Consider the following 144179-nt stretch of genomic DNA (forward strand, 5'->3'; position numbering starts at 1 on the left):
TGAAAAACGAACACACAAAAGAACACTCCAATACATCACTAGTATTTTGTTGCACCACCTCTGGCTTTAATAACAGCTTGCAGTCTCTGACGCATGGACTTAATGAGTGACAAACAGTACTCTTCATCAATCTGACTCCAACTTTCTCTGATTGCTGTTGCCAGATCAGCTTTGCAGGTTGGAGCCTTGTCATGGACCATTTTCTTCAACTTCCACCAAAGATTTTCAATTGGATTGAGATCCGGACTATTTGCAGGCCAAGACATTGACCTTATGTGTCTTCTTTCAAGGAATGTTTTCACAGTTTTTGCTCTATAGCAGGATGCATTATCATCTTGAAAAATGATGTCATCATCCCCAAACATCCTTTCAATTGATGGGATAAGAAAACTGTCCAAAATATCAATGTAAACTTGGGCATTTATTGAAGATGCAATGACAGCCATCTCCCCAGTGCCTTTACCTGACATGCAGCCCCATATCATCAATGACTGTGGAAATTTGCATGTTCTCTTCATGCAGTCGTCTTTATAAATCTCATTGGACCGGCACCAAACAAAAGTTCCAGCATCATCATCTTGCCCAATGCAGATTCGCGATTCATCACTGAATATGACTTTCATCCAGTCATCCACAGTCCATGATTGCTTTTCCTTAGCCCATTGTAACCTTGTTTTTTCTGTTTAGGTGTTAATGATGACTTTTGTTTAGCTTTTCTGTATGTAAATCCCATTTCCTTTAGGCGATTTCTTACAGTTCGGTCACAGACATTGACTCCAGTTTCCTCCCATTCGTTCCTCATTTGTTTTGTTGTGCATTTCCTGTTTTGGAGACATATTGCTTTAAGTTTACAGTCTTGATGCTTTGATGTCTTCCTTGGTCTACCAGTATGTTTGCCTTTAACAACCTTCCCATTTTGTTTGTATTTGGTACAGATTTTAGACACAGCTGATTGTGAACAACCAACATCTTTTGCAACATTGCGTGATGATTTACCTTCTTTTAAGAGTTTGATAATCCTCTCCTTTGTTTCAATTGACATCTCCTGTGTTGGAGCCATGATTCATGTCAGTCCACTTGGTGCAACAGCTCTCCAAGGTGTGATCACTCCTTTTTAGATGCAGACTAACGAGCAGATCTAATTAAATACAGGTGTTAGTTTTGGAAATGAAAATTTACAGGGTGATTCCATAATTTTTTCCTCAGAATTGAGTGATTCCATAATTTTTTCCCTTTGCTTGATCTGAAAAAAATTACTCTTACTGAGTATCACATTTTTTATCTTGATTTCTTTTAGTGTTTCTTAAAGGCCTAAAGTTGCCATTTGAAATGACTTTAGTTTTGTGCCATGTCTGTGATCTGCTTTTTTTCAACAAGATTAAACAACGGAATGAACATCCTCCGAGCCCGGTGATTTCATAATTTTTGCCAGGGGTTGTATATATCTATCTTCTATATATCTATCTAGTTTCTCATTGCTATCTGTAACTTTGATCATCTTTAATATCAAACACTCTTTAATTTCTATTCTACATCTTATTCCATAAGTGTCACACTGACAGCACACGGACACACGGATACGGACAGCACACGGACATGCAGATGTCACACAGATGGCACACTGACACAGACCACGGATCTAGCAAGTACTGTTTTTTCCTGTATAGGAATCACTTGTGTAGGAGACCATATTCACTCATTTTATCACTTCTTGATATTTTTTTCACCCTCATCTTCACTTTCTTTTCATTAGGAACATTTTTCAGATTAATCTCCTTATGCCTTATAATTGTCCACTTTCATATTTATATTTTTAATTGTATTTTTTACATATTTGCACATCCATTTCAAACTTTGATCTTATGCACTATGCACTTTGTTTTCTTGCACATTACTCTTTTGCCAGTGTCAATTAATTAAAGATTTCTGTATCCTTCTCTTCAATAAGATGGCTATACTAGTAGTACTACTATGTAAGGGGAAGCACTGTACATAACAGCAGAGGAAGCTATATATAAGTGACAGCACCATATATAACTATAGAAGATGGTACGTAATAAGGGCCGGTGTTAGACTTAGCTATGTTACCTGCAGCGGGCAGAGCCTTGCTTACTATTGGACTCTGTCATACCTTATCTTTTTGTTTTTCCCGATAACCCCAAGAGGGTCTGTTTATTTTTATGGGACACTGCTGGAGTTTATGCCACAGAATAAACCAGCAGGAAGTTAACCCAAACCCTGTGTCCTGTGTCTGCCTCTGGAGAGCCAAGCAAGTCGCTTTACCACAACTTATGTGTGAATCTATCTAGAAAACTCTACGAGTCTGTGTGCCATCCGATAAAAATAATCTGGCAGCACCCAGACATTTCACACAAATGTGAGAATGTGGCCTAAGGGATTTTACAAATATTATTATCACTCCAGAATAACATTTAGGCTATGTGCCCACGATGCACAAATGCTCTGGATTTTTTTTGAGCATTTCCGCATCTCTCTGGCAGAAAAAACGCATGCGGATTGTACATGCGGACTGTACATGTGGATTGTACATGCGTTTATCCAGCCAGGGACAAGCAGATGTGAAGCGTTCTTCACTTGCATTTCTGCATGCGGGTTGACAAGCGCTTTCCAGGCGATTTTAGCATCACTTGGAAAGTGCTTGACAACTTGGTCACACTATATAAATCCATGCAACCGGCATGGATTTATATAGTGTGACCCCAAAGAATGTCAAAAAAATAAACCTATACTTACCTTCTGATGGCCCCCGCAGTCTTGCTTCACTCTGTCCTGGCTTGCCAGCAGCTCGCGGTACACTACACTGAAGGACCTGCCGTCACATGACTAAATGACGTCAGCGCAGGTCCTTCAGTCCACCACGAGCTGCTGGCAAGCGAAGACAAGGAGACCGGGGGCCATCAGAAGGTAAATATAATATTTATTTTTTATTTTATTGTTTTTTTTACACGTTCTATGGTACCCGAGTCCGGAGAAGAGTCTCCTGTCCTCCACACCTGGGTACCATCCGCACATTGAAACGCTTGGATTCCGCATGTACAGATGCAGTGATGCGGAATCCAAGCGTTCCAATGAAAGTCAATGACGGCGAAAACGCGGCGCTTCTGCAAAATAATTGGTAGTGCTGCGTTTTTTTCCGCAATGATAACCCACAGCGGAAATTTCTGCAGCATGTGCACAGCACATGAGGATTATCATTGGGGAACATGGCAGGCCTTCTACCATGCATTTTTTAAGCGTTTCTGCAGCGTTTCTGCCGCTGCGGGAACGCTTAAAAAACGCATCGTGGGCACACAGCCTTACATCCAAGTACTTACCGGTGAAGTCTCGTCTGAGTGGAGTAGTTTTCTGCTGTTTCTTCTCCATTTGGTCAGATCTTCATGCCGAGATCCGCCAGCTACGACTCCTCTTGTCACGATGATCACTGCAGCCCTGAAAATAACAAAGGTTACATATATTATATACAGTTCAAACCAAAAGTTTACATATACTATATAAAAAGACACATATATATGTTTTTCTCAATATCTGACATGAAATCAATTTTTCTATGTGTATTATGAAATCAGAATAAACCTTTCCCATTTTAGGTCAATTAGGATTATTATCATAATTTTTAATATTTGCCAAATGCCAGAATAATGAGAAAGAGAGAATGTTTTAAGGCATTTTTATTACTTACTGCAAAGTCAAAAGTTTACATACACTAAGATTACTATGCCTTTAAACAATTCTGGACTGCCCATATGATGATGTCATGTGTTTGGAAGCTTCTGATAGGTTTTTTGGAAACATCTCAGTTAATTAGAGATACACCTGTGGATGTATTTTAATGCACACCTGAAACACACTGCTTCTTTGTGTAGCATTATGGGAGAGTCTAAAGAAATCAGCCAAGATATCAGGAAGAGAATTGTGGACTTGCACAAGTCTGGCTCATCCTTGGGTACAATTTCGAGATACCTGAAGGTACCTCGTTCATCTGTACAAACAATTATATGCAAGTACAAACAAGATGGGAATGTCCAGCCATCATACCGCTCAGGAAGGAGACAGGTTCTGTGTCCCAGAGATGAACGTGCTTTGGTTCGACATGTGCATATTAACCCAAGGACAAAAGCAAATGGCCTTGTGAAGATAATGGCAGAAGCTGGTAAGATTGTAATAACCACAGTGAAACGAGTACTGTATCAACATGAGCTGAAAGGCCACTTTGCCAGGAAGAAGCCATTACTTCAAAAGAAACATAAAAAAGCCAGATTAATGTTTGTGAATGCACAGAGGAACAAAGACCTTAATTTTTGGAGACATATCCTGTGGTCTGATGAAACTAAAATTTAAATTTTTGGGCATAATGACCATCATTACAACTGGAGGAAAAAGGGAGATGCTTGGAAACCTAAGAACACCATCCCAACTGTGAAACACCGGGGTGGCAGCATCATGTTGTGGGGTTGTTTTGCTGCAGGAGGGACTGGTGCACTTCACAAAATAGATGGCATCATGAGAAAAGAAGGAAGGTGCAATCAGGGCGACCTACAAACCTGGATCAGTTACACCAGTTTTGTCAGGAGGAATGGGACAAAATTCAGTTTAAGGGCAATGGTACCAAATACTAATGAAATGTATGTAAACTTTTGACTTTAGTCACACAAATGTCCTATGCTAATCCATTGCTGGACACTTCAAAAGGAATATACAACTAAAATCCAGATTTATATATGTTTACCGTCTGGATAAGGAAGAGATACTAGCTGAATATTAAAAGGTATACATTTTATTTGAACAGTTTTTAAAAAACAATTAAAAACACAGGGCAACAACCTTTATAATGGAGAGACACATACAAAAGTTGGGAAGGAAAATTGTTTGCATGAACTACACTTATATTATACTGTATACACATATATAATATACTAATTTACAAGTGACATTGGTCATACATATAATAATGACATAGATTCAAAAAAATCTGTATCTTTGGGTATATTCAGAATGCAATCTAAATGCCAAAGCCTAAGCTTAAGGTGCCAGCTCTCTAAGTGACCGTAATAGTCATATCCATAATAATTATGTCATCAAATAAATAAGGCCTATAAATAATGGTAAGCTGCAGATGAAAAAAGTCAGATATTCAAGGTAAAGTTACCTAATGAATATGCTTCCATCACATGTAGCGTCCTGCCCACCCCAATGCCGTTTCGCCAACGCTTCTTCCGGGGCGCATATACGGGACACGGCGCATGGTCATGGCACACGCGGGTCACGGCACATTTCTCAGAAGGTCCCATTGACAAAAAGGGACGGACCGAGGGGCGTGGCCTGCTGCTGAGGGAGAGAGTCGCACTTCACAGAAGCTCCCTGAATTTGGCTGAATTTAGCCCCTATAAAGGCTTTTTTCTTCCCCCTTTCAATTGTCCATGGTCACAGGAGAGGTCCTTGGACCCCTTGGTTGCAGACCGGTGCATAGAGGAGGCCGCCTCACTACCCGGTGAACCCGGGCCTACCTGGAAGCCCGAAGCCGCGGCCTCTCCTCTCTGTGGGATCCGTGACGTGCCCTGCTGGGACGATGGAGGAGCGCTAGTGACAGGCTGCGGGGGACCCAATTTGGATCACCTGCGGCTGTGGACTGAGACGGCGGCGGAGAGACACACGGCGTGAGGCACCGCCACCTACGTGCTAAGGAGAAATCAAAAACATAATACAATCCACACTAAACACTGCCCTGCTGGATCTACAAGCCAGATAGGATGAACAAGCCGAACAACTAACCGAATTAGAATCATAGAATCACGAATATCGAACATCGAAGATGATTCAAAAGAGGACCAGAATCACGAATATCGAACATCGAGGATGATTCAAAAGTGGACTATACCAAAATACCTGCTATCGTCCGTGAAAACATAATTTTGAGAGACCGTATAGATGACCTGGAAAATCACTCTCGTAGAAGCAATCTACGTTTGGTAGGTCTACCAGAATCGTATCTTCAAAACACCTTGAAACCTCTATGTGAAAATGAAGTCCCAAGAGCCCTAAAACTACCCGAAGGTAAAAAGGTGGAAAGGGTTCACAGAATTGGTCCTCCACCCGCTACCTCTGGGACCCAGGGTACAACCAGGCCAAGACAAGTCATCATGAAATTTCTGGACTTCAATGATAAAGCGGACATTATTCAAGCATACAATTAAACCACCCATTGATCATTCAAGGCCATAAAATCTTGCTTTTTGAAGACTACTCCATCGAAGTAACCAGGAAAAGGAAGACCTTCAGCTCCATATGCACCAGACTTCACAAGGAAAAAATTTGCTTTCAACTCCGCTACCCAGCTATTCTACGCTTGAAGGACACATGTCTCTTTCCGGGAATTTATTTCCCCTGTTAAAGCGGAAACATTTGTCAACAGTCTCCTGTGCCCGAGGGCCAGCCCGGAACGAATCCACCAGGATGAAATTCCTTCTTGCTCGCGGTCCCCTAAGGGATCTACAAGGTGAGGAGACAAAGGAGGCCAGAGTTGCAACAATCGTTGATTCAATGAGCTTCTCCTTTTGTACACCTGGAGGTGCCGGAGGAAAGGTAGTATGGAGGCAGTTGCTTCCGTCCTTCACCCCACTCAGACTTTTACAATTTTGACTAACATTATTATATTCCATGGTTGAGGTGGGAGGGGAGAATGGATTCAATAAGGGATCAAAATGGAAGAAAAATTTTGATGAAAAACAACATAGAAAAAGGGGGTTAACTTGTAATGTTTAGTTTTACACACATGGTCAAGGCAGAAGTGAAGCCCAGGGGAAAGGTTTCCCTAGTGAGCAGATACAAAGTGTCTACGCTCTTGCTAGGACAGTTGCTTTCTAAAAATTTGATTAATTGTTACTTAAGTTTGTTATACATGTTCAAGCATTGCTCCTTATTATATAATCTAGTTACATGTCATCATTGTCTTGTAAGTATTTTACCAGTCATGTTTATTCTTACAGTCCCTGAGTATGTTTATTGTGTCATGGAATGTTAAAGGTTTGAGATCTCCCCAAAAATGCATGAAAGTCCTTAGACATTTAAAACGTTTAAAATCTGACATAGCCCTCCTACAGGAGACACATCTCTCGGATGCAGACTTCCCCCGGATGAAAAAATTATGGGTGGGTGGCGTTTATGGCTCATCATCTGTGGATAGAAAAGCTGGGGTCTTAATCCTTATCAATAAACAATTCAAACACCAGATCATAAGTCAACAACAAGATGGAGAGGGAAGATTGGTACAATTAACATTAACCACATCTTGTGGAACCCTCTCTATCTATAATGTATATGCCCCTAATTGTTAGAACTCTCCTGTTAGATTTTTTCTAGTTTGCTGGTCACATGACCTTTGTTGCCTATTTATTCCTGCTCCGCCCTCCTGGCCTTGCTGGACTTCATTGTAATTTCTACTCTTGAGCCAGCTTGGTGCTCTGTTACCTTTCTCAGTCAGTTTTGCTAGGTCTTCGGACCTCTATGTTCTATGTTGTTTGTCTGTCTTATTTCTGCTACAATTTCTGCTAGGAGGTGTCCATCTTTCTCCCAGTCCCTAGTTCTTGTAGGGATCCCTTTCTCACATCTATAGGTCTTCGTTCAGACTAGCCGAGGACTTTAGCAGGTCTGATCGCAGGATCAGGTTCCCCGTTACATCGTAGGGATCCAGCTTAGTTCTATTGTAGGGACAGATCTCCTGTCTGTCCTTAGTGCTTGTAGCAGATCATAACAGTAAGTCCAGCCCAAAAAATTTCTCTAAGGAAAGACCTCCAGTTTCCATCATGGTCTCGGTTCAAGATTTGGCTCAACACTTGCAGGGACTCTCTCTGGAGGTGGCCAAGCTCCAACAACACGTGAGTAGCTGTTCTGGAGCACATTTTGTAGAGCCTAAGGTACGTCTGCCTGATCTATTTTTTGGTGAACAACAAGATTTTTTTTCCTTTAAAAATGCTTGTTTATTGTATTTTCGCTTAAGACCCGGATCCTCTGGTGATGAATCACAGCGCATAGGGTTCATAATGTCACTTTTGCGCAAAGAACCTCAGGGATGGGCCTTTTCGCTCCAACCTAGTGATCCGTGTTTTAGATCAGTGGATAGTTTTTTTTCTGCTTTGGGGTTGTTGTATGATGATCCTGATCGTGTCTCATCTGCTGAGTCTGAATTAAGACGTTTGAGGCAGGGATCAGGTAATGTGGAAAATTATTGTACTCACTTCCGTCGATGGTCTGCTCAGGTGGGGTGGAACGATTCAGCTTTGAAAAGTTTGTTTCTTGCGGGGCTAGGTGAAAGGGTTAAGGATCTGCTGATTGCTTATCCTTCACCTGGAAACTTGCAGGAGGCAATGCAATTAGCTATACGGGTGGACAGGAGACTGCGTGCAAGGGTTAATGAGAGTAAATCCTCTGCCATGTCAGCTCCGAGTCTTGAGAGGGTCTGTACTGACATTGGAGAGCCGATGGAGATTGGGGCGATGTCACCCCGCTCTCAGGAAAAAGACCACAGATTTTCTGAAGTGTTGTGCTTTTATTGCGGTGGATCTGACCATTTCATTAAGAACTGTGTGCTTCGTATGAACAAAGAAAAAAAAAAGGTCAGTTACGCCCGTATAGCCTGTTTAAATACTAAGGGTGTACTTCTTTCTGCTACTACCACTGCTCAGGAAGAATTAATTGAATTTCGGGTATTTGTGGATTGTGGTTCTACTCTGAATGTGATTGATGAGGGATTCTTGGAAAAACTTAAATTAAAACCCAAACCTTTGTCATCCCCTATTGCCGTGGTTTCTGTCGATGGCTCTCCCTTAAAGAGTGTTACTCACAAGGTCTGTGAATTTCCCCTCAATATTAATGGTATTCACCAAGAGAATTTGGATTTGGTAGTATTAAATAATTTGCCTTCTCCAGTAGTGTTGGGGTTACCCTGGTTAAAATTGCACAATCCTGTACTGGATTGGTCTACCAATGAAATTAAGTCCTGGAGCCCTAAGTGTTATGACAAGTGTTGTAACGGGCGCATTGCTGCTGTGGATAAAGGGGAATTACCTGTACCTATTCAGGATTTTTGGAAAGTTTTTTCTGAGAAGGAATCGCAAATTTTGCCTACCCATAGAGACTATGATTGTACCATTGAATTTGTCCCTGGAGCGACTCTTCCTAAAAGTCGTTTATTTAATCTTACTATTCCTGAGAGAAAGGCTTTGGAGGAATACATACAGACAAGCTTGGCCGCCGGTCACATTAGGCCTTCCAAGTCTCCTGTGGCTGTTGGATTTTTTTTTGTTAAAAAAAAGGACGGCGGTTTACGTCCTTGTCTGGACTTTCGTGAGATTAATAAAATTACTGTACGCAATCCTTACCCACTGCCATTGATTCCTGATTTGTTTAACCAGTTAGTGGGGGCCAAGTGGTTCTCTAAAATTGATCTCCGGGGGGCATACAATTTGTTGCGCATGAAGGAGGGTGATGAATGGAAGACTGCTTTTAACACTCCTGTGGGTCATTTTGAGAATCTGGTTATGCCTTTTGGTCTTACCAATGCTCCAGCATTTTTTCAGAATCTTATTAATGACATCCTTAGACCTTTGATTGGCAAAAATGTGGTTGTGTATTTGGATGACATTTTGATTTATTCGCCGGATCTGGAGTCTCATTGGCGGAGCGTACGTGAGGTATTGCAGTTATTGATTGACAATTCGCTTTTTGCTAAGCTGGAGAAATGTGAGTTCGCTGTTCAGAGAATTAGTTTTTTGGGCTACATTATCTCCAGCGAGGGCTTTGAGATGGATCCGGTTAAAGTTCAAGCTGTGCAGGAATGGCCTAGGCCTATTGGTTTGAAATCGATACAGAGGTTTTTGGGTTTCGCCAATTATTACAGAAAATTCATAAAAAAATTTTCTATTATTGTCAAACCACTGACCGATCTCACCAGGAAAGGTGCTAATGCGGTTCAGTGGACTTCTGAGGCCATTGAAGCTTTTGTGTTTCTAAAGGAGAGGTTCACCTCTGCTCCCATCCTTATGCAGCCTGATGTGACTAAGCCGTTTTTGGTTGAGGTTGATGCTTCTTCTGTGGGGGTCGGTGCGGTGTTGCCTCAGGAAAACAAGGATGGAGTACATCCCTGTGCCTTTTTTTCAAAAAAATTTTCTGAGACTGAACTTAATTACGATATTGGTAATCGGGAATTGCTGGCTATTAAACTCGAATTTGAACACTGGCGTCATCTCTTGGAAGGTGCTGAATTTCCCATTCAGGTTTTCACTGATCATAAAAATCTGATCTATCTTGATGCTGCCAAGCGCTTGAATGCCCGTTAGGCGAGGTGGGCACTTTTTTTCTCGCGGTTTAATTTTTCCGTTACTTACATCCCGGGTACCAAGAATGTTAAACCTGATGCTTTGTCTCGCAGCTTTTCTCCCATGGTCGGTGCTGAGGAGGAGGAGAGCATTTTACAAGAAGGTGTTGTGATTGCTGCTTTGGACTCCGTTTTGGAGGATGAGATTCTTAAAGCGCAGGAGAATGCCCCATCTAACACTCCCCATGGGAGGTTGTTTGTGCCTAGGACCTTTAGGAGAGATTTGTTTGTTGAGTGTCATGAGTCTCGGTTGGCAGGTCATCCAGGAATTTCTGAGACCAAGAGACTGGTGGGTCGCAGTTTTTGGTGGCGTGGATGGCAGAAGGAAGTCATTAAGTGGGTGCGTTAAAGTACTGTGTGTGCTAGATCTACGTCTTCGCATGCTTCTGCTGCGGGGTTGCTTTGCCCTCTGGAGGTTCCTAGTGCACCTTGGACACATCTGGCTATGGACTTTATTACTGACCTTCCCCCCTCTGAGGGTTTCACGGTCATCTGGGTGGTCGTGGACCGTTTTAGCAAGATGTGTCACTTGGTTCCCTTCATCAAACTGCCCTGCGCTAAGACACTCGCTAAGGCCTTTGTCAAGGAAATTGTCAGACTACATGGCGTTCCTACTGAAATTGTTTCTGATAGGGGACCTCAGTTCGTGGCTCGTTTTTGGCGTGCCTTTTGTGACAGGTTGGGAGTTCATTTGTCGTTTTCATCCGGATATCATCCTGAGTCTAATGGCCAGACAGAAAGAAAGAACCAGGATGTTGAGCAGTTCTTGCGTTCTTTTGTGGCAGACAATCAAGAGGGGTGGTCTGAGTTTCTGCCACTTGCTGAATTTACTCTTAACAACCATACATCCTCTTCTGCTGGGTTTTCGCCTTTTTTTTGTTGTTCTGGGAGACATCCGTCTTTTGGGTCATTCTCCAAATTGGTATCGGCTGTGCCTGAGGAGGAGAGTTTTTCCGGTGATTTGGAGAGAGTTTGGACGGATGTGCGTGGTAATCTTCAGGAGGCTAACAAAAAATCTAAGAGGTACTTTGATAGGAAACGGCAAGAGGTTTTGTTTGCTATTGGTGACATGGCTTGGTTGTCCTCTAAGAATCTGCGATTGAGAATTCCTTCTAAAAAATTGGGTCCCAAGTTTGTAGGGCCCTTTAAGGTGCTTCAGATAGTTAACCAATCTGCTGTTAGGTTGGAGGTTCCTACCTCCTGGAAGATTAATCCGGTGTTTCATGTTTCTCTGTTGAAAAGAGCTGATGTGTCAGATGGTGACGCCTCTGCCACTGTTCCTCCGGTGGTGGAGGACGGGGAATATGAAATTTCCCGCATCCTAAATTCTAGACGGTATAGAGGGAGTTTGCAGTATCTCGTCGCTTGGAAGGGTTTCGGACCCGAGGATAACTCATGGGTGAGGGAGGTTGATGTTTCTGCTACCAGACTTGCCAGAGCGTTTCACAGGAGGTTTCCTGATAAGCCCGGGCCTAGGGGATCCGGAGGATCCTCTTAGAAGAGGGGGTACTGTTAGAACTCTCCTGTTAGGTTTTTTCTAGTTTACTGGTCACATGACCTTATTTGCCTATTTATTCCTGCTCCGCCCTCCTGGCCTTGCTGGACTTCATTGTAATTTCTACTCTTGAGCTAGCTTGGTGCTCTGTTACCTTTCTCAGTCAGTTTTGCTAGGTCTTCGGACCTCTATGTTCTATGTTGTTTGTCTGTCTTATTTCTGCTACAATTTCTGCTAGGAGGTGTCCATCTTTCTCCCAGTCCCTAGTTCTTGTAGGGATCCCTTCCTCACATCTATAGGTCTTCGTTCAGACTAGCCGAGGACTTTAGCGGGTCTGATCGCAGGATCAGGTTCCCCGTTACATCGTAGGGATCCAGCTTAGTTCTATTGTAGGGACAGATCTCCTGTCTTTCCTTAGTGCTTGTAGCAGATCATAACACTAATATAGGAAACAAATCTTTCTTTAAACAATTGGAAACGAGACTTTTGCTCGACTTCAATCCTAATAAAATAGTAGGTGGAGATTTTAATTCAGTGGTTTCACTCCAAGAGGATAGAAAAAATACTGCTGGCAATTAACAACCTCGCATGACAAAGCGCTAGCACCTCTTATGTCCACCAACCAACTAATCGACTCGTGGAGATTCATGAACCCTAGTAATAGAGAATTCACACATTTCTCACACGCCAACGACTCTTGGTTTCAAATTGACTATATATTTATCTCCCCCTCCCTGTTAGCTAAATTGATTACCATGCACATTGATAATATTGTTATTTCAGACCATGCTCCAGTAAATTTGGAACTATCAAAGAAATTCCCTCGGAGCTCTGATTTCTTATGGAGATTTCCAGATTATTTTTGCAAAGACGATTCATTTATTTCCTCTCTCAAATTATGGTGGCAGGAATTTTTGTCGGGCAACTCGGCACACCAAAATGATCCCACACTACTATGGGAATCGGCCGAGGCGGTACTTAGGGGGAAAATTTTGGCGTATACGTTCTCTCACAAAAAAAAGTTATGAGAAGATATAATGAACTATCCTCTGAACTGAAACAAGCCTACACTACATTTCTTCTTGACCCTTCCCCTTTAAATAAAACACTTTGGTCCCAAAAACAGTCTGAATTCAACCAATACGTAGATATGAGAGAAAAATTCCACCTATCCCAAACACAAGCATATTTTTATAGATTTGGCAACTAATCAGGGAGGATGATGGCTAATCCGGCAAGAGGTCGGAAAAAGTCACAGGGAATTTTCCAACTAAGAAATACCAACGAGGAAATCCACACGAATCCTGAATCAAATAATGAGATCCTAGGCTCATTTTATAAGGACTTATATAAAAATCCAAAACAAATCATGCCCCTCTCCGATACACTCTTAGATAGGGTCAAATTACCTTTATTTTCAGAGGAACAAAAATCTATATTAAATAAACCTATTTCATTGGAAGAGATTACTAATACAATTACAGATTTGAAACCAAATAAAGCCCCTGGCCCAGATGGCTACACCTCTGATTTCTTTAAATCTTTAAGGGAAAAGGTTTCCCCATTATTAGAATCGATATTTAACAACATAACTCAAGGTGATCCCATTTTCCCTTCCGCAAATATGGCTTATATTAAATTGTTACTAAAACCAGACAAAAATCCATTATCCCCCAGCTCATACAGACCAATTTCCCTCATAAATATCGACATTAAGATAATGTCCAAAATAATGGCTGACAGACTGGCCTCTATTTTACCTCACCTTATGTCCCCTGTACAAGCAGGTTTTGTTAAGGGTCGCTCAGCCACGCTAAATATTAGGAAGGTACTGTCAGCGCTGGATAAAATCCATTCTACATCTAATTTAAAAGGTTCCACGGCGATTGTCTCCTTAGACGCCGAAAAGGCCTTTGACAACATTAATTGGGATTGGTTGTACAAGGTCTTAACTAAGATGTCATTGACAGGCCCCTTCTTTAACAATATAAGCAATTTATATATGTATCCAAAGGCTCAGGTATATACACCGGGTTTTCTATCCACTCCCTTCCCCCTTGAGAAGGGAACAAGACAGGGTTGTCAGTTGTCCCCCCTACTTTTTAACATAGCACTAGAACCCTTAGTTCGTATTCTGTTGGACCCAAAAACTTTTTCAGACATCCAATTTACTAAAAAAACAATTCAGGCGTAATTTTTTGCAGATGATATCATTCTGTTTATTTCTGATCCCATTCTGCATTTACCTCTATTAATGGATTTGCATAAAAATTTCGGAGCTTACTCTGGGTTTAAAATAAATGCCAAAAATTGTGAAATACTACCATTAACTGAAAAAGGAATAAAACTTTACCCAAGAGGATCTTTCAACGATATAACTATAGCTCTCTCTTATATCACTTATTTGGGTATGAAAATAGGTCGCACGCCATTCTCTTTGTACACGTTAAATTATCCCCCCCTCATCAAAAAAATCACTAATCAATTAAAGACATGGCAGGATTTGACCTTGTCTTTTTTTGGATAGGGCACATTTGGTCAAGATGATCAGTACATCCAAAATGATGTATGAACTCCAAACTCTACCATTGCTACTGAAACACTCTGGCGTAACTACACTCAACAGGGCCTTCAGTCATTTTATATGGAGGGGAAAACATCCTAGGATTAATCTAGACAAACTTATGTCATCCAAAGATGATGGTGGCATTAATTTTCCAAGCATCAGGAATTATAACCTCGCCTGCCTCTTTCGCTACATAATAGACTGGCTCCACAAAAGACATACATACTCTGATTACTCTTTGGAATCAGACTATGCTTACCCCTTCAATTTAACTGCACTTCTATACTCTCGCTATACTTCCCTACCCCTAGCAATCAAAAAATCAGTAACTTTTACAGACACCATCTCTGCTTGGAAGGCAGTTAGGAAAAAATATGGCCTCTCCTTCAGAATTTCTAAGCACCTGCCGGTATGGCGGAATCCAGAATTTCCACAGGGCATTGAAAACAAATTATTTTCTAAGTGGCAACAGGCGCTGGTATAGACAACATATCTCATCTCCTCCATCCAACCGATCAGAGATGGTTGACATATGCAGAATGTATGGGAAAATATAATCTACCTCTCCAACATGACTTTCAGTATGACAAACTTAAGGGATGTTACTTATGAGACCTCCCAGAATGAACTGGATGTCATTCTACTATCTCCAATAGGCACCCCCTCAATATCTAATCTCTATTCGGTAATGAAATCTAATTTCTTAGGGGTACACCCAGGCATTTTCTTTAAATATTGGAAGCAACAATTTGAAGACGTGGAAATTCCCATTAAGATCAGATTAGGTTGGAAGGTATTTAGGAACCACATTATAAGTGAAACATGGAGAGAAACTCAATATAAAATAATACATGGGGCCATCTACGCCTTTAATATACTGAAAAAAGATCCATTATCAAATAGACTAACTGCATGCCCTAAGTGTCATCATCCATACTCTGACCTCATGCATGGCCTATAGTCCTGCACCGAATCAACAGTATATTGGGATCAGGTTTCAGATTTGATTCACACTATATGGGGTCCAGGGTAAACCCTCTCTCCACACTTAGCCCTCCTACATTATTGGAGTAACCCCGAGGCCCCCCAAAACTGCTCCACACTCTACTCTTCTTGGCAAAAAAACAGCTACTCAAACATTGGCTAGACCCCAACATTCCCCCCATAGCAGAGTTGATAATCCAAATGAAACATTTTTTGGGAGTAGAACAACTTGATGCCCTCAGTAACAAGGAACAGCAAGCTGGCAAATTTCTATTAAATAGGAAACAGTTTATCATAACATGCTGCTCTCTGATTGAAAAAAAAATTGTCGAACCATTCACTTCTACAGAATGGTATATTTTAGAGGATCTCAACAACAACTTGGGACTATTACGTATAAACTAAAATATGGGAGAAAAACAGAAAGAATTAATTACCCACGTCTAATTCTTTTTGTAATGTCGACAATGATGACTTTAAGTTGTTAATATTTAATCTTTGTTTTATTTGTTGTGCCAGCTAATCACAAACTAATGCTTGTACATCGTGCCTGATCTGCGGACGGGCTCCTGATTAACCTTTCAAAGTTGGCTTTGTTCACTTGTCTTTATATGTTTTTTCTTTTCTGAAAATCCTAATAAAAATGATGTATTTAAAAAAAATAAGGGACGGATCGATGCGTATATGCGCCACCCACCCCAAGCATGTGACCGCAAGCAACAGCGCAAGTACTCTTACGTGGGAATCCCTTATTGGTTAGCAATACATAAATATATATACAGTACAGACCAAAAGTTTGGACACACCTTCTCATTTAAAGATTTTTCTGTATTTTCATGACTATGAAAATTGTACATTCACACTGAAGGCATCAAAACTATGAATTAACACGTGGAATTATATACTTAACAAAAAAGTGTGAAACAACTGAAAATATGTCTTATATTCTACAGTAGGTTCTTCAAAGTAGCCACCTTTTGCTTTGATGACTGCTTTGCACACTCTTGGCATTCTCTTGATGAGCTTCAAGAGGTAGTCACCCGAAATGGTCTTCCAACAATCTTGAAGGAGTTGTTGGCCCTTTTGCCTTCACTCTGCGGTCCAGCTCACCCCAAACCATCTCGATTGGGTTCAGGTCTGGTGACTGACTGTGGAGGCTAGGTCATCTGGCGTAGCACCCCATCACTCTCCTTCTTGGTCAAATAGTCCTTACACAGCCTGGAGGTGTGTTTGGGGTCATTGTTCTATTGAAAAATAAATGATGGTCCAACTAAACGCAAACCGGATGGAATAGCATGCCGCTGCAAGATGCTGTGGAAGCCATGCTGGTTCAGTATGCCTTCAATTTTGAATATATCCCCAACAGTGTCACCAGCAAAGCACCCCCATACCATCATACCTCCTCCTCCATGCTTCACGGTGGGAACCAGGCATGTAGAGTCCATCCGTTCACCTTTTCTGAGTCGCACAAAGACACGGTGGTTGGAACCAAAGATCTCAAATTTGGACTCATCAGACCAAAGCACAGATTTCCACAGGTCTAATGTCCATTCCTTGTGTTCTTTAGCCCAAACAAGTCTCTTCTGCTTGTTGCCTGTCCTTAGCAGTGGTTTCCTAGCAGCTATTTTACCATGAAGGCCTGCTGCACAAAGTCTCCTCTTAACAGTTGTTGAAGAGATGTGTCTGCTGCTAGAACTCTGTGTGGCATTGACCTCGTCTCTAATCTGAGCTGCTGTTAACCTGCGATTTCTAAGGCTGGTGACTCGGATAAACTTATCCTCAGAAGCAGAGGTGACTCTTGGTCTTCCTTTCCTGGGGCGGTCCTCATGTGAGACACTTTCTTTGTAGCGCTTGATGGTTTTTGCAACTGCACTTGGGGACACTTTCAAAGTTTTCCCAATTTTTCGCACTGACTGACCTTCATTTCTTAAAGTAATGATGGGCACTCGTTTTTCTTTACTTAGCTGCTTTTTTCATGCCATAATACAAATTCTAACAGTCTATTCAGTATGCAGTATTCAGACTGTCAGCTGTGTATCCACCAGACTTCTGCACAACACAACTGATGGTCCCAACTTATTAAACCTGACAGGGCACACCTGTGAAATGAAAACCATTTCCGGTGACTACCTCTTGAAGCTCATCAAGAGAATGCCAAGAGTGTGCAAAGCAGTCATCAAAGCAAAAGGTGGCTACTTTGAAGAACCTAAAATATAAGACACATTTTCAGTTGTTTCACACTTTTATGTTAAGTATATAATTCCACATGTGTTAATTCATAGTTTTGATGCCTTCAGTGTGAATGTACAATTTTCATAGTCATGAAAATACAGAAAAATCTTTAATGAGAAGGTGTGTCCAAACTTTTGGTCTGTACTATATATATATATATATATATATATATATATATATATATATATATATATATATACGACGGCCCCTATCCATATAGACACCCCCCCGGAAGAAGCGGTGGTGAAACGTTGTTTCTAAGCATTTAGCTTTGTAAATTCATTATGTGAATTGCACTTTACAGCACTTAGGTGTGCTATTTTGGACGGCAATTTTTTCTTCCCAGCAATTTGTGTCTTCATGCTTAACTGTATGCTTTTCTGCATTAAATCACTGATATGCACTTTAGTAATCACTGAATATATTGTCATTGCACAATTATCATAATTATATTAAATGTGTGATGCAAATGTGTATACTCAACTGTTGGTGTATTTATCCTATTTTTGGATGCATATGTAATTGGAAAGGCTTGATTTGATGTTATTTTGGGCATACCCCTCCCTCTCCTGAGCTGTTTTTTATTTAATTTTAATGTGTCCTTGTTTTTGTCATTTATTATCTAAATAAAGTGGTTATTATGTATATTCAATATTACTGTCTATGTCCCTCTCATTGAATACCTCCTTTGGGTCTCTCAGCCGGCTTATCAGAGGCCAGCAGTTGACATTGGAGTACCCATCGCAGGTGGCCCATCACTTCACTGCCCTGAACCACTGTGATGGCTATGGAGGATGAAGAGGTTGTGGGAGCGGGGAAAGGTAGGAAGAATCTTTTTATTTATTTTTTAAACATGTTGGAGAGGGCTGCCAGGACTAGGGACATTTTAAAAGAATAGGGCAAAAAAAAGAAAATATCAAAGACTGACCGTCACTTTCAAACAGAAAAACAAGTGTGAACAGGTGCAAGCTAAAAGAGCCACTTCCATATGTAACTTACAAATTAAAGCTGCACTCTGAAACCCTATAGTAGTTTTAATCACAGCTAGACCCTGCCTACCCATATAACTGTAAGCTATCAGTCCAGGAGAGGTATCATTTTAGGTTAGGTTCCCAGCAAAGAAGGTTGCCTTTTCGATGGTTGTTGGGCACAAATGAATTGGCCAATTTATGCGCTAAGTACCTTACTTTTTAACTTTTTTCTAGAGCAGCAATGCAATTCCAATTTCATATATTCCATGGTTCCATACTATTGCATTACAGAGTGCAGCTTAAATTGTTACATATGTAAGTGGCTCTCTTAGCTTGCACCTGCTCACACCTGTTTTTCTGTTTGGAAGTGACTGTCAGTCTTTGATACTTATAATTAATAAAAGAGGCCAGGATGGGGGACATTATTAAAGAAATAGGCCAGGATAGGGAATATTAATTCAGAATGGGGGAAATTATTACAGAATAAGGGACGTTATTACAGAATGGGGGGCATTATTACAGGATAGGAGTCAGGATGGAGGACATTTTACAGGATAGGGCCCAGGATGCAGGACATTACTGCAGGTTAGGGGACATTACTACAGGATGGGGAGCATTAATAAAGGATAGGAACCAGGATGGAGGATACAGTGGCATGTAAAATTTTGGGCACCCTGGTCAAAATTACTATTGTTGTGAACAATTAAGCAAGTTGAAGATGAAATGATCTCTAAAAAAGCTAAAGTTAAAGATGACACATCTTCTTTGTATTTTAGGCAAAAAATAGTCAATTTTTACATTTTAAAAATTACAAAAAGGAAAATGGGTCGATGAAAAAGTTTGGGCAACCTTGGAAATTTATGTGCTCTGATAACTTTGACTAAGGTTTCAGGCCTTAATCAGCCTTTTAGGCTTATGGCTTGTTCACTATCATCGTTAGAAAAGGCCAGGTGATGCAAATTTCCCAGCTTTATATAAACCCAGCCTCCTCTAACCTTGTGCCAAAAAACAGCAAATGTGGGTTCTTCTAAGCAGCTACCTAGCTCTCTGAAAATGGTGGAGGCCCACAAAGCAGGAGAAGGCTATAAAAAGATAGCAAAGAGTTTTCAAGTTGTCCTTTCCTCAGTTTGAAATGTAACAGTGGAGGTCAAGATAATGTATGGAAGACCAAGCAAAATTTCAGAGAGAGCTGCTTGTAGGATTGCTAGAGAGGCATATCAGAACTCCCGCTTGACTGCAAAAGACCTTCAGAAAGATTTAGAAGACTCTGGAGTTGTGGTACATTGTTCTACTGTTCAGAGACACCTGCACAAATATGGCATTCATGGAAGAGTCACCAGAACAAAACCTCCCCTGTGTCCTCACCACAAAATACAGCGTCAGAAGTATGCAAGAGAACATTTTGAACAAGCCTGATACATTTTGGAAACAAGTCCTGTGGACCGATGAGGTTAAAATAGAACTCTTTGGCCACAATGATCATAGTTATGTGTGGAGAAAAAAGGGCAGAGTTTCACAGAATTTCAGGAAAATAACATCTCGCTAACCATTAAGCAACCAACCATGGGGGTAAATATCTCATGCTTTGGGGTTGCGTTGCAGCCAATGACACGGCGAACATTTAACGGTTTGAGGGTAGAATGGATTCAATTAAATTACAACAAATTTTTGATACAAACATAACACCATCTGTAAAAAAGCTGAAGTTGAAAAGAGGATGGCTTCTACAAATGAATAATGATCCTAACCACACATCAAAATCCACAATGGACTACCTCAAAAGGCGCAAGCTGAAGGTTTTACAATGGCCCTCACAGTCCCCTGATCTGAACATCATTGAAAATCTGTGGCTAGACCTCAAAATAGCAGTGCATGCAAGACAACCCAGGAATCTTACAGAACTGGAAGAATTTCCCAAGGATGAATGGATGAAAATCCCTCAAACAAGAATTGAAAGACTCTTGCCTGACTACAAAAAGTGTTTACAAGCTGTGATACTTGTAAAAGGGGGTGCTACTAGGCACTAACCATACAGGGTGCCCAAACTTTTGCATCTGCCAATTTTCTTTTCAGAAATTTTTAAAATGTAAAAAATTACAATATATATATATATATATTTGCCTAAAATACAAAGGAAAGGTGTCACTTTTAGAGATTTTAACCAGGGGTGGCTAAACTTGTACATGCCACTATATTATTACAGGATGGGTGGCATTATTAGAGGATAGGGGCCAGGATGAAGTACACTATTAAAAAAGGGGTCAGGACAAGGAACATTATTAAAGAAAAGGGCAAGAACAGCGGACATTATTAAATGTTAGGGGCCTGAATAGAGAACAGTACAATATGGGGGGAATTATTGCAGAAAGGGGGACCTTATTACAGAATAGATGTAGTATTTTGCAGCAGGGAACTTGTGCGCATGTGCTGTGAAGGAAGAGTAACTCAACGGAGGCTGCGCACAAGTTCCCTGCTGCACAACACTACACTGACAGCAAGGAGAAGAATGCCGTCCCTACAGAGGAAACAGCGCAGGGGCGGGATCCGGCCGGGAACTGCATGTCACAGGGCCCTGTGATGTGCAGGGGAGGTGGGGTGAGTATGGAAATAGGGCTAGTAGGTGGGCATTTCTTGGCATCCGGGGGACGCGAAGCTTAGCAAAAATAATTTAATAAAAAAGTAATTTCACAGCAATCAGACCACTAATATGAGTCATACAGGTACAGTAGGTATAGATTCACATTTCTATCACCTGTATGCCCATATTAACGGTCTGAAAAGTCCTAGGGGGGTGATAGATTCCCTTTAATCATGCTTTTTTCTGCAGATAACAGTTAGATTAGCTATACATAGGATTTCCATTGATATTTTTCATATGGGCTATCTGGCATATGCTTTTACTGCTTCCTCATCCGGGTACACCCACCTTGTGCCTTATGTGTATTTTGTCTCACAGTTTTATATGTATCTTTATTATGTTTTTTTCTAAATATTTATCAATAAAATACTGTGTTTTACTCTTATACATTTGGCCTTTTGAAAAGTTTTTTTTGGAGATATTACCCATACAGTATCATGTTATAAGCAGCACATTTGCAGTTTTCACCAGGCGATGTGCTGCTGAAACCATGTTTTTTTTCCAGCATAAACAATCCAATCACCCGATGAATTGACAGCATTTTGCTCGTTTAGTACAATGCACCCCATAGTCGTCCACATAGTATAATGTACCCCATAGTCTTTCATATTGTATAATGCACATCCCATAGTCCTCCATATAGTATAATGCGCCCCATAGTCTTCCACATAGTATAATATGCCCCATAGTCCTCCACAAATTATAATGTGCCCCATAGTTCTCCATCTAGTATGATGTGCCCCATAGTCCTCCATATAGTATAATGTGCCCCATAGTTCTCCATCTAGTATGATGTGCCCCATAGTCCTCCATATAGTATAATGTGCCCCATAGTCCTCCATATCGTATAATGTGCCCCATTGTTCTCCAAATAGTATAATATGCCCCATAGTCCTCCATATAGTATAATGTGCCCCATAGTCTTCCACATAGTATAATATGCCCCATAGTCCTCCACAAATTATAATGTGCCCCATAGTTCTCCATCTAATATGATGAGCCCCATAGTCCTCCATATAGTATAATGTGCCCCATAGTTCTCCATGTAGTATGATGTGCCCCATAGTCCTCCATATAGTATAATGTGCCCCATAGTCCTCCATATAGTATAATGTGCCCCATTGTTCTCCAAATAGTATAATATGCCCCATTGTCCTCCATATAGTATAATGCACACCCCATAGTCCTCCATATAGTATAATATATTCCCCATAGTCCTCTATATACAATAATGCACCCCCATAGCCCTCAATATACAATAATGCACCCCATAGTCCTCTGTGACGATACAGAGTAAAATCTTAATTATTCCAGACATACTTTCCAATGGCAAGAGCAGCATTCCTTTATTTTTATGTTGACTCTTTAATCTCTGTTCTTCTTCAGTTGATTAACACAGACTACTATTTGTATAACCCTAAATGTTATCTGCTCTTTGATTCTGAAACAATGATGTGTATTTACAAGAGCCCCTGTGATACAAGCTAAGTAAATTGATTATCTCAATATAATGTGAGGCTGCCCTCCAAAAACCCCTTGATCTGTGGATGTGTATTTAAAAAGGAGATATGATTTTGTAACAGTTAGACTTGAGCCCAGAGAAGCAGAAGGAACATGTGTTTCTGAGACAGGGGGAGTCTTGGGACAGAGATTCAGACAGACTTTGGAAGGAGAATAAGAGACATCCTCCAGGACAGCAGATGCATTGCATGGCATTACCAAAAAGACACAGATTGTAATTCTATATTATTCTAGCCTAAGGGTACTGGCCCTGACTGGAATGATTTGGATCTGCTACATTAACCATCAGAGAGACATGGATACATTTTGGGGAGTCCAGGAGAGGACGAAGAAGTCACCTGGCCCCATGGATATGTTGTTTTTGGGTTCCTAGGAGGGACCCACCGGTCTCCTAGAACCCATGGAGACATATGGAGTTGCCAGGAGGGACCCACCGCTCGCCTGGCTCCATGGAAACTCTCGGAGAGGACAGATTTGGACCCTCGGTTTTCCTGGTCTTGTACCTTGATGGACTGCTAGCTTCCTAAGCTTGCTGCTACCTCCTCTCTGTAGGGGCACGCCAGAAGCGGGGGGCCACTAGTTGAGGTAGTCTGCCCGGGAAGTCTCCAAAGTAGCGGCTGTTCTATCCCAGGCGGGCCAGCGGAAGGGTGAGACTGTGTAAGGTTGTACCATCTTGGGTATTTGCTGGGACTGTTCTGTGTGCTTATTGTCTGCTTTGTGGTTCAATAAAGTATTGCCTTGCTATTTAACCCTCACCCTGTGTTGTCTGAGTAGTGTTATGCCCACGTAAGACCCCGGGTCTTCACATTTTGGTGGCAGAGGTGTGATACTACTCAGCCCAGCAGAGGTGGGGGAGCTGCATGGAACTGGTGTTAGCACACACTGTCCAAAGGGCTCCACAACCAGGGAGGCATGTAGACAGACCCAGCAGACCATAGGTGAGGCATACACAGTGGGTTTCGGATGCTACTACGTCCAACCCCAGCAGCTCGGCCTTGGGACGAGGACTGGAGAGGATATACAGCAGCAACAAGTAATGGCAACTACAGGAGCTGTGCCAGCTTCAACGGATTGAATACCAGGCCACCAACACTCATCGGATTTAATTCAGGAACCACAGGATGCAGATGAAGGCATGTGTGGATGCAATGGACACCAGTCTGTTTTCTTCAATTACGTTTGGAGTTTATTTGCAAGGAAGACATGGAATATGCTCTGAGCAAACTGGGTGATGCAAAGTTTTGTTCCCATGAAGGTGAAACATCTTACATTCATGTCTGTGCTTAAAGACATGCTGATGGACTGCCTACAATAAGTGGAGAAGGATGACTGGGATCCTATCATGTCTGGTTAATTAAGATTAGGGGAGGAATGTGACGATACAGAGTAAAATCTTAATTATGCCAGACATACTTTCTAATGGCAAGAGCAGCATTCCTTTATTTTTATGTTGACTCTTTAATCTCTGTTCTTCTTTAGTTGATTAACACAGACTACTATTTGTATAACCCTAAATGTTATCTGCTCTTTGATTCTGAAACAATGATGTGTATTTACAAGAGCCCCTGTGATACAAACTAAGTAAACTGATTATATCAAAACAATGAGAGCTGAGCCATGTGAGGCTGCCCTCCAAAAACCCCTTGACCTGTGGATGTGTATTTAAAAAGGAGATATGCTTTTGTAGCAGTTAGACTAGAGCCCAGAGAAGCAGAAGGGACATGTGTTCCTGAGACAGAGGGAGTCTTCGGACAGAGATTCAGACAGACTTTGGAAGGAGAATGAGAGACATCCTCCAGGACAGCAGATGGATTGCATGGCATTACTGTAACGGGTCTGGGAGGTGGAACCTCTGAGCTACTATACAAAGGGACAGTCCTTGTAAGGAAGCGGGTGGCTCCCAGGGAAGGCGGGCAGGTAGTCACGGCAAGTGACAGGAACAGTCTCTGGGTAGAAGGTCGCGGCAAGTGACGGGAACAGTCTCTTGACAGGCAGGTGGTCACGGCAAGTGACAGCAGGGTAAGAGTCTCTAGACAGGCAGGTGGTCACGGCAAGTGACGGCAGAGCCTCTAGGTAGGCTAGCAGGCGGGTAGCAGGTGAGCTCTCCCAGGTGAGCGGGTAAGAGTCTCTCGGCTGGCTGGCAGGTGGTCACAGCAAGTGACGGCAGAGCCTCCAGGTAGGCTAGCTGGCGGGTAGCAGGTGAGCGCTCCCAGGTGAGCGGGTAAGAGTCTCTCGGCTGGCTGGCAGGTGGTCTCAGGCAGGTATCAGGCAGGTGGACTGGTTCATAGACAGACTGGCGGATGCTGGTAGACAGACCGTCGGACCGCAGGGAATGCAAGCAGGTAGACAGAGCTGGAAAACAGACTGGCAACGGGACCTGAGGGCTGAAGCAGAGATGAAAGGCTTTGCAACAACCTTGCTCCGGCACCTCCATTTTGGAGGAGGTGACTTATATATGGGAGCTCCACCGGCAATTGGCCGGGGACTCCTTAGGACGACGCGCGCGGCCCCTTTAAGAGGGAGGGAGCGCGCGCGCCCTAAGCACAGTTCCCGGGAAGCAGCGAGCACTGCCAGCAGCGCGGGAAGAGGACGCCAAGGACGGAGCAGGGAGGTGAGGGGAACGGCGTCTCTGCCTAGCAGGAGGCAGGGACGCCGACGCTACAGTACCCCCCCCTTTAGGTCCTCCCTTTTTTAGGCCGGAGAGAAATTTATCAAGGATGAGCGGGGCATGGATGTTCTCCCAGGGCTCCCACATTCTCTCCTCAGGACCAAACCCCTTCCAATCCACTAGAAAAAAGGTCTTTCCTCTTACCCTTTTGGTGGCCAGAATGCTCTCTACCTCAAACTCGTCTTCAGCGGAAACCGGAGCAGGAGGCGTACCTGTAGACTTGGAAAAAGAGTTAAGTACCACAGGTTTGAGGAGAGATACATGGAAGGAGTTAGGGATCCGCAAGTTGGCCGGGAGTTTCAATTTATAGGTGTAATGCAGCAGCTTGCTAGCATTACTGTAAATGGTCCAGGATGTGTTTTACCTGACCATGTACCTTCCCCTTTAACTGACTGGTCACATGACTGTGACATCACACAGGTCCTGTATGCACAGTAAAGGTCTGTACACATGACTGGGACAGCACACAGGACCTATACACACAGCTGATTGATCACATGACTGTGACATCAGCAAGGTCCTGTCAGTATGGGTGTATGTGTGCACAGGATATATAAACCCCGGTAATTGGAGACAGGTGTGTTCGGTGTGAGAGACATGAGGCCTGTTCCCCATGTGTGTGGGACACCGTTCTGCCTAGTGAGGCTGAGTGAAGCCTGGCAGCCTGAAAGGCTGAGACTGGATCCTGTGAGTGGATGCTAATGGCCTTGGAAGGCAGAGGCTTGGTGAAGAGTCCGGAAAGGCGCAGACTGGATGTGTGTGAGTGAAACATTCCAGTAGGCTTAGACGGGACGATGGCTAGAGATCCCTACCTGGGAAGCCACAAAGCCACAGTGGTGGCGGATTAAAGGGACTGCAGCAACTAAACCCGGCAAAGGTAATACACTTTGTTACATGGACTGTGTTATGGACATTGCTATAGTATTACCTTGCTGAAGGCTGTGTCCTGGGCCAATTGGGCCTGTCTGCTATTTGAGAGACTCCCGGATGTTAAGTGTGTAAACATTCCGGTGACAAACTAAGATGGACATTATGTGTGTGAACAGCGGTTTATGATAACATAATAAACTGCTGTATTGAGAAAATACCGGAAGGACATTGCACGTGTGCTTAATTTACCCGGTGCAGCGAGTATCCCCCAGTATGGTGACTAGGGCTGCCTTACATAGGCCACCGGGTTGATTTGTTTGATAACTTCCAGTGGGCCGATGAACCGAGGCCCTAACTTGTAGGAAGGAATCTTGAGCCGGACATATTTGGACGAGAGCCAGACTTTATCTCCAGGACGGAATTGGGGCGGATCCAGATGTCTCTTGTCAGCCTGTTTCTTCATCCGCTCGGAGGACTGAAGAAGTGCGGATCTGGTACTTTCCCAAATGGAGGAGAATTCGCTAACAAGAGATTCCGCGGCCGGATTATCCACCGAGGCGGAGACGGGAAACGGGATCCGAGGATGTTGACCGTAGACAATAAAAAACGGGGATTTGGAGGAAGACTCGCTCTCGTGATTATTATAGGAAAATTCGGCCCACGGTAAAAGATCCACCCAGTCGGAATGGTGGGCATTAACAAAGTGCCGGAGGTAACTGGTTAAAATTTGGTTGATCCGCTCTACTTGACCATTGGACTGTGGGTGATAAGCAGAGGAGAAGTCCAAGGTGACCCCCAGCAGTTTACACATGGCTCTCCAGAAGCGAGAGGTGAACTGAACTCCTCGGTCGGATATGATGTGGAGAGGGAGACCATGAAGACGGAAAATATGATGGATAAAGTCTTTAGCCAATTCAGATGCAGACGGAAGGCCCGGCAGGGGAATGAAGTGAGCCATCTTAGAGAAGCAGTCAGCGACCACCCAAATGACCGTACAACCAGCAGAGACAGGGAGATCCATTATAAAGTCCATGGCTATATGCTGCCACGGGGCAGCAGGTATGGGAAGAGGCAGAAGGCGGCCGGCTGGCAGATGTCTAGCAACCTTGTTGCGGGTGCAGGACGCACAGGCTGAGACAAAGTCTATTACGTCCTTGTGCAGGGTAGGCCACCAGTAATGCCGGGTAATAAGCAGGAGGGTCTTTTTCTGGCCAGCATGGCCAGCTAGCTTAGACGAATGTCCCCAGTGTAGGACTTTCTCACGATCAGGTACTGTTACGAACGTCTTACCGGGTGGAAAACGATTTAGATCCATGGGAGCCACTAGCATTACCTTGGCGGGGTCAATGATGTGCTTTGGCTCCTCCTCTAGATCGGAGAACAAAAAGGATCGGGACAAGGCATCAGCTTTGATATTTTTGTCAGCCGGGCGAAAATGAAGAATGAAATCTAAGCGGGCGAAGAACAAGGACCACCGGGCTTGGCGCGGGTTAAGTCTTTGGGCACTCTGGAGATAAGCCAAGTTTTTGTGATCCGTGTAGATTATTACCGGGTGAAGAGCCCCCTCGAGCAGGTAACGCCACTCCTCCAGTGCCAACTTAATGGCTAACAATTCTCGGTCTCCTATAGAATAATTGCGCTCAGATGAGGAGAAGAGTTGGGAGAAGAAGCCACAGGTTACCATTCTTCCGGATGACGACTTTTGGGTGAGCACCGCTCCGGCTCCGGAGGAGGAAGCGTCTACTTCTAAGAAGAATTGTTTGTTGCTGTCAGGACGGTGCAGCACAGGAGCGGAGGAGAAAGCTTGTTTCAAAGACAGGAAGGCCTCCTCTGCCTCGGGCGGCCATTCTTTGGGATTAGCGCCCTTACGGGTGAGCACAGAGATAGGGGCAGTCCGGGAAGAGAAGTGCGGAATGAAGAGGCGGTAGTAGTTGGCGAAGCCCAGGAACCGCTGGATAGCCTTCAACCCCTCCGGTCGGGGCCACTTCTGGATGGCAGAAAGTTTCTCAGGATCCATTCGTAGACCGGTCTGAGAGATGATGTAGCCCAGAAATGGAAGCGAGGTCTGCTCAAAGAGGCACTCCTCAAATTTTGCGTAGAGGTGGTTTTGCCTGAGCCTGAGCAGGACCTGACGAACGTCCCTCCGGTGTGTGGGGAGATCCAGAGAGAAGACCAAGATGTCGTCCAGGTATACCACCACGCAGGAGTAGAGAAGGTCACGGAAGATATCATTGACCAACTCTTGAAAGACGGCGGGAGCATTACAGAGACCGAAGGGCATTACGAGGTATTCATAGTGGCCGTCCCGGGTGTTGAATGCCGTCTTCCATTCATCCCCCTGACGGATACGAACCAGGTTATAGGCCCCACGGAGATCCAGCTTGGTGAAGATTCTAGCACCCCTCAGACGGTCAAATAATTCAGGAATGAGCGGAAGGGGGTATTTGTTCTTTACCGTGATCTGGTTAAGGCCTCTATAGTCTATGCAGGGATGGAGTGAGCTGTCCTTCTTTTTAACGAAGAAGAAGCCTGCTCCCGCCGGGGAGGTAGATTTCTGGATAAATCCCCGGGCCAGGTTCTCCTCGATATATTCAGACATGGACTGGGTCTCAGCAGCGGACAAAGGGTAGATACGCCCTCGGGGCAGAGTAGCGCCAGGTACCAAGTCGATAGGGCAATCGTATGGTCTATGAGGAGGTAATGTCTCTGCTTCCTTTTTATTAAAGACATCAGCATAAGACCAATAGGGTACTGGCAGGCCGGGTAGATTGGCTGGGGGAGGAGAAGGACGGGCAGGACGAATGGGAACTAAACAAGTCTTATGGCAGTCCTGTCCCCAGCGAAGGACTTCTCCGGTCTGCCAATTAAGCACGGGTGCATGTCTCTAGAGCCAAGGTAGGCCAAGCAAAAGGGCATGAGAGAGTCCAGGTAGAACATGGAAGAAGATGCTCTCAGAGTGCAGCATTCCCACCTGCAGAGTTATGGATTCGGTGATAAGTTGGATGGGATGCGGTAAGAGGAGGCGACAGATAAGGGTTCGGCCAGAGGTTTGGTGGGAATGCGGTATTTTTCTACCAGGGACTGAGAAATGAGATTTCCGGCAGCTCCAGAATCAAGTTGAGCTAGTTCAAAGTAACGGTTCTCCCCACAGATGATAGAGACCGACAGCATCAGAGATGGAGAGGGTTTATTCTTGTCTAAGACGACCTCTCTGAGCGATCCTAGACACAGGCGTTTCCCGACCTCTCCGGGCAGGAACGGATCCGGTGCTCCTTACTGCCACAGTAGAAGCAGCTCCCCTCGGCACGGCGTGACTCTTGACGGGTTTTGACCATCTTGGTCTGGTCGACCTGCATAGGCTCGGGTGAGTGAGCCTGGGGAGTAACAGAGGAAGCGACAGGATTCTGGAAGGTAGGAGCAAGGCGAGGAAACCTCCTCTCACGGGTGACCTCTTTGGTACGCTCCTGGAACCGGATGTCAATCTGGGTGGCAAGTGTTATTAAGTCGTCGAGAGTGGTAGGAATGTCCCGACCGGCAAGTTCATCTTTAATCCGGACGGATAGACCTTCCCAGAAGACGGACACCAGGGCGTCATTATCCCAGGCAAGCTCAGGTTGCTAAAATGGACTCAACTCAAACGCAGCAAGGCGAACTGTTATGTGTACGGAACCGTATGGCATATTGGCCCACGGTGAGACTCCCTTGACGGAGGCGTAGCAGAGATGAGGCGGATGAGGTCTTTCATCCTGGTTCGTCGAAGACTTTCCGGAAGGCCGTGAGAAAGGCTGGCAGGTAGGACACCAGGGGTTCTCCTCTCTCCCATAGAGGATTTAGCCAAGCCAGCGCCTCCCCAGTGAGATGGGACATGATGAAGGTCCCTTTGGCTCGGTTGGTGGAAAACTGGTGTGCCAAAAGTTCGAAGTGCGGGGTGCACTGGTTAATGAAGCCCCGTGCCTGACCGGGATCTCCACCAAAACGAGGCGGGGCGGAAAGGCGGGGACCGGGAAGGGATGCCATGGTATTGATGGGCAGCGGCGCTGCCGGGGTAGTAGTTGTGAGAGTGGAAGCAGCTCCCGACGAGGCAGTCAGTGTGTCCAGGCTGGAGTGAACACTACGCAGGTGGCCCAAGATGGAGTCCTGTTGGGACCTCTGACGGGAAAGTTCATGACATAGGTCTGAGAGCGAGGGAGCTTGGGTGCCACCGGGTTCCATGGCCCGAGCAAACTGTAACGGGTCTGGGAGGTGGAACCTCTGAGCTACAATACAAAGGGACAGTCCTTGTAAGGAAGCGGGTGGCTCCCAGGGAAGGCGGGCAGGTAGTCATGGCAAGTGACAGGAACAGTCTCTGGGTAGAAGGGCAGGAGCTCGCGGCAAGTGACGGGAACAGTCTCTTGACAGGCAGGTGGTCACGGCAAGTGACAGCAGGGTAAGAGTCTCTAAACAGGCAGGTGGTCACGGCAAGTGACGGCAGAGCCTCCAGGTAGGCTAGCAGGCGGGTAGCAGGTGAGCGCTCCCAGGTGAGCGGGTAAGAGTCTCTCGGCTGGCTGGCAGGTGGTCACAGCAAGTGACGGCAGAGCCTCCAGGTAGGCTAGCAGGCGGGTAGCAGGTGAGCGCTCCCAGGTGAGCGGGTAAGAGTCTCTCGGCTGGCTGGCAGGTGGTCACAGCAAGTGACGGCAGAGCCTCCAGGTAGGCTAGCTGGCGGGTAGCAGGTGAGCGCTCCCAGGTGAGCGGGTAAGAGTCTCTCGGCTGGCTGGCAGGTGGTCACGGCAAGTGACGGCAGAGCCTCCAGGTAGGCTAGCTGGCGGGTAGCAGGTGAGCGCTCCCAGGTGAGCGGGTAAGAGTCTCTCGGCTGGCTGGCAGGTGGTCTCAGGCAGGTATCAGGCAGGTGCTTCCTGATCCGCAGGCGGACTGGTCCATAGACAGACTGGCGGATGCTGGTAGACAGACCGTCGGACCGCAGGGAATGCAAGCAGGTAGACAGAGCTGGAAAACAGACTGGCAACGGGACCTGAGGGCTGAAGCAGAGATGAAAGGCTTTGCAACAACTTTGCTCGGGCACCTCCATTTTGGAGGAGGTGTCTTATATATGGGAGCTCCACCGGCAATTGGCCGGGGACTCCTTAGGACGACGCGCGCGGCCCCTTTAAGAGGGAGGGAGTGCGCGCGCCCTAAGCACAGTGCCCGGGAAGCAGCGAGCGCTGCCAGCAGCGCGGGAAGAGGATGCCGAAGACGGAGCAGGGAGGTGAGGGGAACGGCGTCTCTGCCTAGCAGGAGGCAGGGACGCCGACGCTACAATTACCAAAAAGACACATATTGGAATTCTATATTATTCTAGCCTAAGGGTACCGGCCCTGACTGGAATGATTTGGATCTGCTACATTAACCATCAGAGAGACATGGATACATTTTGGGGAGTCCAGGAGAGGACGAAGAAGTCACCTGACCCATAGAGACATTTGGAGTTGCCAGGAGGGACCCACCGCTCGCCTGGCCCCATGGAAACTCTCGGAGAGGCCAGATTTGGACCCTAGGGTCTCCTGGTCTTGTACATTGATAGACTGATAGCTTCCTAAGCTTGCCGCTACCTCCTTTCTGTGGGGGCCTGCTGCCAGAAGCGGGTGGCCACTGGTTGAGGTAGTCAGCCCTGGAAGTCTCCAAAGTAGCGGCTGGCTGTTCTATCCCAGGTGAGTCAGTGAAAGGGTGAGACTGTGTAACGTTGTACCATCTTGGGTATTTGCTGGGACTGTTCTGTTTGTTTATTGTCCGCTTTGTGGTTCAATAAAGTATTTCTACGCTATTTAACCCTCAACCTGTGTTGTCTGAGTAGCGTTATGCCCACGGAAGACCCCGGGTCTTCACATCCTCCATATAGTATAATGCACACCCCATAGTCCTCCATATAGTGTAATGCACTCCCCATAGTCCTTAATATAGTATAATGCACTCCCCATAGTCCTCCATATAGTATAATGCACTCCCCATAGTCCTCCATATAGTATAATGCACTCCCCATAGTCCTTCATATAGTATAATGCACTCCCCATAGACCTCCATACAGTATAATGCACACCCCATAGTCCTAGATAGAGTATAATGCACACCCCATATAGTACATAAATATAATGCAAACCATAGCCCTCCAGTATTATGGCCACCACAATGTACTGTACAAACTGATTTAAAAAAATAAATACAATTCTCACCTCTCCTCGTTCCCCCGCTGCTCCAGTCTCTGCAGCGTGTCTCCTCAGCAGCTCCACAGCCCACAGCGTGGCGCAACGAAGTGAGGTCATCGAGCCTGCTAGCTGAGGCGCCAACAACTGATAACGACTGTAAAAAATATATATACTGCATATACAGTACAGACCAAAAGTTTGGACACACCTTCTCATTTAAAGATTTTTCTGCATTTTCATGACTATGAAAATTGTACATTCACACTGAAGGCATCAAAACTATGAATTAACACATGTGGAATTATATACTTAACAAAAAAGTGTGAAACAACTGAAAATATGTCTTATATTCTAGGTTCTTCAAAGTAGCCACCTTTTGCTTTGATGACTGCTTTGCACACTCTTGGCATTCTCTTGATGAGCTTCAAGAGGTAGTCACCGGAAATGGTCTTCCAACAATTTTGAAGGAGTTCCCAGAGATGCTTAGCACTTGTTGGCCCTTTTGCCTTCACTCTGCGGTCCAGCTCACCCCAAAGCATCTCGATTGGGTTCAGGTCTGGTGACTGTGGAGGCCAGCTCATCCGGCGTAGCACCCCATCACTCTCACTCTTGGTCAAATAGCCCTTACACAGCCTGGAGGTGTGTTTGTGGTCATTGTCCTGTTGAAAAATAAATGATGGTCCAACTAAACGCAAACCGGATGGAATAGCATGCCGCTGCAAGATGCTGTGGAAGCCATGCTGGCTCAGTATGCCTTCAATTTTGAATAAATCCCCAACAGTGTCACCAGCAAAGCACCCCCACATCATCACACCTCCGCCTCCATGCTTCACGGTGGGAACCAGGCATGTAGAGTCCATCCGTTCACCTTTTCTGCGTCGCACAAAGACACAGTGGTTGTTACCAAAGATCTCAAATTTGGACTCATCAGACCAAAGCACAGATTTCCACTGGTCTAATGTCCATTCCTTGTGTTCTTTAGCTCAAACAAGTATCTTCTGCTTGTTGCCTGTCCTTAGCAGTGGTTTCCTAGCAGCTATTTTACCATGAAGGCCTGCTGCACAAAGTCTCCTCTTAACAGTTGTTGTAGAGATGTGTCTGCTGCTAGAACTCTGTGTGGCATTGACCTGGTCTCTAATCAGAGCTGCTGTTAACCTGCGATTTCTGAGGCTGGTGACTCTGATAAACTAATCCTCAGAAGCAGAGGTGACTCTTGGTCTTCCTTTCCTGGGGCAGTCCTCATGTGAGCCAGTTTCTTTGTAGCGCTTGATGGTTTTTGCAACTGCACTTGGGGAAACTTTCAAAGTTTGCCCAATTCTTCGGACTGACTGACCTTCATTTCTTAAAGTAATGTTAGCCACTCGTTTTTCTTTACTTAGCTTTTTTCTTGCCATAATACAAATTCTAACAGTCTATTCAGTAGGACTATCAGCTGTGTATAAACCAGACTTCTGTACAACACAACTGATGGTCCCAACCTCATTTATAAGGCAAGAAATCCCACTTATTAAACCTGACAGGGCACACCTGTGAAGTGAAAACCATTTCCGGTGACTACCTCTTGAAGATCATCAAGAGAATGCCAAGAGTGTGCAAAGCAGTCATCAAAGCAAAAGACATCAGTTGTTTCACACTTTTTTTTGTTAAGTATATAATTCCACATGTGTTAATTCATAGTTTTGATGCCTTCAGTGTAAATGTACAATTTTCAAAGTCATGAAAATACAGAAAAATCTTTAAATGAGAAGATGTGTCCAAACTTTTGGTCTGTACTGTATGGTTGAACCTCAGATATATTATGTCGAGGTGTTACCTACCTTTGCTCTTTTCTGCCTGTTTTACAACATTTAGAGCAGTGCTCCCCAACTCCAGTCCTCAAGGCCCACCAACAGGTCATGTTTTCAGGATTTGCTTACTATTGCACAGGTGATGGAATTATTACCTGTGCAGGTGATGGAATTATCACCTGTGCAATACTAAGGAAATCCTGAAAACATGTCCTGCTGGTGGGGCTTGAGGACTGGAGTTGGGGAACCGTGATTTAGAGCAGCAATCAAAGGGTTTTGTGAAAATCTTGATCCCTAAATAAGGGGCCTAACCCAGACACCTTTTAGCAAAATATTAAAATGGAATATCATGGGGGAGTGCAATTCCATGACTGGTGCCAAAGAAGGAAATGAGTTACAAAAAATACACTTGGGCTGCTTGTGTTGGTGCTATCAAGTATTATTTTACTATTTCTAGTGAGAACTCTTTAAAGGGAACCTGTCACCTGAAATAACACTATTAACCTGCAGATATGGGGTTAATCTGCAGGTTAATAGAGTTATTATGCTGCCTTGCGCCTGCACGCAGCCGAATAGAGCGGGGACAAAATTAACTTTATTCTCCCTGCCAGCATTCGGTTTCAGTCATGCGGTGGGAGGCGCCGCGGGTTCAGTCATCGCTGAGAATACAATGATTGAACCTGCTATTGACCTGCAGATTGACTGCATATCTGCAGGTTTAGGCCGGGGTCCCACTAGTGTATGGCATCTGACGCGAGAGCATCGGATGCGATATGCTAATGACATTCGGCTGCCGCTCTGCTGCTAGAGGGAGCTGAATGTCAGTGCTCCGTGCTCCGATCTTCTAGCACAGAGAGGATCGCAGCACAGCTGCGGAGGAGACAGAGAAATCAATTTCTCCATCTCCTCTGTTGCTGGCATTACTGTTTGTAATCAATCAAAATCACACTTTATGAATGTTTTAACCTTGTGACTGGAAGTCCGAGGTAACGGTCACAAGCAGCTGGTGAGTGCATGCTTTTTATTTCACGGCTGAGGTTGTGCTTCTAATCTAAATTCTCTGCCCGTATTGTACTTAACAGCCGTCATCTTCATATTTTATCAGTGCTGCTCTCAGGGCCGGCGTCACCACCCGGGCAAATGCCGGGGCCCTGAGCAAGCGGGGGGGACACTAGCCGTCGGTGACACCGGCATGCAATTTGGCCCCGAGTGGGCTCCCCCCCGCTTGCTCAAGGCCCCGGCACTTGCAATACTTACCTCTCCCTGTTCCTCCGCAGCTCTGGTGTTTTCTGACTCTGTGACGTCTCAGGACAGAGGGCGCGATGACGTCACTGCAGAAAGCCCACTGATCTGAGCAGTCATAATGCAGAGATATGGAAGACTGCGACGCTGAGGAGTCCAGACCAGAGCAGAGACCAGCGAGGTGAATGTTACCTCTGATTTTAGGTCAGCCAGAAGTTGTGGTCACAAGAGGGGGGACAAGTGACATCCTGCATGGGCATTATATGGGAGTGGGGAAGGTGACATCCTGTATGGGGCATTATATGGGGGGGAACAAGTGACATCCTCCATGTGGCAGTATATGAGTGGGGGAACAAGTGACAGACATCCTGCATAGGGCATCATAAGGGGGGGGGGTGGCATCCTGCATGGGGCATTATATGGGGGGGAAGTGACATACTGCATGGGGCATTATATGGGGGGGAAGTGACGTCCTGCATGGGGCATTATATGGGGGGAGTGACATCCTGCATGGGGCATTATATGAGGGGAGAGGTGATATCCTGCATGGGGCATTACATGGAGAAGTGACATCCTGCATGGGGCATTATATGGGGGGTAGGTGACATCCTGCATGGGGCATTATATGGGGGGGGAGTGACATCCTGCATGGGGCTCTATATGGGGGGGGGTAGTGACATCCTGCATGGGGCATTATATGGGAGGAAGTGACATCCTGCATGGGGCATTATATGGGGGGGAATTGACATCCTGCATGGGGCATTATATGGGGGAGAAGCGACATCCTGCATGGGGCATTATATGGGGGGGAGAGAGAGGTGACATCCTGCATGGGGCATTATATGAGGGGGGAAGTGACATCCTGCATGGGGCATTATATGGGGGGAAAGGTGACATCCTGTATGGGGCATTATATAGGGGAGAAGTGACATCCTGCATGGGGCATTATATGGGGGAGGGGGGAGTGACATCCTGCATGGGGCATTATATGGGGGGGAAGTGACGTCCTGCATGGGGCATTATATGGGGGGAAGTGACATCCTGCATGGGGCATTATATGAGGGGAGAGGTGACATCCTGCATGGGGCATTATATGGAGGAAAAGTGACATCCTGCAGGGGCATTATATGGGGGGAGAGGTGACATCCTGCATGGGGCATTATATGGGGGGGGGGAGTGACATCCTGCATGGGGCTCTATATGGGGGGGAGTGACATCCTGCATGGGGCATTATATGGGGGGAAGTGACATCCTGCATGGGGCATTATATGGGGGGGAAGTGACATCCTGCATGGGGCATTATATGGGGGAGAAGTGACATCCTGCATGGGGCATTATATGGGGGGGAAAGGTGACATCCTGCATGGCGCATTATATGGGGGGAGTGACATCCTGCATGGGGCATTGTATGGGGGAGAAGTGACATCCTGCATGGGGCATTATATGGGGGGGAGTGACATCCTGCAAGGGGCTCTATATGGGGGAGGGGAAGTGACATCCTGTATGGGGCATTATATCGGGGAAGTGACATCCTGCATGGGGCATTATGTGGGGCCAGTATCCTCTATGGAGCATTATATGGGGGCCAGTATCCGGTATGGAGCATTATATGGGGACCAGTATTCTGCATGGAGCATTATATGGGGTTCATTATTCTGTATGAAGCGTTATATGGGGACCAGTATTCTGTAGGAAGCGTTATATGGGGACCAGTATTCTGTATGGAGCATTATATGGGGACCAGTATCCTGTATGGAGCATTATATGGCAACCAGTATCCTGTATGGAGCATTATATGGGGACCAGTATTCTGTATGGAGCGTTATATGGGGACCAGTATCCTGTATGGAGCGTTATAAGGGGGCCAGTATCCTCTATGGAGAATTATACGGGGACCAGTATCCTGTATGGAGCATTATATGGGGGTCAGTATTCTGTATGGAGCGTTATATGGGGACCAGTATTCTGCGTGGAGCAATATATGGCGCCCATAATATTGTATGGAGGACTATGTGGTGCCCATATTACTGTACGGAGGACTATGTGGGGTCATTATTCTGTATGGAGCAATATATGGGGCCCATAATACTGTATGGAGGACTATATTGTCCGGTCTGCACTGTGCACTGCGAGGATTCGCCGGTTTCTGAGCTATTGTAGAATTTACAATAGATATCGCTCATGTAATTTAAGAAGTGAAATCTTCGGCATTGTACTATATATATTTCTGTGCGGTATCTGTGCATCATGAATCGTGTATGTGTTAAAGGGGCCCACTGAGACTCTTTCGCCCGGGGCCCACAAAAACCTTGAGCTGGCCCTGATTTTGAGGTATGAGTTGAAGTTTTGAATGTCTCCATTGAATTTACCATTCATTGTACTTGAAAACGGCGGTGAAATTGTAAAGAATGCAATTCCGAAATTGTTTTTTTCTTTACATTATCCATTGAATGGTAAAAAATAACTTATCAAAATGCTTTCTAGGTTGGTACAATTACAGCGATATCAAACTTGTAGTTTTTTTTTCCTGAAGGGGTAAAAAAATTCAGAAATTGGTAAAAAAAATAGTTTGCTTGTGTCGCTGTTTTCCAAGAGCTGTAATATTCTCATTTTTCGGTGGATGGTGATGTGTGATTGTTCTTTTGTGTGGAGAGCTGCTGTGTTTGTTGACACCATTTTGGGGAAGATAAGATGCTTTGTTTCTTGTTGCATTTACTGAAAAAAATGCAATTCTGGGGTTTCCAATCTCATTTCTATTAACGGCATTTACCAATCACGTTAATTTGTTCTATATTTTCATGGACTGGACCTCTATGGACATGGTGATACCAAATTTTTCTTTAGGACCAGGTCTGTGTGTGGTGGGGGTGATTCAAGTTTTATGTTGTTTTTAAAAACATTTTTTTTAATTTCTTTATTCCCCATATAGATATATAGTAAAAGTTCTGGTTTCCTATGAAGCCCCAGAGGTACCACCACGGACGGCGAGTGCTTTCAGGACCCCCGGCTGTCATGGCCACCTATCGGCGGACCGCCATCACAATGATTGCAGAATATTGGAGCAGACCCCGCCGGTACGGATGTGCATGGTTCTTCCCTGAGTAGACATGTTCTTCAGGCTATATGAGGGGCTTCTTATGAAGGAAGGAGGGATTTATGAGCTGTTGTTCACCTTTCTTATCTTTTACAACTCGTTCACTTTCCCGCCACTGAATCCACCTGTCCTACTAATAAGCCTGTAGCTGGTCCTCAAGGAGCAAGGAGTTTAGTCACAACACTGCCCTGCGTCATAACGAGCCACTTATACAGACTGAATAAGGAAAATGGCCGCTCAGGGAAGAACTGCTGCCGCCCCTGACATTACACATCTGCAGTTCGGCACGTCTGTAACTGCTGCGCCTGCTCAGGCTCCCGGCGATCATTGCGTTTCACCCTTGAACACAAGCCAGCAATGAGGAGACGGAGTCTGGTGACGTCATCTACGCATGCTCAGTCTTCATCTGGCGAGAGCGAGCTGCTCGGAGGTTGTATTCCTGGCGCAGTGGATATATATATAATACAGGCCATGAGAGAGGGCGGCCAGTCTGAAGAGCTCAAGGTAATAATGGAGGCCGGTGATACCGCTACAAGGCCTTCTTATAGAGCAACTACTAGGAGCGGGGAATAATGGCCGCCAGTGTCCAGCCCAGTATAAATGCTGGTGATATGAAAGGGGTTTCTCCACTACTGGACAGACCCGGCCTAAAGGGGTTCTCTGCCACTGGACAGACACCAGCCTAAAGGGGTTCTCTGCCACTGGACAGACACCAGCCTAAAGGGGTTCTCTGCCACTGGACAGACACCAGCCTAAAGGGGTTCTCTGCCACTGGACAGACACCAGCCTAAAGGGGTTCTCCGTCACTGGACAGACACCAGCCTAAAGGGGTTCTCCGTCACTGGACAGACACCAGCCTAAAGGGGTTCTCCGCCAGTGGTCAGACCCAGCCTAAAGGGGTTCTCCGCCAGTGGACAGACCCAACCTAAAGGGGTTCTCTGCCAGTGTACAGACCCAACCTAAAGGGGTTCTCCGCCAGTGGACAGACCCAGCCTAAAGGGGTTCTCCGCCAGTGGACAGACCCAGCCTAAAGGGGTTCTCCGCCACTGGACAGACCCAGCCTAAAGGGGTTCTCTGCCAGTGTACAGACCCAGCCTAAAGGGGTTCTCTGCCAGTGTACAGACCCAGCCTAAAGGGGTTCTCCGCCAGTGGACAGACCCAGCCTAAAGGGGTTCTATGCCAGTGGACAGACCCAGCCTAAAGGGGTTCTCCGCCAGTGTACACACCCAGCCTAAAGGGGTTCTCCGCCAGTGGACAGACCCAGCCTAAGGGGTTCTCCGCCAGTGGACAGACCCAGCCTAAAGGGGTTCTCCGCCACTGGACAGACCCAGCCTAAAGGGGTTCTCCGCCACTGGACAGACCCAGCCTAAAGGGGTTCTCTGCCAGTGTACAGACCCAGCCTAAAGGGGTTCTCCGCCACTGGACAGACCCAGCCTAAAGGGGTTCTCTGCCACTGGACAGACACCAGCCTAAAGGGGTTCTCCGCCACTGGACAGACCCAGCCTAAAGGGGTTCTCCGCCACTGGACAGACACCAGCCTAAAGGGGTTCTCCGCCAGTGGTCAGACCCAGCCTAAAGGGGTTCTCCGCCAGTGGACAGACCCAGCCTAAAGGGGTTCTCCGCCAGTGGACAGACCCAGCCTAAAGGGGTTCTCCGCCAGTGTACAGACCCAGCCTAAAGGGGTTCTCCGCCAGTGGTCAGACCCAGCCTAAAGGGGTTCTCCGCCAGTGGTCAGACCCAGCCTAAAGGGGTTCTCCGCCAGTGGACAGACCCAACCTAAAGGGGTTCTCTGCCAGTGTACAGACCCAGCCTAAAGGGGTTCTCTGCCAGTGTACAGACCCAGCCTAAAGGGGTTCTCTGCCAGTGGACAGACCCAGCCTAAAGGGGTTCTCTGCCAGTGGACAGACCCAGCCTAAAGGGGTTCTCTGCCAGTGGACAGACCCAGCCTAAAGGGGTTCTCTGCCAGTGGACAGACCCAGCCTAAAGGGGTTCTCCGCCACTGGACAGACCCAGCCTAAAGGGATTCTCTGCCACTGGACAGACACCAGCCTAAAGGGGTTCTCCGCCACTGGACAGACACCAGCCTAAAGGGGTTCTCCGCCAGTGGTCAGACCCAGCCTAAAGGTGTTCTCTGCCAGTGTACAGACCCAGCCTAAAGGGGTTCTCTGCCAGTGGACGGACCCAGCCTAAAGGGGTTCTCCGCCAGTGAACGGACCCAGCCTAAAGGGGTTCTCCGCCAGTGAACGGACCCAGCCTAAAGGGGTTCTCCGCCAGTGGACACACCCAGCCTAAAGGGGTTCTCCGCCAGTGGACACACCCAGCCTAAAGGGGTTCTCCGCCAGTGGACACACCCAGCCTAAAGGGGTTCTCCGCCAGTGGACACACCCAGCCTAAAGGGGTTCTCCGCCAGTGGACACACCCAGCCTAAAGGGGTTCTCTGCCAGTGTACAGACCCAGCCTAAAGGGGTTCTCTGCCAGTGGACGGACCCAGCCTAAAGGGGTTCTCCGCCAGTGGACGGACCCAGCCTAAAGGGGTTCTCCGCCAGTGGACGGACCCAGCCTAAAGGGGTTCTCCGCCACTGGACGGACCCAGCCTAAAGGGGTTCTCCGCCACTGGACGGACCCAGCCTAAAGGGGTCCTCTGCCACTGGACGGACCCAGCCTAAAGGGGTTCTCCGCCACTGGACAGCCCCTTCTCAGTTACAACATTCCCCACATAGATTACAAGCTCCATATACTCATCTCCAGGCTGGTACCATTATGGCTGCAGCAGGCATGTGACAATATTTATGAGCCCAACTGTGGACACAGCACTGATTGTGGAGGTAGCATAGATTTTCCTTCCTGTATAGAGCTCTCTGCAATAGGTTTGGTACAATGATTACAAGCATGTGATGCATCCAGTTAAAGGGGTTTTCTTTAGAAGACAGCCTCATCTATATTCCCTATTATAGCATGTGGACATTACAGAGGAAGGGGGAGAGGTCTTCCACTTTGGACTCATCTTTAAAGGGAACCTGTCACGTCCTACTATGTACACTGCCCCCATAGCGGCGTTAGTGATGCAATGTGCAACACTAACAAGCTGTTTTCATGAAAACCGGTGGTAGTACAATGATTTTATAACATTATATATCCTTTGTCTTACCTGCTTGTATTCAGTCATAGGGGTGTGATTCTATCAGAATAATTCCGGCAGTCACACCCTGTCGACAGAACATCCTGGAAGAGAAAGAGCTGCTCTGTTGTCATGAAGCAGCCGAATCGCCGGCAGGAGCGGTCCGTGATGTTTCTGAGCTGGCGCCGGGCAGAATAGGCATGTTAGAAACTACCTGCCTATCAGTTCTTAGCCACATGAAAAAAAAAAGTCCCGAATAACCGGGACCCCTTTAAGCCAGGGTAACCCCTTTAAGCCTAAACTCTGTGGGAGTGACTCCTATTCTGTGGACTCAAGCTGTCCTTGGATTATACCGACACCATTTCTCTGAATATATAATATTGCATTACCACTGGTGAAGAAATGTCCGGATGGCTATGATTTTCCCTGGAAGCAGGACTAGGGGAGATCAGCTAATTGCTTTGGGGGCGGCATTCTTACTGTCGTTCTCACTAATGAGATAATCCATTTAAATAGGTATTTACACAGGATCTGTCATACGTGTCTTTTTGGTGTGGGTCAGAGAAGTTGAACATGTATACATCTGGAGGCATGGAGTCCCTCATCGCCTTGTCCTGTCCGCTGCTGCAGCATCTATGAATGGAGGGTACAGGACCCCGATTCTCATGCTGGTCTGTGGCTGTGCTATAAATGTCTAAAGTGAGAATACCTCTATAAGTGCTGGTAGAAAACTTAAATTTACTCTACCTTGCCATTTCTGTAAAAACATGGATTGTTATAAATTTATCGTTGCATTAACCCCTTCATGCCGGTGGGCATAACTATACGTCTATACTGGAGTGAGTACATGTGGAGGAGGCCCAGGAGCTGAGCTCCCTCTACATGTGACTGATGTCAGCTATGTTACATAATCAGCATCTGACTCTTAACAGCTGCGGCTATGAACCTTTTAAATACTATTGATGGCGGCATTTCACTGATGTCACAGCCGGTGCGGGGTGCTAATGTGTTACTATGACTGCAGGGGGTGTGCAGAAGACCCCTGTCGCTGCCATCTTGGTACTCTTGGGAAGCTCATCTATATACTGAACGTCAAAGTCCGAGATTTCACCCTCTAGAGACAGAGCCAATTTTTAGCTTAATATTGCTTTAGCTGCAAATTTTTAACTTTTACAAGTGATAATAGGGGGAAATGGACACTACGATGCATTACACAATTTCTCCCAAACATGGCAATATCCCATATGTGGCCAATAACTGCTGTCTGCTGCACAGCCAGGCCCTGAAGGGAAGAAGCGCTGTTTGGTGTTTGGGATGTAAATTCGGCTGTAATAGATTGCAGAAACCATGTCACATTTAACCAAATATTCAAATAGCATATCATATATTAATGTGGCTAGGAACTAAAGTTCCCCCGAAATAATAAGACAAATAGGGGGTGGAGTACTCCTATAGACCAAGAGCAAAAAAGGAAAAATGGAGTAACCATAAACCACCAAATAGAATAAAAGCCTTGTTTTTTATTAAGACACATTAATAGTTAGATGACATATCAGTGAGATCTAGTATAGGAGGAAGAGGTAGACCTATCCATATACAGTATCACCTATGGGAACGTTATCACTTGGGCTTATATATGTAAAAAGCAGATACAAACAAATGTAGGGTATAATGAATGACCATGTTAATAAATAGGTATGTATCACCCCAACATCACATATTATACAAGGTAAAGTAAAACTCAAACAATACCCATGACAGGACCTATACAGATGAGAATTCAATAATGGTCAAAGCACAATGCTGAGCTTACCCATGGCGTGTATGGTGAGAGCGCCCCACACTGCCCCAAGACTATCTGGTGGCCGTGACTGGGTCCATTATGGGTACGGGTGCAATATTTCTTCATCTGTAGGGTTATATTATCTACCCAAATACTGCTCATAGAGACAGGCTGATTGTGTGCTATCCATGTCCACAGTGACTTTCATATTATACACTATGCTATGGCTCATACTTTTAATATTAATTGGTCTATATCCTTTCTGTAGGTGCCTCAGTCTTTAATAGTTCTATTATACAACTGATATTAATATATATATATATTTGTGTCACCAAGTATTTGGCTGCTGGTTTGTCATCCTTTTTAAATTAAGTGTTTGTTAATGTTGAAAAGTGTAATAAAGTTTAACTTGTTCTTGGCCTTAAAACTCCCTTGTCGTGCTATTTAATATATTGATTGGAGTGGCATTCTGGGCCTATTACCTTTTTGTTGGGCTGAATATGGCTCAGATGTAGAGGCAATAAGCTGTGTGCCCACGATCTGGAGCCACTGTGGGTTTGATGCTGCAGACTTGTGCAGCGTGAAACCCGCAGGAGTAAGATGTTACATCATAGTGGATGGATTTGTAGAAATCCCATGTCCACTATGCGTCTGCGGCTCACTCGCGGAAACTGACATGCGGCGCGTCTTTCCAGACGGCAGCATGTTAATTTCTGCGGCGGGTCCGCATGCTGGCTTTTCCCATAGACCTAACCTCTGAGGAAAGTCCGCAGGTGAAGAACAAAATGGCGCCGCTCATTTGCATAGATGAGCGGAAGCCACCGGCGGCTCTTCTGCAGCGTTCGGGCCGCAGGCTGGTACGCATCGTGGGCACATACCCTTCATGTACCTAATGAATCTATTCCTATTTACAGTGGGTACGGAAAGTATTCAGACCCCTTTAAATTGTTCACTCTTTGTTTCATTGCAGCTATTTGTTAACTTCTAAAAAGTTCATTTTTTTCTCATTAAAGTACACTCTGCACCCCATCTTTACTGGAAAAAAAAAGAAATGTAGAAATTTTTGCAAATTTATTAAAAAAGAAAAACTGAAATATCACATGGTCATAAGTATTCAGACCCTTTGCTCAGATACTGATATTTAAATCACATGCTGTCCATTTCCTTGTGATCTTCCTTGAGATGGTTCTACTCCTTCATTGGAGTCGAGCTGTGTTTAATTAAACTGATAGGACTTGATTTGGAAAGGCACACACCTGTCTATATAAGACCTCACATCTCACAGTGCATGTCAGACCAAATGAGAATCATGAGCTCAGAGACTGAATTGTGTCAAGGCACAGACCTGGCCAAGGTTACAAAAGAATTTCTGCATTACTCAAGGTTCCTAAGAGCGCATTGGCCTCCATAATCCTTAAATGGAAGAAGTTTGGGACCACCAGAAGTCTTCCTAGACCTGGCCGTCCAGCCAAACTGAGCAATCGTGGGAGAAGAATCTTGGTGAGAGGGGTAAAGAAGAACCCCAAGATCACTGTGGCTGAGCTCCAGAGATGCAGTAGGGAGATGGGAGAAAGTTCCACAAAGTCAACTATCACTGCAGCCCTCCACCAGTCAGACCTTTATGGCAGAGTGGCCCGACTGAAGCCTCTCCTCAGTGAAGACATATGAAAGCCCGCATAGAGTTTGCTCAAAAACACATGAAGGACTCCCAGACTATGAGAAATAAGATTCTCTGGTCTGATGAGACGAAGATAGAACTTTTTGGTGATAATTCTAAGTGGTATGTGTGGAGAAAACCAGGCACTGCTCATCACCTGCCCAATACAATCCCAACAGTGAAACATGGTGGTTTCAGCATCATGGTATGGGGGTGTTTTTCAGCTGCAGAGACAGGGCGACTGGTTGCAAATGAAGGAAACATGAATGCAGCCAAGTACAGAGATATCCTGGATGAAAACCTGTTCAAGAGTGCTCTGGACCTCAGACTTTGCCGAAGGTTCACCTTCCAACAAGACAATGACCCTAAGAAAACAGCTAAAATAACAAAGGAGTGGCTTCAGAACAACTCTGTGACCATTCTTGACTGGCCCAGCCAGAGCCCTGACATAAACCCAATTGAGCATCTCTGGAGAAACCTGAAAATGGCTGTCCACCAGCGTTCACCATCCAACCTGACGGAACTGGAGAGGATCTGCAAGGAAGAATGGCAGAGGATCCCCAAATCCAGGTGTGAAAAACTTGTTGCATCATTCCCAAGAAAACTCATGGCTGTACTAGCTCAAAAGGGTGCTTCTACTGAATACTGAGCAAAGGGTCTTAATACTTATGACAATGTGATATTTCAGTTTTTCTTTTTTTAAAAATTTGCAAAAATTTCTACATTTCTGTTTTTTTTTTAGTCAAGATGGGGTGCAGAGTGTACTTTAATGGGGAAAACAATGAACTTTTTAGAATTTACCAAATGGCTGCAATGAAACAAAGAGTAAAAAATTTAAAGGGGTCTGAATACTTTCCGTACCCACAGTATATATACAGGTAAGTCCAGTACAAGTGACGAGTGACCCAGACTAAGCCTTTGAAATATATAAAGCACATTGTTGTACTACATTATTTGTATGTCTCTTAATGGACATTTTACTTAGTTTCTGTTTTTATTCTTTGCTTTAGACTCCTGACACTAAGATGAGTGTCCAAGATGTGGGTTCATCAAAAGGACTGAAGAGAAAGTCATTTCTGGAAATTGCTGACAAGGTTAGTAAGTACATCTACTTTGATCTCCACAGCATATACAGAGGGCTTAAAAGTGAAAGCACTTCAGTTTTAGAAATCTCTGACCTGTCCTATAAATACAGTGGTGGCCAAAAGTATTGGCACCCCTGCAATTCTGTCAGATAATACTCAGTTTCTTCCTGAAAATGATTGCAATCACAAATTCTTTGGTCTTATTATCTTCATTTAATTTGCTTGCAAGGAAAAAACACAGAAGAGAATGAAGGAAAAATCAAATCATTGATCATTTCACACAAAACTCCAAAAATGGGCCAGACAAAAGTATTGGCACCCTCAGCTAAATACTTGGTTGCACAACCTTTAGCCAACATAACTGCGAACAACCGCTTGCGGTAACCATCAATGAGTTTCTTACAATGCTCTGCTGGAATTGTAGACCATTCTTCTTTGGCAAACTGCTCCAGGTCCCTGATATTTGAAGGCTGCCTTCTCCAAACTGCCATTTTGAGATCTCTCCACAGGTGTTCTATGGGATTCAGGTCTGGACTCATTGCTGGCCACCTTAGAAGTCTCTAGTGCTTTCTCTCAAACCATTTTATAGTGCTTTTGGAAGTGTGTTTTGGGTCATTGTCCTGCTGGAAGACCCATGACCTCTGAGGGAGACCCAGCTTTCTCACACTGGGCACTACATTATGCTGCAAAATTTGTTGGTAGTCTTCAGACTTCATAATGCCATGCACACAGTCAAGCAGTCCAGTGTCAGAGGCAGCAAAAGCAACCCCAAAACATCAGGGAACCTCCGCCATGTTTGACTGTAGGGACCGTGTTCTTTTCTTTGAATGCCTCCCAAAAGCCCTACTTTTGTCTCATCTGACCAGAGAACATTCTTCCAAAACGTTTTAGGCTTTCTCAGGTAAGTTTTGGCATACTCCAGCCTGGCTTTTATATGTCTCGGGGTAAGAAGTGGGGTCTTCCTGGGTATCCTACCATACAGTCCCTTTTCATTCAGACGCCGACGGATAGTACGGGTTGACACTGTTGTACCCTCGGACTGCAGGGCAGCTTGAACTTGTTTGGATGTTAGTCGAGGTTCTTTATCCACCATCCACACAATCTTGCGTTGAAATCTCTCGTCAATTTTTCTTTTCCGTCCACATCTAGGGAGGTTAGCCACAGTGCCATGGGCTTTAAACTTCTTGATGACACTGGGCATGGAAGACACAGGAACATTCAGGTCTTTGGAGATGGACTTGTAGCCTTGAGATTGCTCATGCTTCCTCACAATTTGGTTTCTCAAGTCCTCAGACAGTTCTTTTGTCTTCTTTCTTTTCTCCATGCTCAATGTGGTACACACAAGGACACAGGACAGAGATTGAGTCAACGTTAACCCCTTAACTACCGGTGACGTATTAGTACGCACATTTGCGTACTGCCCGTTCAGTGAGGGCTGCTGCGCTGAGCCCTCACTGAACGGAGCACATGTCAGCTGATTCTTACAGCTGACATGTGCCCGCAACAGCCCCGGGTGGAATCGCGATCCACCCGTGGCTGTTAACATGTTAAATGCCGCTGTCAAACTCCGACAGCGGCATTTAACGCGCGCTTCCGGGTAGCGCGTCATAAGCCCCGCCCACCGGCGACCCCATCACGTGATCGCGGGTCACCGATGGGTGGGCATGACAACCCAGGGTCTGCAGCAGATGCCTGTGTTTGTCATGATCTTGTCGCTATGAGTGCCACCTAGTGGTCGGCGCTCATAGCACAGGACCATTTCTGCTGCATGAAGGGGACCTGCTCGTCCCCTGTATGTAGCAGAGGCGATCGGACAGTTGCTGCTTCTAGTCTCCTATGGAGACTATAGAAGCAAGCAAAAAGTAAAAAAAAAAAGTTTTTAAAAATATAAAAAAAATTAAAAAAATATAAAAGTTTAAATCACCCCCCTTTCGCCCCATTCAAAATAAAATATATAAAAAAAAAACCCTACATACACATATTTGGTATCGCCGCGTTCAGAATCGCCCGATCTATCAATATAAAAAAAGAATTAATCCGATCATTAAACGGCGTAACGAGAAAAAAATTTTAAACGGCAGAATTACGTTTTTTGGTCGCCGCAAAATTGCAATAAAATGCAATAACGGGCGATCAAAACATCGGATCTACCCCAAAATGTTATCAATAAAAACGTCAGCTCGGCGCACAAAAAATAAGCCCTCACCCAGCCCCAGATCCCGAAAAATGGAGACGCTACGGGTCTTAGAAAATGGCACTATTTTTTATTTTTTTTTTACCAAATTTTGGAATTTTTTTTCACCACTTAAATATAAAAGAACCTATACATGTTTGGTGTCTATGAACTTGTAATGACCTGTAGAATAAGAATGGCAGGTCAATTTTAGCATTCAGTGAACGTGGTAAAAAAAATAAATAAAAAACAACTGTGGTATTGCACTTTTTTGCAATTTTACCGCACTTGGAATTTTTTTCCCGTTTTCCCGTACAGGATATGGTAAAACTAGTAATGGCGTTGAAAAGTACAATTCGTCCCGCAAAAAATAAGCCCTCACATGGCCTTATTGACCAAAAAAATAAAAACGCTATGGCTCTGGGAACAAGGGGAGCAAAAAACGAAAATGCAAAAACGGAAAATGCTCCGGGGCTTGAGGGGTTAATCCATGTTAACTGGCTGCAAGTGTGATTTAGTTATTGCCAACACCTGTTAGGTGCCACAGGTAAGTTACAGGTGCTGTTAATTACACAAATTAGAGAAGCATCACATGACTTTTCAAACAGTGCCAATACTTTTGTCCACCCCCTTTTTTAGGTTTGGTGTGGAATTATATCCAATTTGGCTTTAGGTCATTTCTTTTTGTGTTTTTTCATTGAAGACAAATTAAATGAAGATAATAATACCAAAGAATTTGTGATTGCAATCATTTTCAGGAAGAAACTGAGTATTATCTGACAGAATTGCAGGGGTGCCAATACTATTGGCCCCCACTGTATGTATATGCCTATGAGGCTGCTGAGTTCAGGGCCGGAGACCCTGAGGACAGTCTGTGCATTACAAGCCGTACTCAGACCACATCACACAGATGTGTGATTCCAGCCTAGGGCCACAGACTAATTACAAGCACAGTGGACTGTGAAGTGTGGTGCAGGCTGTTTCTCCAGCACAATCACACTCTGAAAAAATCTTTTTCTTGGTTTTCTGTATTGCAGAACGTGAATAAAGAGGATGTCAACTCAAACGGCAAAAAGAGGCAAAAGACCAGGGGCCCAAGTAGGTCCATAACCTCTGAAAGCCTGATGGACAGGGCTGTGGAGACGGTAAGCCAAACCTCCGACTTCAACTCAGACTCCTCAATTTCTGTGACACCAACTCCGACTCCCTCATACATGGCTCATGTTTAAGTGATAAATTTACTGTAGTAAAATGGTAACATCAGGCTTTTAATCCTTATTATGATACAATAATCAAGCTATTTATTTAGAACCTAAAATACATTTATTGGAATACAACTTTAGAGCAAAAAAACCTTTTGCATATTTACAATTTATTATGCACTATGCAGTAAGTGGAAATAACAGTTTTCAACAAAAACGTACTGAATAACCTTTGTGCAGTCTATGAATTTGTTCTGAGAAATGGTATCGCCTCCATCAGATCCTCCTTCATAGATGACCTCAAATCTGCCCTAATTTTTAAGGCTAGAGAACAACCTCTCTACACTGACTTGGGTTGGTGGCAAAGCAGTAACCACATGGGTAACATCTCTAACAATTTCAGGGGATAAAGGAGTTGCCTCGTGCATAGTCAGTTTTGAGGAGCGATTGAACTCTTCTACTTCTTTGAGAACAAGTGAAAAATGTTGTAATTCCACATTTGCCCTTGTAACACACCTGGCGGCGTCCTTGCATAGTGGTCCATCTCCCACTGTGCAAGAGCGCGCACTTGATTTCCAGTCCAGACTGTCACTTTGGCTTCTTTCCATGTTGTCTGCTTTGCTCTGCTGTGGCTGCTTAGGGCGACGCCCGCTGAACTTCCTGTTTCTTGTAGCTGCTGCAGACACACCCCTAATGCGTCCTCTGCCTATTGCTGTCTGTCACCTGGTATTTAAACCAGCTCCTCCTTGGAATCCATGCCTGAGCATCTTGTTCTTTCAGTTGGCTTCTAGTCACTGATGTGCCAGGTCCTGTCTGTTTCCTGCCTTGCGGTATCTGTTCCCATGTCTGAACTGAGTCCTGTCTGTGCTCTCTAGCCAGCTGTCTTTCTGCCTTTCCTGGAGGCTGTATTTCCAGGCCCGTGTGAACACGCTCTTAGCCTGTTCGTCCCGCCCTCTGGGGGCCGCATACCCAGACTCGCTCCTGTATCTCGCTTCAGTAACAGTTCCTGTCTGAACTGTCTCCTAACCTGCTTCCTGTTTTTCTCTATGTCCGTACCTTCCCTTTCTCCTGCATTGTCTGAACCAGCACTTGGCTTTACCTTGGCTCGTTCCTGTATTTGTTGCAGTAACAGTTCCTGTCTGTACTGTCTCCTAACCTGTCTCCTGTTTTTCTTTATGTCCGTACCTTCCCTTTTTCTGCAGAGTCTGAACCTGCACCTAACTCCTTCTCGTTGTCGCTGTACTTCCGTTTGTGAGTTTAGAGTCCACTCGCTACTTCATTGCAAGTATCTTTTGTGTATCTGGTTCTGCCTTTCCCTTCCTGTCTGTTCCGTGTGAACAGAGCCCTGTCCCCTCTGCTCTGTCTTGCTCACCGCTCCGGCGGTTCTTGCCTGCACTGCCTTGCTCACCGCTCTTGCGGTTTCCGCCCTGCTCTGCCTCGCTCACCGCTCCTGCGGTTTCCGCTCTGCTCTGCCTTGCTCACCGCTCCTGCGGTTTCCGCTCTGCTCTGCTTTGCTCACTGCTCCTGCAGTCTCGCTCTGCTTTGCTCACTGCTCCGGCAGTCTCGCTCTGCTCTGACCCTTTGCTCGCTGCTCCGGCAGTCTCGCTCTGCTCTGACCCTTTGCTCGCTGCTCCGGCAGTCTCGCTCTGCTCTGACCCTTTGCTCGCTGCTCAGGCAGTCTCGCTCTGCTCTGACCCTTTGCTCGCTGCTCCGGCAGTCTCGCTCTGCTCTGACCCTTTGCTCGCTGCTCCGGCAGTCTCGCTCTGCTCTGGCCCTTTGCTCGCTGCTCCGGCAGTCTCGCTCTGCTCTGACCCTTTGCTCGCTGCTCCGGCAGTCTCGCTCTGCTCTGGCCCTTTGCTCGCTGCTCCGGCAGTCTCGCTCTGCTCTGGCCCTTTGCTCGCTGCTCCGGCAGTCTCGCTCTGCTCTGGCCCTTTGCTCTCTGCTCTGGCCCTTTGCTCGCTGCTCCGGCAGTCTCGCTCTGCTCTGACTCTCGCTCACCGCTCCAGGCGGCCTCGTCTTGCCCTGTTCTTGCTCACCGCTCTGGGCGGCCTCACTCTGCTGTGTTTGTCCACCGCATCTGCGGTTCTGTTCCTGAGTCCCAGTCTGTACTGGGTCCTATCCCGTCTGTGCTCCAACCTGCTAGTGCCTCTCTGTCTGCACTCTAGCCGTAATTGCCTGTACCCCCTGCCTGCATACCCGCCTGCCTGCATACCAGTCGTGCCTGCCTATACCCACCAGTCAGGGTGCCAGCCGATCCTGCCTGTTCCTGTATTCCCCGGTGTGGGTCAACAGCCGTGTCTGGGGTCTGACCTGGAGTAGCACCTGGTCCCACTGCTCGGTTCCTCCCTGGTGCACTGGTGTCGTATGCCGTCGTGCGACCTTTGTCGGATCGGGCAGATACTCAGTTACGCCCCTCCAGGCACCCTTTGCTCGCCGCTCCAGCAGTCTCGCTCTGCTCTGACCCTTTGCTCGCCGCTCCGGCAGTCTCGCTCTGCTCTGACCCTTTGCTCGCCGCTCCAGCAGTCTCGCTCTGCTCTGGCCCTTTGCTCACCGCTCCGGCAGTCTCGCTCTGCTCTGACTCTCGCTCACCGCTCCAGGTGGCCTCGTCCTGCTCTACTCTCGCTCACCGCTCTAGGCGGTCTCGTCTTGCCCTGTTCTTGCTCACCGCTCTGGGCGGCCTCACTCTGCTGTGTTTGTCCACCGCATCTGCGGTTCTGTTCCTGAGTCCCAGTCTGTACTGGGTCCTATCCCATCTGTGCTCCAACCTGCTAGTGCCTCTCTGTCTGCACTCTAGCCGTGCTTGCCTGTACCCCCTGCCTGCATACCCGCCTGCCTGCATACCAGTCGTGCCTGCCTATACCCACCAGTCTGGGTGCCAGCCGAACCTGCCTGTTCCTGTATTCCCCGGTGTGGGTCAACAGCCGTGTCTGGGGTCTGACCTGGAGTAGCACCTGGTCCCTCTGCTCGGTTCCTCCCTGGTGCACTGGCGTCGTATGCCGTCGTGCGACCTTGGTCGGATCGGGCAGATACTTAGTTACGCCCCTCCAGGCACTCACGGGTTCATGGTCCAGTGGGATCACTAAACACGCACACGCCAGTCAGTCCGGGCGTGTGCATTACAGCCCTTTTTCCAGCACGTCTCTTCAAGATGGAGTCAATTTTAAGGGTTCTGGCAACAATAGCCAATTTCCAACACTTTGCTAATCAGAATTGCAGCATGTCCCTCTTGCAGACTATCTCTTATTGCCAGCTGCAGCGTGTGCACAACACAGCGCATGTGATGAATAGGAGAGATGTGTGAAGCAGCTTCAACAAGATCCTCTAATTGTACAGAATCCTTTTACTGTTCTTCTGTAGTAATATCTGTTCCTCCTCATGGGAACAGGACTGTGGCCTTCCATCTCCAACATACTGAATCTGAAATGTTCTGGCTGCTGTTCACCTTCATTGTTCTCATTCATCAGTTTAATTGTACTTATCATGTTTGAAGCATTATCAGTTATAATAGCAAGAACCTGTTCTTTTTAGATTTCATAATCTTGCAGAACTTTTTCCACTAAGGCCTAGAGAAACTGGCTGCTGTGATGAGCTTTAGTATCTTTAAGGCTGTGTGCCCATGATGCGTTTTTTAAGTGTTTTTGCAGCGGCAATTCCGCTGCAGAAATGCTTAAAAAACGCTTGGTAGAAGGTCTGCCATGTTCCCCAATGATAATTCGCATGTGCTGTGCACATGCTGCGGAAATTTCCGCTGCAGATTATCATTGCGGAAAAAAACATAGCACTGCCAATTATTTTGCGGAAGCGCTGCGTTTTGGCCGCCATTGAATTGCATTGGAACGCATGTAATCCGCATCACTGTACATGCGGATTACATGCGTTTCAATGTGTGGATGGTACCCGGGTCTGGAGAAGATGAGACTCTCCTCCGGACCCGGGTACCATAGAACCTGCAAAAAAAAGAATAAAATATAAAATAAACATTATCCTTACCTTCTGATGGCCCCCGGTGGACTCAAGGACCTGCCATGTTGTCATTTAGTCATGTGACGGGTCACGCGACCGCTGACATCGGCAGGTCCTTTCAATGTACCGCGAGCTGCCAGCAAGCAGAGACGCATCAGATAAAGACTCCGGGGGCCATCAGAAGGTAAGTATAGATTTCTTTTTTTATTTTTTAACATTCTTTCAGTCACACTATATAAATCCATGCCAGCTGCATGGATTTATATAGTGTGACCAAGATGTCAAGCACTTTCCAAGTGATGCTAAAATCGCTTGACAACCCGCATGCGGAAATGCATGTGAAGAATTCTTCACTTCCGCATGTCCCTGGCAGGAAAACGCATGTACAATCCGCATGCGTTTTTTGTGCCAGGGAGATGCAGAAACGCTCAGGAAAAATCCGGAGCATGTCTGCATCGTGGGCACATAGCCTTACTCTGAACTTTCAATGTCAGGCTTGTCTCAGGGTACAGCTCACTAAATGCTTCACATCATATTTCTTCACAGTATATGAAGAGGGGAGGAGGGAGGAAGCAAGTTTGTGCAGAATCATATTCCAGAAAAACACACACGTATATATACATAAAAATATATATGTCCTCATCGATCCTGTTGCTGTATTTCTGAATTTGAGATGTTAGAAAACAGTTTTTCTCCTCATATTCTATGTATAGTGTATATAAGTCATCAGAGCAGCTAATTTCTCCAAACATGAGCTAAGAGGAAAAACAAACTAAAACATCAAGCATACAAGACAACATATCCTGGATTATTGATTTATGCACAGTTTATTGAAAGTTTAGATATGCTTTAAGAAGTACTTACCTTAATCCTGCTTTCCTGTTCACTCCAGCAGTTCTGAGATGAGTGCAGGCATTCCTTCCCTGTGTTTTTTTCCCCTTATCTGTAGAGGAGGAGCTTCACTATTTATCATGTACATAAACTGCAGCACAGATTCATCTCAGCTAAAAGTCTAGACCCTTAGATCAGGAATAGGACAGACATTAAAGGACATTTCATAACTTTCCCAAATTCTTATGAAAAAATATCCACAAAGAACACACTGAGCAAGTATTGAATCAAGTATGCAGTCTGAATGTTAGAAATACCTGCCGTGGACACAGTCGTCGTCGTCCGGTTTCCAGATTGCTCCGCCGGTCTGTCCGCTTCTGGACGGAGCTGTCGAGCACTTGGGAAGCCGTTCTTTCCACTTGTTTCGCGGCCCGGGAGACATGGGATGCTGTGTCTCCCGGTTGCCAGGTAATGCAGGACGCTTCCTTGCCTGGTTTTAGCCAATGGTAGGAATGTGTGTACCCTGGGACTAACAAAAATCATGGTGGTCTTCTACAGACCCCCGATTGTCATGCCAACTCATCGGCGACCCGCAATCATGTGACGGGGGCCGACGGACGGGGTTTGTGAAGGGCGTCCCACGCGATTATGTCAAATACCGCTGTCAGATTGTTGACGGCACATGGCTGCTCATCAAATCAGCTGTTAGTTGCCAGAAAAGATGCGTTCTCAGCGCTGGAGCCCCCATCAAAGGGGGATATATGACCTATACGTCATAGGTCGTGAAGGGGTTAAGTCATGTGAAATTTGCGCCAGAAACAAAGTCCTCCGCACCGCTCTGGCAAGGAAGGACTTACCCCTGCCTATCCCTGTACGTCCTTGGTCTCACATACAGTTAGGTCCATATATATTTGGACAGAGACAACATTTTTCTAATTTTGGTTCTAGACATTACCACAATGAATTTTAAACAAAACAATTCAGATGCAGTTGAAGTTCAGACTTTCAGCTTTCATTTGAGGGTATCCACATTAAAATTGGATGAAGGGTTTAGAAGTTTCAGCTCCTTAACCTGTGCCACCCTGTTTTTAAAGGGATCAAAAGTAATTGGACAATTGACTACAAGGCTATTTCATGGACAGGTGTGGGCAATCCCTTCGTTATGTCATTCTCAATTAAGCAGATAAAAGGCCTGGAGCTGATTTGAGGTGTAGTGCTTTCATTTGGAAGGTTTTGCTGTGAAGTAAACATGCGGTCAAAGGAGCTCTCCATGCAGGTGAAACAAGCCATCCTTAAGCTGCAAAAACAGAAAAAAAACATCCGAGAAATTGCTACAATATTAGGAGTGGCAAAATCTACAGTTTGGTACATCCTGAGAAAGAAAGAAAGCACTGGTGAACTCATCAATGCAAAAAGACCTGGGCGCCCACGGAAGACAACAGCGGTGGATGATCGCAGAATAATCTCCATGGTGAAGAGAAACCCCTTCACAACAGCCAACCAAGTGAACAACACTCCAGGAGGTAGGCGTATCAATATCCAAATCTACCATAAAGAGAAGACTGCATGAAAGTAACTACAGATGGTTCACTGAACGGTGCAAGCCACTCATAAGCATCAAGAATAAAAAGGCTAAACTGGACTTTGCTAAAAAACATCTAAAAAAGCCAGCACAGTTCTGGAAGAACATTCTTTGGACAGATGAAACCAAGATCAACCTCTACCAGAATGATGGAAAGAGAAAAGTATGGCAAAGGCGTGGTACAGCTCATGATCCAAAGCATACCACATCATCTGTAAAACACGGCGGAGGCAGTGTGATGGCTTGGGCATGCATGGTTGCCAGTGGCACTGGGTCACTAGTGTTTATTGATGATGTGACACAGGACAGAAGCAGCCGAATGAATTCTGATATATTCAGAGCCATACTGTGTGCTCAGATTCAGCCAAATGCAGCCAAACTGATTGGTCGTCGTTTCATACTACAGATGGACAATGACCCAAACCATAAAGCCAAAGCAACCCAGGAGTTTATTAAAGCAAAGATGTGGAATATTCTTGAATGGCCAAGTCAGTCACCTGATCTCAACCCAATTGAGCATGTATTTCACTTGTTAAAGACTAAACTTCAGACAGAAAGGCCCACAAACAAACAGCAACTGAAAACCACCGCAGTGAAGGCCTGGCAGAGCATCAAAAAGGAGGAAACACAGCGTCTGGTGATGTCCATGAGTTCAAGACTTCAGGCAGTCATTGCCAACAAAGGGTTTTCATCCACGTACTAGAAATGAACATTTTATTTACAATTATTTAATTTGTCCAATTACTTTTGGTCCCTTTAAAAACAGGGTGGCACATGTTAAGGAGCTGAAACTCCTAAACCCTTCATCCAATTTTAATGTGGATACCCTCAAATGAAAGTTGAAAGTCTGAATTTCAACTGCATGTGAATTGTTTTGTTTAAAATTCATTGTGGTAATGTCTAGAACCAAAATTAGAAAAATGTTGTCTCTGTCCAAATATATATGGACCTAACTGTATGTGTTTATTTACAACCCCGAAGAGAAAGTCATTTACAGAAAGACTTATGGAAATTAGCAAGGTTTGGAAGTACATCTACTTTGAATTCCACAGCATACTGTATATAGAGGGCTTAAAACTGAAATAACTTCAGTTTTAGAAATCTCTGACCTGTCCTAGAGACGTACCGGAGATTTTCATCAGTGACATACAAATGAAAGAAATGAATGTAGTACATCAACAAACATTAGTGGAGACTCAAACCGTGTGTGATTTTATGCCTTCCAGCACCATACATGTACAGCACTGGCAGGAGGTAGCTGTCACACAGTGTTTATGCATAAACTTTGTGTTACGAGCTTACCGCGACAGAGAGGTGCCAGGAGACTGCAGCATCTGATTTTATGTACTCCTGCACTGATCTGAAGCACTTCTCCTTCATATTAAACGGTGCAGGTTTTTGTTAGCAGTGCAGGGGTTAATCTGTTCAGCTTGGATGATCTCAGCTGTTCAGTATCAGCCACTCCCCTCTCCTATATATACTTGCCTCTGGCAATCTGGATTGTCAGTGTTAAGACTTGTACTGACTGGTGAGGAGTGGAGGAGTCTGTTGTTGATAGAGGCGTTTTGGAGTGTTTATCTGTGACTGTTGCTAGGTGTTTCGGCTGTGTGCAATTCCTCTTTCTCTCCTAACTTTTCTCCCCGGTGTACCTCTGTTATCTGTGAGTGCATATTTGTATGATTGTTATTTTCATTTATCGCTGTACGTCCTTCCTTGTCTATGTATATACAAGTACTTCTCACTAAATTAGAATATCACTAAAAAGTTAATTTATTTCATTTCTTCAATACAAAAAGTGAAACTCATATACACTGCTCAAAAAAATAAAGGGGACACCTAAACAACAGAATATAACTCCAAGTAAATCAAACTTCTGTGAAATCAAACTCTCCACTTAGGAAGCATCATTGATTCACAATCAATTTCATATGCTGTTGTGCAAATGGAATAGACAATATATGGAAATTATTGGCAATTATCAAGACACACTCAATAAAGGAGTGGTTCTGTGGGGACCACAGACCACATCTCCGTACCAATGCTTTGTGGCTGATGTTTTGATCACTTTTGAATGTTGGTTGTGCTTTCACACTCGTGGTAGACGGACTCTACAACCCACAGAAGTTGCTCAGTTAGTGCAGCTCATCCAGGATGGCACATCAATGCGAGCTGTGGGAAGAAGGTTTGCTGTGTCTATCAACGTAGTGTCCAGAGGCTGGAGGCGCTACCAAGAGACAGGCCAGTACACCAGGAGACGTGGAGGGGGCCGTAGGAGGGCAACAACCCAGCAGCAGGACCGCTACTTCCGCCTTTGTGCAAGGAGGAACAGGAGGAGCACTGCCAGAACCCTGAAAAATGACCTCCAGCTGGCCACAAATGTGCATGTGTCTGCACAAACGGTTAGAAACCGACTCCATGAGGGTGGTATGAGGGCCCGACGTCCACAGATGGGGGTTGTGCTTACAGCCCAACACCATGCGGGACGCTTGGCATTTGCCACAGAACACCAGGATTGTTGCCACTGGCGTCCTGTGCTCTTCACAGATGAAAGCAGGTTCACACTGAGCACATGTGACAGACGTGACAGAGGCTGGAGACGCCGTGGAGAGCGATCTCTTGCCTGCAACATCATTCAGCATGACCGGTTTGGCAGTGGGTCAGTAGTGGTGTGGGGTGGGATTTCTTTGGAGGGCCGCACAGCCCTCCATGTGCTCGCCAGAGGTAGCCTGACTTCCATTAGGTACCAAGATGAGATCCTCAGACCCCTTGTGAGACCATATGCTGGTGCGGTTGGCCCTGAGTTCCTCCTAATGCAGGACAATGCCAGACCTCATGTGGCTGGAGTGTGTCAGCAGTTCCTGCAAGATGAAGGCATTGAAGCTATGGACTGGCCCGCCCGTTCCCCAGACCTGAATCCGATTGAGCACATCTGGGACATTATGTCTCGTTCCATCCACCAACGTCACATTGCACCACAGACTGTCCAGGAGTTGGCGGATGCTTTAGTCCAGATCTGGGAGGAGATCCCACAGGAGACCATCCGCAACCTCAACAGGAGCATGCCCAGGCATTGTAGGGAGGTCATACAGGCACGTGGAGGCCACACACAATACTGAGCCTCATGTTGACTTGTTTTAAGAACATTACATCAAAGTTGGATCAGCCTGTAGTGTGTGTTTCCCCTTTATTTTTGGGGGTGACTCCAAATCCAGGCCTCCATTGGTTAATAAATGTGATCTCCATTGATGATTTTTGTGTGATTTTGTTGTCAGCACATTCAACTTTGTACAGAACAAAGTATTCAATGAGAATATTTCATTCATTCAGAACTAGGATGTGTTATTTGAGTGTTCCCTTTATTATATAGTCATTTCAAACAGAGTGATCTACAGTATTTCAAGTGTTTATTTCTGTTAATGTTGATGATTATGGCTTACAGCCAATGAAAACACAAAAGTCATTATCTTAGTAAGTTAGAATACGTTATAACAGCTTGAAAAATATTTTTAAAATCTGAAATGTTGTCCTACTGAAATGTATGTTCAGTAAATGCACTCAATACTTGGTCGGGGATCCTTGCATCAGTTACTGCATCAATGCGGCGTGGCACGGAGGCGATCAGCCTGTGGCACTGCTGAGGTGTTATGGAAGCCCAGGTTGCTTTGATATCAGCCTTCAGCTCGTCTGCATTGTTGGGTCTGGTGTCTCTCATCTTCCTCTTGACAATACCCCATAGATTCTCTATGGGGTTAAGGTCAGGCGAGTTTGCTGGCCAATCAAGCACAGTGATACTGTTGTTTTTAAACCAAGTATTGGTACTTTTGGCAGTGTGGACAGATGCCAAATCCTGCTGGAGAATGAAATTTCCATCTCCATAAATCTTGACGGCAGAGGGAAGCATGAAGTGCTCTAAAATTTCCTGGTAGACGGCTGCGCTGACTTTGGTCTTGATAAAACACAGTGGACCTACACCAGCAGATGACATGGCTCCCCAAACCATCACTGATTGTGGAAACTTCACACTAGATTTCAAGCAGCTCAGATTGTGTGTCTCTCCACTCTTCCTCCAGACTCTGGGACCTTGATTTCCAAATGAAATGCAAACTTTACTTTCATCTGAAAACAACACCTTGGACCACTGAGCAACAGTCCAGGTCTTTTTCTCCTTGGCCCAGGTAAGACTCTTTTGGCATTGTCTATTGATCATGAGTGGCTTGACATAAGGAATGCGACACTTGGAGCCCATGTCCTGGATACGTCTGTGTGTGGTGGCTCTTGAAGCAGCGACTCCAGCAGCAGTTCCACTCCTTATGAATCTCCCCCAAGTTTTTGAATGGCCTTTTCTTAACAATCCTTTCAAGGCTGCGGTTATCCTGGTTGCTTGTGCACCTTTTTCTACCACACTTTTTCCTTCCATTCAACTTTCCATTAATATGCTTGGATACAGCACTCTGTGAACAGCCAGCTTCTTTAGCAATGACCTTTTGTGGCTTACCCTCCTTGTGGAGTGTGTCAGTGACTGCCTACTGGACACCTGTCAAGTCAGCAGTCTTCCCCCATGATTGTGGAGCCTACTGAAACAGACTAAGGGACCTTTTAAATGCTTAGGAAACCTTTGCAGGTGTTTTTTGTTAATTATTCTAATTTACTGAGATAATGACTTTTGTGTTTTCATTGTCTGTAATCCATAATCATCAACATTAACAGAAATAAACACTTGAAATAGATCATTCTGTTTGTAATGACTCTATATTATGAGTTTCACTTTTTTTATTGAAGTACTGAAATAAATTAACTTTTTGATGATATCCTAATTTAGTGAGAAGCACTTGTACATACACTATTCCTCCCCACTTCTCTGGAGGAGGGGGCCAGCTATAGTACTGATTCAGGAGTTCAGCAAGATACATGGCCCCATCATCTTCACCATCAGAAGTAATCTGGGGAGCAGGGATAGCTAGGGCACCCATAGCGTTAAAGACAAGGAATCTGACTCGTGTAATCTGACAACAGAGACGTGAGACATTGATGTTGCTCAAGAGGAAACTGCTGGTGGCTCAGTGCAACAGGTGAAATAGTTGTGTGAAACTTCTTTACTTTTTTTAAAGGGATAGTTTTACTCCTTTAAAGGGGGTCACGGTTTTTATAGGCTTGTTCTCCTCTTATCTTCAGGAGGGCTTGCTCCCCAGCCTCCTGGATTTTAGCTTCCTGGAGGTTGGTGCACTACTTATTCATTGACAGCTCAGACCAGCAGCATTGTTGTGCCGATGGCCCGAACTGTCGTCTCTTCTGCTGCAATCAAAGGCAGCTTTGCTTCTCCAGCATTGGAGGGACAATGAAGCTGACCAGATCCAGAGAAATGGCCAGTTTGAGAGCAGTGCTTACAATCTCTGTAGAATAAAGCTGCTGTGCTCCTTGCCGCTACCAATAGACTGATCTTTTCTGGGTTTTCTGTTTTGCAGAGGTTTGAAAAAGAAAATGCCAAAGCAAACTGCGATATGATTGACAAGGCCACGAACCCAAGTAGGCCCATAACCTCTCAAAGCCTGATGGACGTTGATATGAGAAACTATGGAAGCCGCAAAAAACACGTGTATAGAAGATACAGTCTGAGCTGGAGAAATTTCTCTTTTATATTCCCGTTTACTTTCAGAGCAAATCTGGATTTTGAAAGTCTTTATAGAAAACTAACCCAGGCTATACCCAAGCTTGACTATATATTCACTAATGGCCAAGTTAATTTATCATCAGGCATTTCTTCTTCGTTCAGTTCACTAAGATCCGCAAGAGCCAAAAGTGTTTTTTCATCTTCACTGTCAATGAAACCTGGGAGAGTAACTGAATCTATAATTGGTACCTCGAAACCATTTTGTGATAACTCGCTGCCTTTGGAAGAATTCAGCTTAATTCTTAATCCAGATTAATTATGTAAGTTCTTTCTAATGTTTGAGATTTTTTTTATCAAATCAAATATGAAATATTTTAAAAGTAAGCTAGATAGCTGTTAGACACACATTCAGCTCTAAGACATAGCATTTTCTGGTGGATTTTGCCCTGAAAATCAGCAGCCAATGTCAGTGCAGTATATATGAGTAGGGTCATCAGGAATTGCTGTACTTTAAAATGTGAAACTTTCCTACTTTATGCAATTGCAATGATTACTTACAGTACAAGTACAATACATTTTTGACCCTGATACAATATGTTTGATACCTTGTTCATATGCAATATTTCCTTTTTTTATATAAGTAAGCAGGTTATAGATTTCTTTTTCAGCTGATTTTTAAGGTAACCCCTTTAAAATTAAACCTTTATTTTGTGAGAGAACATACTCCATCTAGTCTCACACCTCCAGTTTCATTGTGATCAGATAACACTGCTGGGCAGAGTACCGTATTTTTCGGACTATAAGACGCACCAAATCATATGACGCACCTAGATTTTAGAGGAGGAAAATAGAAAAAAATTGTAGGCAAAAAATGTGGTCATGATGCACTGTTATGGGGGAGGGGGTCTGCTGCTGACACTGGTATAGGGGCAATGTCCGCCAATTCTGTTGTTATCCTCCATCCTAGTATATATGGCCCTTCCTTCCTGTTATACGTGGCCCCCATCCTGGTGTGCATGGCACCCCAATCCACCATCCTGGTATGCATGGCGCCCCAATCCACCATCCTGGTATGCATGGCGCCCCAATCCACCATCCTGGTTTGCATGGCACCCCAATCCACCATCCTGGTATGCATGGCACCCCAATCCACCATCCTGGTATGCATGGCTCTCCTCATCTCTCATCCCTCTTCCTGGTTTGCATGGCACCCCTCATCCTGGTATGCATGGCTCCCCTCATCTCTCATCCCTCTTCATTGTATGCATGGCACCCCTCATCCTGGTATACATGACACCCTTCATCTCTCATCCCTCACCCTGGTATGCATGGCTACCCTTATCCCCCTTCCTGGTGTGTATGGTCCCCCTAATCCTTCTTCCTGGCATGTATGGTCCCCCTTATCCTTCTTCCTGGCATGTGGCCCCCCTCATCCTTCTTCCTGGCATGTATGGCCCCCCTTATCCTTCTTCTTCCTGGAATGTATGGCCCCCCTCATCCTTCTTCCTGACATGTATGGCCTCCCTCATCCTTCTTCATGGCATGTATGGCCCCCCTCATCCTTTTTCTTCCTGGCATGTATGGCCCCCCTCATCCTTCTTCCTGGCATGTATGGCTTCCCTCATCCTTCTTCCTGGCATGTATGGCCCCCCTCATCCTTCTTTTTCCTGGCATGTATGGCCCCCCTCATCCTTCTTTTTCCTGGCATGTATGCCCCCCCTCATCCTTCTTCTTCCTGGCATGTATAGCCCCCCTCATCCTTCTTCCTGGCATGTATGGCCCCCCTAATCCTTCTTCCTGGCATGTATGGCCCCCCTCTTCCTTCTTCCTGGCATTCTAGACACCCCTGATCCCATGCTGCACACACTAGTTCTACTCACCTTTCTTCCCAGTGTTCCAGCGCTGTGTCCTCCTCTGCAGCCAGCACTGATCTCAGTGTGAGCCGCGCATGGCGATGATGCCATGCGCCCTCACACTGTGTGATGCTGTGCCGGAAGAGTCACTGCTCCCTACACCTGGACTGTGTGAGTGAGGAGCAGTGACCATTCATTATCTCTAATAGCGCTCACACTGTACCGCAGCGTGGCTCCTGCAGCAGCCGGTGGTCAGCGTTCCCGATATTAAAGTCCATGAATATTCTCTGCAACTCACTCCCATGGGTTGTAGTGAATATTCATGATCTTCAATAGCACGCACACTGTAGCCGCAGTGCGGCTCCTGCAGCAGCCGGCGGTCGGTGTGCCCACTATTAAAGTTCATGCATATTCACTACAACCCATGGGAGTGGGTTGTAGAGAATATTCATGGTCTTTAATAGCGGGCACACTGACCGCCGGCTGCTGCAGGAGCCGCACTGTGGCTACAGTATGCGCTATTAAGGAAAATGAATATTCAGTGCTCCCCACCCCTATGGGCGTGGGGAGCAGTGAATATTCATAATATTTAGTAGCGGGCACAGTGTAGGCTGCAGCAGACGGCTTCTGCCTGCTGTGCCCGCTCAACCACCACTGTTTCTCCCCCACACCACCCACAGCCACCATATATAGTCCATATACATTCGGTCTAAAAGACTCACCCCCCACTTTCCTCCAAAATTTTGGAGGAAAAAAGTGCGTCTTATAGTCCGAAAAATACAGTATTTTTCACATTTCTGTTCATATCCCTAAATGCCTATTGGTGGGAAGTTTTTTTTATTTGTGATAGTATTTAAACTTGATGCGTAATAATAAAGCAGAAATCTTGCTCGGTACAATATGTTAAGGTTGTGTTTGATTTCTCAAGTGCTCATAAGCACAACTTAAAGAGGCACTCCCATCAAAGTTTTTATCCTCTTAATATATTACAATCATCATATTATATAGCACTGTGTACTTACAATTGCTCATTTTGACTTCCTACCCAGCTAATTATTCTCTTTTCTCTGGTCTTTAAAGAAACAGGAAGTCTCTTTTTCCCTACAGAAATCATTCCCCACTTCAACGCCTGTCCCAGCTGTTCTGTTAACAGCGGGAGTGGCGATCGGATGAGAGGAGCAGTAGTCCTCTCCCGACCCGGGTACCACCCGCACCACTTTTCAGCCGCAAATTTGCGGCCATTGGCTTTAATTGAAACGCAGCAAATCCACAGGTATAGACATTATACCTGCGGGTTTGTTGCGATTCAATGCAAGTCAGTTGTTGCGAATTTGCGGGCGGGATCGCGCAAGAAATGGTCATGCTGCGGTTTTTAACGCAATGCAAATCCGGAGCAGATGTTTCCGCATCATGTGCACAGCACATCCGGATTAGCATTGCTATACCTGGAAGACCTATTAACAAGCGTTTTTGCAGCGGTAAAACTGCCGCGAAAACGCATCAAAAACGCTTCGTGTGCACTTAACCTAATGGAAGTAATTGCTATCAGTAAAGCAACCTACCAGGAGAGGAACAGCAGGGAAAGGTCTGTAAGGTGTCAAGGACCAGGATGAGATCCCGCTTATCCATGAAAGACCAGTAAAGAAGGGACTATGTGAGCCACACCTTGAAGGAAAGAGCTGTTTAGGAGTCTAAAGCCAGATGATTATGAAAAGGTGTAAACAGTGCAGAATCCTGTCTCATGAGGGATCTGAGAGACAGTCCTAACTCAAGACCCGGCTGCAAGAAGACCCTGGAGACAGAAGAGCATAAAGGTGACAAGGTTGGATACTCTCCAACCAAAAAGAAACCTTCCAAATACAAAGAGAGCAATGTGACAAGGAAGACATCCATACTCTAATCATAGTCAGGATGATCGAAGAAAACTGAAGATTCAACAGCCATACCATTAAAGGGAGTGTCCATGAGTACGTGTGTAAGATGGGACCATATAAAAGTAAGTCTGGACGATCTGGCAGTCTTAATGTAGCATCTGCAGGACAGGAAGATTGATTCTGCATACCAGGATCTTCTGCACCAGTCCAAGGCAACGAGAATAACAGGAACCCCTTCGACTTGATCCTTTTGAGTAATTTGGTTCAATCTAAATGGTATCAGACTTCTGAAGTCTCCCAGTGGAGACAAATGTGGAGGAAGACATTAGATGGAGAGACCACTTCCCTGTGGATATCCCTTCATGATTTAGTGGTCCACTGTGGGTATGTGGATTAATGAGATTGCAGTAATTCTTTGTGCTGCTGAAACCAGAATCCGAGAGATCTCTGCCATAGCTTTACGATTTTGCGTTCCATATTTATGGTTGGTGCCACAGCGGTGGTATTGCTGAACTGGATCCGGATGGCTAAACTTGACAGCTGGTCTGGCCAAGGACGTTGAAAGTTTCGTGATTCAACCAGTGCCCCTGAATATTGTACTTCTAGAAGACCGCTACCCATAAGGAAGACTGGCATCTATCGTCACGATCTGCCAATGAATCAGAAGAGAGCAAGCGAAATGTATGAATGAGGAGTATTGCCACCAGATCAGTGATTGCCTGATGCATAGATTTGGGGGACAGGGTGATTCAAGATAGACAGGTTTGTCCCGATGAAAGAAGAGGGCAAGCGGCAGGGTTCTGCTATGGAACTGAGCAAAGAAAATTACCTCAATGGACGCCATCATATTACCCAGGATTCTCATGCAGAAACGGGGGTAAATGAGGGATGCCTGAGGGAACAGAAACCAGTTTGAAGAGCAGACATCTTGTCCCCTATTAAGAATACTTTCACTTAGACCGTATCAAACAGTATCTTCAGAAAAACAAGATGTTGAACAGGAATCAAAGACTGATTAGTTGACAAACCAACCGAAGCAATTGTGTCCTGGGTGATAAGCAAACTCGAGATTCTCTAAGTAAAAGGGAGCCTTGGTAAGAATGTTGTCCAAGTAGGGTACTACAATGATTCCCCTGAGGGCATGACTGCAACCATGACCTTTGCAAACACCCTGGGATGGCTTGCAAAACAAAGGCACTTTTGGTGAGCTGAAAAAATAGGAATGTGGAGATTAGCGTTATGGATATCCACTGAGCATACAAATTCCCTGGGTTCTATGGCTACAAAGAACAAAGAGACAACATCCTGAAGCGGCATAGTCATGTCAGTTTGTTCAAAAGTTCAGGTCCGTGATGGGATGAACCGAAAAGTGCTCCTGTGCAGGAACTGAAGCACTAACACTAGTGGAAGGAGTGAGACTGTGAAAGACGAGATTTGGAAAAAAAAACATGCATGTGAGCACTTAGACAACTCTTCTGAACCTTTTCTCCGCCTTACTGGAGGATCACGCAGATACTCTGCTAATGTGGGAGGCGGAGATTACCTCTCTGATCCAAGTGTCATGACTGCTGGGGGCCACGGGTCCCAGAAGAGTAGAAGATAACAGCACACCCAATAAAGGCTCGTCAGACAGGTGAGCAATATGGTGGTTTATTATTTTAGTTTTTTTTTCAGGTGACATTGGCTTCAGTGGATTATCTGATCTTCAGACAGGTGAGTATAAGTTTGCTTTTTTATTTCAATAAAGGAGTCTGTGTCATCATTTCAAATAAAAGACTTTATTCTGAGTGTTTTTTTTTTACAATTTAACTCAGGTTAGTAATGGGGGAATCATATAGACTGATCTCCATTACTAACCCCTGGGCTTGATGTCAGCTGCCAATACAAAGCAGATATCAACCCCAACCCTATTATACCACTTGCCCCCGCACTAGGGCAAGTGGGAAGAGTGGAGGCTAAGCGGCAGCATTGGTGTATCTTATGGATGCTCCTTTTCTGGGGCGGCTGAGAGCTGATGTTTTTAGTTTGGGAGGGGGCCAATATCCATGGCCCCATCCGAGCCTATTAATATCAGCCCACAGCTGTCTGCCTAGCCTTTGCTGGTTGTTAAAATAGGGAATCCACATCTTTTTTTTTTTTGAAGGGGGGACGGAGGGGGATTGTCCCATATTTTAATAACCAGTAAAGGCTAAGTAAACAGCTGTGAGCAGATATTGATAGCCTGGGAACCTCCATGGGCATTACCACCTTTCCAGGCAATAAACATCAGCCCCCAGCGGTCCGCTTTCCCTCTGCTGGTTAATAAAATTTGAGGGGATCCCACGCCATTTTTTTCTGAAATTTATTTATTACTAAAATACATGTACAGTAAGCTACACACCCAAAGCACTGATTATATATCTCACCTATTTCTATCTTTTATCTATTTAGCAATCTATATATGTTTAGAAGAATATTTCCTTTGAAAACTATCTTTAAATGACAGAGAATTTCTCTATGTAAAAGCTGTTAAAATTGCATCGCATACAGATTGCATTCACATGTCATTCGGAATCTAGGTGAGAAAAATCGCATTGTACTCTCATGAAAATCACATGACACTCGTCCAACTTTTTAGGAACAACATCCATCCTATTCTTTTTTAGCGGTGATGGGTATGAGCCCTAAGTGTAATTCTTAGTGGTAGCCTCCTGGATGCAGCAACATAAACCCATGGTTTTCTGTGTCCCAATGAAACGACCCAAGAAATTTACATCATTTTGAGTAAGAGTTTGATGCCTCTGTCTTCCTCAGTGCTGAGGTCTCTCCTCGATACGATAGGACCCTCTCCTTTCTTCAAATATGTATAACGTTAGAGCAGTGTTGCCGGCTTTGCACTTATCTGTACTGTAAACTGCAGTCACATTTGAGATTGCATATCCAGTGTTTATTAGGTACAGTAGTAATGGACACAAATTTTGGGGAAGGTGGAATGGAGTGAGCAGCACGACTTCTCTCCACCAGACCTCTCTTATGAGCAGACGCCAGTGGCCTTGTGATCTGCTTCCGTACCCAGAGGTACACTTACTACCATCCCCCTACTGCATTGATGATTCTATGTTTCTGGGTGATCAAGGTTTACCCATAGTTGGGAAATTTCTTGATAGTGGGCTTGCTGAAGCCCAGAGACCTGGGTGTCCCAGTCAGCACAGGTAGGGAGACCCACTGCTAGGATGCTGGAGCTCTTTGTGGAGGATGGGCACTATTCTTAGGGTTTATTTAACACCTTCACCCCCCAGCTTGTTTTTCATGACAAGGCCAAATTTTACAATTCTGACCAGTGTCACTTTGTGGTTATAACTCTGCAACGTTTCAACAGATCTCAAATATTCTAAGATTTTTTTCGTGCCGTATTGTACTTCACGATAGTGGTAAAATTTGTTTGATATGACTTGCGTTTATTTGTGAAAATATCTGAAATTTGGTGAAAATTTTGAAAAATGTCCCAATTTTCAAACTTTTAATTCGTATGCCCTTAAACCAGAGAGTCATGTCATGCAAAATATTTAATAAATAACATTTCCTACATGTCTACTTTACATCAACATAATTTTTTTGATGTTAGGAAGTTGGGTTAAAAGTTGATCAGCAATTTCTTTTTTTTCCAACAAAATTTATAAACAACTCCTTGTCATACCCCACACTTGGCACCGATAAAATAAAAAAAAGCTTATACTCCCCTCCCATGCTGGCGCCGTTCCTGTGGTATCGGCACTCACTCTCTCTTGGGCTCTCGTGCTATTGTTGTGACACGTGACCCTGGTGCCCAAACAGCGCTGGTGTCACTGTCCCCACCTCCTGTTGAATCAAACATGAAGAGGAACTCAGAGATCAGCTGCAGCCCGGACTTCCTCTTCATGTTTGATTTGAATAAATGCAGGGACAGTGACGCTAGTGCTGATTGGGCGCCGGGGTCACGTGGCAAGACAACTGTACGAGAGCCCCAGGACCGAGAGTGCTGGAATGGGGCCAGCATGGGAGGTGAGTATAGGGTTTTTTATCATATTGGGGCCAAACATTTAGATCAAGAAGGGGTTGTCCATGTAATGGGCAACCCCTTTAACTTTTCGTATGTTTCATAGAAATGAAAGCAATGTGGAAAGAAAAAAAAAATTTTTATTATTTTTTTTTACAAAAATTTGACTTTAGCCCAAATTTTTTTTATTTTCACAAGGGTAACAGGAGAAATAGACCTCAAACTTTTGTTGTGCAATTTCTCCTGAGTACATCAGTACCCCATATGTGGTGGAAAACTTCTGTTTGGGCGCATGGCAGGGCTCAGAAGGGAAGGAGCACCGTTTGACTTTTTAAATGCAAAAAATGACTGGAATCGAGAGCGCGTTTGGAAAGCCCCTGATGTGCCTAAACAGTGGAAACCCACTACAAGTGACCCCATTTTGGAAAGTAGGCTCATTACGGAATTTATATAGATATGTGGTGAACACCTTGAACCCCCAGGTGCTTCACAGAATATGTAGACGTGAAAATAAAAAATGTTATTTTTCCCACAAAAAAATGTTTTTAAGCCCTAATTTTTTTATTTTCATAAGGGTAACAGGAGAAAATGGACCATACATTTTGTTGTACAATTTCTCCTGAGTACGCCGATACCCCATATGTGGTCGAAAACTACATTTGAAACACAGTGCAAAACTCAGAATGGAATGAGCGTCATATTGAAGTTCAAATTTTGCTGGAATGGTTTCAGGGTGTCATGTCACATTGACAGAGCCCCTGAGGTGCCAGAACAGCAGATCCCCCCCCCCCCCCCCTATAAGTGACATCATTTTAGACATTACACCTCTCATTAAATTATTCTAGGGGTGTGGTTAGCATATTGCCACCACATGTGCCTCACAGAAATGTTTACGATTGGTGATGAAGAAAGAATAATTACGTTTTTATCGCTAAAATGTTGTTTTAGCCCCAAATGTTTAATTTCTATAAGGGCTAATAGGAAAAAATGTACCTCCGTTTGTTGTGCAATTTCTCCTGAGTGCACCAATACCCTACATGTAATCAGAAACTACTTTTGAGGCACAGTGCAAAATTCAGAAGGGAAAGAGCGCCATATTGTAGTGCAGATTTTACTGTTATGGTTTGCGGATGACATGACCCACTGGAAGAGACCCTGAGGTGCCAGAACAGCAATGAGGTGCAACCCTTCCAATAAGTGACCCCATTTTACAAACTACACCTCCCAATGAATTCATGTAAGGGTGCAGTGATCATATTGACACCACAGGTGTGTCATAGAATTTTATACCATTAGGCAGTGAAGAAAAAATAATTACATTTTTTACCACAACAATTTTGTTTTAGCCCCAGATTTTATATTTTTACATGGGGAAATGGGTAACAATGGCACCAAAATTTGTGACACAATTTCTGCAAAACGTGGACATACCCCATAACTGGCTGTACAGTACTGCTTATCCACGCTGTGAGACTCGGGAGAGTAAAAGCTCTATTTGCCTCCTGCAGCGCAGATTTTCCTAAAAAGAGTTTGCATACATCATATACAGAGCCCCTAAGTGCTAGAAGAGCAGAATACCCCCCTCAAGTGACCCCATTTTGGAAATTACACCCCTTTGGAAAATTATCTACAGTGATGATTTGACTCCATGAGTGTTTTCCAGAAACAAGCAGCAGTGGATGTTGCTAAGTGAAAATTGCAACACTGCTATTGTAGTGCCCAGTATATTGTAGTGCCCATACATTGTAGTGCCCCATACATAGTGCTCAGCTCGTGCTTCTGGAGACATGCACCCATAAATTAGGTAGGCTCTCATCACTACAGAAATGCCAAACATTTGGACACTAAATGTGGTTTATGCACACTGTGGGACTCAGAAGTGAGAGGGACATTTGGATTTGGGAGTGCAGAATTCGTTGGATTTCTTTTGGGGGGTGAGTAGCCATATAGTTTTTCCAGACCTTTTATGCTACCAGTAATGTGGAAGCCCCCTATATTTCCGTTAACCGATGACTGACCTGAGTGGGGAATTGCTTTTTTTGTGAATTGAGTTGAAGCTTTTATTGGTAGCGTTTTACATAACATTTTGGTTCACATTTATCAGGCGCTCTACGCTGATCACTTACATCGGGGTTTCCATCTAAATCTCCAAATGACGTAATTCAGATGACATGCCCGACTTGTCTATTCACTATAATGATGCAGCAGAGTTACTCTGGACTCTGTCTGGCCTTTGTTCAGCGGTGTCCTTCTTTTCAGAAGTGCACAAAACTGTGAAGGACTGCGCTTTTAAGCACGCCGTCTGAATCGCGTATTTCAGAGATTTACACGGAAAACCCGGTGTAAGCGCAGGATAAGTGTGCGCCGAGCTTTACTGCAACCTGGGCAGCATGGTGGCTCAGTGGTTAGCACTGCAGCCTTGCAGCACTGGGGTCCTGGGTTCACATCCCACCAAGGACAACATCTGCAAGTAGTTTGTATGTTCTCCCCGTGTTTGCGTGGGTTTCCTCCAGGTACTCCGGTTTTCTCCCACACTCCAAAGACATACTGATAGGGAATCTAGATTGTGAGCCCCAATGGGGACAGTGATGATAATGTCTGTAAAGCCCTGTGGAATTTATGGCACTATATAAGTGAGTAAAATAAATAAGTTAAAAAAATCTTTGGGAGGCTGAATGAAAAAATCAACAGCAAGTGAAGAATTGTTTTTATTTATTTTTTACGCCTTTCCTCATGCGGTGTAAGTGATTAGACGACTTTATTCTTCAGGTCGGTGCAATTACGGCGATACCAGATATATATCTTTTTTTATGTTTGGCTGCTGTCACACACTAAAAGACTTTTTTTTTTTTTTTTTTTTTTTTTTTAGTTTTAGTTTTGCATTGCCATATTATAAGAGCAATAATTTTCTATTTCTCTATCGCTTCATTGGGGGACACAGGAAACCATGGGGGAATGCTGCTGTCACTAGGAGGCTGACACTATGCACAAAAAAAGAGTTAGCTCTTCCCCAGCGGTGTATACCCCACTGACTGGCAAGTGTCAGTAGGAGGTAGACATGGGTCTTTCACTAGACCCAGATCTACATTGGTTTTCTGCGTATTCTTGTAATTTCTCCCAGATTACCTCTGGAGGGATACACTGTGCCACGGTCACACTGTACTTCCCATGTAGAGGCTATGAGTACGGCGTGTACTGCCACCCCGTATCCTCAAATGCTTATCGGTCAGGACCCCCAGCCCCTAACTTCAAGTGTTTACAGGTGATCCAATCGCCGGTCCTTGCCCCCCTCTCCTGCCCGCTCGCCCACCAGAGCTTGACGGTTTCAGGAGGGAAGGACTTCCATCACCAAAGAGGCCCTGACGTCTTCTGATCCCATTACATCTTCAGGGATGGAGAGGTACTACTTGTACTACTTCCTTCTCTCCATCAGGTTCCCACTCCAGAGGTGACGAGGAGAAGACGAAGAAGACAGAAGTTTCAAGGACTGTTTTTTATTAGATATGTGACTTTTTCTCCCCAAGGGCCCCTTCTATCCTGTTCCCCTGCAGCAGGACTGTCCAAGGACTGTTTTTTGTTTTATTGTATGTTGTTTTTTTTCTCCACAGGGGCCCCCTCCTGTCCTGCTCTCCTGCAGCAGGACAGTCCTTAGGCCAGGGTTCCCTTGCAGCAGTACTGTCCCTGGATAGGTGCTTCCCTTCAGCAGGATTATCCCTGACTGTATGTTACTCTGCAGCATCTTCCCTGCAGCGGCGCTGTACCTTCACCCATTGGTTTGGGCTCTGGGCTCCTTCTGGTCATCGTTTTGCGGGCCTCCGCACCTTAACACTTCCGCCGGCGGCCTTTTCAGAATAATCTAGGCCCCGGCTTCACCGCGGCCTAGTTGCGGCGGTTAGCTCTGCCCCCACACTGTCCTCATCATGCAGGCCTTTCTCCCGCCCGCTATAGTCACGCCCCTCTGTCCAGCCTCATTGTTGGGGCTTCTTGCCTCCCGGCCTCAGTCACTCCCCCTCCCAGTGGCGTGGACTCTGCATGCTCTTTTTACTTCGGTAGGCCCTCCTCTTCCTCCTGCGTCTTCCTGACACCACCATTTGATGGTAGCCTGCTGTCGCCCTGTGCACCTGTGGTCTCCCAGAACAAAGTGGTCGCCTGGAGACCTGTGGTCGCCCTGATCTCTCCCAGGACTTTCTCAAGCAAGATCCAGCCTGTAATTTCTTCTGTGGGTAAGCTCTACGCTGCAGACTGACACTTCCTCAGCAAATCTTTACCTGTCCCCTAACCTCTGACATCAGTTAGTGTATCTTCTATCATGTCTAAGTCTAAAGGCGAGCGCTCTTGCCCTTCGACTTCTACTACTCTCTCTGGTAAAGCACTTTGTTCTTCATGTAAATGCAGACTCCCTTCAGGTCAGACTTCTTCCCTATGTCAGGACTGCAGCAATCCTCCCACTCTCGCTACCCAAGAGGCCCCCATTGCGTCTAGGTGAGTGTTCTCCGTGTCCCAGTCCCAGTCTGTTGCAGATGTTACCAGGGTATCTCAAACCCTGGTATCTGCGCTAGACATATTACCTACCTCTGCTTCCGCCACCTCCAGCGGATCACAGGAACCCCCGGATCAGCCTACCAAAATTGCCCGTAAGAGATCTAGGGAGGAAGACAGTTCCAGGTCTTCCTCTCACTCCCTCACTCCTCCCTGTCCTTCCCTGCGGGCAGGTTCTTCTTCTCGGTCCTCATTCCCCGACTTACCTGCTGAGTTGGACTCTCATTCGGTTACCGAACCTGACTCTGACTTAAATTCCGACCAGGCCTCTAACATGCGGGACATAGTTCAGAGTCTTATTGCAGTGGTCAACCAGACCTTTAACATTAAGGATTCTGTTAAGGAACCTGCAGAACAGGCAATTTTTATTTAGACCACTTCCAGTTTGTCGCCCTGCTGTTCGGCCTCTCTACCGCATCCAGAATCTTCACAAAGATAATGGCAGCGGTAATGACCCTTCTTCGAATCAGGGGCCTAGTGGTCATTTCCTATTTCAACGACATTCTCGTCAAGGCTCCATCCTTCTCCCTCGCCCAGGAAAATCTTTCCATCGCTCTCGATACTCGTTATCGGCTCGGCTGGCTACTCAACAGGAAGAATTCTTGTCTTGTTCCTACCCAGCATCTGGTCTTCCTCGGCGTTCCATTCAACACCCTTCAAGCCAGGGTCTTTCTTTCCAAGGAGAAAAGGACAGCCCTCCAGCGTGGGATTTACTCTCTTCAGGTCCCTCGACCTTCTTCTCTCTGCTCTGTTATGGTGGTCCTGGGAATGATGGTGGCGGCATCGGAGGCAATTCCCTTTGCGCAATTTCACATCAGACCGCTTCAACAGACCATCCTATCCCAGTGGAACAGATTTGTTTTCTCTCTGGACCGTCCAATTCGGATCTCGCACCACGTCAAGGCGTCCCTGAATTGGTGGCTGTCTTCCCCCCTCACTCTTCAGGGTCTATCCTTTCTCCCCTTTCACTGGCAGGTGGTCAAGACGGATGCCAGCCTCCTTGGCTTACAGTCCAGGGACATTGTTCTTAGGAGGAGTCCTCTCTGCCGATCAACATCCTAGAGATCAGGGCGATTCTCCTGTCCCTCCGTCACTGGCAGAACCTTCTCAGTGGCTTACCAGTCCAAATCCAGACAGACAATGCCACGGCGGTGGCATACGTCAACCACCGGGGAGGTACCCGGAGTCCTTTGGCATTAGCTGAGGTCTCCAAAATCCTTTTCCGCAGTGCATATTCCCGGCGTAGAGAACTGGGCCGCCGATTTTCTCAGTCGCGAGGGTCTCAAGGCAGGGGAATGGTCTCTACATCAGGATGTCTTCCTTCAGATTTGTCTAAGATGGGACACTCTGGATGTGGATCTCATGGTGTCCCAATTGAACAGGAAGGCAGTTAGTCTCCAGGTCTTGCAACCCCCTCGCGGTGGGAGTTGACACGCTGGCAATACCTTGGTCACAGTTCGCACTTCCTTATATGTTCCCACCCCTTCCCCCGCTGCTGAAGGAGATCAAAGCAGAGGGGGTGCCGGTCATCCTGATCGCTCCGGATTGGCCCAGGAGGTCTTGGTACGCAGAAGTCATCAATCTTCTCGCTGATGCTCCTTGGAAGCTTCCAGACAGACCAGATCTGCTTTCCCAGGGCCCAATCTTCCACCGAAATTCTTTTTTTTTTTTAAAAACAATGTGTTTATTGAACTTTGTGCAAAAAAAAAATCAGAACATACAATATATAGGGCCAACAGACACCGGAATTCTCAGTTGCTCGATTTGACAGCGTGGCTGTTGAAACCGCGGTATTAAGAGCGTCGGGTTTTTCAGAACATCTAGTTCAGACGATGATCAGGGCTCAGAAGCCTTCATCGTCTCGAGTATACTACCAGACCTGGAAGGCCTTTTTTCCGTTGGTGTGAGCGTAATCACACCACGCCTATGAGATTCTTCTTTCAATTTTGGCCTATCTTCAAGCCAGGCTTGACGCGGGGCTTGCCCTCAGTTTCTTGAAGGGCCAAGTCTCTGCGCTTTCTATCCTTTTCCAGAAAAACTTGTTTTCTCTCTCTCAGGTAAAACCTTTTCTTCAGGGAGTGGCTCACGCGGTCCCTCCGTACCGAACGCCAGTCGATCCTTGGGACCTCAACCTGGTCCTGGAAGTTCTTAGAGGAGTTCCGCCTTTGAACCTCTGCAAGAAGTGTCTGTCCCTTCTTTCTTGGAAGGTGGTTTTCCTGGTGGCAATCAATTCTATGCGGCGCGTGTCGGAACTAACGGCTCTCTCCTGTCACGCCCCTTTTCTGATACTCCACCAAGACAAGCTGGTCTTGAGACCGTTGCCTTTTTTACTCCCCAAGGTGGTCTTCACCTTTCACCTCAATGAGGACATCGTCCTCCCTTCCTTTTGTCCAACTCCGTCTCATCCTCTGGAACATCTCTGAATAGGTTGGACCTTGTCAGAGCAGTTTGGGTTTACCTGGCTAGGACCGCTCCCTTCCGGAAGACGGATTCCCTCTTTGTTATACCTGAGGGAGTGTGGAGAGGCCTCCTGGCTTCCAAGGCTACAGTTGCTCGCTGGATCCGGACGGCAATCCTGGAGGCGTATCTGTGTAAGAACAGGATTCCTCCCCCCCGGATTAAGGCCCCCTCTACCAGAGCGGTGGGTGCCTCCTGGGCGGTTCATCATAGGGCAGCCACCCTACAGCTTTGCAAGGCGGAAACTTGGTCCTCTATCCACACTTTTGCCAATTTTTATAGGGCTCATACCTACGCTTCGGCAAACATCAGCCTAAGTAGGAGAATCCTGCAGGCGGCAGTGGTTGAGTTGTTTTCTGCTGTTTCCCTCCCCATGGACTGCTTTGGGACATACCATGGTTTCCTATGTCCCCCAATGAAGCGATAGAGAAAACAGGATTTTTGGTTACTCACCGTAAAATCTGTTTCTCGAATCCTTCATTAGGGGGACACAGCACCCTCCTATTTTGACAGCTTTACTAACTGTTATTGTTTTGGTACAGTTTGAATTTTTGGTGTTTCTCTCTGTTTAATGTTGCTGCTCCTACTGCTTGTGCACTAACTGATTAACTTAAAGGGGTTGTCCACTACTTTTAAAAATATGCCAATGTGTTTTAATGGTAAATAGAAGCTTCTTTCTAATTACATCCTGGTGCTGTTTCTGCCTGTGAGCAGCGCTATCGGTTGCTGCTCACAGGCAGCACGTGACCCCCGGCTCTGACATCCTCTGACGTCACGACAAGTCCAGGCTGCAGCCGAGGGTCCCTCTTCCACGTTCCACCGGTAGCTGCTGGATTATGGGCGGGGTTACCCCCCACGTCACACCCGGCATCCACCGCGCGCTCTCCCTGTCCCCATTCATTGGGAAAGCGCGCGGTGCAGAAACCCCAGCGCTGAGTCATTCCTCACTTGACGTAACGTCAGCGGAGGGTCATGTGCTGCCTGTGAGCGGCCACCGATAGCACCGCTCACAGGCAGAAACAGCACCAGGAGGTAATTAGAAAGAAGCTTCTATTTATCATTAAAACACATTGGCATATTTTTAAAAGTATTGGACAATCCTTTTAAAGCCAGTTGGTGGGGTGTACACTGCTGGGGAGGAGCTAACTTTTTTTGTGCATAGTGTCAACCTCCTAGTGGCGATAGCATACACCCATGGTTTCCTGTGTCCCCCAATGAAGGCTCTGAGAAACAAATTTTACTGTGAGTAACCAAAAATCCTGTTATTTCTGTCGATAGTCATGTGAGAGCTTATTTTTTTTGATGAACGAATTGACGTTTTTATTGGTACCACTTTCAGACACATATCATCGCTTTCTGTTCCGATTTTTTGGAGACAGAATGCTCTGAGCATGGTCTAACAAGCTTGCCATAGCCTGGTGACCCGTTTTTCTTCATGGCAACTATTGGGCCCTCGCGATATCGATTGCAGCATTTAGGGGGTTAGCAGGCAGGAGCCGTGTGGGCACTGCTCCTGGCAGTGAGAGACGCGTGTCAGCTGGCATGTTCGCTGAACACCGAGCGGCAACCGCGCGCACACATTGCCTGTGCCCGCAAAATCACCAGGACGTACCCATATGTAGCGCTCCGAGGGTTCGGCCACTACAGGGGTATTGCACCTCAAACCAGAGGTGTGATATCCCACTCCCGGGTAAGGATAGAGTGTGGACCAGGGCTCGTTTAGCTGCATGCATCACACACACCCCATTTCCGAGGGACAGTTCAACGGTGCTCCCATTAGACAGAAATGCAGGCACGACAGAATATGTCCCTGGCTGGAGTGTGGAGGGGGGAGGAAAACCCAGTGATGTAGGAGCAGATAGGGGTTGGGTTTCTGGGCATAGGCAGGAGCCCATTGGTTGCAAGTCACATGGGCTCATACACAGAGAGGGAGGTATAAGAGGTGGGCACCATCTTAGACCAGTAGTCAGTTCAGTCTGAGAGAGGAAGTGACAGAGCAGGGCCTCTGTGGAGCTCAGCTCCGGAGGCGGGCCTAGCCTGTGAGGCCAGAGCCAGCAGAAAAGACAGAAACAGAAAGGAAAGGAAGAAAGGAACTGAACACCAAGAGAGGCCCAGTGACCCGAAGGCAGAAGGTACCCCAAAGGCCCAGGAGATTGCGGGTGACGGGTTGGCAGAACAGGGTACCGGATCCCAAGTTGGTGGAGGCGACTAATCCTCAGCCAAAGACCGGCGGTCGCGATCATATCTTGGTGCGACCCCTCGCTACACCTACTAGAAAGGCATACCACATAGGGTCAGGAAGGTGAGCACGAAGCCCTCCCAAGAGAAGGCCCGCGGGAGCTGGACAGACGTAGTGTCACTGGTGGGGCACGGCCAGAGAAAGGAGTAGAAGGGAGTCCTGTGACACACTCTGGAATTGCCTGGTGGTTGACCGAGCCCCCTGCCTGGTGGACGCAGCACGGCTTGGGCAGTCATTGCCCGCGGAATGACTTGGGACATAAAGAACTGTGAGTAAAGAACTTGAACTGCAACCCCACGTCTCTGTGCTTCATCGCCGCACCAGCACTACTAGTGCTGGGAGGCCCGCGCACCATCACTCCCATCATCCACATTCTCTACCCTGGGGCTGCACTCTTCCCGTGGGGAGTCACACTACCTCAGCTGCATACACCATCAGCCCCAGCGGTCTGCCTTGCAGCGGCTGTCCGCACTGACCGCAATCCACGGGTGGCGTAGTCGGACAATTAACCTAAAACCCCCACAAAATACCGCCATTGGCCTGACCACCCTGAGCCACGGGACCGGGTCACCGCCACGGAGACTACAACCCCCAGAAGCCCGGTTCCGGGTGCCCCTCGGCCCAGAGGGCGAGTCACAGACATCATAGGTCGGCAAGTCGTTCCTAACCAGGACGGATTGCTACGTCTAAGGTTGTGAAGGGGTTAAAATTCTTGAGCAGATTTATAGTTTAACAGGATTAATACTTGTGAAAGTCAGTGGAATCTGAACCCAATTTATCAGGTCTTTAAAAGAGAATTTGTCACCATGAGATTTTTCTGCTTCATCTGAGATCACCAAAAAGAAGGGACAGAGACCCTTTTTCCAGAGATGTCTCTTATACAGTGGGTATAAGTAGTATTCAGACCCCTTTACATTTTTCACTCTTTGTTTCATTGCAGCCACTTGGAAAATTCTAAAAAGTTCATTTTTTTCTCATTAAAGTACACTCTGCACCCCATCTTGACTGAAAAAAAAACAAATGTAGAAATTTTTTCAAATTTATTCAAAAAGAAAAACTGAAATATCACATGGTCATAAGTATTCAGTCCCTTTGCTCAGTATTAAGTAGAAGCACCCTTTTGAGGTAGTATATGCAGGAGTCTTCTTGGGAATGATGCAACAAGTTTTTCTCACCTGGATTTGGGGATCCTATGTAATTCTTCCTTGCAGATCCTCTCCGGTTCCGTCAAGTTGGATGGTGAACATTGGTGGACATCCTTTTTCAGGTCTCTCCAGAGATGCTCAATTGGGTTTAGGTCAGGGCTCTGGCTGAGCCAGTCAAGAATGGTCACAGAATTGTTCTGAAGCCACTCCTTTGTTATTTTAGCTGTGTGCTTAGGGTCATTGTTTTGTTGGAAGGTGAACCTTCGGTGAAGTCTGAGGTCCAGAGCACTCTGAAAGAGGTTTTCATCCAGGATATCTCTGTACTTGGCCGCATTCATGTTTCCTTCAATTGCAACCAGTCGTCCTGTCCCTGCAGCTGATAAACACCCCATAGCATGATGCTGCCACCACCTGATGCTTCTGTCGGGCCACCCTGCCATAAAGGCCCGACTGGTGGAGGGCTGCAGTGATAGTTGACTTTGTGGAACTTTCTCCCATCTCCCTACTGCATTTCTGGAGCTCAGCCACAGTAATCTTGGGGTTCTTCTTTACCGCTCTCACCAAGGCTCTTCTCCCACGATTGCTCAGTTTGGCTGGACGGCCAGGTCTAGGAAGACTTCGGGTAGCCCCAAACGTCTTCCATTTAAGGATTATGGAGTCCATTGTGCTCTTAGAAACCTTTAGTAATGCAGAAATTCTTTTGTAACCTTGGCCAGATCTGTGCCTTGCCACAATTCTGTCTCTGAGCTCCTTGGGCAGTTCCTTTGAGCTCATGATTCTCATTTGGTCTGACACGCACTGTGAGCTGTGAGGTATTATATAGACAGGTGTGTGCCTTTCCAAATCAAGTTTAATAAAACACAGCTGAACTCCAGTGTAGAACCATCTCAAGGAGGATCACAAGGAAATGGACAGCATGTGACTTAAATATGAGTGTCTGAGCAAAGGGTCTGAATACTATATGACTATGTGATATTTCAGTTTTTCTTTTTTAAGAAATTTGCAAAAATTTCTACATTTCTGTTTTTTTCAGTCTAGTCATATGCAGAGTGTACTTTAATGAGAAAAAAAATGAACTTTTTAGAATTTACCAAATGGCTGCAATGAAACAAAGAGTGAAAAATTTAAAGGGGTCTGAATACTTTCCGTACCCACTGTATGCCTGTTTACTGTAGTTTTCATAAAACACTGTATTGCTGCAGTGCTGCTAGTTTTCTCAGTAATGTGCTCCTGTTATGTATACAAACAGAAGAATACAGCAGCACTCTATATATATGCAGAGATGTATGCAGACATTGAATATATGAAATGTAACCTGCATTCCTGCTATATAGAAAATACTTATAGACACAAGGTGCTTGGCGCACATATTGACATATTCATTGGTGCCCAGCGGCAACAGCAAGTTCTCCATATTTGACTGAAAACGAATCACCCGGAGGTTTTAGGATCCTACCAGAGAAGGGTACGCTTTGTTGTGACTGGTGTCCCCAAATGAATTAGCCAATTTATGCGTTAAGTAGCTTAGTTCTACAGGTATATTTTTTATAGCAGTAATGCAGGCTAAAGTTCATGCATTCAGTGTTTGCATACATCTTTAACGTGTACAGAATGTGACTGTATTCTTTTGTTTGTATATTATTCAGTTATAAGTTGCATCTGTTCACACTTGCTTTATTCTGTTAGGAGATAATGGTCAGGTTTTTTTAGTGCTTCTGCTGTGTAGTTCTCGATAGTCGTGTGTGACTCGCCCCCTGGGCCGTGGGGTACCCGCAACCGGGCTTCTGTGCAATGATGGGGGTAGTAGTGGCAACCCGATCCCGTGGCTCAGGGTGGTCAGACCAAATGCTGTGGCAGTCTATTTGTAGGGTTTTGAATGTCCGACTACGCCACCTGTGGATTACGGTCAGGGATGTCCGCCGCTGCAAGGCAGACGGCTGAGGCTGATGTTGGTATGCAGCACAGGGATAGGATAACTCCCCACGGGAAGAGTGTAGCCTCAGGGCAGTGTGATAGGATGCTGGGGGTGATGGTGCAGGCCGCAATAATAAGGGTTCAGAGTCTGCTTCAAACAGTCCAGGGTCTTTATTGTAGTTAGTACTAATGACCCAACAGGAGTACAGGGTAGGAATAGGCCTGGGTGTCTGAGAGCATTCGGGCGAGCCCCACTGGTCAGGGTGAGTGGGTAGGCCTACCGTTTTCTCTCTGCCCTTGCTGACTATCCCCCTTTTTGTGGTGTGATAGCCCACGTCCCTGAGCTGGCCGAGTACTACGCCTGTATGGCTTGCGACTCGGGCCTTAGGTACCTGTTGCTTCTCTGTGCTGTACCGGTCCCTCTGTGTGGCGGAGCCTCCAGGCTTCTTAGGCCAAGGGACCTGAAATCCCTTGCGGGTTGGTTATCTGCTGCCGGGCTTGCAACCCTGGCAGCCTCGGACCCCAGTGTCCGGTTGTGTAGTTCTCTCTCAGCCAGGACCGGCTCTCGTCGCCTCTATCCCTGGCTTGCTGTTCCTCCTATGCCTCCTGGACTCCTCAGCTGCTGCTGACCTGTCCCTTTCCTCTGGGAACCCTTCTGGATGCTTCAGAAGTGGGTCCTGGTCTCTCTAACCCTGCCCTCAGTGCCAGCTTTTATAGGGGCAGCCTGCTCCCCCTACTGGCCTGGGACAGGAGGTGTTGCATGCTAATGGTCCCTGACCAGGGAACCTCCCTCCTGCTCTGAGACACAGCCTTTAATGTTTGAGACATCCAGGCCTGGGGTGACACATTCCCCCCTAGTAAAATTTTAGTACTCCGGGACTAAACAGAAAACACAAATACAGGGTATAAATGCATGACCATAAACACAACTGAGAAGGAAATAACAAATAACACCACATATTGAGTTCTTTAGGTCACAGTGTGGTCTGTGACCGGGTGTCCATATCACCAAATAAGGCGAAGTGGGGACCTGTCTCCATAAACCCCAAGTTCCTGGCCTTGGGCGTGGCGACAAGGATGAGCTACCTACTTTGGGCCACAAGGGGGCCACGCCGGACAGGTTTTTCTTCTGTGGCCAACTTCACAAGAGGGCACCAAGTGCAACTATACGTGGTAGTTCCGGTTATTCACTGTCCATAACCTGTCAGTCCATTGCATCTAGGAAAACTGGAGAAACATTATTAATAACCAGGGTACAAACATAACACATTAAATATATACATTATACATTTAGGTCTTCCAGCGAGCTGGTATTTGACCCCTAGTGCTCCGGGTTGACCTCCTTAACCCACTGTCTGGTGGTGGTCTAACCTGGCTTTCCCCACTAGCATTTAGGGTACAGCTACTAGCTGGGTTCACAGGCAGGGCAGGCAGCTGTCTGCGCGTTCTTTGGCTTACCGCAGGCATGGCAGGCTCATTGTCAGCAGAGGGTTGACTCTCCTGGGCTGCCTGCGTAGGTTCTTCTGCCTCCGGGGCTGCTTGTTCTTCTTGTTCTTCCTGCTCTCCTGTAGGCTCCTGCTGGGTAGGCTGAAGGAAGTGTAGGACGGGTACCATTATCGCGCCATTTATCCGAGTCCAGGTCCGGGGGAACTCTCCGAGATCTGTGCTGATCATTTCTTCCTTGTCCTCTGTGGGTTCAAGGTCATCTTGATCTTCACTTGGACTCTGTAGTTGCTCGGGGCACCGTTTTAGGTGGTCTCTGGAGACGGTGCTAGTAGTTTCTCCTCCAGCCTTGGTAATCACACATACCTTCGGGTTGTCGTGGTCGGACTGCAGTACTGTGTACCGGTCTCTCTCCCACTGGTCGTCCTGCTTGTGAAGCCTTCTCTTCCGCTTCAGGACCTGCTCACCACGTTCCAGGGGACCAGCAGGGGCGCGTTGGTTGAAGAGCCTCTCTTGCTTTTCTCTCGCTTGAGCCAGACTCCTCTCCACACTCTCCTGTACCTTCTTGTACTGTAGCCGCCGTTCCGTATCCCAGTCCACGTCTGGGGAGGTGTCCTCGGGTGTCAGGACTCCCATCTCCAGGTCTATCGGCAGCTTACCTGGTCTTGCTCGCATCAGGTAAGCCGGGGTGCAATTTGTAGCATTCACCGGGATATGGTTGTACAAGTCAATCAGGTCTGGCAGCTTCTCCGGCCACAGGCTGCGTTCTTCCAGGGGCAACGTCTTGAGGAGATCAATGACGATATTGTTCATTTTCTCACACAACCCGTTGGTTTGCGGGTGGTAAGGCGTTGTCCGAATCTTCCTACAGCCGTAGAGATTGCAGAACTCCTGGAATACTTCAGCCTCAAACGCTGGACCTTGATCTGTCAAGACCTGTTCCGGATACCCATTTTGACGGCAGAAGTGTTGCTGGAAGGCTCTGGCCGCTGTTTGGGCTGTCAGGTCTTTAACAGGAACCACCACCAGGAACCGGGAGTAATGGTCCACAATTGTCAGGGCATAGACGTAGCCCGACCGGCTTGGAGCCAATTTCACATGGTCCAGGGCTACCAGCTCAAGAGGCTGCCTGGTGACGATGGGCCTCAAGGGTGTTTGCTGGCTGGTACGGTCCTTCCTTCTGAGGTGACATGGGCCGCAGTCCCTGCGCCACTTCTCTATGGCCCTTCTCATACCGACCCAGTAGAACCACTCTCTCAGTAGGAACTCCGATTTCTTCCACCCGAAGTGTCCCGCTCTGTCATGGTAGGCCTCCAGGACCATTGCTGCATCTCGCCTTGGGACCACTATCTGCCAGGTCAGCTCGTGCGTTCGGTGGTTGACAAGCCTTCTGCACAGCTTACCTTCGTAGAGGAATAGCCTGCTTTTCTCCTTCCATATCTGCTTGGCTTCCTCTGGAGCGTCCGGGCCAGGGCTAGCGTCTGCCTGGGTTAACAGACCTTTCACCAGGCGTATTGCAGGGTCACTATCTTGCGTTTCAGCCCAGCCGTGGTGGGGTAAGGGGTTGAACATGACGGTGGTTAAGTCTTTGTCTTTTACCCGGTGAGAATACTGAGTGGCCCCATACCGGTGGAACGCAGGGAGCTCTATTTCCTCCAGCTCTTCCGAGTCGTCTTCTCCTTCAGGTAGGTGGGGAATTCTTGATAGGGCGTCTGCGTTGGCTTTGGTTCTGCTTGTCCGGTATTTGATTGTGAAGTCATAATTTGATAGCCGGGCCATCCACCGCTGTTCTAGGGCACCTAGTCTTGCATTGTCCAGGTGTGTCAGCGGGTTGTTTTCCGTGTACACAGTGAACTTTGCGGAGGCAAGGTAATGCTTAAACCTTTCTGTGACGGCCCACACCAGTGCCAAGAATTCTAGCTTGAAGGAGCTCTAATTCTCCGGGTTTCTTTCAGTGGGCCTCAGCTTCCGGCTGGCATACTCGATCACCCTTTCTCTGCCCTATTGGTTCTGCGACAGTACGGCTCCCAGCCCCACATTACTGGCGTCTGTGTGGAGGATAAAAGGCTGGTCATAATCGGGGTAGGCTAGGATCTCATCCCCCGTGAGGGCCATCTTCAACTGGCGGAAGGACTCCTCTTCTGGCTTGTCCCACTTGAAGGGTGGCTTGTGACTTCTGGATTTAGACTGGCCTATCAGGAGGTCCTGCATAGGGGCTGCCATCTTTGTGAACGCAGGGATGAACCTTCGGTAGTAGCCTACCAACCCGAGGAATTGCCTCACTTCTTTGATGTTAGAGGGGCTTGGCCAGCTCTTGATGGCTGTAACTTTGTCGGGGTCGGGGGCTACTCCCTCTGCACTCACCACGTGTCCTAGGTACTGGACCTTCGGTTTCAACAGGTGACACTTTGAGGGTTTCACCTTCATGCCATAGCCTGCCAGGGCTTCGAACACCTCGGCCAGGTGCTTTAGATGGTCCTCGTAGGTCTTCGAATAGACAATAACATCGTCCAGGTAGAGTAGGACCGTCTCGAAGTTTCGGTGCCCTAGACAGCATTCCATCAGCGTCTGGAAGGCCCCTGGTGCGTTGCAGAGCCCGAAGGGCATACAGTTGAATTTGCTCAATCCCATCGGGGTGGTGGAGGCGGTCTTCTCCTTGTCAGCCTCTGCCACAGGAACCTGCCAGTACCCGCTAGTAAGGTCCAAAGTAGAGAAGAAGTTAGCTGATTTTAGGGCTGCTAAAGACTCCTCTATCCTAGGTAACGGGTACGCGTCTTTATGGGTGATACGATTGACCTTTTTATAGTCCACGCACATTCTCATGGTACCGTCTTTCTTTCTTACCAAAACTAAGGGAGCTGCCCAGGGGCTACAGCTATCTCTAATGACCCCAGCTTCTTTCATTTCTCTCAGCATACCCTTTGCGTTTTGATAATGTGCAGGAGGTACAGGTCTGTGTCTCTCTTTTATTGGTGGGTGGCACCCCTTGGGGATGTGGTGTTCTATTCCCTTTACTCGGCCGAAGTCTAGCGGGTGCTTACTAAAAATTCTCTCGTACTCCTGAACCACCCGGTAGACTCCTTGTTTTTCGTGCAGGGGAGTGGAGTCGGCACCCACATGGAGTTTCTGGCACCAGTCCTCCTTGTGTTTCTGGGAGCCATTACCCTCCACCGGGGAAGATGGAGGCAAGGGTTCCACGACCCTGATAGCACTGTGTTCGACGGCAAATAATTTGGCGAGTGTAGCGTACCGGGGCAAGTGTACTTCCCTTTCCCCGATGTTTAAGATCCGGACGGGCACCCTTCCATGGTGGACATCAACCACCCCCCTGGCTGTCAAAATGGTGGGCCAGCTGTCTGAGTACACGGGTTCTACCATGGCTTGGTAGTCTCTCCCTCTTAACCCGCTTGCAGTCCGACACCAGATCATCATTTCACTTTTGGGAGGCATGGCAATGGGGAACGGGTCGCTCATCCTCACGCTACCGATCTCACCACCAGACAGTTCTACCTGTTGCCGTCTCATCAGGGCTCTTATCTCTTTCTGGAGGACCCTCTGTTGGCTGGAGCTCGCATTCATCGCCACCTGCTGCAAAATCACAATTACTTCTGAAAGACAGTTTTCAATCACATTAGTACCCAAGGTTATTTTAGGGTGACTTTCACGTCGGTCAATGTCCACAATGATCACTCCCTGTGCCGGCAGTTCCACCTTACCAATCTTGATGGTCATCTCTCTGAACCCCACCTGCGGCACGGGTTGGCCATTGCTGGCGATGATGCTTAAGTCATCGTCTGGATAGCGGGTTATGTCGGCGTTACTCCAGTACCGCTTGAAAAGTACGTAGGGGATAGTAGTCACTTGAGACCCGGTGTCCAGCAGTGCACTGGTGAGGATACTGTCCAGCACTACGGGTAAGACCGGGCGTCCCCTCACGTACTTATCGCGCCAATTAGATGGGCCTGATGACCTTATGCCTGGGGGTTGGCACTCTGCCCCAGGTCGGACCCATTTAAAGTACAATACCTTGCTATATGTCCTGGCTGGCTGCAACGCCGGCAAATCGGCTGTCCATCCTCGGTGTAGCGGTCGGTGGGCCTTCCTCTGGACGACGGGTTCCTCCTCCGTCGACGCCACGGGACATCCTCCGGACTGTAAGCCAGCTTGATTGGTCTTGATGGTTCCACCTGTAACGACTGTACAGTCCTAGTCAATGCAGCCACACTCTTTGTTAGCTCTTGGACCTGATGGTGCAGGTTTGCAGGCTGGGATGGATTTAGGGCCTGAGCATCAGCCCCCACAAGGTCTGCGGGGTAGGGCGCCGCCCCCTGGTGGTAAGTGATGGCAGGGCGCCGGAAAGCTACAGCGCCACTTGGTGCGGGTTCTCGGAGCACCCGGATGGCCCTATCCTTGAACTGTTCAAAAGTCAAATCGGGGTTCTGTAGGGCCATGAGGCGCAGCTGGGTTCTGTGGGCGCTGGACAGCAGACCTTTTATGAACTGATCAGTCAACAGTTTATCAGTGTCCTGCACGCTGCCAGGGTCAGCTTGCTTGATTGCTCCCAGAGCTTCTTGCAGGTTCAAGGCATAGTCTCTTATACTATCTTGGGCCCGCTGCTTACAGCCATAGAACCGCATTTTGATTTCTGCTGAGGTACGGGTATCAAAGGTACTCCGCAGCCGGGTCAGAATGTCCTTTACAGTCCTTTTCTCCTCATCTGACCATGATTTCACTTCCCGCTGGGCTGCACCGGTGAGCTGTCCCGTCAGAATGCTCACTTTCTGTTCTTCTGTCAGGGGATAAACTTTAAATAAACTGTGCAGTCTTTCCTTAAAGTCAGTTAATGTATGGGATTCCCCTGAGTATTGGGGCAGCCAGGCTGCTCCGGGGATGTAGGACATGGAGAACGGCATCACCGCTGCTGCAGCCATGCTGGTGGTAGAAGGTCCCTCCGTGTCCGTCATCTCCCCCCCCCCCCCCCTAGTTAATCGTGGCCTACCTCTTCCGTAGGCCGCGACTCCGCTGGTGCTGCTCCGGGCGAGGACCTTGCGTCGCGTCCTGGTGATGTCAGCGTCGCTCTCACTCCTTCCAGGACCTTGCGCAACGTCGGTGCGTAGGGCGGGGCTTCAGGTCTCGCGCGGTTTGGACGTTCACGCCCCTCTTCTTCCCGCGCGGCGTCCCAAAGATGGCGTCCGATGGCGGGAAAACGGCTGAAGATGGCGGGAAAACTGCTGAAGATGGCGGGAAACTTCCTTTTGAGGTACGTGTACAGTCTTTTTCAGGCGCGCAATACCCGTTTGTGGCGGGTTGGTCACAATCCTGCCGACTACGCCAAAGCTGACTCGCCCCCTGAGCCGTGGGGTACCCGGAACCGGGCTTCTGTGCAATGATGGGGGTAGTAGTGGCAACCCGATCCCGTGGCTCAGGGTGGTCAGACCCAATGCTGTGGCAGTCTATTTGTAGGGTTTTGAATGTCCGACTACGCCACCCGTGGATTGCGGTCAGGGATGACCGCTGCTGCAAGGCAGACCGCTGAGGCTGATGTTGGTATGCAGCACAGGGACAGGATAACTTCCCACGGGAAGAGTGTAGCCTCAGGGCAGTGTGATAGGATGCTGGGGGTGATGGTGCAGGTCGCAATAATAAGGGTTCAGAGTCTGCTTCAAACAGTCCAGGGTCTTTATTGTAGTTAGTACTAATGACCCAACAGGAGTACAGGGTAGGAATAGGCCTGGGTGTCTGAGAGCATTCGGGCGAGCCCCACTGGTCAGGGTGAGTGGGTAGGCCTACCGTTCTCTCTCTGCCCTTGCTGACTATCCCCCTTTTTGTGGTGTGATAGCCCACATCCCTGAGCTGGCCGTGTACTACGCCTGTATGGCTTGCGACTCGGGCCTTAGGTACCTGTTGCCTCTGTGTGCTGTACCGGTCCCTCTGTGTGGTGGAGCCTTCAGGCTTCTTAGGCCAAGGGACCTGAAATCCCTTGCGGGTTGGTTATCTGCTGCCGGGCTTGCAACCCTGGCAGCCTCGGACCCCAGTGTCCAGTTGTGTAGTTCTCTCTCAGCCAGGACCGGCTCTCGTCGCCTCTGTCCCTGGCTTGCTGTTCCTCCTATGCCTCCTGGACTCCTCAGCTGCTGCTGACCTGTCCCTTTCCTTTGGGAACCCTTCTGGATGCTTCAGAAGTGGGTCCTGGTCTCTCTAACCCTGCCCTCAGCGCCAGCTTTTATAGGGGCAGCCTGCTCCCCCTACTGGCCTGGGACAGGAGGTGCTGCATGCTAATGGTCCCTGACCATGGAACCTCCCTCCTGCTCTCAGACACAACCTTTAACGTTTGTGGCATCCAGGCCTGGGGTGACACATGTGCCCCGGGTAGCCCTGCCTGCACTGATTGTCCGATTTCTGCCTATGCATATTGTAGACAGAAAACTATGAATAATTTGTGTGGGCAGAGTTAAACAGCTTGAGAAGACTACCAGATAAAATAGTGATATCAAAACTAACAAGGAGCCCAATACGTGACACATTGCTAGAATCAGGATCTATGTCCCTATTTTATACATCCCTCTGATTCAGAAGCATAAATCTGTTGACAGATTCCCCTTAAATTGATATTTTCAAGTTATTAAATTGCTTCAGTTAAACAACATGAAAATAAACATGTTTGTAATTGGCTTCTAGTTTCTATTTTATCTTAATGGGGTTGACCGGTACTTTTTTTTAAGTTGCCCAATGTATTCAGCATGTGGGCAGAAGTATCTCTGTAAATACCTTGTGTTGCAGATAATGCCTGTGAGCGGCGCTATTACTGACCGCTCACAGGCATCTCGTGACCCCCGGCTGCAGCCGGCTCTGACATCCGCTGATGTCACGACAAGTCCAGGCTGCAGCCGTGGGTCCCTCTTCCGCGTTCCACCGGTGGCTGCTGGGTTGTGGGCAAGGTTACCTCCCACGTCACACCCAGCATCCACCGCGCGTTCTCCCTCTCCTCATTCATTGGGAAAGCCGGGTGTGACGTGGGGAATAACCCCGCCCACAACCCAGCAGACACCACGGGGACCCCAGTGCTGAGTCACGCCTAAATAGACGGGACGTCAGCGCGTGGTCACGTGATGCCTGTGAGCGGCCACCGATAGCGCCGCTCACAGGCATTATCAGCAACGCAAGGTATTTACAAATATAATTATGCCCACATGCTGAATACATTGGGCAATTTAAAAAAAATACCGGACAACTTCTTTAAGCCTCATTCAGACATCCGTGTTTAAACACGTACATAAAAAAATGCTACCGGTGTCATCAATGTTTTGCATCAGTGTGTCCGTCTTTACCATCGTGTCATCAGTGTTTTTCACTGATGGATTAAAAAAAAGAAATCAATTCTAAGGCTTCTCCTATACTTTGCAATGTTAAACACGCATGCCATCCGGTGTATGTTTTTTTTACAGACCCATAGACTTATATTAGCCCTTGTCATCTGTGCTGCCAGGAATAAAAACGGACTTGTTTCCATCTGTTTTGCATGGACACACAGTGTGTGAAAAGCATGTGATTGGACATGTGATTAGCACCGTAGATTACAGTGGGTGCATATTATATCCTTTCAAAAAATAGATACAACACTTACATCCGAATGAGTCCTTACAATAGTATATTAGATGGTTTTCATTGAGCTTGGCCACTACTGCCTGCTCAGACCCTGGCCAAGAGTTCACAGTAGGTACATTGCAGGAGAGGACATATTTCCTAACATAAGTCACCTCTCTCAAGCTTATTGATTTTTATACAGCAGTGAGCGTCTCATCTCCCTCTCTCTCCCTTTTAACTCCTGACCAGCTGTCCCTCTCAACTCCTGACAAGCTGCTGTTATAAATATTTTAAATTCACAAGCCCTGCAGCCTTAAGAGCAGGTCTCTTAACCGCAGATCTCAGTTTCCATAGCCATGTGCTTGTTCAGATGTCCTGTAAACTAAATGTGTAAATATAATGAGATCAGTGTGCCACTGATAGTTGAATGTGTTGCAACAGAACTTGTGCTAATCACCAGAACTGTCACTTAATGCAGAGAGCCCTCCCTGCCAGAAACCAGTTAGTTGGGAGACTGCATAGCTCTGAGCTCCTCAAGAGATAACTTTACAATACTACTTTAAACCACCTCATGGCTGGAGTTCTTTGCATCAGTATGTCGATATATCAAATGGTGCATGACATTAGCTCATTGTGTTTATGCAATCTTAGTAATAAATGATTGTTTTCTTTTTACAAGCTCCTCCCATAAAGGGATGGTGGAAGATGTAAAAGAAGAAGTGCACTGTATAGTAAGCAATATATATGTACTAGCTATTGAACCCTTTCTGCACCTGGGTGGCGAGCATTTTTTTTGGTATATGGTCTCCATCCTAGTCCATGCTCCGCAATCTTGGTCCCCCATCCTGTTCTATGCTCCCCCATCCTGTTCTATGCTCCCCCCATCCTGTTATATGCTCCCCCCATCCTGTTATATGCTCCCCCCATCCTGTTACATGCTCCCCCCCCCATCCTGTCATGTGCTCTTCCCCATCCTGTCATGTGCTCCATCCTGTTCCCCTCCTGTCATGTGCTCCATCCTGCGCCCCCATCCTGGCATGTGCTGCCCCCATCCGGCGCCCACATCTTGCTCCTGATTGCCGGGGGAGGAGTGTGCTGCCGGAGTACGCGTGTGCCTATACCACGCTGTGCGGCACCATTTTTTTGAAGACACACTGCAAATGTGCCTTCACTAAGATGCCGCCGGATAGCGTGCTAGGCGCATGCACCGATTCTGACGCCGCACTTCTGCCCCGGCCTCTGACCCGAAAAGAGGCGCCGCAGCAACACTCCTCCCGGTCAGGTATGTACTTATGGCGTCCCAGTATGCATTCAGTGTCTATGAATACTGCGATCTCCAGTGCCATCCTCTCCTCTTACCTGTAACGGCTGGATGCGTTCTTCTGTCTGGAGCCAGACTGCGCAGGTGCATCGCGCTTGTGCAGTCTACAGAGGCTTCGGACAGACGGACACATCTACCGTTATATTATAGATATTTAATCTTTTTTTTAGGAAAGATGTATTACTTAAAAGAAGGAACAGGAGAGTGTTTAGATTGAAAATCCTGATGTGGAAAGGCTCTAGAATGATAAATGTGAACCTGAAGCCACTCTGGCTGTTCCTGGACCGTTACACTATATACTACAATACTGTGGATCAAACAATTACATGTACAGGTGCCATAAGGGAAATAAAATATTTTTTCCCCATAAAAATTAAAAAAAAATTATATTTTTATGGCATATATTTATGCCTATAAACTTTGAGTTTCTAAAAAATATAACATTATTTAACCCATGCCATAAAGACAGTAAAAGAAAAAAAACATCAGTGCAAAGGCCTCACACAGCTCCATAGACAAAAAAATAAAAATCTTACTGGCTATATTAACAAAAGCCAATTTTTTTCTTTACAAACGCCTGAATTTTTTTCACCACTTAAATTTAAAAAAAATCTCTGCAAGTTTAGAAATTGTTCTGACCTGAAGAATCTTGTTTCCGGGTCAGTCTTACTGTACAATGAACATTGTAAAAAACAAAACCCAAAAAGCTATGGTGGAGTTGCATATTTCTGCCATTATTTCATTGCTCTTGGAATTTCGTTCCTGTTTTTCAGTACGTTGCATGATAAAATGGATGGTGTCATTCAAAACTACTACTCGTCTCGCAAAAAACAATGCCTCCTACCAGTATGGCTCTTGGAAGAAGACGAGAAATGCAAACCTAAAAACTAAAATTCACTGTTAAAATCATATATATTACTGTACAACAATATCATCTTAGGTTTTGATTGTTCTACTCTATTGTTAAACCTGCAATAATTTTTATTTTTATTTTTTTAAAGCATTTACTGGAAGCTAACTTACCAAGAAGACCATAACTAGAAGGAAACTAAAAGGAGTCTCCTCTGAAGCATCTTTCATGCAAATGGGAAGAAAAACAACAACTGTTCACTGTGTTTTACATGTTGTCTTTGTGGAATTTAAAAGTTAGGCTTTGTGTTTAATGTTAGACCAAATCATAAGCTGGGGAAGTGGATGAATGTCACACTGTTGGTATAATTCTTTGCCCTTAATATTTCTAAACTTGCATCGATTGTAAAGGATTTTTTACGCAAAACCTAATAATGGCCATATATTAGCAAAATTAGTAATCTTATTTACCATGTGCCATGTTTAAATTTCAAATGGAAATCCTTTTCAATATCAGATATTTAGAGAAAAAAAGTGAAATAAAAAAAAGTTAAAGGGAATCAGTTTTGGGTATAAAAACCTGCTGACAAACTACTTTAATTCTGATTAAATCCATACCTTTCAAATCTACCTACCCAGATCTATCTACCTTTCCATATCATCTAAATCTGTGTTTGCATTTTAGAGAAATCCATTGTTCAAATTTCATGCAAACTAGTTTCTAGTGCAGCGGGGTGGGACACTGCACTTAAGGCTCTCTTGCCCTCTCTAACTATTCCTCTCTTGCCGTCTGCCTCCCATCAGTGACTGATAGTTTACTTGTCTTTCAGTGACCTGCTTCCCTTAGTGAAATCTCTTGCCAGTGCCATCATTGCCTGGGGCGGCACAAGTGCTGTACAATACTGATGGTATTGTGAGAATTGGACGATCAATCTGCACAGGTACCACCCCAGGCAATGATGGTGTTCATGAGAGCTTGCTGGGGAAAGCAGGTCACTGAGAAGAGTGACCTATCGGTCACTGGCACGCAGCGGGTGAAGAATAGGGAGAGAAGGAAGGAGGGCCGCAATGCAGTGTCCCATCCGCTGCATTTGCAATTCATTTGCATACAATGGATATTGCATATAGCAAAAATAGATTTCTCTAAACCTAAAACACACATTTCTCAAAGAAAGGTATGGATTTAATCAGCATTAAAGTGACATTAGTTTGGTGTATGAAAACCTGATGACAGATTCCCTTTCAAGGGAATCTGTCAGCAGGATTTCACTCCGCACACTATAAGCACATGTAGTTTTTACAGAGAGCAGTTCAACAATACCTTTAGCTCCACAGTCTGTTCCTCTGTTACTACATCTGAATCAATATGCAAAGGAGGCTGAACTGCTTTCAGCATGTGGAAGATGTTCCCAAGCCTCTGTCACTCCGTCTCTGTTCTCCGCCCATTGCTGCCTTCTGCCTGACTGACAGCTTCTATGCTTGAAGTCACACGGTAAAGAAGCTGGCAGTCATGTAGGAATAGAGCTGCAGTGACAAAGGCTTGGGAAGATCTTCCACGCTCCTAAAGCACTTCAGCCTCATTTGCATATTGATTCAACAGCAGATTTTTTGGTAAGAGGAAGGACTGTCTAGCTAAATGAATGACTCCGCTTGTCTTTGCAAGACCTAGTTTAGGGAAGAGAAGGGGTGACATTGGTACCTGTTGATCCATCAACCTTTTTGTCATATTTAAAATATAAAAAAAAACATCATAACGCCCAACCATTATCCTTTCCCCACTGCAGTTGTTCTGCCAATCTTACTGTTTGTGTGATGATATGTACGTAGCACTATCATAAACAACCAACAGCAGAGGACGGAAGAATTAGTTTTCTTTAAATTCCAGAAATCCCTTTAATCCTTTTAGGTTTTGTCCATTCAAGGCATAATGGTTACTCCTTGGAAAAAATATGGAAACCTTATTCTTAGTATTATCGTTCTGTTCTCTTTGGAAACAAAGGGGGCATTTATTGTTACCATGGTATATAAGTTGGATCGTTCAGGGCAAATGAAGACCGTTAAAAGAAGACAGGCTGATTTCACACGTCCGACATTAATGGTCTACATACAGACTGCAATGTCTGGACTGGCCCTGGGTCTCCTGACTTGAACTCGTATGTATCTGAGTCTGTTGAGTTCTGGACAGGAGACCTGAGGCTGGTCTACAGATCGTGACTGTGGGACATGTGAAAGCAGTCTACCAGAAAGCTGAAAATTCATAAAATCCTGCCCAATAGTGTGTGATGTGCACTGATCTCTCCATTCCATCTATTTGGGAAGCAAAGAAATTTGCTAAGGATCTGTCCTGTTCTGAATCTTTGTGTTTTGAATGGAGTTCGGTTTTAGGCATTTTCAGGCTTTGTTGTTGTTGAAAACAAATGGTTTATTCTTTTTTTAGTTACTTTCTGTCAGTGTCAAAGTATTTAACAGAAATATGATTGTTTTACAGTAATGAGAAATAAATGCTTTGAATGGTTTGTTCGTTGTACTTCTTGTGAATTTTCATGAAGCCTGAAACAAAAGCATGTCATATATGGAGTCTTGTTCGGATCACTCTGTAGTTTGGAGTTCAGTGGAGGGAAGAAAATAATGTTTGCTAAGGTAAACTGCCACTATCAAGCCCACTTCTTTGTGGATGGTAAAGTCAGCAGTTCACTATCTGTACTGATGCATGTGTGTTCCATTGAAATTATTAGTGGATGGTAGCCCATTTTGTGAAACCTTTGAAAACACACATTCGCTCCCTGATTTATTTATTTTTTGACAACTTATAGAATTGCTGATCTATTATTGGGCTCCCTCCACTGAACTTCAAAATCTAAACAAAGCACAACAATCTATTGTCATTCAAATTGAGGAAAAAGTACATAAGAACAATGATCTGCTACTCAGTGCTAACACTGAATCGCTTTAACCCCTAACACCATCATGGACACGTTACCAGGGCTGTGGAGTCAGTAAGCCAAACCTCCGACTCCCCAATTTCCCTGACTCCCCAATTTCTCTGACTCCCGACTCTGACTCCACAGCAGTGGTAGGAGGAGCTTCACTACTGAGCGTGTACATAAAGTGCTGCACAGATTCATCTCACTACTGAGCGTGTACATAAAGTGCAGCACAGATTCATCTCACTACTGAGCGTGTACATAAAGTGCAGCACAGATTCATCTCACTGCCTCAGTACTGAGCGTGTACATAAAGTGCAGCACAGATTCATCTCACTACTGAGCGTGTACATAAAGTGCAGCACAGATTCATCTCACTACTGAGCGTGTACATAAAGTGCAGCACAGATTCATCTCACTGCCTCACTACTGAGCGTGTACATAAAGTGCAGCACAGATTCATCTCACTACTGAGCGTGTACATAAAGTGCAGCACAGATTCATCTCACTGCCTCAGTACTGAGCATGTACATAAAGTGCAGCACAGATTCATCTCACTGCCTCAGTACTGAGCGTGTACATAAAGTGCAGCACAGATTCATCTCCGTACTGAGCGTGTACATGAAGTGCAGCACAGATTCATCTCACTACTGAGCGTGTACATAAAGTGCAGCACAGATTCATCTCACTGCCTCACTACTGAGCGTGTACATAAAGTGCAGCACAGATTCATCTCACTACTGAGCATGTACATAAAGTGCAGCACAGATTCATCTCACTACTGAGCGTGTACATAAAGTGCAGCACAGATTCATCTCACTGCCTCACTACTGAGCGTGTACATAAAGTGCAGCACAGATTCATCTCACTGCCTCACTACTGAGCGTGTGCATAAAGTGCAGCACAGATTCATCTCACTGCCTCAGTACTGAGCGTGTACATAAAGTGCAGCACAGATTCATCTCACTGCCTCAGTACTGAGCGTGTACATAAAGTGCAGCACAGATTCATCTCACTACTGAGCGTGTACATAAAGTGCAGCACAGATTCATCTCACTACTGAGCGTGTACATAAAGTGCAGCACAGATTCATCTCACTGCTTCACTACTGAGCGTGTACATAAAATGCAGCACAGATTCATCTCACTGCCTCACTACTGAGCATGTACATAAAGTGCAGCACAGATTCATCTCACTACTGAGCGTGTACATAAAGTGCAGCACAGATTCATCTCACTACTGAGCGTGTACATAAAGTGCAGCACAGATTCATCTCACTACTGAGCGTGTACATAAAATGCAGCACAGATTCATCTCACTGCCTCACTACTGAGCATGTACATAAAGTGCAGCACAGATTCATCTCACTGCCTCACTACTGAACGTGTACATAAAGTGCAGCACAGATTCATCTCACTGCCTCACTACTGAGCGTGTACATAAAGTGCAGCACAGATTCATCTCACTGCCTCAGTACTGAGCGTGTACATAAAGTGCAGCACAGATTCATCTCACTGCCTCAGTACTGAGCGTGTACATAAAGTGCAGCACAGATTCATCTCATTGCCTCAGTACTGAGCGTGTACATAAAGTGCAGCACAGATTCATCTCACTACTGAGCGTGTACATAAAGTGCAGCACAGATTCATCTCACTGCCTCACTACTGAGCGTGTACATAAAGTGCAGCACAGATTCATCTCACTGCCTCAGTACTGAGCGTGTACATAAAGTGCAGCACAGATTCATCTCACTGCCTCAGTACTGAGCGTGTACATAAAGTGCAGCACAGATTCATCTCATTGCCTCAGTACTGAGCGTGTACATAAAGTGCAGCACAGATTCATCTCACTACTGAGCGTGTACATAAAGTGCAGCACAGATTCATCTCACTGCCTCACTACTGAGCGTGTACATAAAATGCAGCACAGATTCATCTCACTGCCTCACTACTGAGCATGTACATAAAGTGCAGCACAGATTCATCTCACTGCCTCTACTGAGCGTGTACATAAAGTGCAGCACAGATTCATCTCAACTAAAAGCCCAGATCCTTAGATCAGGAATAGAACAGACATTTATAGAACATTTCATAACTTTCCCAAATTCACATGAAAAAATATTCACATACTGCATTTAATTCTAGCAGTTTAAACTTGTATAGGGGGCTTGGGAAAGAACTCCCTATTTCATTCCATTGGCACCCCTTCAGAATAATGGCAGGGGTGCAGATTGTCAACCAGGACCTGACTAAGACTTCCAAGTTACATTACAGCTTAGACCATTCTGGAGAAACTGACAGCATTGTGTAATACATATTACTTGGGTAGTGATGTGTATTACTAATGCAATGAGGTCACATGAACAAGTTTTTCTTAAGAGACTAATAAAATGTTTTTCAATTTTTAAAAAATAAAAACAGCCTCTCCAAAATCCAAGTGTTCCAAAAAATAAAAAAATGGTGCATTTCTGGAAAAAATGAACGTAGTTTAGATTTTTCCTGCATCTGTAACGACATGTTACACTACTGTTATTTATCTTGCACATTGAATGATGCAAAAAAAATAAATAGGATGAACAAAAATGTCAATTCTGGTGTTGATTTTCATATAAAAAAATAAAAAGTGTACATATCTCAAAATGGTACCAATGCATGCTACAAGTTATTACACAAAAAACAAGCCCTCCTCATACAGCTCTACAAATGGAAAAGTTATGGACATGTTGGAAGACCATTTCCGGTGACTACCTCTTGAAGCTCATCAAGAGAATGCCAAGAGTGTGCAAAGCAGTCATCAAAGCAAAAGGTGGCTACTTTGAAGAACCTAGAATATAAGACATATTTTCAGTTGTTTCACACTTTTTTGTTAAGTATATAATTCCACATGTGTTAATTCATAGTTTTGATGCCTTCAGTGTGAATGTACAATTTTCAAAGTCATGAAAATACAGAAAAATCTTTAAATGAGAAGGTGTGACCAAACTTTTGGTCTGTACTGTATATATATCAGTTTCCATCACAAGTTAATCATAAAATGGAGGCGTGAGTGTATCAATTAAGGACCCTCTGATAGAGGTTCTATTCAAAAGTATATAATAAAGACACATAGTGGACCAGGTTGCCAGAGTAAATCTAAATACCCACATGTGTGCAGAGTAGAAAGAAATACCAAAATATATGGGATAGCTTACCTGATCACTGTGGAGACAAGGGAAACATGCAGCACTGTAACAAATTACAAGCCTGCCGCTGAGGTGAGATGTGCTGTTGTGTATCGCTCCATTATGGGCATTTAAATCTGACAACTACCTGTTAAGTGTGGGTGAGTGCTGGCGAGCTGGAAGTGATGCAGGGAGGCTATTCATCTAGTATAAGCAGTGACTCGAGAAAACTGGAAGTGACGCCAAGGGGGATGACAAATAATTGACAAACATGATGGGAAGGTAAAAGCTAAGGAAAGGGAAGACCAGAGTAATAGATTAAAGATACATACGTAAAGGAAATTTAAGAGGAATTTCAGTCATGTCTGAAAATTTTGTCACCCTTGAAATTGTTGCAAAAAATGAAGTATTTCTACCAGAAAATTATTGCAATTACACATATTTTGTTATACACATGTTTTTCCTTTGTGTGTATTGGAATAACACAAAAAAACAGGACAAATAAAGGCACATTGTACATAATTTCACACAACTCAAAAAATGGGCTGAGAATACCATGGAAACCCCTATGCCCTGAGGAAGAATGTAGGTACTGGACAAAAAACTGAAGCAAGACTGCGAGATAATGCGTCTGCCTTCACATTCTTGGACCCTGGCCTGAAGCCTGAATGTGATAGAGAAATTAAACCTAGAGAAAAACAAGGACCATCTGGCCTGTCTGGAGGTTAATCGTTTAGCTGATTCAATGTAAGCTAGATTGCTATGATCAGTGACCATATTCACTAATGTTATCAAGTTTTGTGTAGTACCTGTGGGTTAAAAATTCTCAATATACTCCTGGATATAATCCTTCAGGGGTGTAGTTTTCAAAATGGGGTCACTCGTGGGAGGTTTCCACTGTTTAGGCACATCAGGAGCTCTCCAAACGTGACATCCGCAGACAATTCCATCAAAGTCTACGTTACAAAACGTCACTTATTTCTTTCTGAGCCCTGCCATGCGCCCAAACAATAGTTTTCCTCCACATATGGGGTATATGCACACTCAGTAGGAATTGCACAAATTGTGATTTTTTATTTTCACGGCTCTACGTTATGAACTTCTGTGAAGCACCTGGGGATTCACTGTGCTCACCACACATTTAGATACATTCCTTGAGCTGTCAAGTTTCCAAAAACTTGGGGAGGTTTCCACTGTTTAGGCACATCAGGGGCTTTCAAAAAGTCAAGCAGTGCATCTTCCCTTCCAAGCTCTGCCATGTGCCCAAACAGTAGTTTTCCCCCACATATGCGGTATCGTACTCAGGAGAAATTGCATAACAAGTTTTGTGGTTCATTTTCTCCTGTTAACCTTGTGAAAATGAAAAATTTGGGGCTGAAGTACAATTTTTGTGAAAAAAGGCGAAATTTTGATTTTTTTTCCCTTCCACATTGCTTTAGTTCCTGTGAAGCATAAAATTCTTGAATGTCGTTTTGAGGACTTTGACGGGTGCAGTTTTTAGAATGGTGTCACTTTTGGGTATTTTCTGTTATATAGGCCCCCCAAAGTCATTTCAAATGTGATGTGGTCCCTAAAAAATATTTTTGTAAATTTTGTTGGAAAAATGGGAAATTGCTGATCAACTTTTAACCCTTTTAACTTCTTAACAAAAAAAAATAATTATGTTTCAAAAATGGTGCACATGTAAAGTAGACATGGGAAATGTTATTTACTAACTGTTTTGTGGGCCATAACTGTGGTTTAAGGGCATAAGAATTAGAAGTTTGAAAATTGCAAAATGTTTAAAATTTTCACCAAATTTCCGATATTTTCACAAATAAACGCAAGCTATATCGAACAAACTGTACAACTATTATGAAGTACAATATATCACGAAAAAAACATTCTCAGAATCAGTGGGCTCTGTTGAAGCGTTCTAAAGTTATTACCACATAAAGTAACACCGGTCAGATTTCCAAAATTTGGCCTGATCATTAAGATCAAAATTGGCTCAGTCACTAAGGGGTTCCCTGCCGGCACTGCGATCAACACAAGCAAGGGTCAATGTTGAGGATTGTAGTCTGCTCCCGCAGAGTTCCTGTGTAAAAATAGGAATAAAATAATAAAATCCTTGTACTCACCTGTCCGGAGATACCCCCCGCTGTAATCCTCTGACCGCTGGTGCCGGGGAGAATTAGCCGCTCCAGCAAGCAAGCCCCGTAGCTGCGCAGAACGATGTCCTGTCACTCACTAAGCACTGCTCCGGAGCCGCTCGCTGCAGCAGCTCATTCTCCCCATCACCAGCGGTCAGAGGATTACAGCGGGGGACATCAGACAGGTGAGTATATGGATTTTATTATTTTATTATTATTTTTTACACAGGGACACTACTACCCTCATCATTGTTCCTGCTGGTGCTGATCGCAGCACCGGCAGGGAACCATGATGAGGGCAGCGTTCAGCACTGGCGCTTGGGAACAGCGCTAACTGTAGCGCTGATTCCCAGGCGCCGGTCCGTGTGATCCTCATGCGGCACATGGAAGGCACATGGTTGCCACACATGTGACAGACACACAGGACACGGATATCTCCGGTACCGGAAATATACGGACGCGTGAAACCGGCCTATCAATGCAGTGGCATGACAAGAATCTGCATAACTAATCATATACTAATTAGTTGCAGGTCAAATTAGCAAGATGATTGTCTATAAAATGATGGTAGTCTCACTTTCAAAGCAGTAGTGGATGGTGAGATATGGAGCCTGAAAATCAAAAGTTCAAAACATTGTTACCATTTTGCTCGTCAGAGTAAATTTACACAAGACAAAAAAGACTAAGAACTTCTGTCCCCGTCAAAGCATTCAGACAACTTTACCTTGGATTCAGCTGTAATGCCCTGTTGGCCTGAGTCGTTTGGAACAGCTGATCATGCGAGCTGTTGTTGATGCTTGATGACCGCAACCTCCAAGGATATAGTTTATAATTACATGGCCAAGGCATTCACTGGATCCATGCTGACGCCCCAGAACACATTAAGGGCTGGCTATAATGTTATGAACGTAAGGCCATGGCCTCACTATCAGTATTTGTCAGGAGCCAAAACCAGGAGTGGGTGATAAATGCAGAATTGGTGACTTGTATCTATTATACCTTTTCTCTGACTGTTCCTTACCTGGTTTTGGCTCTCACTCCTGTCAAAAAATACTGACCAAATATTAATAATGACTATACAAAGAAAATGATTAAGTCCGCTTACCTATAAACTCCTTCCCGGTGTTTCCTCTTTTCTGCTCGGATAGCAGCAGGCTGCTGCATTGAACACAACTTCAGACCAAAATCCAGCGAGTGAGTAGACTCCAGCGATGTGGTGTAATTAAAATTTCCATTTATTTGACGGATGATATTTCCATAAAAAATGCACTTACAAAGAGAGCCTATTCACACCATATGGGCCAACAAAGTAAAAAAAAACGCTACGCTTTTCGGCTTAGAAAAGCCTTAATCATGTTTGCCCATATGGTGTGAATTGCCTCTCTTTGTGAGTAGTGTTGAGCCACCCCCGTAGTGTTCGAGTTCGGTTCGGTTCGTCGAACACCTTCGAACACCGTTAAAACCAATGGCAGGCAAACAAAAACACATAGAAACACATAGAAAACACCTTCAAAGGTGTCCAAAAGCTGACAAACTGCTCAGAAGACACAACTAACACATGGAAAAGTGACAAGTACATATAGTCATGCGAAAAGATAAGAGGTGGAGGAGTAAAAGGAGGGGGAGACACAGATATAGGCATGTCATGCCCTTCTAAAATCCAAAAAGTGAGAAGCCGACACGGCCAGTCCGTTCCTGCCCGTGCCACCTCTGTGTCGCCGGGTTTGTGCCAGAGCCGCGGTGGACCCTGACGGCCAGCCCCCCTATCCCAATACTGGTGCCTGTCCGCCGGTGGGTCGAGGCCCCCCGCGGTGGGGGGGGGAGTAACATCTGCAGAAGAAAGACCATCTTCCAGCCAAACTAAGATGTCGACTTCTTTTCGTGGACAATGTGATACGATCCCATTCTTACGGACACGCCCATCGCTACAAATTCTAGATGAGGCACAAAAACAGCAGGTGCTTCAACGGATATCAAGTGCTCCTTCAAGTGGGCTCTCCATCACCTCAATTTCAACATCACAAATACTCCAGTCCTCAGAGGTGTCACCCCAATCGCACTTGCTTCCTCACAGCTCCCAAGTCTCCAGCTGCCCGTCTGAGTATGGGGTAACACAGATGGTTGAGTCTGCACAGCTGTTTACTCATACTATAGCCTGGGAAACGGAGGTCTGCTCCAGAGCTTCTGTTAATCCAGATGATGAAATGATCTGATCTGATGCCCAGAATCTTTATAAGTCGGATCCAGGACCAGATGAAGAAGGTTCTGAGCATAATGTAGACCCTTGTTCCCAAACTGTAACTCCTGTTGGTGGAGACAATGATGACGACGATGATGAGACTCAAATACCTGATTGGAGCGACAACTTGACTTTTCGGTCAGGGCAGGAAGAGGTTGGCTATGAGGACGACGGGTGTGATAACACACAGGGTGATGATGACGAGGTTGGAGATCCCACTTACTGTCAACCCACAGTCAGCCAGTCGATGAGGTCAGCAGAGGAGGTGGAGGAGGATGTGACTAGCCCTGGGGATGGGGATGACTCGGTACCCGGGCATTTGCCTGGCCTTGGGGATGTCGCGGTGGTCGGCTCCCTGGCCCGTACCCTGGGGTCTCTCTTTAAAAGGGTGGATAATTGTTAATTTTATAAGAGTTCATGATGCCACCTGTGGTATCTGGTGACAAGCACCAGCGCTGCAGCAGTCCACTGAGGCCGGTGATAAGGCAGCTCGATGGTATAGCTCCCCACAGGTGGAGCTAGGTCTCAGGGCAGCGTATGCAGGGGGAATGCAGGACAGGAGAGACCCAGCTGGGTCAGAGCAAGAACGGGAACGGACACGGTAGTCACTTCAGTACCTTTTACTGGTGGAAATTCAGGCACATCCCTGAGCACTGTAGGGTGAAGGGTGCATATCAGGATTCTCCCCAATGAGCGGGTATAGGGCCTCCTGTTTCTTGCCTCTGCGTAGTAAGTTTCTGACCTGCCTGGAGCTAGGCCTAACTTTGTCTCTGTCCTGCGCTGGCTGACCTTGTGGTAGGGCCTTCTCTTGGAGTTCACGCTCCCAGTATGCGGGGCCTAAGCGTCTCCTGGCTCTGTTACATATCAGCACCTTAGCGATCCTGGGACTTGTAGTTCTCCAGGGATTCCGGTTATGCCTTACTGGGTCATAGAGATACCGGTAAGCTCGGATCCTGTGTCCGGTAAATGCTTCAGGGTGAGCTGGTTAAGCTCCTCTGCCCCTTATGTACTAACTCGCCACTCGCCTTCGGCCTACTCGGGCCCTCACTAGGCTATACACACTAACGGCAGCTTGCCGCGCTTCACTGATCTTACGGCACCGGCACACCTTAAGCTCTATCTGGGCTCCCTGAATCTAGCAAGCAGGAGCCTCGTGCTCCACTGCTGAACTATTAACTGCGTTCTCTAGACTAGACTGAGCTCCACTGCAGACTGACCTTTCTTAGGCTTCTCTACTGCAGGAACTCTTCAGAGGAACTGAACTGCCTAGCTCCACCTTCCCTATTTATATCCCTAACGGGCTCCCTCTGCTGGTCTGAGGTGGAAGGTGGAGATGTGTGAATGTTTATGGGGGCCTCTTGTGCAGGATTCCATCAATGCACTCTTCTAGGATCTGTGATACCAAGCGCAGCGGGGCATCACAGATGCTATTGACGACGAGGTTAGGTTGCGCCTTCCTGAACAGAGACGGAATACTGGAAGCACGTCAACAACTGCATCCTCAACCACAACTCTGCCTCTGACCACAAGTCGTAGTGGCTCTTCAGGTCACATGGGCTCTAAGCCTTGCATAGCCTGGGCATTTATTCAGATCGATAAGGATGACCCAACTCGTGTTATCTGTAATATTTGTCAGCAAAAGCTAAGTAGAGGCCAAAAAATCCATAGTTTGAGTACTTCATGCATGTACCGTCACATGGATATGAAGCATAAGTTGCAGTGGGAAGCTCACTGTGCTACAATGCGGCCTAGCCGGCTGGGCCAACCACCGTCTGCCCCATCTCGTGCATCCGCAGCCTCTTCATCCTCTGTGACTGGGGGGACAGCAGTCACACATGTTTTTGGACGCAGACCTGCCACCTCTTTACCCGCAACAGCCAGTGTGATTGGCAGGTCGTCAGTTCATTGGGAAGTGGAAACACCTGCTAGTGTTGAGCGCTCTCCGACATCGAGAGCACCACCTTTGGATCAAGGCAACCTAACATGTCCGCCTGCATCTTCCTCACAGACCGGCAGTTTGCCGGGGACACCCTACTCAACACCGTCTAAGCACAACAGCCAGCCCTCGGTCCCTCAGATGTGGAAAAGTAAAAGACCATTTCCTCCTAGCCATGAGAAAGCTAAGAGGTTGAATTTCACCATCTGCAAGCTGTTGGCTACAGAAATGCTGCCTTTCCACCTGGAGGACACAGAGGATTTTCAAGACCTTATGTCCGTCACAGTGCCCCAGTACCAGATGCCCAGTCGGCACTACTTCTCAAAGAAAGGTGTGCCTGCGCTCCACTAGCATGTCGCACACAACATCACCGCTTCTTTGAGAAACTCTGTGTGTGACAGGGTGCACTTCACCACAGACACTTGGACGAGTAGGCATGGACAGGGGCGTTACATGTCGCTGACTGGGCACTGGGTAACTATGGTGACAGCAGGACAAGGGGCTGCTGTCCAAGTCTTACCGTCCCCACGAGTTGTGCGTCAATCCTCTTTATCTCGAAGTTCCTCCACTGCTTCTGCCTCCTCAACCTCCTCTCGGTCCTCCACCTGCACCCAAAGCCTGTCTGGTAATGCCACCTGCTTTCTAACTGCGCAGAAGGAATCCTGCACACCTCCTTACTATGCTGGCAGCAGGGCTCAACGGCATCAGTGTTTACTTTGAAATGTCTGGGAAATGTGAGTCACACAGCTGAGGAGTTGTGGTCAGCTCTGGAGACCCAGTTTCATGAAAGGTTGTCTCCACTGGACCTGCAACCAGGGAAGGCCATGTGCGACAATGCTGCAAACCTGGGTGCGGCACTTCGCCGGGGCAATGTCACACACGTGCCTTGTATGGCTCACGTGTTGAACCTGGTTGTCCAGCAATTTTTAGCCCACTATCCCGGACTAGATGGCCTTCTGCAGAGGGCACGGTCGCTGTGTGCTCACTTCCGCCGTTCGCATCCCGCAGTTCAACGACTTACATCTCTACAGAAGTCGTTGGGCCTGTCAGTTCACCGGCTGAAATGCGATGTGCCGACACGGTGGAATTCAACTCTGCACATGTTGCAGCGACTGTGGCAGCACCGACAAGCCCTGGTGCAATACGTTCTGACGTATAGCCTGGGCCAACGAGATCCAGAGGTGGGGCAAATCATGCTGCAGGAGTGGTCTCAGATCAGGGACCTATGAAGTTGACGCGCCCCCTGGGCCATGGGGTACCCTGAGCCGGGCCGGTAGACGCTGGGGGTTGTAGTCACTGTGGCGGTGACCCAGTCCGTGACCCAGGGCGGTCAATCCAAGGGTAATTTGTATATATGGATTTTATAATGTCTGACTACGCCACCTGTGGAGTGCGGCCAAAGGGGCCGCCGCTGCGGAACAGTCCTCTGAAGCTGGTGGTTTTGCAGCAACGGTATTATTACTCACCACAGGAAGAGTGTAGCTTCAGGGCAGTGTGGGTGGATGATGGTGGTTGTAGTGCAGGGAGTCAGTAATGAACACAGAGTCCGTGTGATGCCGTCTCAAGATATTACTCACAGTTGTTGTAGTCTAGATTACAGATACCAGAGCAATCTCCCCCGTTGTGCTGTGCATACTCAGTGAGGGGCTCAGTCCACCCCCAGATAGCTCCGGAGTACTTAGCAGGACCCCCTTCTGTGTGTCCTTTCTCTGGCCTTCTCCCTGCACCTCACACCCAGTGACACTTCTATCCGGTATCCTCGGGCCTTAGCGGGTGACGTGTGTTCCGTCCCCTGGGTCCTATGTGGCTACCTTCTTAGTGAGACTGGTGTGGACTTTGGCCTGCAGTACATGAAATGCAGCAGCCTCCGGTTTCTAGTTGAGCCTTGCTGTTTCTCCGCTAGTTGAGGGACCGGTTCCCCTTATCTGGCCTGACCCTCTACCTCCTGGTAGCAGCGGGAGTACGGGTGGCCTTCTGCACGGCCCGTAGCCGTGGGGTCCCTTCGGTTCCTGGAGCCTTCCAGCTCCCACTCCTCTCTTCTCTCCTTCAGTCCTGGGCCTCCCAGGCTAGGCCCGCCTCCGGAGCAGAGCTCATGCCTAGTCTCTGCTCCTGTCACTTTTCCTCCTCTGTCTGGCTTGCTCTTTCTAAGATGGCTTCCTATTTATACTCTCCTTGTCATGTGCTCCCCTAAGCTGCTCCCCTAAGCACCCACTACATAGGACCCTCAAACCAGCTAGGGACCTGGGACTGTGCTCTCCGTTAGGAGCAATCTCGCCCTACCCCCACTGCGGGTATGTGTTGGATGCAGGAGTTAGGGTCCCGAGCCATACGCCTTCCTTACCTGAGGGTGAGATACCACACCTCTGGGTGAGATGCAGTAACTCTGTGGCGACTGAACCCTCAGGGGCGCCACACACCCTTCTGCACAGTTTTGAAATGGCGACGAAGATGTTTAGTGCTGACGACGATGCCATTATCAGCATGACTATTCCGGTGATTTACATGCTGGAGCACACATTAAACAGAATTCAGAGTCAGGTGGTAGGACAAGAGGAGGTGGAGGAAGTAGAGGAGGAGTCGTATGCGGAAGGGATAACATCTCCAAGGTCCAGACGGTTGACAGCACCAAGGCGGCAGGCATGGGAGGGTGGGGGAGAGGGATTAACCAGGGCGCATGGTAGTAGCCAAACTGTTGAGGAAGGTGCAGGAGCCGAGGAAGAAGTGGAGGACGAACTGGCGATGGGCATGGAAGACTCATCAGATGAGGGAGACCTTGATCACATTTCTGTTGTGCGAGGTTGGAGGGAGAGGGCAGAGGAAGGAAGCATGATTCTTACCTCGCTACCAACACAACAAGGACTTGGTCCTTCTGGATGCGCAAGACACATGAGTGCCTTCTTGCTGCACTACCTGCAACATGAGCCCCGGATTGTCAGAATTCGAAGTAATCCCGACTACTGGGTTGCCACACTCTTAGATCCCCGGTACAAAAGTATATTTGCCGAAATAATTCCTGCCATAAAAAGGTATTGACGAATGCAGGAGTATCTGCAGACGCTGTTGCAGAATCTTACATGTGCTTTTCCACAAAACACCAGTGGTGCACGTAGTGAATCTCACAGTTCTAACTTGCCAACGGTGGGACTGTCGAGTCTTCATCACTCAAACAGTAACAGTAACACAGTATCTGCTGGTAACAGCAATTTTGTGGAATCGTTTCACCACTTTTTTAGACCATCCTTTGCAAGGCCACAGGAGACAAGAAGTCTGACACATAGTCAATGCCTAGAGAGGATGGTACAGGAGAATCTCCAAGTGAACATCGAAGCCATGACTGTGTCACTGGACCCTTGCTCATTTTGGTATTCCAATCTGGAAAAATCGCCGGAGCTCGCCACTCACCCCTTGGAGATCTTGTCATGCCATGCAGCCAGCGTTCTCTCTGAACGTGTGTTCAGCGCTGCTGGTGGTGTGCTGACAGATAAGCGCACGCGGCTGTCCACTGAGAATGTAGACAGACTCACGTTCATAAAGATGAACAAATCATGGATTCGCAAGGACATTTCTACCCCTGTGTCATCCTTGGGAGACTAAAAGCTTGGGGATTTGGTAAAATCACCTCACCAACCGTTTTAAGCAACAGTGGGGCAATTGATGCCACTTAACCCTAGAACGCATGACCATAAAAATCTACACTTTCACATACCTGGGGCCCTTTAGGCCCGTGTGCAAATAACATGGAATAACTCAAACTCAAATGACAAACAACTATATGAAGAATACCTAGAGTTTCAAAATTCTAACTAAAGTAATCTTGCAGAAAATAGAAAACAATTAACTGGGCGGGCCTGCAAGGCCACAGGTATGCGTTCTAGGGTTAAGTGGTGTCTGTGCCACAATTTTGGGAGTCCCCTTGCTGTGTCTTACGTGACGTTGGCATCGTCAATTCCAGGTGGGTTGGGTCGCACCCCCCCCCCTTTTAACTGTAAGAAACTACATACACTATGGCTTGGGGTAACTCAGATGGTTGAGTCTGAAGAGCTGTTTACTCAGAGGTCTGCTCCAAATCTTCAGTGTCTGCTAGTCAGCGTAGAATTTTTAACTGCATCTAGCCTAGGCAATACTTTGGGCGTAGTAGCCCAGCTGCGAAGCAAGCTGCACCGCCTGTGTATCTAATAAGAATTTTTAAATGAATCTAGCCTAGGCAGACTGTGGGGACCCCCAACCAAACCCAGACGCTCAGCCCCCCTACCGCCCCCCTTTCATGGACAATACAATAATGTAACTCTTACAACTGGATGGGTGAGGATCGGTCACAGCTTTATTAACTCTTTATACTCATTCCATTAGAAAGGCATTTTATTTCTAAAATAATTCAGCTTGTTGCAGCATGCCCTGGGTCCCCACTTCGGCAAGTTGGCCAACAAGTGTAACTCTCCAACATGTCCTTTCTATTTCCAGGCCACGGAGGATCCAGCGTACTCGTATGCAGGACTCTGACCCCCACCCATCACTCTTAACGCTTGTTCCACTCCGTCCTGGAGTCCTGACAGGAATATGTCCAGTCCAATATCTATTAAGTGAACACCGTCGGGCTGTATGAGGCCTGCTTTATCTCCTTCCAGTTGTCGGTGTCGTATCACTACAACGCCTCTGTCTCTTCTAAATTTTGCCATCCGAATATTTATTACCCGCCTTGTCCATTCGATGGCCGTGATGTCTCGCGCACCTTGCCATACCGCTATCGGCACAATCTCTGACCATACTATAGCTAATTTTGTGAAAAATTCTCTGAAGCGCTCAGTGTCTAGTTTCATTATTGCCATTAGTTATGCGCTCTTGTGATGACCTAGGTTGTTTCCCCCGGCCTGTATAACTAAGATGACCGGACCTCTTGCCTCTCTCCCTACCTTGATTACCTCCATTAGTACCTGTGGCCATAGCAGGCCTCTAATACCTCTCCAGTTGAAATATGTGTTATGAAACTCTAATTTCCTCCCGCCTGGGCGGACTTTCGCCCTTTTTTGTGCCCAATATATATACGAGTGGCCTATCACTCACACTGTTGGCTTAGCGTCACCTGTAAAAGAAACAAACCACGTTAGGATAACAAGTCCGGTCTTATGTATCTCGCCAAACACGTGGATCGCCATCTCCCTATCCTCTGAACTTCCGTTTCTGACAGTCCTGCTCTTGCTGCTTCCGTGGCCGCACCTATGCGGAATGAGTGTGTCCCGTAATCTTTGGGGTGGTTCCCTGCCGATGTTATGCATTTATTAAATATAGCTTGGAACAGGTATCTTGATAATGGCGTTCCATCAATGTGTGATAGGAAGAAATTACTTTGTGATCTGATGGTTAGATATGTTTTTACTATTGTTACCCGACTCACTGTACCGTTTGTGGGTTGTAGAAGTACCCAAGTACCCCTGCCCGCTGGAACCGTTTTCGATTGGTGTATGCGTAGACGTATTGCATTATTGGCTATGACTACGTCCTGGTGTAATAAGCCTCCACTGGTGGTAATTTTGGATTGAGGGACTAATTCGCTTATACATAGCGCCCCGAAGAAGGCGATCACAAATGCAGTAGACATTAGTGTTGCTTCAAATTGTGAGTGTCATGTTAATGGTGTTAGGGATAAGATGTGAGAAATCAGTTTTAGTGACACGGGACGGGACGTCTACATTCCTGACTTGGCTGACCCCTTTTCCACCCTTTTATGGATTGTCTGATGATGAATCTTTGTCACATCTCCCCAATTCAGTAGTTGGAAGTGAAATGCTACTCCGGTCAGACACCGCTGCGCTGACGCCCCTGATATGCCCCTCATCATTAGCTGGTGGAGAAATTCTATGGTGACTTGTGATCTGGCTTGTTCACATTGGTCAACCCGTCTGCCTGCTACTAGTCGTGTCCACTCTTCCCATGCCTTACCGTATGCTTGCCACTTTGACGGGGCAACTGACGCTCTGATTAATGGCATCAACTATTCGCCACTAGATCCCATAGGGAGGGTGGGCAACTGTTGCCCGATGGGTGGGCGTTGTGGAAGAGCTCTGTGAAAATCTGCTAATTGAATTGTTATAAAGCGTTAGCAGCAGCTTTAGACCCCTCAGCATAGTGGCTAGCGCGGACCCATACATTGTGTTTTAGGCACAGGAATGCTAGCCTGCGTAGTAGGCCTAGCACTGGGAGAGACGATGAAGCCATCTTATTAATGCAGTGCGCTAGGCTGGTGTTTTGTGTTATGAAGCGTATATTTTTGTTAGCCAGGCGCGCGCCCCATATTTCTATTGCTACCACTATTGGGAAAAATTATTTTCAGGGCTAGATGCAGCTAAAAATTATTATTAATTTCAAAGCTGGTGGAGCTTGGTATAGATGGCCTAATACAATGAGTCCCACACACTGCTAGAAGCCCAAACATTTTTTCAGAGCTAGATGCAGATAAAAATTATTTTTAATTTGCAACCTGATGGAGGTCAGTATAGATGAACTAATAGACCCAGTCCCACACACTGCTAGAAGCCCAAATATTTTTTCAGAGCTAGATGCAGATAAAAATTATTTTTAATTTGCAACCTGATGGAGGTCAGTATAGATGAACTAATAGACCCAGTCCCACACACTGCTAGAAGCCCAAATATTTTTTCAGAGCTAGATGCAGATAAAAATTATTTTTAATTTGCAACCTGATGGAGGTCAGTATAGATGGACTAATAGAGAAAGTCCCACACACTGCTAGAAGGCCAAATATTTTTTCAGAGCTAGATGCAGATAAAAATTATTTTTAATTGGCAGCCTGATGGAGGTCAGTATAGATGGACTAATAGAGAAAGTCCCACACACTGCTAGAAGGCCAAATATTTTTTCAGAGCTAGATGCAGACAAAAAATTATTTTGAATTTGCAACCTGATGGAGGTCAGTATAGGTGGACTAATAGAACAAGTCCCACACACTGCTAGAAGGCCAAATATTTTTTCAGAGCTAGATGCAGAAAAAAATTATATTCAGTTTGCAACCTGATGGAGGTCAGTATAGATGGACTAATAGAACAAGTCCCACACACTGCTAGAAGCCCAAATATTTTTTCAGAGCTAGATGCAGAAAAAAATTATATTCAATTTGCAACCTGATGGAGGTCAGTATAGATGGACTAATAGAACAAGTCCCACACACAGCTAGAAGGCCAAATATTTTTTCAGAGGTAGATGCAGATAAAAATTATTTTTAATTGGCAGCCTGATGGAGGTCGGTATAGATGGACTAATAGAGAAAGTCCCACACACTGCTAGAAGGCCAAATATTTTTTCAGAACTAGATGCAGACAAAAAATTATTTTGAATTTGCAACCTGATGGAGGTCAGTATAGGTGGACTAATAGAACAAGTCCCACACACTGCTAGAAGGCCAAATATTTTTTCAGAGCTAGATGCAGAAAAAAATTATATTCAGTTTGCAACCTGATGGAGGTCAGTATAGATGGACTAATAGAACAAGTCCCACACACTGCTAGAAGCCCAAATATTTTTTCAGAGCTAGATGCAGAAAAAAATTATATTCAATTTGCAACCTGATGGACTAATAGAATGATGCTATGCCCAAAAGATTTTACTTCACTAGGTGCAGTAAAAAAATTGGTATTCTATACACAGGTGGTATATCTTGCAACACAGATAGGCTACTCCACTGACTAACACACTCTGCAATAGGCCAAAAAGGATTAGCTTTGCTAGATTCAGCCAAATGCTGTGAAAAAAACTTGCACAGCACTGGCACAGACCTGCCTGGCAAAAACTGATAGGAACTGATGTAACCTAGTCCTGAAAAGGACTGCAATTACAATTAGTCTTTACTCCCACAATCTATCTATTTAAGAGCACAGACCTGCCTGATAAAAGTCGTAGGAAATGCTGTAACCTAGTCCTTAAAAGGACTGCAATCACAACTATTCCCTACTCCCAAGCTATCTGTAGATTTGTGCGAAAATTGGCTTGAAATTAACAAGGTATAGCGCACACAGCAACAGCGGTGCCGTCTAACACGCAGCTGCAGCAGTGAGAAAATGGTGGCGACGGGGAAAATGGCTTGGTCTTATAGGGCAAGGACATGTGACATACACTGCCAATGACACATGCCCTTGCTTGTGTGAAAAAAAGCACTTCGCTCCGTGTGTGCGCTGCTGATAGGCTGACAGATTGCACCTCCCCACTGTAAATGCGGGAAAGAGAAAAAAAAATGGAGATCTTCATTATTCCTGCAGAGATCCATCCCCTGCCCCTCCCCCCACCCCGCTGTACACTCAAACTGCGTATTAACATTAATTTTCATCATTACTGAAAAAAAATCCAGTTATGATTTTGGTGCACGAACAGTTATCGAACATAACCTCGAACAGCCGAATTTTTCTCAAATCGTTCGTGTTCGCTGAACGGCTCGAACACCGCCCAAAACAGCTCGAATTTGAGATTGGCGAACAGTTCGAGTAGAACAATGCTCATCTCTATTTGTGAGTGCATTTTTTATGGAAATATCATCCTTCAAATAAATGGAAATTTTAATTACACCACATGACTGGATTTTGGTCTGAAATATTGATAATGGGGCCGTGGCCTTATACACACTCACGGGTAACAGAAAAGGAAGACCTATTACAGGGAGACGCCACACCCAACTGGTCCCTATACAGACTAGAAAGACCTTAGCCGCGAAACTCAAAAACACCTTGGACTACTGAGGAACCAGAGGTGAGGCTGCAACACACTGCCAACAAGAGGAGAGGAAAGTGTGTAGGAAGATATAAAACCCAAGATGAGAAAATTAAAACACGTTTATGTAAAGAAGAGAAGGAAAGCTAAGGAGAACCAAAAGTAAACAGAACAAGTATAGCCTCCCAGAAACATAAAAGGTGAAAGAAAGAGGAAGTGGGAAGGAAAACAAACAGACTCACTGCAGGAATTCAATTGGTGTTTACCATGCAAGATAAACCCCTTAGCTGAAGGGCTGGAATTCCTAAACCCAAGTCTACCTGGAGGTATAGCCAGCAAGAAAGTGCCATGAAGGGTGAACATATAAAACGCCACCCAGAATGTGATAGGGCAGACCAAAATGGGAAAATGGAAAACACCTGGAGAGGAGCAAAGCAAGAAGGGGGAACAAAGACAATTGGAATCATCAACATTTGGACAGGGAAGAAAAGGCAATAGCTCAGCAGACAGGGTAACCAACCATGCAGCAACAGGTCATCGGATTGAATCCACAAAGCGAACTGTGACATAAACACTTTGTACTTCTGGGCACTCCAGGGAAGTTGCAGTTCTGAGATATGACACCACTGGATAATGGGCTCCTGGTTGCTTCTTCTCAGATTTTTGGTGTTTTTTTCAACACATTTTTTACAACCCCGCTGATTATTTGCAGAAAAACGTTTGATGGTCTTGTGATCACGACCCAGTATGTTAGTGATTTCATGAGTGCTGCATCCCTCTGTAAGACTTATAACAATTTTTGACTTTTCAGATAAATCTCTTTTCTCATTCCCTTCTCATTACACAAATACATATCACCTGATATGCTTCATGTAATAAGCATTCAAGTTTACCCTCTTAACGCCCAATGACGGGGATAACCCATCATGGCAGGATGCTAGTTCCGCACCATGACGGGTTATCCCCGTCATGACTTTGAACTGTCACTGTGTGTAAACACACAGTGACAATTCATTGCCGACAGCTGTCATAGACAGCTGATCGGCAGGGAAGAGATGCAGGAACCCATGCCGGCAGTCCCCGCACCCAGATCGCTGTGGTCACTGCAAGATCGCGCAGGAGAAGCAGAAATATCAGCGTCTCCTGCCCGAGCAGTGCCGGAGCTTCGGCACTAAACAGCCAGGAGTGGTGTCAGTGCCGCCCCTGGCTGTTAACCCCCTGAATTCTGATATTAATCGTAGCGTTCAGGAGGCAGGCAGAGGGACAGGAGCTCCCCCTGCCTTCCGATCGGCGCCCCTGTGATGCTCATACAGCTCCTGGCAAAAATTATGGAATCACCGGGCTTGGAGGATGTTCATTCAGTTGTTTAATGTTGTTGAAAAAAAGCAGATCACAGACATGGCACAAAACTAAAGTCATTTCAAATGGTAACTTTAGGGCTTTAAGAAGCACTAAAAGAAATCAAGATTAAAAATGTTGTACTCGGTAAGTGTAATTTTTTTCAGACCAAGCAGAGGGAAAAAATTATGAAATCACTCAATTCTGAGGAAAAAATTATGGAATCACCCTGTAAATTTTCATTTCCAAAACTAACACCTGCATCAAATTAGATCTGCTCGTTAGTCTGCATCTAAAAAGGAATGATCACACCTTGGAGAGCTGTTGCACCAAGTGGACTGACATGAATCATGGCTCCAACACGAGAGATGTCAATTGAAACAAAGGAGAGGATTATCAAACTCTTAAAAGAAGGTAAATCATCACGCAATGTTGCAAAAGATGTTGGTTGTTCACAGCTGTGTCTAAAATCTGGACCAAATACAAACAACATGGGAAGGTTGTTAAAGGCAAACATACTGGTAGACCAAGGAAGACATCAAAGCGTCAAGACCGGAAACTTAAAGCAATATTTCTCCAAAACAGGAAATGCACAACAAAACAAATGAACGAATGGGAGGAAACTGGAGTCAATGTCTGTGACCGAACTACCGAACTATAAGAAACCGCCAAAAGGAAATGGGATTTAGATACAGAAAAGCTAAACATAAGCCATCATTAGCACCTAAACAGAAAAAAAAACAAGGTTACAATGGGCTAAGGAAAAGCAATCGTGGACTGTGGATGACTGGATGAAAGTCATATTCAGTGATGAATCGCAAATCTGCATTGGGCAAGGTGATGATGTTGGAACTTTTGTTTGGTGCCGTTCCAGTGAGATTTATAAAGATGACTGCATGAAGAGAACATGCACATTTCCACAGTCATTGGTGATATGGGGCTGCATGTCAGGTAAACGCACTGGGGAGATGGCTGTCATTACATCTTCAATAAATGCCCAAGTTTACATTGATATTTTGGACAGTTTTATTATCCCATCAATTGAAAGGATGTTTGGGGATGATGACATCATTTTTCAAGATGATAATGCATCCTGCCATAGAGCAAAAACTGTGAAAACATTCCTTGAAAGAAGACACATAAGGTCAATGTCATTGCCTGCAAATAGTCCGGATCTCAATCCAATTGAAAATCTTTGGTGGAAGTTGAAGAAATTGGTCCATGACAAGGCTCCAACCTGCAAAGCTGATCTGGCAACAGCAATCAGAGAAAGTTGGAGCCAGATTGATGAAGATTACTGTTTGTCACTCATTAAGTCCATGCCTCAGAGACTGCAAGCTGTTATTAAAGCTAGAGGTGGTGCAACAAAATACTAGTGATGTATTGGAGTGTTCTTTTGTGTGTTTGTTTTTCATTATTCCATAATTTTCTCCTCAGAATTGAGTGATTCCATATTTTTTTCCCTCTGCTTGGTCTGAAAAAAATTACCCTTACTGAGTACCACATTTTTTATCTTGATTTCTTTTAGTGTTTCTTAAAGCTCTAAAGTTGCCATTTGAAATTACTTTAATTTTGTGCCATGTCTGTGATCTCCTTTTTTTCAACAACATTAAACAACTGAATGAACATCCTCCGAGCCCGGTGATTCCATAATTTTTGCCAGGGGTTGTAGTATGGTCTCAGAAGTATTCTACACAGATATAATGTACTGCAATGCTAGCTGCTGCCTCATCTCATTATAGTGAATGTATCCCTCAGGGGTTTCATCTGAATCACATCATTCGGAGATTTAGATGGAAACCCCAAAGTAAGTGCTCAATGTAGAGCACTGGATAAATGTGATCTAAAATGTTATGTAAAATGTTCCCAATAAAAGCTTCACATTAAAAGCCCCCATTCAGGTCTGTCATGTGTTAATGGAAATATAGGGGGCTTCCACATTACTGGTAGTACAAAGGCTCTGGAATAACTAAATGGCTCTTCGCACCCCAAAAGAAATTCAGCAAATTCTGCACTTCCAAATCCCCCCTCCCTTCTGAACCCCACAGTGTGTCTAAACCGTATTTAGTGTCCACATGTTTTTCAGGGGTATAATTTCCAAAATAGGGTCATGTGAGGGGAAATTCTGCTTTTCTAGCACTTAGGAGCTCCGTAAATGGAGTCTGCAAACTATTCTAGGAAAATCTGCGCTCCAGGAGGCAGATATCGCTCCGTCCCTCCCGAGTGTCGCCGTGTGGCCAAGCAGTACTGTACAGCCACATATGATGTACTGCCAAATTTAGCAGAAATTATGGGACACATTTTGGTGCCATTTTTATCCCAGTTTGAAAATGTAAAATCTGGGGCTAAAACAAAATTTTTGCGGTAAAAATGTAATTATTTTTTCCTCACTGCCCAATGGTATAAAATTCTGTGACACACCTGTGGTGTCAATATGATCACTGCACCCCTAGATGAGCTCATTGACAGGTGTAGTTTGTAAAATGGGGTCACTTATGGGGGATTCTGCTGTTCTGATACCTCAGGGGCTCTTCCAGTGGGTCATGGAACCCTCGAACCATAACAGTAAAATCTGAACTATAATATAGTGCTCCTTCCTTTCTGACCTTTGCACTGTGCCTCAAAAATAGTTCTCAATTACATGTAGGGTATTGGCGTACTCAGGAGAAATTGCACAACAAAATGAGAGGTCCATTTTCTCCTGTTACCCCTGTGAAAATAAAAAAATTAGGGCTAAAAGAAATTTTTTGTGATTTTTTTATTTTCACAGCTCTACGTTATAAACTTCTGTGAAGCACCTGAGGGTTCAAAGTGCTCACCACACATCTAGATAAGTTCATTGAGGGGTCTAGTTTCCAAAATGGGGTCACTTGTGGGGGGTTTCCACTGTTTAGGCACATCAGGGGTTCTCTAAATGAGACATGGCGTCCGTTCTCAATTCAAGCCAATTTTGCATTCAAAAAGTCAAATGGCGCTCCTTCCCTTCTGAAACCTGCTGTGCGCTCAAACAGGAGTTTTCATCCTCATATAGGGTATCGGCGTGCTCAGGAGAAATTACACAACCACTTTTGGGGTGCATTTTTTCCTGTTACCCTTGTGAAAATAAAAAAATTGGGGCTAAAAGAAAATTTTTGTGATTTTTTTATTTTCACGGCTTTACCTTATAAACTTCTGTGAAGCACCTGGGGGTTCAAAGTGCTCACCACACATCTAGCTAAGTTCATTGAGGGGTCTAGTTTCCAAAATGGGGTCACTTGTGGGGGGTTTCCACTGTTTAGGCACATCAGTTGCTCTCTAAATGCGACATGGTGTTTGTTGATTATTCCAGCAAATTTTGAACTCAAAAAGTCAAATGGTGCTCCGTCCCTACTGAGCCCTGCCATGTGCCTAAACAATGGTTTTCCGCCACATATTAGGTATCAGCATGCTCAGGAGAAATTGCACAATACATTTCGGGGTCCATTACATTTTTTGTGAAAAAAAGTTAAATGTTAATTTTTTTCTTCCTCATTGTGTCAGTTCCTGTGAAGCACCTGAAGGGTTAATAATAAACTTCTTCAATGTGATTTTGAGCACCTGAGGAGTGCAGTTTTTGGAATAGTGTCACTTTTGGGTAGTTTCTGTCATATAGACCCCTCAAAGTCACTTTAAATGTGATGTGGTCCCTAAAAAATGGCTTTGTAAATTTTGTTGGAAAAAGGAGAAATCGCTGGTCAACTTTTAACCCAAATTTTTTTTTTTAAAAACTTTGCTGATATAAAACAGACATGTGGGAAATGTTATTCATTAACTATTTTGTATGACATATCTCTATGATTTCATGACATAACAATTCAAAATTTGAAAATTGCTAAATTTTCTAAATTTTCGCCAAATATTCATTTTTTTCACAAATAAATGCAAGTCATATCGAATAAATTTTACCACTATCATGAAGTACAATATGTCACCAAAAAACAATCTCAGAATCAGGGGGATCCGTTGAAGCGTTCTAGAGTTATTACCTCATAAAGTGACACTGGTCAGAATTGAAAAAATTAGCCCAGTCATTAATCTACAAAGTGGCTCGGTCCTTAAGGGGTTGCAGATTCTCTGCAGCATTTCTGCATCCATTAAAGGGGTTGTCCAGTACTTTTAAAAATATGCCAATGTGCTTTAATGATAAATAGAAGCTTCTTTCTAATTACCTCCTGGTGCTGTTTCTGCCTGTGAGGCGCGCTATCGGTGGCCGCTCACAGGCAGCACGTGACCCCCGGCTGCAGCCGGCTCTGACATCCACTGACCTCACAACAAGTCTAGGCTGCAGCCGAGGGTCCCTCTTCCGCGTTCCACCGGTGGCTGCTGGGTTGTGGGCGGGGTTATCCCGCGCGTCACACCCGGCATCCACCGCACGCTCTCCCTGTCCCCATTCATTGGGAAAGCATGCAGTGGATGCTGGGTGTGATGCGGGTAATAACCCTGCCCACAGCCCAGCAGCCACCGCAGGGACCCCAGCGCTGAGTCACGCCTCACTTGACGTGACGTCAGCGGGGGGTCACGTGATGCCTGTGAGCGGCCACCGATAGCGCCGCTCACAGGCAGAAACAGCACCAGGAGGTAATTAGAAAGAAGCTTCTATTTATCATTAAAACACATTGGCATATTTTTAAAAGTTCCGGACAACCCCTTTAGGTAAAATAGTTTACTTGCATTTTTTCGAAAGTCTGCAGAGTTAAAAACTCGCCAAAAACTCATCATGGGATCGTAACCTAAAAATAATATGGGCAAAATACTCGCCTAATAATTCTGCACACAGTATACCCCTGAAATATGTGTGTTGCTTTGTTTGAGCTACTGTACATGATTGAAGTTTTAAAATCCATTTACATGTGTTGTATATTGTGTAATACTTCGGTGCTGTATTCATAGTGTTTTCCTAGGTGTTTTCTTTACTGTATTTTCATGCAAAAAATGTAGCAGCAAAAAATTCCATACATAGCATTTTTGTTTTTGTATCTTTAACGCTTTTTTGTTTTTGTACCATTTGTTTTCAAAATTCAGTGTAGGAGTGCAATGCAATAGTTTTTCTCTTGTTCTTTTCCCTTAGGCCTCTTCATAGCGCTTAAAATATATTTTCATAGTTGTTCAGAGTGATATGAAAATTCAACCTGTAATCCTCATGTGGCAGCATGGTGGCTCAATAGTTAACAGTGTAGCCTTGCAGTGGTCCTGGGTACAATTTACTGCTTTCTCTTGGTTCTCCTCTGACCACTCCTTCACTGTATTGTTTCCAGGCTCCTCTTCCCCTTATTGTTGGGTTTCCTCTGTGTTCAGTTCTAGGTCCACATCTCTTCTTCCTATATACTGCCCCTATTCGACAAACCAGTAAATGTGGTTTTCAGTACCATCTATATGCTGATGATACCCAATTATACAGTCATGGCCAAAAGTTTTGAGAATGACACCAAAATGATATTTTCACATGATCTGCTGGCCTCTGGTTTTTATTAGTGTTTGTCTGATGTTTATATCACATACAGAAATATAATTGCAATCATATTATGAGGACCAATAGGTTATATTGACAGTTAGATTGAGTTAATGCAGCAAGTCAATATTTGCAGTGTTGCCCCTTCTTCTTCAAGACCTCTGTAATTCTCCCTGGCATGCTCTCAATCAACTTTTGGACCAAATCCTGACTGATAGCAGTCCATTCTTGCATAATCAATGCTTGCATTTTGCCAGAATTTGTTGGTTTTTGTTTGTCCACCCGTCTCTTGATGATTGACCACAAGTTCTCAATGGGATTAAGATCTGGGGAGTTTCCAGGCCATGGACCCAAAATCTCTATGTTTTGTTCCATGAGCCATTTAGTTATCACCTTTGCTTTATGGCAAGGTGCTCCATCATGCTGGAAAAGGCATTGTTGGGCGCCAAACTGCTCTTGGACGGTTGGGAGAAGTTGCTCTTGGAGGACATTCTGGTACCATTCTTTATTCATGGCTGTGTTTTTAGGCAAGACTGTGAGTGAGCCGATTCCCTTGGCTGAGAAGCAACCCCACACATGAATGGTTTCAGGATGCTTTACAGTTGGCATGAGACAAGACTGGTGGTAGCGCTCACCTCTTCTTCTCCGAATAAGCTGTTTTCCAGATGTCCCAAACAATCGAAAAGGGGATTCATCAGAGAAAATGACTTTGCCCCAGTCCTCAGCTGTCCACTCCCTGTACCTTTTGCAGAATATCAGTCGGTCCCTGATGTTTTTTCTGGAGAGAAGTGGCTTCTTTGCTGCCCTCCTTGAAACCAGCCATTGCTCAAAGAATCTCCGCCTCACAGTGCGTGCAGAAGCACTCACACCAGCCTGCTGCCATTCCTGAGCAAGCTCAGCACTGCTGGTAGTCCGATCCCGCAGCTGAAACAGTTTTAAGATACGGTCCTGGCGCTTGCTGGTCTTTCTTGGGCGCCCTGGAGCCTTTTTGACAACAATGGAAGCTCTCTCCTTGAAGTTCTTGATGATGCGATAGATTGTTGACTGAGGTGCAATCTTTGTAGCTGCGATACTCTTCCCTGTTAGGCCATTTTTGTGCAGTGCAATGATGGCTGCACGTGTTTCTTTAGAGATAACCATGGTTAACTGAAGAGAAACAATGATACCAAGAACCAGCCTCCTTTTAAAGTGTCCAGTGATGTCATTCTTACATAATCATGACTGATTCATCGCCAGCCCTATCCTCATCAACACCCACACCTGTGTTAATGGATCAATCACTAAAACGATGTTAGCTGCTCCTTTTAAGGCAGGACTGCAATGATGTTGAAATGTGTTTTGGGGGTTAAAGTTCATTTTCTGGGCAAATATTGACTTTGCAAGTACAGTAATTGCTGTTAAGCTGATCACTCTTTGACATTCAGGAGTATATGCAAATTGCCATTACAAAAAATGAAGCAGTAAACTTTGGAAAAATTACTATTTGTCTCATTCTCAATACTTTTGGCCATGACTGTACACCTCTCCTGACATCACCACTGCATTATTACAAAATACCAGTGATTATCTCCCTACTGTCTCTAACATCACATCCTTACCCTATCTAAAACTGGGGCAGCATGGTGGCTCAGTGGTAAGCACTACAGCCTTGCAGCACTGGGTTCAAATCCCACTAAGGACAACATCTGCAAGGAGTTTGTATGTTCTCCCCATGATTGTGTGGGTTTCCTCTGGGTTCTCCAGTTTCTTCCTACACTCCAAACACATACTGATAGGAAATTTAGATTGTGAGCCACAATGGGGGAAAGTGCTGATAATGTCTGTAAAGTGCTGTGGAACTAAAGGTGCTATGTAAGTGAGTAAAATAAATATATATACAGTATATATATATACACACATACACAGTCATGTGTTGGTACCCCTTAAATTTTTCCAGAAATGAAGCATTTCTCCCAGAAAATTATTGCAATTACACATGTTTTGTTATACACATTTATTTCCTTTGTCTATATTGGAACAGCACAAAATAACTGAGTAAAAAAGGAAGATTGGACATCATTTCACACAAAACCACCAAAATGGTCCGGACAAAATTGTTGGCACCCTCAACTTAATATTTGGTTTCACACCCTTTGGAATAAATACCTCTAGGTCTCTTTTTTGAAGAGTGCCTTCTCCCAACAGCAATTTTAAGATCTCTATACAGATGTTGAATGGGATTTAGATCCAGACTCATTGCTGGTCAATTGAGAACTCTCCAGCTCTTTGTTTCCATCCATTTCTGGGTGCTTCTAGAAGTATGTTTGAGGTCATTGCCCTGCTGGAAGACCCATGACCTAGGACGCAAACCCAGCTTTCTGACACTGGGCGCTACATTATGACCCAAAATCCTTTAGTAATCTTCAGATTTCATGATGCCTTGCACTCAGTAAAGGCACCCAGTCCCAGAGGCAGCAAAACAACCCCAAAACATCTTTGAAGCTCCTCCATACTTGACTGTAGGTACGGTGTTCTTTTCTTTGTGGGCCTCATTCCGTTTTCGGTAAGCAGTAGAAAGATGTGCTTTACCAAAAAGCTCTATCTTGGTCTCATCTGTCCACAAGACGCCTTCCCAGAAGGATTTTGGCTCTTTCACGTAAAATTTGGCAAACTGCAGTCTAACTTTTTTATGTCTCTGTGTCAACAGCGGGGTCCTCCTGGGTCTCCTGCCATAGGACCCTGAGCCTGCAGGACAACTTGAATTTCTTTGCAACTTAATTGGGACTGCTTATCCACCATCCTGCATTGCAATCTTTCATCAATTTTTCTTTGCCGTCCACGTTCAGGGAGATTAGCTACAATGCCATGGACTGTAAACTTCTTGATTATGTTTCTCACCGTGGACAAATGAACATCAAGATCTCTGCAGATAGACATTTAACCTTGAGATTGTTGATATTGTTTAATAATTTTGGTTCTCAAGTCCTCAGATAGTTCTTTTCTCCGCTTTCTGTTCTCCATGCTTAGTGTGGCACACACAGAAACACAATTCAAAGATTTCAGGTGTGATTTTCATATTGGGGTGTGCACGCGTCTTCTTGTGCAAAGTGGCTTTGGAGATAAGTGGCAGTTATTTCAGAGGCAATGGACTAACATCCCTCTTCTTCTTCTCTTTTCACGTGTACATGCTCTGCATAATTTCTCTGCTTGCTGTGTCTGCTGTAATCTAATGCTCTGCTGATTCACCTCACAGGTACATGCTCTGCATAATTTCTCTGCTTGCTGTGTCTGCTGTAATCTAATGCTCTGCTGATTCACCTCACAGGTACATGCTCTGCATAATTTCTCTGCTTTATCTGTCCCACTCCATTCAATACCCACATATGTCTGCCCCTTCCCCACTATAGATCTTATCTGATTTTTAGAGGTGCTAAACTGCAGAGACTAGAGTCCTAGCTCTGTCTTTGATCACCCAGCCATCTCCTGGTGAGACGACCAGCTGCTAATTTAGCCATAAGCAGCTCCCACAATGCCCTTCACCTGATAGTTTAATGTGCCCTATATATTTAGAAGCTCTGTAAGGGGTGCACGCGTGCTGGGGTGTGCACGCGTCTTCTTGTGCAAAGTGGCTTTGGAGATAAGTGGCAGTTATTTCAGAGTCAATGGACTAACATCCCTCTTCTTCTCTCTTCACAGGTACATGCTCTGCATAATTTCTCTGCTTGCTGTGTCTGCTGTAATCTAATGCTCTGCTGATTCACCTCACAGGTACATGCTCTGCATAATTTCTCTGCTTGCTGTGTCTGCTGTAATCTAATGCTCTGCTGATTCACCTCACAGGTACATGCTCTGCATAATTTCTCTGCTTTATCTGTCCCATTCCATTCAATACCCACATATGTCTGCCCCTTCCCCACTATAGATCTTATCTGATTTTTAGAGGTGCTAAACTGCAGAGACTAGAGTCCTAGCTCTGTCTTTGATCACCCAGCCATCTCCTGGTGAGACGACCAGCTGCTAATTTAGCCATAAGCAGCTCCCACAATGCCCTTCACCTGATAGTTTAATGTGCCCTATATATTTAGAAGCTCTGTAAGGGGTGCACGCGTCTTCTTGTGCAAAGTGGCTTTGGAGATAAGTGGCAGTTATTTCAGAGGCAGTTAGTCAGGGCAGGAGTCAGGTAACCCACACTTTAACCGCTTACTCTCTATTAACTATGTTTCTGTTAGCTCTCACTTTTTGCTCCACAATCCTCCACTTTCTAGTAACCCATCAAATCCCTACACCTAGTAATAAACTCTTCATCTCTCCCTCCATCCTCCCCATTCACCTCACCTCCTCCTCCGAATTATTCCTCAACATTCAATCCTGGATCTCCAAACACAGACAGCCACCCCATGCTCTCTCTTGCTCCCACCTGCTAACACTTTCTCTGCTCCTCCTCACTGCTGGAGATATCTCTCCAAATCCTGGTCCTCCTCGCCATATCCCCACAGTTACTTCTTCCTCCTATCCACGACCTTCCACAAACTGTCGCAACCCTTCTAACCTCATACGCATCCAACTAATCCCCACTCAATTAGTTGCTCTAACAGGAGCTCTATGGAACGCTCGCTCTGTCTGCAACAAACTTTCCTTCATCCACGATATTTTCATTACAAACAAACTTTCCTTCCTCGCCATCACTGAAACCTGGCTCACCCCCTCTGACACAGCCTCCCCAGCTGCACTTTCATATGGCGGATTCCACCTTTCCCACACCCCCCGCCCCAACGGCAAACATGGCGGAGGCGTAGGTTTTCTCCTATCAGAACACTGCGCTTTCACCCAAATCCCACTGCCACCCTCCGTTACACTCCCCTCTTTTGAGGTGCACTGTGTGCGCATCTATTCCCCCTCCAACCTCCAACTGGCCGTCGTTTACCGACCCCCAGGGCAAGCCACCACCTTCTTAGACCACTTCACCACCTGGCTGCTTCACTTCCTCTCCACTGACATCCCCACTATCATAATGGGTGACTTCAACATCCCCATTAACACTTCCCACTCGTCTGTCTCTAAGTTCCTATCTCTCACTTCCTCCTTCGGACTCACTCAATGGTCTTCCACACCCACCCACAAAGATGGCCACACACTGGACCTCATCTTCACCCGCCTCTGTTCCCTATCGAACCTCTCTAACTCACCACTCCCTCTCTCTGACCATAACCTCCTCACATTCTCTACCCTCTCCTCTCCAGGTGCACAATCCCCACTCCACAAACTTACACACCCTCGCAGAAATCTCAAACAGCTTGACCTACACTCACTCTCTGAATCCCTCCTCCCTCTTACAGACATAAATTCCTTACACGATGCTGATGTTGCTGCTGCTTCATATAACACCACAATAGCTGCAGCTCTAGACTCGATCGCCCCTCTCACACACACCACATCTCGCACATTCAACAGGCAACCCTGGCACACTAAACTTACTAAAGAACTGCGCCGGGCCTCCAGGGTTGCGGAGATGGAAAAGGTCTCACTCCATCGAGCACTTCATCGCATTCAAGCAATCCCTCACTAATTTCAAGGCCGCACTCACTACAGCAAAACAAACCTACTTCTCATCTCTCATATCCTCCCTATCTCACAACCCTAAACAGCTATTTAACACTTTCAACTCTCTCCTTCGTCCCCCAGCACCTCCTCCCTCTTCTCTCATCTCAGCGGACGACTTTGCCTCATTCTTCAAACAGAAGATTGACACCATCAGACAAAACTTTTGCCTAAAGTCCACACAACCCCTCCTCATATCTACTCAACCCTCCTCCTCCAAACCCCACTTCTCCACCATTACAGAAGGTCAAGTCTCCTCTTTACTCTCCAAATCACACCTTGCCACCTGCGAACCTGACCCAATCCCATCCCACCTCATCACTAACCTTACCACAGTCTTCATCCCAACCCTAACCCACCTCTTCAATCTGTCACTAACAACCGGTGTCTTCCCCTCATGTTTCAAACATGCCGCAATCACACCCATCCTCAAAAAGCCCTCCCTTGACCCTTCCTCTCTGACTAGCTACCGCCCCATATCACTCCTCCCCTTTGCCTCAAAACTACTAGAACAACATGTCCACCTTGAACTGTCCTCCCACCTCTCCTCCTGCTCCCTCTTCGACCGCCTGCAATCTGGCTTCCGACCGCATCACTCTACTGAAACTGCCCTGACCAAAGTCACCAACGACCTACTAAATGTCAAATCCAAGCGACACTACTCCATCCTCCTCCTTCTGGACCTGTCATCTGCCTTTGATACAGTGGACCATTCCCTCTTACTCCAGATTCTCTCATCTCTTGGCATCACGGACTTGGCTTTATCTTGGATCTCCTCATACTTAACAGACAGGACATTCAGCGTCTCCCACTCACGCACCACCTCCTCATCTCGCCCCCTATCTGTGGGCGTCCCCCAAGGTTCAGTTCTAGGACCCCTGCTCTTCTCCATCTACACCTTTGGCCTGGGACAGCTCATAGAGTCTCACGGTTTTCAGTATCACCTCTATGCTGACGACACACAGATCTACCTCTCTGGACCTGATATCTCCTCCCTACTAACCAAAATCCCACAATGTCTGACCGCCATCTCATCCTTCTTCTCTGACAGATTTCTAAAACTCAACATGGATAAAACAGAGTTCATCATCTTTCCACCCTCTCATTCACATCCCCCATCTGACCTAGCCATCAACGTCAATGGCTGTTCACTCTCCCCAGTCCCACAAGCTCACTGCCTTGGAGTAACCCTGGACTCTGATCTCTCCTTCAAGCCACACATCCAAGCCCTTTCCACTTCCTGCCGACTCCAACTCAAAAACATCACCCGGATCCGTGCATTCCTCAGCAAAGACTCTGCAAAAACACTAGTGCATGCCCTCATCATATCCCGCCTCGACTACTGCAACCTCCTGCTCTGTGGCCTCCCTTCCAACACTCTTGCGCCTCTCCAATCTATCCTAAACTCTGCTGCTCGACTAATCCACCTGTCTCCTCGCTATTCCCCGGCCTCTCCTCTCTGTCAATCTCTTCACTGGCTCCCCATTGCCCAGAGAATTCAGTTCAAAACTCTAACCATGGCATACAAAGCTATCCACAACCTGTCTCCCCCATACATCTGTGACCTAGTCTCCCGGTACCTACCTGCACGTAACCTCCGATCCTCACAAGATCTCCTCCTCTACTCCCCTCTTATCTCCTCCTCCCACAATCGTATACAAGATTTCTCCCGTGCATCCCCCCTACTCTGGAACTCTCTACCCCAACACATCAGACTCTCGCCGACCGTGGAAACCTTCAAAAGAAACCTGAAGACCTACCTCTTCCAACAAGCCTACAACCTGCAGTAACCACCGCTGCACGACCAGCTCTACCCTCACCTAATGTATCCTCACCCATCCCTTCTAGAATGTGAGCCCTCGTGGGCAGGGTCCTCGCTCCTCCTGTACCAGTCGCTGACTCGTTTTGTTAAGATTATGTAAATGCTTTTGTTATGTATATCCCTATCACATGTAAAGCGCCATGGAATAAATGGCGCTATAACAATAATAATAATAATATTGCTCACACCTTTTACTTGTCACAGGTGAGTTTGAACAAGCTTGAAACAAAGTTATTTACCCACAATTTAGGAAAGGTGCCAACAATTTTCTCCGGTCCATTTTTTTTGGTTTCGTGTGAAATTATGTCCAGTTTGCTTTTTTGCATTTCATGGAACAATTTCAAGGGTGTCAACACTTTTGGCTATGACTATATATATGGGGGAGGGGCCCAAAAACATTTCTTGCACATTGGCCCCAAGCTGTCAGTGTCCGCCCCTGGTTGTTATGCCACGTGAGCCATGCAGCCAATCAGCAGCAACTAATGTGCTGCTTTCCTCTAACTTTCTTCTAACAAAAATGATATCTGGAGAAAGAGCAGTGGCTAGGGACAAGGAGGGTGTAAAAAACATGTGAATGTTTTGACAGCTGATTTCCATTATGTGTTATGCACATTGTGGCAACCAAGGAAACACAACATGCAATGCAACATGTCATGGTTCATACACAGAATAAAAAAAACAAACAAACATGAAATCGGCTGAATGTAGAAGTAATGTATGGACCATAGATTATTTTGGGTGCCTTTTTTTAAGGATACACATAACACTGATCCATAATAAAGATTCTTTTGAAATTTCACTTGAATTATAGTATAATAATTAAGTAAAAACAACTAGCAAAATCATAGCGTGTGTTATTACAGAGGTACACTCAATTTTTGCTTCCTATTGAATTAAAGGGAACCTGTCACGTCCTACTATCTACACTTCCCCCATAGCGGCGTTAGTGATGCAATGTGCATCATTAGCAAGCTGTTTTCATGAAAATCGGTGGTAGTATAATGATGTTATAACGTTTTATATACTTTGTCTTACCCGCTCGTATTCAGTCATAGGGGTGGGATTCTCACATTCAGTCATGGGCAGATGCCGCATTCAGTCAGTGCTGGCGCCACCCATGACATATGAATACTGCTCCTGGCAAGCGCTATGTTTGAGGGGCGCATGCGCATTTGCACGCGTTGAGCCGCTGGTCCACGGTGTGCGCACTGAGGCTGTGTGATAACTAGCTTCAGTGTGCACGTGCTGTGGTCTGTGGCTCCTGGTGCGTGCGCACTGAGGCTGTGTGATTATCAGCATCAGTGCGCATGCGCTGAGACCTGTGGCTCCTGGCGCGTGCGCAGTCAATGTATCTTGCATTCACCGCATGCACAGTAACACTGCAGCGGTGACCCAAGATATGTTGACTGAGCACGCGCCGGAAGTCACAGATTACTGTGCGCGCGCACTGAAGCTTGTAATCACACAGCCTCAGTGCGCACGCGCCGAACCAGTGGCCTGACGTGTGCAAATGCGCATGCGCCCCTCAAACCTAGTGCTTGCCAGGAGTAGTATTCAAATGTCATGGGCGGCGCCAGCACTAACTGAATTCCGCGCCCATCCATGACTGAATCTGAGAATCACACCCCTATGACTGAATACGAGCAGGTAGGACAAAGTATATAAAACGTTAGAAAAGCATTATAATACCACCAATTTTCATGAAAACAGCTTGTTAGTGATGCACATTGCATCACTAACAACGCTATGGGGGCATTGTACATAGCAACTAGGACGTGACAGGTTCCCTTTAAAGAAGATGAATACATGGTAAGCCCATGTGCAATTGCAGCAGTATCATTTCTCTCCAGTAGAGGGAAGCATGAAACTATTTTGAGAGTACAATCTAACATTTCTAGAAGCCCCCAACATGATGGGTTTAGTGATGAGTGAACGTGCTCGCCACTGCTCGGTACTCGCCCGAGCATAACTGTGCTCGACGAGCTCGACGAGTATTTCCGGGAACTCGGGTCCCCTCTCTGCATGTTTGGCGCTCTTTAGAGAGCCAATAAACATGTAGGGATTGCCTGCCATGCACTGTAATGCCGTAGCCATGTTGGCTGTGGGCATTACAGTGATTGGCTGGCCGCACAGCATCATCAGGTGTATATAAGACCGGGCGCCGCCATGCTCGTCAGAGTCTACCCCGGAATCAGGCAGAGTAGGGAGAGCTGCTGCTGCGTCAGGGATAGATTTGCTTCTTCATAGTTAGAATAGGTATTCCACAACATATATATATATATATATATATATATATATATATATCCAACGGAACTAACAGTCCTTCTGAGGACTAATCCAGCTGCATATATTCAGTGGTGAAAGCAGGAGTTCTGCAGGTGGCAGTGTATGTGGCAGACTGCAGTGCATGATACAGCACAATCCAATCCTTGTTCATTGAACGTCCTGTTAGTATAGGTATTCCACAACATATTTATATATATATATTCGACTGAACTAACAGTCCTTCTGAGGACTAATCCAGATGCATATATTCAGTGGTGATAGCAGGAATCAGGCAGGCAGGCAGTGAAAGTGGCAGACTGCAGTGCATATAGCGCAAGAGGGTCCATTTAACGTTCCTGCTTCTGCTGTTCTTACAGATATTTGTAGACATAGCCCCAGATATCAGGGGCCAGGGAAATTTTTTTTTTATCTTAATCCTGGTTATTTGTTTAAAAAGCAATCCAGAGTACACCATTTTTCTGCTCCATTTGCTTGTTCTCACTGCAGAATAAAGACAGATCTGTTCCATATTTCAGCAATAAAAATCCAGAAATTTAAACTGAACGTGGAAAATATTGGCCTCCTTTTCCATTCTGTTGCAGTGTGTCGGTCAAGCTATTCACACTAGGTGTCTGTGAAGAATAGTATTAGTAAATTACAGGCCTGCTATTTAAAACCATGGTTCTCTGTCAGCCATAATACCTGTAAGAGTGTTCCAAAATCTGACATTTCTTCCATTTTCATTCCGTTGAAGTGTGTCGATCAAGCTATTCACACTAGATGTCTGTGAAGGATAGTATTAGCAAATTATAGTCCTGCTCGTGGAGACAGAAGCTTTCCGCAACCTGATGGCGGTGGCCGTCCCTCGGTACTCAGTCCCCAGCCGCCACAAACATGTGTCCCACAACATTAGACGTGCGCTCAACAACGCAGTTGGTGGGAAAGTCCACCTAACCACGGACACATGGACAAGTGCTTGTAGGCAGGGACGGTACATCTCGCTGATGGCACACTGGATTAATGTAGTGGAAGACGGGACCCAGTCGGACCTTGGGATGGAACATGTCCTCCCAACGCCGAGGATTGCTGGCCCTGGTTCAATCAGGGTTGCCCCCACATTCTACAGCTCTTGCACCTCCTCCTCCTCCTCTTCAGCCTCCATCTCCGAAATGACCACATCAGTCACAAGCTGGAAGCACTGCAGCACTGCCTCGGCCAAGCAGCAACAGGCTGTGCTGAAGTTAATATGCTTAGGAGACAAACCGCACAACGCTGAAGAGTTGTGGACAGCTCTGAAACTGCAGGCAGAGCCGTGGCTGACACCGCTGAACCTACAGCCAGGCATGGTCGTGCGTGACAATGGCCAAAACCTGGTGGTGGCTCGGAGGCGAGGCGAGCTCACACATGTACCATGCCTGGCCCATGTGCTTAACCTCGTGGTTCAGCGGTTTCTCAAAACCTACCCAGATCTGTCGGATCCACTTGTCTGTACGCTGCCTGTGTGCCCATTTTAGAACGTCAGTTACAGCTTCCACCACTCTTGCAGCTTCCAGCTCACAGACTGATCTGCGATGTCCCCACACGTTGGAACTCTACATTGCAGATGTTGGGAAGGATTTGTGAGCAGAAGAGGACAGTTGTTGACTACCAGCATCAACAAGGCCGTCGGTATTCCAGTCAGCCTCCACACATAAGACCTCAGGAGTGGACATGGATGTCAGACATATGTACCATCCTCCAAAACTTTGAGGACTCCATCAAGATGGTGAGCAGCGATGACTCCATAATTAGCATCATCATCTCGCTTCTGTTTTCTGAAACTCTCTGCTCACAATTAAAGTGGATGCATTGCAGGCGGAACATGATGATATGGAGCAAGGAACCATACAGGGTGATTCCACACAGCCCAGCATCATCTCATCCCAACGTGGATTGGGTAACAATGAGGAAGAGGAGGAAGAACAGGAGCTAGATTCCTGCGCTATAGACGGTTCTACCTGCACAACTGTCATAATGTCTGTTCAGCGTGGATGGCCTGAGGACAGGGAGGAGGAGGATGAGGAGGAGAGCATGGTCAGTCGTCCTCTTGGTGAGGACATGGAAGTCTTACCTCTTTGCAGTCTAGCACACATGGCTGAGTTTATGTTACGCTGCCTTTTTCCCGTGACCCTCGTGTTGTCCAAATTTTGGGTGACAGTCATTATTGGTTCGTGACACTTCTAGACCCATGCTACAAGGAAAACTTTCTGTCTCTTATTCCCTTGCAGGACAGGCCTAATAAAATGGTGCAGTACGAGAAGGCCCTTGTTGCGGAATTATTAAAAAAATTCCCCTCTGAAAACTCTGGCGGCAGAGGTCACAGTTCGTTGGACAACCAAGGAGTACAGGCGAGAGAGACAAATGCAATCAAGCAGAGGCAGAGGAATACTGTGAAACTTCTGTGACAGTTTTCTCAGAACCTCTCATCGCACAAGCCGTGATGCGCGGGGTACTCTCTCAAGGAAGGAAAAGTTTCAGAAGATGGTGGGCGTACCAACATCCTCCGTGATTCCTCTGTGCCTCATAATTATTGAGTATCCAAGCTGGACATGAACTGGCAGGCTGACTCTTATAAAAATGAACAAGGATTGGATTGGGCCAGACTTCTCAACACCACCGAATGATAGCAGCGTAACATAAACTCAAATAGTGTCTTTTTTTTGGGAGGTCTATCTCTATTCTCATGCACCTCTGTCTTCACACCCAGACATGGGTATACGCTTCCTGATTTTGTCTATTTGCTCTTGTCCTCCTCCTTCTCTGCATCCTCATCCTCCACCACTATTTCACCACCATATGTACCATATCAACATATCTACGTCTCTTGCAAGGGACATTGGAGTTCCTCCAAATTTTTGGCAGCCATTGCTTTACTGCATAGGCAAACAGTATGGGAGACACACTTCCTAATAATGGGAGGTACTCCAATGCCCCTTGGAAGAGACATAGAGGTTGGAGAGCCTCCTAAAAACAATGCTCCCATTATTAGGAAGTGGGTCTCTCATAGTGTTTGCCTATGCAGTGAAGCAACGGCTGCCAAAAATTTGGAGGAACTCCAATGCCCCCTGCAAGAGACGTAGAAGTCGGAGAGCCTCCTAAAAACAATGTTCCCATTATTAGTAAGTGGGTCTCCCATAGTGTTTACCTATGCCGTGAATGCAAAAGCTGCCAAAAATTTGGAGACACTCCAATGCCCTTTGGAAGAGACATAGAAGTCAGAGAGCCTCCTAAAAACAATGTTCCCATTATTAGGAAGTGGGTCTCCCATAGTGTTTGCCAATGCAATGAAGCAACGGCTGCCAAAAGTTTGGAGGAACTCCAATGCCCCTTGGAAGAGACATAGAAGTCGGAGAGCCTCCTAAAAACAATGTTCCCATTATTAGGAAGTGGGTCTCCCATTGTGTTTGCCTATGCAGTGAAGCAATGTTGCCAAAAATTTGGAGGAACTCCAATGTCCCTTGGAAGAGATGTAGAGGGCCTCATGAAAAAATGTTCCCATTATTAGGAAGTGGGTCTCCCATAGTGTTTGCCTATGCATTGAATGCAAAAGCTGCCAAAAATTTGGAGGAACTCCAATGCCCCTTGCAAGACACGTATAGGAGGTGATATGGTAGATATGGTGGTGAATGATATGGCGATGGAGGATGAGGAGAAGGAGGAGGACAAGAGTAAATAGACAAAATCAGGAAGCGTATACCCATGTGTAGGTGTGAAGAGGTGCATGGGAATAGACCTTCCAAAAAAAGACACTGGATTTGAGTTTATGTTACGCTGCTATCATTCAGTGGTGTTGAGAAGTCTGGCCCAATCCAGCCCTTGTTCATATTTATAAGTCAGCCTGTCAGCATTTTCAGTTGACAGGCGGATGCGCTTATCAGTTATAGTTCCACAAGTGGCACTAAAAACCCGCTGACAGGGCAGGGCAGTCCAGGACCTCCAAGGCGTAGAGAGCCAGTTCATTCCACGTCTCCAGCTTGGATACCCAATAAGGCACAGAGGAATCATGGAGGATGTTGGTACGGTCATCAAGGTACTCCCTCACCATCTTCCCAAACTTTGCACTCCTTGTGAGAGTACCCTGCGCCTCGGGGCCTGTAAGATGGGAGGGCCTGAGAAAACTGTCACAGAAATTTGACAGTTTTCCCCTGCCTCTGGTGGATTAGAGTTGTGTCTCTCTTGCCTGTACTCCTTGGTTGTCCAATGAACTGTGACCTCTGCCGCCAGCGTTTTCAGATGGGAATTTTTTTAATAATTCCGCAACAAGGGCCTTCTGGTACTGCCCCATTTTAGTAGACCTATCGGCCTCGGGAATAAGAGATAGAAAGTTCTCCTTGCAGCGTGGATCTAGAAGTGTCACCAACCAGTAATGACTGTCACCCAAAATTTGGAGAACGCGAGGGTCACAGGAAAGGCAGCATAACATAAACTCAGCCATGCAGGCCAGACTGCTAATAGGCAAGACTTCTGTGTCCTCACTAAGAGGACGACTGACCATGCTCTCATCCTCCTCCTCCTCCTCCCTGTCCTCAGGCCATCCACGCTGAACAGATGGTATGACAGTTGTGCAGGTAGTACCGTCTATAGCGCATGAAACTAGCTCCTCCTCCTCTTCCTCATTGTCACCCAATCCACATTGGGATGAGATGAGGCTGAGTTGTGTGTAATCACCCTGTATGGTTCCTTGCTCCATCTCATCGTGCTCCGCCTGCAATGCATCCTCTTTGATTATGAGCAGAGAGCATTTCAGAAGACAGGAAAGCGGGACGTTGACGCTAATTATGGCATCATCGCCGCTCACCATCTTGGTGGAGTCCTCAAAGTTTTGGAAGATGGTACATATGTCTGACATCCATGTCCACTCCTGAGGTCTTATGTATGGAGTCTGAACTGAATACCGATGGCCTTGTTGATGCTGGTAGTCAACAACTGCCCTCTTCTGCTCACAAATCCTTCCCAACATCTGCAATGTAGAGTTTCAACACGTGGAGACATCACACAACAGTCAGTGAGCCGGACGCTGCAAACGCTGCTGAAACACAGCAAGGACAGTGGAAACTGTAGGTGACTTTCTAAAATGGGCACACAAGCGGCGTACTTTGACAAGCAGATCCGGCAGCTCCAGGTAGGTTTTGAGAAACCGCTGAACCACGAGGTTAAGCACATGGGCCAGGCATGGTACGTGTGTGAGCTCGCCTCACCTCAGAGCCTCCACCAGGTTCCGGCCGTTGTCACACACGACCTTGCCTGGCTGTAGGTTCAGCGGTGTCAGCCACAGATCTGCCTGCTCTTTCAGAGCTGTCCACAACTCTTCAGCATTGTGTGGTTTGTCACTTAAGCATATTAGCTTCAGCACAGCCTGTTGCTGCTTGGCCGAGGCAGTGCTGCAGTGCTTCCAGCTTGTGACTGATGTGGTCATTTCGGAGATGGATGCTGAAGAGGAGGAGGAGGAGCAGGAGCTGTAGAATGTGGGGGCAACCCTGGTTTACCCAGGGCCTGCAAACTTCGGCGTCGAGAGGACGTGTTCCGTCCCAAGGTCCGACTGGGTCCCAGCTTCCACTATGTTAACCCAGTGTGTCATCAGGGAGATGTACCGTCCCTGCCCACAAGCACTTGTCCACGTGTCCGTGGTTAGCTGGACTTTCCCAGTAACTGCGTTGTTGAGGGCACGGCTAATATTGTGGGACATGCTTGTGTAATGCGGGGATGGCACACCGGGAGAAATAGTGGCAGCTTGGGACTGAGTACCGAGGGAAGGCTGCCACCATCAGATTGCGGAAAGCTTCTGTCTCCACGAGCGTAAAGGCAACATTTTGAGCGTAAGCAGTCGCCAAATGTGTGAATTTAGTAGTGTGGCCTGTGGGGCATTGGCTGCGTATTTGTGCTTGCGTTCCAAGGACTGGGGTAGGGACAACTGAACACTGCGCTGAGACAAGGACGTGAACGTGCTTGCTGATGGTGCTACTTGAGAGTGTGCAACGACAGGTGCAGGGCAGAAGGCATCTTTGCATGCGCCATGGACAGAGGATTGGCTTGCACGCACAACAGCGGAAGAAGCCGTGGTGTCACCCGCAGACACTGTTCCTGGACCCTGGGGCTCAGCCCACTTAGTCGGTTGCTTTGCTGCCATGTGCCTAATCATGCTGGTGGTGGTCAGGCTAGTAGTTTTGCTACCCCTGCTGATGCTGGCCTTTTTGGGGTTATCAGCAGAGTCTTTAAAAAACAACCAGACTCAGGAAGACCTAACAGTTTTACTGGCAACTTCCGCCATGTCGATGTTACGGGGAACGGTTTCCCGCCTTCTGTGTGCGGCCACCACACTGCTTCTTCCTGCCTGTTGTGGTTTTACGCCTCCCTCCCCCTGTGTGCTGCTGTCTTCGCTCTGTATGTCCCCCTGCCAGGTTGGGTCAGTTACTATATCATCCATCACCTCGTCTTCCACTTCCGCACCCTGGTCCTCCACCTGACTTTTTGGCAATTGTGTATCATCGTGCACCTTCTTGTGAAAGTTTCCCACCGTCGCCTTCATGTGACCGTAGCTGCTCAAATATTTGGGCATCGCTACATGCAATCTCCTCTTGCCCCGCTTCAAATCGACCGGGCGTGAGGCCCAAATCTATAAATGAAAAGTGAACAGCTCTTCGGAGTGTCCAAGTGTGGGATCAGTTGTCTCCGGGCACTCGGCATGGTGGGAGGAAGGAGGATAAGGGTGAGGAATATACGGTCCAGACTCAAGGCTTCTGAGACTTGACTGTGTGGAAGACAGGGTGGTGGTGGTGGTGGTTGTGGCTAAGTGACTGGATGCATTATCTGCTATCCAACCAATAACCTTTTCACACTGCTCTGTGTTCAATAGTGGTGTTCTGCAGTCCCCTATTGGGACAGGAAGGTAGATCGAGAAGATGTGGGTGTTTGTTGTGGCACAATTTCAGCTAGCCCACGGCCTCAACCTCGTCCTCTACATGCACCATCATCACCATCACGTCCACTTCCCCGTCCTTTGCCACGCGCCTTGCCCATTTTAAATGGAGGACAATATTTTCCACATTCAGTACAAATGGCTGGATTTGAACCGCAGTGATATGTGATATGTGTGACGGAAAACCATAGTTTTAAATAGCTGGCCTGTAGGTAACTACTTTTAATAGTGACCTCGTGTCAATAACTTCACAGACACACTAACAAAATTTCAATGGAGGCCAGAAATGGCAGTATTTTTAGTGCACTTATATATCATCCGTGTGACGGACAAACCACAGTTTTAAAGAGCTGGCCTGTAGGTAACTATTTTTAACAGCGACCTCGTGTCAATAACTTCGCTGACACGCTGCAACAAAATTTCAATGGAGGCCAGAAATGGCAGAATTTTCAGCGCACTTATATGTGATCCGTGTGACGGACAAACCACAGTTTTAAATAGATGGATTTTTAGCGCTGTAATATGGAAAGGATCTGGCTGTATTCTGCAGTGCCAACAAGCAAATGGAGCAGAAAAACGGTGTTCTCTGGATGGATTTTTAAGCACAAAATCAGGATTAAGATCCCTAAAAAATTATTCCTGGCCCCTGATACCTGGGGCTATTTCTAGAAATATCTGTAAAAGCTCCAGCAGACAGAACTGGAATGGACCCTCTTGCTCTATGCACTGCAGTCTGCCACATACACTGCCTGCCTAGCACTGATATCTATGCAGCTGGATTAGTCCTCAGAAGGACTGTTAGTTGAGATGGATATGTGAGTAATACACTGCTCAAAAAAATAAAGGGAACACTTAAACAATAGAATATAACTCCAAGTAAATCAAACTTCTGTGAAATCAAACTGTCCACTTAGGAAGCAACACTGATTGACAATCAATTTCACATGCTGTTGTGCAAATGAAATAGACAATAGATGGAAATTATTGGCAATTATCAAGACACCCTCATTAAAGGAGTGGTTCTGCAGGTGGGGACCACAGACCACATCTCAGTACCAATGCTTTCTGGCTGATGCTTTGGTCACTTTTGAATGTTGGTTGTGCTTTCACACTCGTGGTAGTGTGGTGTCCCTGAGACTTCGGTCGCCACAGAGGTACTGCATCTCACCCAGAGGTGTGGTATCTCTCTCTCCGGTAAGGAAGGAGTACAGCCCGGGACCCTAACACCTGCATCCAACACATTCCATTTCAGTGGGGGCAGGGCGAGATTGCTCCTGAGGGAGAGCACAGTCCCTGGTCCCTAGATGGAGGGTGGAACCATGTAGTGGGTGTGGGTGGAGATTGTAGATCAGGGGAGCACATGAAAGGAAGCGATATAAAAGAGGAAACCATCTTGGGAGTAGAGAGCAGACAGTCAGAGGAGTAGTGGAAGGAGCAGAGGCTCTGCAGGAACTCTGCTCAGGAGGAGGGCCTAGCCAGTGAGGCCCAAGACTGAGGAAGGAGAGGGGCAGAAGAAAGGCTCCAGGAACAAGGAAGGGACCCCAGGGGTACGGGCAGTGCTGGAGGCCACCTGTATGCCCGAATATGCCAGGAGGTGGAGGGACCAGGTCGCACAAAGGGGACCGGTCCCTCAACTACCAGAGTACTTCATGTCTCATCTAGAAACCGGAGGCTGCAGTATTTCAAGTCCTGCAGCCAAAAGTCCATATCTGTCTCACCAAGAAGGTAGCCATAGAGGACCCAGGGGACGGAACAGACGTCGTCCGACAAGGCCCACGGTTACTGGATTGGGACACTAGGTGTGAGGTGCAGGGAGACGGCCAGAAGGAACACACAGAAGGGGGTCCCGCTAAGTACTCCAGAGGTACCTGAGGGTTGGCTGAACCCCTCCCTGAGTAAGCGCAGCACGATGAGGGAAGTTACACTGGTACCTGTAACTTGGATTGCAAAAACCGTGAGTAAAAACCCTGAAGACTGCACCCCACTGCCTCTGTCCGTTATTGTTGCTGCGCCATCACCCCTGCACTACAACACCCAGCATCACCTATAACATCTATAACATCTCTACACTGCCCTGGAGCTAAGCTCTACCTGTGGAGAGCTGAACCAACTCTGCTGCATTAACAACGGCTCCAGAGGACCTGCTCCGCAGCGGCGGCTCCCTTTAGCCGCATACCACAGGTGGCATCACGAACTGTATATAAAACTATAAATCCACTGTAAATATACCCTTTTTATTGACCGCCCTGGGTCACGGATCAGGTCACCGCCACTGTGACATCTCCCCTAGCAAAGACCGGCCCGGCACTGAGTACCCCACGGCCCAAGGGGGCGCGTCATCTTTGGCGTCACGAACAGGATATGAACCCACCCCTTATCACTGGGTATTGTGCGCCTAGAGACTGTGTTCTATACTGAATGTGGCGCCCGCCCCAGAAGAATGGGTGCCATTATGTGCGAGACAAAAGACAACAAGAAACCGCATTCCATCGTGGGCCGGATTCCAGAATGGCGCCAAAAGCAAGGCTCGCCCCGAGTAGCAGTGGCCATGTATGTAGATGTGTCCATCGAGCTGGGGGGGCCGCCCCTAGGTGTGGCCAACAGCAAGTTGCCATGGAACCGCCCCCGAAAGGGGAGAGGAGAGAAGAAACCTGGGAGACAGGGTGGAGTCTCCAGCAGTCTAGACAGACGGCACCCGGTAGGCAAGATGGAGGAGAGTCAGGAGCCAGCTCCCGTCCATGGCCTGCAGCGATCAGCAACGCCTCTCACCCTGGAGGAGGCAATGGCGGAGTTATCCCTGGAGGATACCGAGTTCCTCCAAGCTGAAATCCAGGAGCTAGGCCGGAGGATGGAGAGGGCCCAGCAGGATGCGATCGCCGGCTGAAAGAAGGAGGTGCTGGAGAATCATGCAACCCGGCATCAGCCAGCGCTGCGTTCCACCAGCAGCGCCCCAGCCCTGGAGGAACCTGAACAGAGCCAGGAGGCAGAGGACGGCACAGGCGTGGCCACGGGAGCAGGTAAGAGGAGTCTCCCTGTCCCGGGCGCTGAGAGACCTGCTCCTGGGCTCCCTAGCAGAGCCTCCGATCCCGGGTGCCTGCTCCGCCGACTTGCTCCTAGGCCCCTAGGCAGGAGCTCCTGCAGCTGGAGAAGGAGCATCACAACCAGCAGGTGCGGTGGGAGCAGATGGAGGCCCGCAACATGGCGGCCAAGACCCGGGCCAGCCAGGCAAGGTCTACCACACCCAGTCCCCGCCTGGAGGGGATAGTGGTGAAGTTCGACCTGGACGCCGGGTGGGGCTTCGTCAGAGAGCTGTAGACAGATCGGGACGTCTTTGTCAACTGACGGGACGTAGAGCCCCACCTCCAACAGGGGCACCCCGGCTGAGACCTTTACCCCGGTGACCGTGTCACCTTTACCCGCCACAAGGGAGAGCGCGGGTGGTATGCCCTCCAGGTATACAGAGTGGCGAAGGAAAGGAGAGACACGCCCCCGCAGTACGAGGCTGAAGACCCAGCTGGGTCAGGTGGAAGGAACCAGGAGTTCCCCCCCTGGAGGGAGCCCCACTGTTAAACTGTCTCATTTACAGAAACTGTATATAGTTACCCGGAAGGGTAAAACAGAGACATTGCAAGTTTGAAAAAGTTTATTTGTTTTTTTGTGCCTTTAAAACTCTATACTGTACCCGGTAAGGGTAAAGAGACATAGCTTGTGGACGGTGAGCAGCTAAAAACTTTCCGTTGTACATAGTTTGCACTTCTTAAAGTGCCCCTTATTGGTTTTATACATACAAAACTGACCTCAGAACAAAAACCCGTTTGGCGTGGCCAAAGACATGATCCAACACCTGGATCACCTATGCCCTGCAGCCACGCCCAGTGCCTACGTTGAGGGTTTTCGGACGGGTCCCTCATGTTGTTCCAAGTACACCTTACCCGTGAAAAGGACATTCGGCAGTAAATTTCACTGTATTTGATTGAAAAGTTTGATAAGAGAAGTGTTTTACCTGCTTGAAAAATGTTTTAAGAAAAATGTGTTCTTTGAAAAGTTTTATAATGGTTTATAAGCTAATAAGTAACCTTTAACGTTCAAGAGAAGTGCCTCCCATAAAGGGAAGAAAAAGTTGTTTGAAAAGTCTTCTATGTGATGCATCTAAAATTTTGCATGTCTGTAAAATACCCTGTTTTTGCTCTGTTCCAGCCCGCAGACGTGCTGTGTTTTACCAGGGGGGTATGTAGCGCCCCTGAAGGTTCAGACACCACAGAGGTACTGCATCTCACCCAGAGGTGTGGTATCTCACTTTCGGGTAAGGAAGGAGTACAGCCTTACACCTGCATCCAACACATTCCATTTCAGTGGGGGCAGGGCGAGATTGCTCCTGAGGGAGAGCATAGTCCCTGGTCCCTAGCTGGAGGGTGGAACCATGTAGTGGGTGTAGGTGGAGGACGTAGATCAGGGGAACACATGAAAGGAAGCGATATAACAGAGGGAACCATCTTGGGAGTAGAGAGCAGACAGTCAGAGGAGTAGTGGAAGCAGCAGAGGCTCTGCAGGAGCTCTGCTCAGGAGGAGGGCCTAGCCAGTGAGGCCCAAGACTGAGGAAGGAGAGGAGCAGAAGAAAGGCTCCAGAAGAAAGGCTCCAGGAACAAGGAAGGGACCCCAGGGGTACGGGCAGTGCTAGAGGCCACCTGTATGCCCGAATCTGCCAGGAGGTGGAGGGGTCTGTTGGCATATGCAACAGATCAGGACTTATTATAAGTGAAAGGAGGACTTTATACTAACCAGACAGCAGATGGCGATAGTGTGTAAAGTTATATGCTCGCTGTATGGTGGGAGGAAAGCTCTCAATTGTTGGTTGTTTTTACTTCCTGTGTGTTTTTTCCTTTTCCTGAATGTGTTATGTAAGCAGCACACGGACTGTGTGACACTGAATTGTATCTCATGTTTAACCAGTATGAAGTAAATACTGTTTACTCAAGATATCTTGCTGATTGAAGCTCTCGTAAGTACAGTGGTGACTGTAAGAAGATGCACTCTGCGACAGGCTATGGGCCCAGGCAACCCCCAGACCGGAGCCCAGACACTAAAGCCCGCACTACAAGAGGATCCTGGTTTATAACCCCAGATAACGGAGCACACAGATAAGCTCTGTAAACAGAAGGAAATAAATCCAGATACAGAGTGACAAAGGAATTCATGATCCCAGGAGCTGGATATAATTACAGAGAATTCAACACAAGCAGGACATACAGGAACTATCAGCAACAAGAAAAACAGGAGAATATCTTCAGTACAACTCTCTAAACAAGTAAGACTATATAAAGATGATGAGTAACACAGAACTGAAATTCACAGTAGCTGAACTGAATAGTGAAAATTATCAGTTATGGAAATTCAAAGTAGAGATGTTGTTATCTAAGGATGATTTATGGGAAGTAATTGTTACAGAAAGACCAGATCAAGATAATCAGATATGGGATAAGAAGAATAGACAAGCGCGAGCCACCATTAGCTTATTAGTGGATGATGCTCAATTAATACATATAAGAAATGAAGAAACCGCTAAAGGAATGTGGGAAGAATTAAGAAAACTGTATGAAAGACCTAGCTTGAATCACGAGTTATTTTTATTAAGAAAGCTTTACAGTATGAGATTGAGTGCAAATGACGACATGCAGAAGCACATATTCTCAATGATGGAAGTGATATCACAGCTAAGATCTATTGGTGAAGACATTAAAGATAGTCATGTAGCAGCTATATTATTGTGCAGTTTACGAGATTCGTATACAGCCTTGATAAATGCCCTTGAGACGAGAAACTGATATTACATTAGATTTTGTGAAAACAAGACTAATAGATGAATATTAGAGAAGAAAAGAACAAAGAAATGATTCTTCTACTGAAAAGGACAGTGAAAACGCTCTTAAAGCTACAGAATTTAAAAAACCCTATAAGAAAGAGACAAGAGAGTGCTTCAGATTTAAGAAAAAAGGTCATTTAAAGAAAGACTGTACCATATGGAAAGCAGAACAACAAAAATTACAACATAAAAAGCATACACAGAAAGTAAAAAACACAATTTCCGATTCATGTGGGAATAATTGGAATGGCACATTTAAAGTAACAGACAATAAATCATCACTTGGTTGGTTTATTGATTCAGGAGCAACGAGTCATATGACAAATGACAAGAATTTCTTTACTGATCTTGATTTAGATAAGAAAGAAGCCATTTATCTTGCAGATTGAAGCAAAATAACCGCAGAAGGTATCGGACAAGGTATGCTAAATTGTTCAAACAAGTTCGGACAAGATTCAAAGATACTTGTACAGGATGTGTTGTATGTTCCAAAATTGGAAGGCAGATTATTATCTGTGAAACGTTTAACAGCAAAAGGACTTACAGTAAAATTCAAAGACAATGAGTGTGCAATTATTACAGGAAACTAGGTGATCACCAAAGTCAAGGCAGATGAACAATTATATCATTTTGACACACCAAATGAACAGATGAAGGTATGTACACATGATCACAAAAACTGTATTCACATGTGGCATAGACGTCTAGGACATAGACACCCTGACAGTATAAGGGAACTACAGAGAAAAGAATTGACAAAAGATTTAAAGATATCAGATTGCTCAATTACCGTAAGATGTGAATGTTGTATAAAATCCAAAGCCACAAGGATATCTATTCCAAAAGAAAGTGAGATGAAAAGCGAAAGACCACTTGATTTGGTGCATACTGACGTATGTGGACCCATGAAAGTGACTACATCAGGA

The 144179-nt window shown here is 46.0% G+C and overlaps 1 protein-coding gene across 3 annotated transcripts; it reads left to right on the plus strand.

The window, feature by feature from the left end:
* The first annotated feature begins 38999 nt into the window (after positions 1 to 38999).
* LOC141149600 (uncharacterized) lies at positions 39000 to 95382 on the plus strand. Of its 3 annotated transcripts, XR_012245906.1 has the most exons (6): positions 39000 to 39138; positions 46203 to 46286; positions 49488 to 49595; positions 61491 to 61956; positions 91376 to 91427; positions 93019 to 95382. XR_012245906.1 is itself a non-coding variant. In XM_073636906.1 (5 exons), exons 1-4 carry the CDS (start codon positions 39106 to 39108, stop codon positions 61950 to 61952), a joined length of 687 nt encoding a protein of 228 aa, XP_073493007.1. In that variant the 5' UTR covers positions 39000 to 39105; the 3' UTR covers positions 61953 to 61956; positions 93019 to 95382. The 3 variants fall into 3 exon arrangements, 2 of the variants coding, with proteins under 2 accessions (XP_073493007.1, XP_073493008.1); XM_073636906.1 differs by lacking the exon at positions 91376 to 91427; XM_073636907.1 differs by lacking the exons at positions 61491 to 61956; positions 91376 to 91427.
* The last annotated feature ends 48797 nt before the right edge of the window (positions 95383 to 144179 follow it).

The sequence above is a fragment of the Phyllobates terribilis genome, unplaced genomic scaffold (genome assembly GCF_046119375.1).
Source record: "Phyllobates terribilis strain yellow unplaced genomic scaffold, ASM4611937v1 Scaffold_1__5_contigs__length_1240528914, whole genome shotgun sequence".
Lineage (NCBI taxonomy): Eukaryota > Metazoa > Chordata > Amphibia > Anura > Dendrobatidae > Phyllobates > Phyllobates terribilis.

Coding starts and splice junctions, on each gene's coding strand:
- LOC141149600 (XM_073636906.1), top strand. CDS start 39,106: ATGAGAGAGGGCGGCCAGTCTGAAGAGCTCAAG. Junction 39,139..46,202: donor GCCAGTCTGAAGAGCTCAAG/GTAATAATGGAG, acceptor TCTTTGCTTTAG/ACTCCTGACACTAAGATGAG. Junction 49,596..61,490: donor TGGACAGGGCTGTGGAGACG/GTAAGCCAAACC, acceptor TCTGTTTTGCAG/AGGTTTGAAAAAGAAAATGC.